At 39.8% G+C, this 144,179-nt stretch overlaps 2 protein-coding genes and 1 long non-coding RNA gene across 6 annotated transcripts; all 3 read left to right on the plus strand.

Annotated features, from left to right (window-relative positions):
• Positions 1 to 2,154: 2,154 nt before the first annotated feature.
• On the plus strand, positions 2,155 to 6,125 carry LOC140865094 (magnesium transporter MRS2-4-like). The gene is made up of 4 exons (XM_073269600.1): positions 2,155 to 2,601; positions 3,536 to 3,981; positions 5,368 to 5,646; positions 5,764 to 6,125. The coding sequence occupies exons 1-4, from the start codon at positions 2,325 to 2,327 to the stop codon at positions 6,040 to 6,042; spliced, it is 1,281 nt and encodes a 426-aa protein (XP_073125701.1). The 5' UTR covers positions 2,155 to 2,324; the 3' UTR covers positions 6,043 to 6,125.
• A 1,879-nt stretch (positions 6,126 to 8,004) lies between these two features.
• On the plus strand, positions 8,005 to 64,776 carry LOC140867745 (magnesium transporter MRS2-4-like). The gene is made up of 4 exons (XM_073272788.1): positions 8,005 to 8,194; positions 8,276 to 8,625; positions 64,207 to 64,419; positions 64,501 to 64,776. Exons 1-4 carry the CDS (start codon positions 8,005 to 8,007, stop codon positions 64,774 to 64,776), a joined length of 1,029 nt encoding a protein of 342 aa, XP_073128889.1.
• A 62,980-nt stretch (positions 64,777 to 127,756) lies between these two features.
• On the plus strand, positions 127,757 to 133,394 carry LOC140867042 (uncharacterized). Of its 4 annotated transcripts, none has more exons than XR_012145027.1 (7): positions 127,757 to 128,099; positions 128,220 to 128,983; positions 129,060 to 129,106; positions 129,302 to 129,340; positions 129,439 to 129,573; positions 130,424 to 130,567; positions 133,191 to 133,394. It is a non-coding gene; the product is annotated as an uncharacterized lncRNA (long non-coding RNA). The 4 variants fall into 4 exon arrangements; XR_012145029.1 differs by lacking the exon at positions 133,191 to 133,394 and having other exon boundaries at positions 128,220 to 128,511; positions 128,607 to 128,983; positions 130,424 to 130,805; XR_012145030.1 differs by lacking the exon at positions 133,191 to 133,394 and having other exon boundaries at positions 128,220 to 128,255; positions 128,385 to 128,983; positions 130,424 to 130,805.
• Positions 133,395 to 144,179: the final 10,785 nt, after the last annotated feature.

Consider the following 144,179-nt stretch of genomic DNA (forward strand, 5'->3'; position numbering starts at 1 on the left):
GCGACACTCATCCGATAGGTGTTTCTTCCCACAGTGCTCACAACGGCCTTCTTTCTTTCTTTCTTCTTCTTCTCAAATCGAAAAACACCACCAGATCCAGATGAAGAAGATGTCGAGTCCTACTTCTTGAATGACCATGCACGTGGTCCAAGAGAACTAGCAGGACGATAATAATGAAACAACATCGCGCGGTTCACAATGCTCTCCGCCTGTCGAGAATGGTTCACTAAACCCTCATAAGAAGTGGGGTCATCACAAACAGTGACCCGATTGAAGATATCGTGATTCTGACCCTGAAAGAAGTGGTCATACTTCACCTCAGAATTGGCGCCAATATGCGGGCAGTACGGTAGAAAATCGATGAACTTCTGCTGATATTCATCGATAGTCATGGATCTCTACTTCAGATTGAGCAACTCAATCGACTTTACTTGAGGAAGGGTTGGAGGAAAGTGAAACTTCAAGAATGTCCTACGAAAATCGTCCCAAAAGACTTGTCCCTGCTCCTGGAGCAACTGTGTGGACGTAGATCTCCATCACTTGCGGGCACGAAATTTCAACAAAAAGGTAGTGACCTCCATCTTCTGCTCCTCTGAGCAGTCAAAGGCACGGAAACAACTCTCCATGCGCTCAAGCCAATCCTCAGCTGCCTGTGGAGTCTCGCCTCCCACCAAATTCTTAGGCCCTACATACAGGAACCTATTCATCTCAAAACGGCGTCGACCCTCGTGGTGATCATGGTGTCCATGGGGACGTCTAATGTCATCATCGTCTCCCCAACGACACACACTATCGTGGCTCTCGTCATTTCTACCTGGGATCTGAAAGAAGTAGCGCACATTAAAAACCCAAAATGCCTCACTAGGTCCCAAAATACCATGCATGCTCTGATACCATAAATGTTAGGATCCGACTCGATCACCTACTAATTAACTTATTAAGCATTCAAATAAAGATAAACCTAATCAATAATCAAAGCTACAAGAAGAAAAAGTTTACAACCTAAACCGGCAGTATTTTGGCCCAATTTCCGAAAGCATATGCGGTGTAGCTATAAAAAAAAAAAAAAAAAAACAAAGAATGTGCTTGGAAAATATACCCATTAAAAAGTATGAAAATTCCAAGTGAGAACCGACTGACTGGTAATGGAAGCAGAAGTGAAGAAACGTGGCTCATGATTTGGAATGATAGAGAATTGGGGAAGTTGCTCAAAATTAAAAGAAAAGACGAAGACAGATGAAAAGATACACAATCAATCACTCAATCAACTCAATCAACTCAATTTGCTCTCAATTTCACAAGAAGCAATTTTTGCAGATTTCAAAGCTTCAATGTCGGTCCCTTTTATTTTTGAATTTTTAGTATATATTTTCTGCTTATATTTTCATAGTTCCTCTACATTTCCAGCACTAAATTTTTATGTTTTATGGCAAATGTTTGTCCATATTTAATTTCTTAAAGACAAAGTTAATTTTCGATTTCTATTACGAAATCTTATTAATAAATTTCTTGTTTTCTTTGTTGTTTAACCGAAAAAACTGTGACTGATAGTGAAATCGAAACTCACAATCGGTTGTTCTAGAGGTTAAATTTTTAATTTTTTTTTTTCATGTTTTGGCACGTTCGTGTATGACACACCCACAACACTCACTCGTCAATTTTTTGTGCAAATTGTTTAATATATATATATATTACACTCTAACTTACGCTAAAGAAATTAAAGTTGACGGTCAAACTAGGATCTCAAATTACTCGATTCTTAGAAGTTGATCTTACGCGACTTATCTTGTCTATTAGTATTTTATACTTGGAACTAATGCAAAATAAAACAAAATCTGAATTATGTCAATTCGCAATAAATAGTGTTGTGTATTGTTAATATGTCTTATGTTATGTCGAATTTGAGATAAAAAAGTAATTAAAAAAATTAATATATTAGACAAATAAAATCAATACTATACCAAATTATAAAAAAAATGTTATTTTGTAGGAAGTTAATTTTCTTTCTCTAGGGCGCATTTCATTGGATAATTTCATTTGAGAAGTTAGGGGAAGTGGAATTATTCAATTATTATTATCGATATATTATTATTTTTTGAAGAGTTATTTATTTGATTATTTGATAATTTAGCCAATAAGTGATAAAGAATCCAACGCTTTATGCCCGGGGGCTCCATTCTCCATTGCTACACACGTCAATCATAAAAAACCCTGGAATTTGTATATTTTTTATGGAAGAATCAAGCGAAGACGAAGAGGAAAATCCATACAAAACACATATATGTGCATGAATATTCTTCGGGTAGACGAAATATCTTCAGAAAATGGGGAAATTGACATTCAGGCGGAGGAAGAAGTCTGCTCTGCCGCCCACGATTGAGGTGGCGAGGAATTCGATGATGGCGGCGGCTGTGGCTGCCGCGAGCAAGGCGGTGGTAAAGAAGAAGGCAGCAGGTGCGCGCCTGTGGATGAGAATGGATCGGTGGGGGCAATCGGAGCTCATTGAGTGTGATAAGAACGTGATAATTAAAAGGGCTTCGATTCCCGGGAGGGATTTGAGGATCCTTGGGCCCATATTCTCTCATTCCTCCAGCATCCTCGGTAAAGCTCCCAGCTTTTGTTACAGATGTTTAATTTTGCTTGTTTTGTGCCTGTTTCTGGTGGGCCCTTTGTAGGGAAATATGATCTTTTTCGAGGTTTCAGGTTGCTCTGGTTGTTTTCAGGTGTTTTGTGCGGGTTTATTTTAATTGGTTAATCTACTGATGCCACGATTTGATGTTTTTATGATTTCTTTTTCCTCTTGATTAGTGATGAATTACATTGCTTGATATTGCTATCTTATTTTGCATGTTGAATATCTGTTTTCCACCCCGGAATGATTTTCATCGAAAGGCTCATTGCTGGTTGCCTTAGCTTTTATTTATACTTTTGGCGCAAATAAGTCAATGGTGTTTTTAAGTGTTTTGAGAGAGAACCTACTGGTTAACATTTTGATTCTATGGTGGAAATGCATAGCCTCACAACCCGTAGCCAGAGTCCGGGGAAATATCTTATCTTAGTCGGTGATCAAGTGCTCCGATGCAGTTTGATTTTGTGGCCATCTTTGAATTGATCTTCTTTTCTATATTATACTAGGTGATAGTCAACTGTACCAACCATGTCTTCATGCTGAAGTTTGCATCGCATTTTGTTTCTTATCGAAGAAAAAAAATGTCAAAGGAATGAACTATGAAGGATGCATTATTTTTTGTTAGCAAGCACTTTTCTTTTGATCCTGCATCATGATATCCTGGTGCCCATCCAATGTACTATACATTTTGTTTCCTTCTAAATTTTGTACACTCTTAGTTGCTTATATGGTTCCACTCATGATTAGCTGTAGCCAATTGTTGATCTCCTCGATCCTGAATAAGAAGTCTCCATTTGATTATCAATTGGGCCTCTTGTTTGCAAGTATACACGTCTAGTGGACATCTTTGCAGTGATAGTATATATTGGTGGAGGAATTACAATGTTTGTTCTAATTTTTTTGCAGCTAGGGAGAAAGCCATGATTGTAAACTTGGAATATATAAGAGCAGTAGTTACTGCTGAAGAAGTATTATTGCTTGATCCTCTTCGGCAGGAGGTTCTTCCATTTGTTGATCAGCTGAGGCGACAATTACCGCATAAAAGCCCTTCTGAGCAAGTGGCAGGCCAAATGACCTCCCCATATAACGAATTGCAATCTCCCACAACCGGACAGTGGTTAACTATTCCTGAAGCCACGGGAGGTTTGCAAGACGAACTTCCTTTTGAGTTCCAGGTTTTGGAAATAGCATTAGAGGTTGTTTGTACATACTTGGACTCCAGTGTGGCAGAACTTGAGAGAGATGCTTACCCTGCTCTGGATGAACTGGCTAGACACGTGAGCACTAAGAATCTTGAGCATGTGCGGAGTCTCAAAAGCAACCTCACTCGATTACTTGCACGCGTACAAAAGGTAAAGATATCTTTGTATTTTTTTCTTGTTATTAAATCAGGAATGTACGAGATGATTTGAATCATGTCTGTTGGTACATATATATGGGGGACATTGTTTGGACATGCCAAACCTTTTCGTGCATGTATGATAGAAGGCGGCTTATACTGTGGTTGTTCTTTTATGTCGTTCGTCTACTCATTTTGTTTGGTTTTCTTGTGTTGAGTAACTTTTAATTTTTCTTTTTGTTCTTACATTCTGTTCACGTGTATCTATCCTTGAAACCGTGTCTAACTTCAATAAGGTTGTAATATATTGCTCAGTAATTATCAACGTGGGATTCCCCAAGAGACACTTGACATGCATATCTTTTTAAGCGTTTCCTTGCCTAGCTTGAAGAAATAATTGATAATGACACCTGATGAATTTTTTCTCATTTCTTAGCTTTGTTCCATCTTGTTTCGGAAAGTGATTGGTGTATGGTTGTACCTCATTTGTTAGCTTCTTCAAATGCCAGTCAAATTATTGGTGCTTGGTTTATAATCTGCAACTTAAAATAATCTCATAAACTAGTCTACAAGCCAGAGAAGCTTATGTTCTCAGCACCAATAATTTACTGAGGGTTACTTTGTAAAATAACTTTTATTATTATCTTTGAAGGATACTGTCCAGGTCTATTGTTTCTTTTTCTATTAAGGATTATTCTAAGACTAATTCTTGTATAGTGTCGAACAAATGGTGGACATGTTTAAACTGTGGACGTTTCTGGAGCTAGTTCTTGGAGTAGCAGTAAGTGTGTCCAAAAGAAAAAATGGCTGAACGCATTGTCAAGATCTTAATGGCATGCATAATCACTTAACTAAGGTATAATCCGATAAACAGCGAAAACATAAACAGATTAGTTATACAACCTGAACTCCTCTTACACGTTCGATCCTGCTGAGTTTAATTATTCTGATTTGTTTAAATAATGACTCCGTAATCATGTTTTAGCATCTAAGCACGTAAAACGGAACTCAGGTCACTACTAAAACATTGTTAATTAGTTATTAATTAAGCAAATCAGAGTAATTACAAGTCATCAGGATCGGACCGCCCAAAGCCATGTAGCCGACTCTTTCTGGAAGTAGAGGTGTTATCATATATTTTATGAATTTTGGCCAGAAGAAAAATATAATGTAAAAATTTGTTAAAATCATGTGGATTATAAGCATGTGTTTGTTAAACAAGTTTTAGCTTGAAATTTGCTCAAAGATCGAGAAGAAGAATTTTCAACGGCTTTTTAACATCTTAAATTAAATAAATATTTTAGAGGGCTGTCACTTATAGTTTATACATCTATTGATTTCTTTCTCCAACCATGAGTATGCTTTCCTTATTAAAATTGAGCAAACATGTTTGTGATAGGTGAGAGATGAAATCGAACATCTTTTAGATGACAATGAAGACATGGCCCAACTCTATTTGACACGGAAGTGGATACAGAATCAACAATCTGAGGCAATGTCTGGAGCTATGACACTAAATGGTGTTATTCCTGTGGCACATCATCTTGGTCGGCTCAGCTCCACCAGAAGTGGTAGTTTGGTGAGCAACTATCAAAATGACCATGATGTGGAGGACCTAGAAATGTTGCTTGAAGCTTACTTCACACAATTGGATGGCACCCGAAACAAGATTCTCTCTGTCAGTATTTCCTGGATTTTTTATCGACGTTATTTTCTTCTCCGTGGCGTCATTTTCATGTTCTCTTACACTTTTAACCCAATTGGCATTCCTGCCTTTCATATATTAAACCTGCAGGTACGTGAGTATATTGATGACACGGAGGACTATGTTAACATTCAACTCGATAACCAAAGAAACGAACTCATTCAACTGCAGTTAACATTGACAATTGCTTCATTTGCCATAGCTGTGGAAACTCTTCTTGCTGGGATATTTGGTATGAATATTCCATGCACATTGTACAACACGAATGGGATATTTGGTCGTGTTGTTGGATCCATGTCAGCTGCTTGTATAGTGCTGTTTTTTCTTGTTTTGTGGTATGCCAGATGGAAGAAGCTTATTGGGAACTGAACAACTGTAAAAGCATGTGGATTCAATCTGAAACAGAGAAAACAAGTATAACATGAAGTTCTTGATCTTTCGTTCTCATTTCTATTCTTTTTCTTTTCTTTGGGTGAACACTTGCTTTCTGTTGTCACTAGCTTGTAGTATACTCGGAGGGAGTTCTTTAAAATGGACCAAGATATGAGAGAGGATAGGGTGGCTGATTTGAAGTACATAATATTTCAACGTGTACTTTTCAAAAGAAAGAAAGACTCGAGCAAGAGCAACTTCAACACGTCCGCTACAGTTACGATTAATGTCTGAATAACATCACATTTCCAAGGTTTCCCATAGGCAACCATTCGCCTTACATTACCAATCACCAATTCACTTGTGGGGGAAAAAATGGAGTAATCTTGTTTGTAGTGACCAGCAGCGACCTTCATCTACCTGTCGACTTCTAATAAATTCCTATGCCACAATCTTATGACGATATATACGTTCCAAGCTTTCATAATAAGTTTTGGTGTGATGTTATTTAACTGACGGAGCCCTCGATTCAACTCAACTCAATAACTCACCCCCAACCCCCCTCTCCACCTCCTCGACCGATCCGAGTCAATATCAAAAAACATATATATAGAAAGAAACTGACTGCACAAGGGAAAATCCAGCAGATATGATTGAAACATGACTATTTTATATATATTTCTAGTTTCTAGTAGTTTAAACATGCCTGCGCCTCTTGACACTGTCCTCATGGAATGACTCCCAATGTTTGTGATGGAGGACACTCATACCATCAAGCTCTGATACAGCTACTACATACTGGGTCAGCTTGTATGTAAATTTATATCAACATCGTTTGGTAAAGTCTCCAGGGATCCACAACTCTCTATTAGATGCACCTTGTAGAATCCACGGTCAATGTATAAGGACTTGAAAATAATCAATCGTTTAAGTTACATTCAAGGAAAGATGAACATACAAACACAAAACGCAGGTTGCCCCATACACATTTGCGGAGATTAAGGCTGCTCAGAGAGAGCCCAGGGGCCGGCCTATAACCAGTCGGACATATGCCCCCGACGCTCTTCCGTCCTCATCATTATGCCCAAATTTGGGTAGCCGGAAGAGTTACCTTTGGAAAGGCCACTAAGGACCACGAACAAAGCTGGAACGTTGACGGCAAACAAAGAATGTGCAGTCCGTATGATGAACCCACTCGGATCACAATTAAACTAGTTGATATTGAAATTTTTTAAAAGTCTAATATATGATAATGACATTATAAGTTTCACCTAAAAATATACTCAAAATTAGATAGTCCTAAAGGAAAAAAAAAATCTTCATGGCCATCCTCTGGTATTCTTTTAAATAAAAAAAAAAAAAGAAAAAAAGATGCATATATATTTTATGTCTATTCCATTCAGTCCTCGGTAATAGTACATTCACTTATATGCAATATTTCTTGCTCAAATTTCTCAACTTCTTCCAAAACATTACGAAGATGAATGGATACCGTTGAATATCGAACTAGTTAATAGACACACACGCATGTAAAATAATGATCATAATTTATATAAGTAAAGTGATAATTTTAATTTCATTAAAAACTTAATTTTATGTCTACTTAATAAGAATTGAGAAGTTTTAAATTTGGGGTGGAAGTTAGAAAAACAAAATGGGATGAAGAGATTTGTTTAAAAAAAGGATAAATAGATGTAACATATACCATGATATTTTTCTAGTATTATAGAACAGAATAAACTTTCCCACAGCTTTCCGCATGATGCCGGGGACGGCTTCATCACGCCTAAACTCTCCATCCTAGCTTAACTGTCCCGAAAAGTCCTCAAATTTGTATATTTTATGGGAAACGTACTCATATATAACCATTAATCTTTGTAATAATTAATTAATAATCTTGAGCAGATATGGGGAAATTGAGGTTGAGGCTGGGCAGAAATTAAGTCTACTGAGCCCCCCATGACTTTGACGATGGCGGCGGTGAAGAAGAAGGCGAGAGGTACCCGTCTGTGGATGAGAATGGATCGGTGGGGGCAATCGGAACTGGTTGAATGCGACAAGAGCGCGATAATGAAGAGGGCTTCCATTCCTGCCAGGGATTTAAGGATTCTTGGCCCCATATTCTCTCGTTCCTCCTGCACCATCCTCGGTTGTTTCTCACAGAATATGTTTTATTTTGTAATTTGGTGAATTAGAAATGATGGTCTGATCGATGATTTAATTTTTGCAGCAAGGGAGAAAGCCATGATAGTAAACTTGGAGTATATAAGAGCAATAGTGACTGCTGAAGAAGTATTATTGTTGGATCCTCTTTGTCAAGAGGTTCTGCCATTTGCTGATCAGCTGACGCGACAATTAGCTGCAGGGCAAATGCAAGAAGAGGAGCTTCCTTTCGAGTTACAGGTATTGGAGATAGCATTAAGAGTAGTATGCAGATATGTGGAGTCCAGTGTGGCGGAACTTGAGAGAGACGCATACCCTGCCTTGGATGAACTGGCCATGCATGTGAACACCAAGAACCTTGAATCCGTTCGCACTCTCAAAACCAACCTCACTCGCTTACTTGTTCGTGCACAAAAGGTAATTAAACTATACATCTGGTACTGCTAAATTTTATTCCCACAACAAGCTAATTAAGTCTCTTCATCTTTAATTATCTTCTCTTTCTTTTCGGCAGCTGCATGCCGTTTCATCTAGCCCCCCGTGTGAAAACCCAGAAAACAACATAACTCGCCGGCCACATGAAATTATATATTAATGATTGCTAAAATCATGCGTATATATATAATAATTAATATTAAAAAAAATCAGGGCACAAAACCTCCTAAAAATGAGGTAAATTTGCATGACTTTTAAAAACATAGGGTTTGAAATGACATTTAATTTTAGATATGTTTATTTCAAAAGGTTTGGTAATTTACATTATTGTTGCTGCATATTAATTCCGTGGGAATTTGGTTGCGCATGTGACATGCCAAATCATTAATTTGGTGTTGCTGCACACATCAACTGAATGCGCGCGGCTTGTCCGTACTCGTTGTTTTGACTAATTGTCGGGGCTGTTGCAAGACGAATGTGAGATCATACTTCAAGAATATTGCTCAAATCATAGATTCAAGGATTTATACTTTAAATATGTGTATAATTAATGTTATAGAGCTGATATGACAAATCATTGAGCTACTATATCTATGATTAAGGTAATATCTTTGGGATAAGTTAAGGTAATTCCAAAAAATAAAATAAAACTGCAAAAGAGACTTACAAGTTAAAATTCAGAATAATTACGATAAAAAAACACAAAAAAATTAAAAAGGAATTAAATCTAAACAACTCTCTTCATCACTATCCCCAAAGCATGTCTTGTTCTTTCTCCTCTAATTTTTCTTCGCTGCTTTCTGGGAGAAAAGTAAGAGGTGAGTGATATGCTAGTCACTCAGCAATGGGGGCTGATCGAACACATGGACATTAAATATACATACATTTATATTCTCGACAAAATTCAAACTTGACTTCAAAACATAACATAGTCCATGGACATATTCATAACCTATCATATCATAACTTGACATATATAGCGTGATGTAGTACTGAAATCTATCTCCTTATTCGTGACTAACTGATCAGTATCTTTTATGTATTCCTTCTAAGGGGTGAGGTCATAGATCGGTTATTATATATAACCCACAACATGAAGGCCTTAACTTATCATAGTTCGAAAATTTCATTTTCACTCCTAATTCAAATCAAAAAAGTGCTGTAAAAATATTTGTAACAAACCGAATTCATGTCGAATCAAGAGTAGAAAAATACATAACAATATTTGAACATATTATGAACAATCGAATTTTAAAACATATGTATTATTTTAAAACATAAAGTCCACTGACCGATTCTCTACATGCACGATTGAATTGGTACCCAGATCTTCAACCTACCGTTCCCCTACTTCGTCCCAAAATAAGGGTGTCTGACAACGGTGACCGTAAAGAGCCTCGAATGGGGCCATGCCAATACTACGATGATAGCTATTTTTGTAAGAGAACTCTATCATCGGTAAGTGATCCTGCCAGGATAACCCAAAATCCATCATGGAAGTCCTCAGCATATCCTCTCGGACTGATCGTTAGTATCTGGGTGATATGTAGTACTCAAACTCAGAATAGTACCCAAGCTCGTTGAAAGCTACCCCAAAACCGTGAGGAGAACCTCGGATCTCTATTGCTGACTATCCTCAAAGGAACTCCATGCAATTGCACAATCTCCTGGATTTGTAACCTCGACATGAGATCAAAAGTGAACTCGCGGTTATACGGAAGAAAATGAGCAGATTTGGACAACCTGTCCATGATAACCCAAATAACATCACACTGCCTGGAGTAGATTGGCAAGTGAGTGACAAAGTCAATCATCACATGCTCCAACTTCCAATATGGAATCTCCAAGCTCTGCATCAGATCACCTGGTCGTTGATGCTCAGCCTTGACGTGTTGACAAAAACGACATCGAGAGACAAACTGGCAAAAACTACGCTTCATACCTTTCCACCAGAATCTAGTACGTAGATCATTATACATCTTGGCACTGCTTGGGTGCACGGTGAATCTACTACGATGTGCCTGAGATAGAATATCGTCTCTCAAGGTCGAATCATCGGGTACCACCACTATACCAGACAAACACAACAATTCGTCGATCTGAAAGTGAAAACCGGATGTGTTGTCTCCTTGAGAAAGTCTCGCTAAATTTTGCGTCTTCAGATCAGAAAAATTCACTTGTCGGATGCGGGCAAACCAAGATGGCTTAGCTAGCACTGAAAACACTCGGATCCCCCGTTGTCATTTCTTGTGCCGGAACATAAAGTCCAAAGAACAACACTCCTGAACTGTACTAGCCACTGCACTAGTGTGGAGAACACTAATACTCACCTTATGGCTAATGTGTCTGCCACTAGATTCGTAGTACCCGGATGGTACATAATCTCACAATCATAGTCCTTAAGAAGATCCATCCAACGATGCTTCCGCATGTTCAAATCTGTCTGAGTGAAAAAATACTTCAAAATATTATGGTCCAAAAAGATCTCGAACCTCTCGCCATACACATAATGACGCCAAATCTTCAGTGAAAACACGATCGCTGCAAACTCTAGATCATGCACTAGGTATTTCCCTTCATGAGTTTTCAACTGTCTAGAAGCATAGGCAATTACATGCCCATTCTGAGTCAACACACAGTCCAACCCTTGAAGAGATGCATCGGTGTAAACCACATAGCCTACGGGTCCAGATTGTAACGCAATAACATGCGCGGTAGTCAGTCAACTCCTCAACTCGTCGAAGCTCTATTCACACTCGATCGACCAAACAAAAGAAACATCAGTCCTCGTCAGCTATGTCAACAGTCTAGAAATCTCGATGAATTGACGGTAATACCTTGCTAAATCCAAAAAGCTACGAATTTTTGAAACTGTCGTAGGATGTGACCAGATAAATATAGCTTCAGTCTTACTCGGTTCCACTGATAAACCTTCCTGAGAAATGACATGACCAAGGAATACCACTTGATCAATCCAAAACTCGCACATACTGAAATTGGCATATAAATGCTTCTCACGGAGAATTTATAGTATAAGCCTCAAGTGCTGCGCACGCTCGACAATACGACGAGATTAGACCAAAATGTCGTCAATAAAAACCAAGACAAACTTGTCCAAATAATTGCGGAAGACTCTGTTAATCAAATCCATGAATACTACAGTTGTGTTCGCCAATCCAAAAGGTATCACTAAAAACTTGTAATGACCATACCTGGTACGAAACGCTGTTTTCGAAACATCCACATCTTGAACACGCAATTGATGATATCCTGATCTCAAATCAATCTTGGAATATACAGAGGTACTCTAAAGTTGGTCGAACAAATAATCAATCCGCGACAAAGGATACTTGTTCTAAAATTTCGTTTGGTTCAAATGTCTGTAAATACAGAGACACATGAAACCATCCTTATTCTTGACGAAAAGTACTGGCGCTCCTCAAGGTGAAACCCTATGTCAGATATATCTCTTATCCAACAAAATCCTTCAACTGCTGCTGCAACTACCTCATCTCTGCTGGTTCTAGGTGATAAGGTGCACGAGAAATCAGTGCCGTCATTGGCACAAACATGATCCCGAACTCGACCTCTCGAACTAGAGCAAAACCCTAGAATCTCATTCGGATAAACATCTGGGTACTCGCAAACTACTGGTAACTCCTCAATAGACCTGCGACTTGAGGACGTATAAATTGCATAGATAAGTTAGCCTTCCCCACCAGCCTCTAAAGCCTGACAAGCCTTCAGAGCTGATACAAGAGGCATAAGGGGTCGTGCTCCCTCACCATAGAAAAACCAACTATCGCCCTCAACCGGACAAAACTGAACAACCTTTTGATAACAGTCCATAGTAGCTCGATAAGAATTCAAAACATCGATACCCAAAATACAGTTAAAATCCTTCATTGCAAGAATCATAAGATTCGCTGATAACTTAGAGCCCTCAAAATCTAATGAAAAACCCAAGACTAGACGCTTGGCCAAAGCCGAATGACCTGTCATGGAAGATATAGAAAGTACTATGTTTAGGGCTATGTAAGACAATCTATGGTGCTTAACAAAACGTGCTGAAACGAATGAATGCGATGCACCAATATCTATGAGAACGAAAGCAGAAATTATGCCCAAAATAAATGTATCTGCGATGACTTCCTCATTCTCTCTCAGAACCTGATCTTGGCTCAGCGCAAAGACCTGTCCGAGAATAAGTGGCCTCTGGTTGGTGCTCTCATCCGACTATCCTGATGGCCTCTATGAAACCGATTCTTAAGAACCCGATCCAGATGGTGACATAGCACTTGTTTGAGGGCAGTCCCTCTTCATGTGACCCATCTGGCCACAAAGGAAACAAGCACCACCTGATCCATGTTTGTCTGTCGGATGATGTCCCCCACACTTATCGCACTGACCTCTCTTTTTTCCAAATTGGAACACACCTCCACCAGAAACTGAACCTGAAGAAGAAGACATACCAGACTTCTTGAAATATTAGTCTTTGGACCCCAAAGAGTTACCTGGTCAGAAGGAGGAGAAGTTCATGTTACGCTTCATGTTGTCCTATGCCTGCCGACAACGATTAACCAGCACCTCATACGATGTCGGATCATCGCCAATAGCTACACGGTCGTGTATCTCTGTGTTAAGGCCCTGCATAAAGTGGTCATACTTGGCCTCGAAGCTGTTGGTAACATACGTCCAATATGATAGCAGCTCAAAGAACTTCTGCTGTTACTCGTCTATAGTCAAGTTGCCCTGCTTCAAGTTCATCTGGTTGTTCGTCTTTAACTAACGGAGCGCTGAAGGGAAATACAATTTCATGAACGCCTCGGCCTAATTAGCTGAGCCTCGTGCAAATACAAAGGGCAAAAAAGTGGACCTCCACCACTTGCGGGCACTCTCTTCCAGAAGGAAGTTAACTGCCTGCAACTTCTGCTTATCGGTGCAGTGATAGACCTCAAAGCAGTTCTCCATCTACTCTAACCAGTTCTCCGCATCTTCCGGAGTCTCGCCACCTTCCATTGGATCAGTATCCATCTTCACAAACCTTCGCAGGTCAAAGAGGTGTCCGTCATCTCTGTGGTGACGGTGCCTCCGAGGATGGTCTCTCTCCTCTTTGTCTCCCCAGCATCCACCGACACTCCCATGCCTCTCGTCTCCACGTTCTGCCATCTATAAAAGTAACATAATTTAAACTCAAGGCTGTTTATCTAGATCCCAAATCATAATGCATGCTCTGATACCAAAGATATAGTCACCTGTCCCGAAAACACTAACTAATCAAAGATTAAGCATGCAAAATAACTTACAACAAAATAATCAATTAAAACAGCAGAAACTTAATCATTCAACTAAGACTACCGGCATTATTACAACCATCTCAAAACAAATATCGATAAATGTTATACAACTCAATCAAAGATAATGCTAAACTCCACAAAGGAAAACCTGGTATAGTACAATCCACCCAGTTGCTGCTCAACGACCGCTGCCTCCCGGTCTGTTCAACCTAAGTCCTGCCCCATAGAATGGGGTGTCCAGAACCAAAATCAAAGACGTGATATAACAATGCTCAGTACAAAAGTATGAATTTACACATGCTATGAATTCTAAATGCAAATGAATGGGTATCGAAAACCTATCACAGTTGAAACTCTTGCTCAACAAATGGCACACTAGTATGTAGCACACTGGACTGTCGCATCAGGAGGTACTCCCATGCCATAATTAATAAGTGGTATATTCGATCCCAAATCCATTGCATCCATCCATCAAAAACCTCAAGGCTGAGCAACCCCTCTACAGGTAATATCAAGGTCTAGACTTAACGTGATAATGCATGTCGCATAATAAATTCACGTAAGTGATGCCATATAAAACATGCAAACATAGAACATGCGTACACAATCAGGATATCTTGGATAGTACGTCTGTACCTCAGAATAAGCAACCTAGCGATACTGCCTCTCTAGTCCAAACCTATAATGAGACAGTCACTGTATCACTAAACATCTACTTAAAGCCTTGTAGTGAGCCGTCTCGAAAACACTAAGAGCCAAAGATTAAGTATAAAATATAACTTAATAAACAATAATCAAAATAAGCCAGCGAAAACTTAATCAATTCAAATAAAAACTACTGGCATGAATACAACCGGTCCCAAAAAATTACTAATAAATTTATTACAACTCAATCGAAGATAATACTAAGACTTCACTAATAGAAATCTGGTACAATATAATTGTGAGGACCTCGGTTTTAGTCATCTAATCCAGATTAAATCATGCAATCAACGACAGAGAGTCAAGACAAAAGGTAATAATTTTTTTTAAAAGACATGCATGGACCCCGTGCACACCTCCGTGCCCGGGTTCATGCATTAGTCCGTAGCAAAAGGGGGGTCGGAGACTACAAAATACACGGACCCCGTGTACACCTCCGTTCCTGGGTCTGTGCACAAAAAATGCACTAAAAGTCCAACTCTCTGTTTTCTGCATGGACCCCGTGCACCCTCAGTGCTCGGGTCCGTGCCAAACAAATCAAACACTCAAACTTTCTGCCTCGATCAGAGTTCACACGGACCCATTCACGGATGCATGTCCGGGGTTTGTGCATGAACAAATCAAGCCATTTCTAAATACGAAGGTACACAGACCCTGGCACGGATGTGGCACGGGGTCCGTGCCCTGTTCAGACTCTGAAAAATAAACACTAGCAGCAGATCATGCAAACTCTAACAACAACTCAAAACTCAATTTACAGCATGCATTAATACATCAATCTAACATCATACAATACATGAAGTTCTAGAGTTGCTCAAAATACTCGAAAGGATAGAACATGCATCGGTTCTAGTTTTGATACAACGAAAAATACATAACATGTTCGAATACAAGTCGATTCTAAACCAAGTCCCCACTTCTACCATTCACAACCCGATCTAGCCATGCCGCCTCTGACTCGAACCTGCCCCACCAGTTTCCAAGTACACATACAAAAACAAGACAATAGTCGAATAAATCCGGTGAGAATAATATTCCTAGTAAAATCAACAAACATGCAATATCAAACAAATATATCAACGCCATGATATAACAAGAATATTCTTTCGACAAATAAATAAATATGAAATGCATGTCTTAAAAACAAGATCATCGAATCGGATAATCAAAGAATCTGGTTTCTTCTTTTGGGATCCCGAGAACAAGATATCGTGACAACTCACCTACACTCCCGATCGGGGTGGTGTCACGTATCTCCATTCTCTAGACTTTGATGCAATTATAATGAGTATTTAGACACTATGTGTGACTCAACATCTCAGGCCTCTCAATTACAGTCCTCAAACATCTAATTAAGACTGAGCGACTAGGCCCCTTTTAAATCAATCGTTCAAGCTCAGTATGAATGCAAATGCAAATCAAATACATTCAAAAATAATCCAAGTAATTGAAGTAAACATGCAAGTATGTGATTTCAGGGAAACTCGAAAATCAACTCGGATTCGCGTATTCGTCCCATTTAATTCGATGTCGACTTATAACTTTCCTTTGATTCAAGATTCTCCAAACCTGGATTATCAAATGATAATCTCATATCAAAACTTATTAGAATCCAAAACAATCGTCAAGAGAGAAATCAATACTATACCGGCTTCAACTCTCTCTGCTCGAATTCTACTAACTCTGGATTTACCAATTCTCAAACCAATCTGAAATAAAGCAATATAATATCAATATCGACATTCAAACTCAAACGAAATATGGCTCAATCCATTTAAACTACTCGATATCCAAAACTTAAACCGGCGACATAACGGCTAATATACGGCCAACCGAAAAACAATAAACTTAGCAAATTAATCCAATATACCTCATATCTCCATCAATCTATCAAAACAACTCAAAATACCAACAATAATCCAAACCTCATTTTCAAATAAAAGCTTCAAAATTAACAAATCCGAACGTCGCTCTTTTTCCAATCTGTCTTTGAATTAACAATCTATGCTAGATCAAGAACAACATATCCGAAAATAATTCGATTCCAAAAACATCCAAAAAATGAATTATAACCGATCGAAGAAAAAATTATGGTATAACGAAGCTCTCGCAACCGTGATCATGAATATACCTTCAGATTGAAATTCTATCGGACGGATCGTGCAAACCGTGCAATCCAAGAGCTCAAAAGAGGCGACTATGGAGGTGGTTCGGTCAAGGAATAAGGAGAATAAGAATAATGATTCCTTCTCACGCCTACTCAATATATATAAAAGACCAAGTCAAATAGGTAAATCGCACTTTGGTCCCTAAATTATTCAAAAATTGCAGTTCATCCCCTGATCAGTTAGTTCAAAACTTCCAATTCAATCCTCAAACTTCTAATCTCTGAATATCAATATTAATCTCCTATAATCTCGATTAAGATGATTTTAGGGCGTTACAATTCTCCCCCTCTAAGAACTGATTTCGTCCTCGAAATCGCATACGAATCGATCACATAAGATAAGAGATATGATCAAAGACAGTAATAAGAATTCCCATCACAGAAATAACTCTGGAATAGTATTGCCATTGAATAGGCTGATCGTTGTTCGCTGCTTCATAACGTGTACGTACTCTGTCTCCCAAGTTGCTTCTTCGAATCCGTGTCGGTTCCACTGCACTTTCACTAACTGAATCGACTTATTTCTGAGTTGCTTTCCTTTTCGATCTAGAATATGAATCGGTTGTTCGAAATCACTCAACGTCTCATCAAGTTTTGCTTCGTCTTGCTTTAGAACAAAAGAAGGCTCTGGGTGGTATTTCAGCAACATAGAAACGAGAAATACGTCTTGAATACTAGAAAGAGATGGAGGAAATGCAAGTTTGTAGGAAAGATCTCATATCTTCTCCAGAATCTCATAAGGACCTATGACTCTCGAAGACAACTTCCTTCTCTTCTCAAACCTGACAGTGCCTCTGGAAGGAGAAATCTTCAGAAATACTCGGTCTCCATGATCAAAACACAGAGGTATACGTCTTAAATTTGTATACTTCACCTGTATGTCCTGATCTGTCTTCATTCTCGTCTAAATAATTTTCACCTACTCAGCCATATCTCGAATCATATCCTGTCCCACATCAGGTGACTCAGAAATCTCATCCCAGTACAAAGGAGATCTGCATTTCTTTCCGTACAACGCTTCGAAAGGTGCCATACCGATACTCGTCTGATAGCTATTGTTGTACGAAAACGCAACAAGATGTAATGAATCCTGCCAACAATTGCCAAAGTCAAGCAATATGGCTTGTAGCATATCCTCTAAAGTTTGAATCGTCCGCTCAGATTTCCCGTCGGTTTGAGGATGATATGTTTTACTCAGATGAAATCGAGTACCAAGTTCCTCTTGAAGACTTTGCCAAAAGTGGGAAGTAAACCGAGTATCTCGGTCTGAAACAATACACTTCGGCACACCATGCAATCTGACAACGTCTCTGACATAGATATCGACCATCTGATCTTGTCTGTACGTCATCCTGTACGGAATAAAGCAAACAGATTTTGTCAATCGGTCAATCACTACCCAGATATCATCACAACCTCGGACTGATCGAGGTAGCTTCGTGACAAAACCCATCGAAATGTGATCCCAATTCCACTCTGGAACTAATAAACTGCACAAAAGACCACCAGGTCGCTTTCTCTCTGCGTTCACCTGCTGACAGTTCAAACATCGGGATAAAAATCTTGTGACATCACTCTTCATCTTCTTCCACCAGAACTGATTTCTCAAATCATTATACATCTTTTGGCCACCAATATGAATACTGAATCGACTGCAATGAGCCTCTCGCAAGAGTCGCTGTCTCAACCCAGAAACATCGGGCACAACATTACAATTATTCACAAAAAAAGTATCATCTCTAACCTAAAATTCAGACTGGTGTCCTGGTTTGACTTTCTCCATAAAACTCTGGATACTCGGATCAGATTTCTGTACTTCTTTGATCTTAACAAACAACTCAGGTTTGGCTTGAATAGCAAACACTCTGATAGACCTCTTATCTGTTTCAAATTCTAAAGCAGAAATGCAACAATCATCGATCAAATGAGAAACACCGATAGTAGGTAAACATAGAGAACAAATCTTTTGGCTCAAAGCATCAGCAGCTGCATTCGATTTCCCCGGGTAATACTTGATTTCACAGTCAAAGTCCTTCAACAGATCCAACCATATTCTCTGCCTAATATTCAATTTGGACTGCGAAAACAGATACTTCAGGATTTTATGTTCAGAAAATATCTCGAAAGTCTCACCATAAATCTAGTGTTGCCAGATCTTCAAAGAAAAATACGATCGCTGCAAGCTCAAGATCATGAACCGGATATCGAGTCTCGTGCGGTTTCAACTGCCTCGATGCATAAGCAATCACGTGCTTCCTATGAATAAGAACACCTCCCCAATCTCAATAAGAAGAATCGCAGTAAACTGAAAAATCATCAGTACATAAAGGAATAAAGAATACTGGAGTGCTGGTCAATCTCTTCATCATGTCAATAAAACTGATCTCATAAGATTCGGTCCAGACAGAAAGCGCATTCTGTTGAGTTAGCTGAGTAATCAGCTTCTCAAAAGAAAAGAATCCATCGATGAATCTGCGATAGTAACCCGCTAGGCCCATAAAACTTCAAATATCAGGCACGAATGTTGGTCTAGGCCAATTCATAACCGCTTCGATCTTGCTGCGATCAACAGAAATTCCATCTCAAGAGATAATATAACCGAGAAAGAGAACTCGATCCAACCAGAATTTGCCCTTCGATAGAACAACCTATAATTGCTCGGCACGCAAAGTCTACAAACTACTCTCAAATGCTCTGCATGATCAGTACGACTCTTCAAATAGATAAGAATATCATCGATTAGAATGATAAAAAACTCAACCAAATACTTCTGAAAGATTCGGTTCATAAAACCCGTAAAGACTACTGGATCAATAGTCAAACCGAACGACATGACTATAAATTCAAGTGGCCATACCTCGTTATAAAGTCAGTCTTAGGAACATCTTCCTCTCGAACTCTCAGTTGATGATATCCCGATCTTAGATCAATCTTCGAATATACCGATGAACCCTTGGGAATCAAATCTTCGAGTTGTTCTTTCAATTCTTTCAGTTCAACAGGTGTCATTCGATACAGAGCTTTAGAAATCGGTTGAGTACCTGACATCAATTCAATGCCGAATTTGATCTCACGAATAGGCGGCAATCCAGGAATCTCATCCAGGAAGACGTCAGCAAACTCTCTAACCACTGAAAAATCAATCAACTCAGGGCTAGACATCAGTACAGCAACGACATATCTCAAGAATCCCTCTGCACCTTTCTGTATCAAACAGGTCATCGAAAAAAACAGATATCAAAGGAATCTTTGATCGAGAATCCTTACCAAAAAATTCCACTCGTCTACCATTTCGGGTTTGAATCTGACTACTTTCTGGAAACAATCAACGGTAGCCCTGTACTTGATTAAAGCATCTATACCAACAATACAGTCAAAGTCTGATAATCCAAGTACTATGTAATCCAATTCAATCATATTCCCTTCAATCGAAGTTTACAGTTTCGGACTAACCTCACAGAAAACAATTTCTTCCACTCAAAATCAAAGTAATAGAAACAGCAGCAGGCCAAGGCTCAAATGGTAACGAAAGCATCAAACAAATTTTTCGGATGAAAAGGAGGGAGATGCACCATTATCTATCAATACAAGATTAGAATAATCAAAGATCGAACAGTTACCTTCTATGTCATCATCAGGTGCAGCCTGAACCTAATCGTCGATAAGAGTAAAGAATTGTGTCTGTTGCATATGAGGTTGATTCATATTCTGATTACCTCCTAGTCTATTCTGTTGCGGTGGCTGAAAAGAGTGAACTACAGAATCTTGCATTTCATGCTAAGCTGACGGTCTAGAAGAATTTCCACTCTGAGTTCGTTCAAAACCACGCTGAGGACACACTCGGGCAAAATGTCTTGTCTGATGGCAGATATGACAGCTTCCATAAATTCCATAACACAACTCACTGAGGTGACGACCTCCACAATTGCTGCAAGACATACCTGAAGATCCTGAACTCCGTCCTGAACCAAACTATTTCAAATCACTGGAACTAGAAGAACTACTCCCAGACTTCTTGAATTGCTTTCCCCTCAATTGTAGATGATCTCTTATGTTGCTACCTCTATATCTGGTCGATTGCTGGAAGGGATCTGCTGACAAAATTCAGATTTAAACAGACTCCAAGAAATAGTCGTACCTTGATTCTTTAATGCTTTCTTCTTCGAAATCCACCCAATTTTAGCAATACCTTGAAGTTGGTACATCACTAACCGAATTAGACGGTCATCAGTGTAGTCAAGATAATCAAAAAATTGATCGATCTCATCTAACCAGTTTTCACACCCAACGACATTTTCAGTACTTTTCAAATTTGGTGGGTTGAAAGACTTAAATCTCATCAACAAAGATTCCATCGTGTCGGAGCAACATCCATTTTCCCAGTCGCAGTACTCTTCGGTTCAATTGGGGTTTCTACTGATTGCTTTCTGTTCAAAACTTGTCGAGGAAACATATCTTACATTCAAGAGAATTAGGACACAAATATCTCAATTCAATTATTTCGTGTCCATAATATTTGTTCAACAATTCATTCAATCTCAAGAGTATTCTAATCCGGATTTCTAATATCTCTTGCTTTACTATTTAAACAAATTATCATGCTTCATAATTTAAATCACAAAATCATGTAATTCAAATAATTCTCGAATAATAAAGCATGCTCGCATGGAATTCAAATAGTCAAATAAAGAATTCAATCATATGAGAGAAATTAAATCAAGCAGACTCGATCTAACCCGCTCACTATAATTCAGTCCAAGAACTTATCTCTCCGATACCACTTAATATGAGGATCTCGGTTCTAATCATCTAATCCAGATTTAATCATGCAATCAACGATAGAGAGTCAAGACAAAAGTAATAAATTTTTTTAAAAAGGCTTGCACGGACCCCGTGCACACCTCTATGTCCGGGTCCGGGTCCGTGCATTAGTATGTAGCCAAAGGGGGTCGGAGACTACAAAATACACGGACCCCGTGCACACCTCTGTGCCTGGGTCCGTAAACAAAAAATGCACTAAAATTCCAACTTTATGTTTTTTGCACGGACCCCGTGCACCCTCCGTGCTCGGGTCCGTTCCCAACAAATCAAACACTCAAACTTTCTGACTCGATCAGAGTTCACACGGACCCATGCACGGATGCATGTTCGAGGTCCGTGCATGAACAAATCAAGTCATTCCAAAATACGAAGGTACACGGACCCTGGCACGGATGTGGCACGGGGTCCGTGCCCTGTTCAGACTCTGAAAAATAAACACAGGCAACAGATCATGCAAACTCTAACAACAACTCAAAACTCAATTTACAACACGCATTAATACATCAATCTAACAACATACAATACATGAAGTTCTAGAGTTGCTCAAAATACTCGAAAGGATAGAACATGCATCTGTTCTAGTCTAGTTACAACGAAAAATACATAACATGTTAGAATACAAGTTGACTCTAAACCAAGTCCCCACTTTTATCATTTACAACCCGATCTAGCCATCCTGCCTCTGACTCGAACCTGCCCCACCTGTTGCCAAGTACACATACAAAAAAAAGACAACAGTCGGATAAATCCGGTGAGAATAATATTCCCAGTAAAAGCAACAAACGTGCAATATCAAACAAGTATATCAACGCCATGATATAACAAGAATATTCTTTCGACAAATAAATAAATATGAAATGCATGTATTTAAAACAAGATCATTGAATCGGATAATCAAAGAATGTAGTTTCTTCTTTTGGGATCCCGAGAACAAGATATCGTGACAACTCACCTACACTCCCGATCGGGGTGGTGTCACGTATCTCCATTCTCTAGACTGTGATGCAACTATAATGAGTATTTAGACACTAGGTGTGACTCAACATCCCAGGCCTCTCAATTACAATTCTCAAACGTCTAATTAAGACTGAGCGACTCGACCCCTTTTAAATCAATCGTTCATGCTCAGTATGAATGCAAATCCAAATCGAATACATTCAAACATAATCCAAGTAATTCAAGTAAACATGCAAGTATGTGATTTCAGGAAAACTCAAAATCAACTCGGATTCGAGTATTTGTCCCATTTAATTCGATGTCGACTTATAAATTTCCTTTGATTCGAGATGCTCCAAACCTGGATAATCAAATGATAATCGCATATAAAAACTTATTAGAATCCAAAACAATTGTCAAGAGAGAAATCAATACTATACTGGCTTCAACTCTATCTGCTCGAATTCCGCTAACTCTGGATTTACTAATTCTCAAACCAATCTGAAATGAAGCAATATAAGATCAATATCGACATTCAAACTCAAACGAAATACGACTCAATCCATTCAAACTACTCGATATCCAAAACTCAAACCGGCGGCATAACGGCTAATATACGGCCAACCGAAAAACAATAAACTTAGCAAATTAATCCAATCTACCTCATATCTCCATCAATCTATCAAAACAACTCAAAATACCAACAATAATCCAAACCCCATTTTTGAATAAAAGCTTCAAAATTCATAACAAATCCGAATGTGACATTTTTTTCGATCCGTCTTTGAATTAACAGTTTATGCTAGCTCAAGGAAAACATATCCAAAAATAATTCAATTCCAACAACATCCGAAAAATTAAGTATAACCGATTAAAGAAAAACTTACGATAGAACGAAGCTCTCGCAGCCGTGATCGTGAATATACCTTCAGATTGAAATTCTATCAGACGGATCGTGCAAACCGAGCAATTCAAGAGCTCAAAATGGACGACTATGGAGGTGTTTCGGTCAAGGAATGAAATTCTATAATCTCGATTAAGATAATTTTGGGGCGTTACAATAATCCACCCTCATGCTGCTTAATGATAACTACCACCGGTCCGTACAACCTAAGTCCTGCCCCGTGGAATGGGGTGTCCAGAACCAAAACCGAGGACGTGAGCTACCAACGCTCAGTATAAAAGTATGAGTATACACATGCTATGAATGCTAAATGAAAATGATCGGCTACCGGAAACCTATCACACTAGAAACTTTATCTTGACAAATGGCGCCATGATATGTAGCATACTGGGCCGTCACATTAGTAGGTACTCCCATACCATAAGAAATATGTGGAATATTCGGACCCAAATCCATGACATCCATCCATAGAAACCTCGGGGCTGAGCAACCCCTCTACAGGTAATATCAAGGTGTAGCATCAACGTGATAATGCATTCAACATAATAATCATGACATAGTAAATGCAAATAATTCATGTCATATAACCCATGCAAACATAGAATAGACATACTTAACCAGGGTATCTCGGATAGTACGTCCATACCTCAGAATAATCAACCTAGAGATAACGACACTTTAGTTCAAACCTATAAGTAGACAATCACCATATTACTAAATAACTACTAAAAGACTTAACTAGACTAATATCTACTCACTGAAACTAAATAGAAACCTGCAATATACCTATGTCCGTAGTCAGCCCTGCGATGGTGATGATCTCAAAACCTAGGCACAACTCTGCTACAATCCCCATAGCACCTCGCTATCGATTGACACTCGAATACCTCGCCTGAAAACCCCAAAATGTAGCTAGAAAACGAGAGGAAAACTGAGGGAATGAGTGAGGGAAATGGCTTCCTCGAGCCCCTATTTATAGACCTCGATCGGAACATCCAATCTCAAGTCGGAGCTTCCAAACGCACTTCGGAACTACCGATCGTCCTTCCAAACTCCTTCTACCGAACGTATGTCTCTGATTGGACAACACAATGCTGTCGACATAGTTCGGATCCACCGAACTCTAGTTTGGAACTTCTGGACTCTGTTTAGTCCAATTACCCAATCAAAACCCATACCTTGTCTGTCTGTCACAAGATTGGAGCTTCCGATCTCTAGTTCAGAGCATCCGAATTGCTCGGTACTTCCGATCTCTAAGTCTGGTTTCCAAATCAGTTCGGTGCTTCCGAACTACTCTTTGGAGCTTTCGAACTGTCCCAACAATTTAAGCCCTTGGAACCATTTCTAATCATTCTGAATCTGATTATCAACTCCTTAAATTCAAATGAGAATCCCTTAATCATATTTAGGCAGTAGATTAGCTTTATTAGTAGTCGGGCTACTACATTCTTCCCAACTTAAGAGATTTCATCCGCGAAATCCCAACTAGGATAATCTTAATAATGATCACTGAAACAATCTAATTAATTTCTACAGTCACAAGTACAAATACTGTTCAAGAAAACAAATACAATCAAAACAACTCCAGATGCTCAGATCTCAAAAAAATTTTTGACTCTTAAGTCACTTCCTCGGTGCCTCATCGCTGCCAATGAACCATTACTAGAAGAATACTTTTATTTCAAAGTACCTTGTCCTTCATGTCGAGAATTCTAAGTGGTCTCTCCACGTACGAAAAATGGTGCTCAGGCTGGACCTCTATCGGATGCAAAATGTGCGACTCATTTGCAATATACTGACGGAGTAATGATACGTAGAAAAGATTGTGAATGCTGTAGAGATACGGTGGTAACTCCAAATGGCAAGCCACATCCCTAACCTTCTATAGTATCTCGAACGGACATGAATCTAGGCGATAATTCACCCTTTAGACCGAATTTCATCACCTACCGAAAAGGCTATACTCGCAGGAATGCATGCTCTCACGCCTCAAAATACAATGGTCTTTGCTTGGTGTTGGCATAGCTGGCCTGTCTGTCTTGAGCGGTCTTGATCCTCTTCTTGATCAACTCAAACTTGTCTACGATCTGCTGGATTAATTCCGGTCCTTCGACCTGTTGTTCCCCTACTTCATTCCAAAATAAGGGTGTCCGACAACAGCGATCATAAAAAGTATCGAATGGTTCCATGTCAATGTTGCGATGATAGCCATTGATTTTAAGCAAACTATATCTTCAGCAAGTGATCCTACCAGGATAACCTAAAATCCATTACTAAAGTCCTTAGCATATCCTCTAATATCCGAATAGTCCTCTCGGACTGATCGACAGTCTCTGGGTGAAAAACAATACTCAAACTCAGAGTAGTATCCAAAGTTCGTTGAAAACTACCCCAAAACCGTGAGGTGAACCTCGGATCTCTATCGCTAACTATGCTCAAAGAAACTCCATGCAATCGCACAATCTCCTGAATGTATAACCTCACCAAAATAACCCAAATAGCATCACACTACCTGGAGGTCATTGGCAAGTGGGTGACAAAATCCATCGTCACATGCTCCCACTTCCATTCTGGATTCTCCAAGCTCTGCATCAGACCACCTTATCATCGATGCTCAGCCTTGACCTGCTGACAAACAAAACATCGAGATACAAACTAATAAACACTATGCTTCATATCTTTCCACCAGAATCTTGTATGTAGATCCTTATACATCTTGGCACTACTTGGGTGCATGACGAATCTACTATGGTGAGCTTGAGATAGAATCTCTTTTCGCAAGGTCAAATCGTCAGGTACTACCACTCTATCAGACAGACTCCATCTGTCTAAAAATGGAAACAAGATGTTTTGTCTCCCTGAGCATGTCTCGCTAACTTTTGCGTCTTAGGATCAGAAAACTTCGCTTCTAGGATATGAGAAAAAAAAGATTTACCAGCTAGCACTGAAAACACTCGGATCCCCTGTTGTCCTTTCTTGTGTCTGAACATGAATTCCAGAGAACAACAATCATGAACTGTACTAGCCACTGCACTAGTGTGGAGAGCACTAATACTCACCTTGCGGCTAAGAGCGTCTGCAACTAGATTCGCGGTACCCAGATGGTAATAGATCTCGCAATCATAGACCTTAAGAAGATCCATTCAACGACACTGCCGCATGTTCAACTCTGCCTTAGTGAACAAATAGTTCAAACTCTTGAGGTCCGAAAAGATCTCATATGTAGTGACCCTTACCCAGATCACCTACTAAACAGAACTTAGGCATGCAATTAACTTAATTAAATAGATATCAGAATAAAACTGCGGAAACCATAAATAGTTTACAACCCCAAGTAAAGGAATCTGTAATTTATCCAATAATATACAACCAAATCGAATAGCTGTATAAACCCAAACAACAGTAATAAAACCTAAGCGAAGCTCCAGCCGGCCAACCGCTGACTAGCCCCTCCTGGATCCACCCTCCTCGTCCAATCGCAAACCTGCCCCATGGAATAGGGTGTCCAGAAAATACAGAGTACGAGACGTGAGCATAAAACGCTCAGTGCGAGAGTATGAGTATACATGCATGCAAAGTGAACTCCCTATAGACTCGAGGTCAAGGATCAGATAAAAGAGACAGACCGGGCCCTGGTATGTAGCACGCTGTGCCGTCGCTTCAGGAGGTGGCTCCCATACCGAGATAACCGTGGAAACGCCGGACCCAAATCGATGGAAGTCTATCCACTAACAGGATAGGGTACAACCCTACTAACAGACATCTCGAAGGAGATACAGCAAGATGCAAATGAATGCAGCATAATATCATGTCATATAAATCATGCGGTCACATAATACATGCATACTCAGTCAGGATATCTCGAACAGTACTTTCGTACCTCAATACAGTGCAAGCTCTACCAACTCTAGGTCCACGCCTATAGTCTGCTCTACACTGCCAAATGATACTACTATCATTAAAGTGCTCTAAAAGCCTAAACTAAGCTATTGCATACTCCTAAATATTTATAGGAAGCAAAAGCTATACCTTCGTCCGTCGTTAGCCCTTTGATGTCGATGCCTCCAGAACTTGGGCACAACTCCGCTACGACTACCGAACGCCTCGCCGACCTCCGGACCAATCCTAAGAAGACTAGAACAGCTCCAAAAGGACTAGAAAGGAAAGGAGAACTCGGAATTGGCAAATGAAAGTGAAGTCTCGGCCTTCTATTTATAGACAACGATCGGAACTTCCGATCCTTGATCAGAACGTCCGAACCTCGATCGGAACGTCCGATCCTGCCATCGGAGCTTCCGAACATCCTGATCTGCCACGTGTCAAAATATCACTTGTTGACTCCGGATAGGGGTGATCGGAGCCTCCGTCCTGATCGGAGCTTCCGATCCAACCACACGTCATGCCTGACGTAATAACATCGGTGCCTCCGATCGCTCATCGGAGCTTCCGATCCTGTTCGGAGCTTCCGATCGTGCATTCGGAGCTTCCGATCATGCCTTCGGAGCTTTCGATCCGTCCGATACCCAATTCAATTAATTAGCATTAATCCTTTAATTACTCAATTAGGGTACGGGCTACTACATTCTCCCCCACTTAAGATATTTCGTCCTCGAAATCAGATCTTAAGTACCGAATGCGAATACAGAAATCAGAAACATTCTTTATTCAAATAAAACGTTTACAGAGTTTGCAACTGAATACAACTCAAAGAATGAAATCAAAACAACTCAGGATGGTCTTTACGCATCCTGTCCTCAAGCTCCCAAGTAGCCTCCTCAGTGCCTCGGCGCTGCCATTGAACTAAAACCAAAGGAATGACTTTGTTCCGTAAAACCTTATCCTTATAATCCAGGATACGAAGAGGTTTCTCAACATAAGTCAAATCCTTGTCTACCTGAACCTCAGACCGCTGCAGAATATGAGATTCATCCGCCACATACCTTCTCAACAGAGATACGTGGAACACGTCGTGAATACTGGACAGATGCGGTGGCAAAGCTAGTTGATAAGCCAAATCGCCAATGCTCTCCAAGATCTCAAACGGACCGATAAATCTGGGAGACAACTTGCCCTTAAGGCCAAATCTGAGAATCTTGCGGAAAGGTGACACTCTCATAAACACTTTCTCCCCGACCTCGAACTGCAAAGGCCTAAGCTTGATATTAGTATAGCTGGCCTGACGATCCTGTGCAGTCTTAATCCGTTTCTTGATCTGATCAACAATGTCTATCGCCTGCTGGATAAACTCTGGTCCCTCAGCCTGTCTCTCCCCCACTTCTTCCCAAAAGAGTGGAGTACGATAACGTCGCCCATGCAACGCCTCAAAAGGTGCAATCCCAATACTAGTATGATAGCTGTTGTTGTAAGCGAACTCGATCAACGGCAAATGATCCTGCCAGGCTGAACCAAAATCCATGACGCACGCTCTAAGCATATCCTCTAATGTACGGATAGTGCGCTCTGACTGACCATCAGTCTCCGGATGATAGGCTGTACTCAAACTAAGAGTAGTACCCATCGCACGCTGAACACTCCCCCAGAATCTAGAAGTAAACCTGGGGTCCCGATCGCTGACAATGCTCACAGGCACTCCATGAAGTCGAACGATCTCCTGAATATACATCCGTGCCATGCGATCCACAGAGTGCTCTCGGCTATAGGCAATGAAATGCGCTGACTTGGTGAGTCGGTCCACCACAACCCAGATAGCATCACAGTTCCTCGGGGATACCGGCAAATGGGTCACAAAGTCCATAGTGATAAACTCCCATTTCCATTCAGGAATAGGCAGACTGTGAAGCAATCCTCCAGGTCGTCGGTGCTCTGCCTTGACCTGTTGACACACCAAACATCTCGAAACAAACTGATAAACACTGCGTTTCATTCCCTTCCACCAGAAACGAGTACGTAGATCCTTGTACATCTTGTTGCTTCCAGGATGAATACTTAACTTAGTGCGATGCGCCTGAGACAAAATCTCCTCTCGCAACCCTTCATCCTGCGGAATCACAAGCCTACCAGATAAACACAGAAAAAAACCATCTGACTGATAATGAAATCCAGGCGAGCTACCCTCATTAGCTAGACGAGCTAAACGCTGGGTCTTCGAATCAGACATCTGAGCATCTCGGATCCGCGAGTACAAGGCTGGCTCAGATAATATCGCAAACATCTGGATACTCTGCATACCTTTCTTATGCTTGAAGGTATAACCTGAAGTACAACAGTCACTGATCGCACTAGACATCGAACAAGTCTGAAGTGCGGATAGTCGCACCTTGCGACTCAAAGCATCAGCGGTGAGATTAGCAGCTCCCGGATGGTACTTAATCTCGCAATCATAGTCCTTAAGCAAATCCATCCAACGTCTCTGCCTCATGTTCAACTCCGCTTGAGTGAACAAATACTTGAGACTCTTATGGTTGGTGAAGATCTCAAATTTCTCGCCATACAGATAATGACGCCAGATCTTCAAAGCAAACACAATGGCTGCTAACTCCAAATCATGGACTGGGTAGTTGTCCTCGTGAAGTTTCAGCTGTCTAGAAGCGTATGTGATCACATGCCCATTCTGAGTCAGGACACAACCTAACCCCTGAAGAGAAGCATCCGTGTAAACTACATACCCTCCAGATCCTGACGGTAATGCCAACACCGGCGCAGAAGTTAACCGCCGTCGAAGCTCACGGAAATTCTCCTCGCACTCGGAGGACCACTCAAAATCCACACCCTTGCGGGTAAGCTGCGTCAACGGTCGAGCTAACTGAGAGAAGTTCAGAATGAAGCTATGATAATATCCTGCTAGACCCAGAAAACTACGGATCTCAGCAACTGTCGTCGGACGCGACCAATTAAGTACCGCTTCAATCTTGCTTGGATCAACAGAAATCTCTTCCCTGGATATGATATGGCCAAGAAAGACCACTCTATCCATCCAGAACTCACACTTGCTCAGCTTGGCGTACAACTGCTCATCTCGAAGAGTCTGTAGTACTAACCGCAAGTGAGAAACATGCTCTTCCGTATTACGCGAATACACCAAGATATCGTCAATGAAGACCACGACAAACTTGTCCAAATACTCCCTGAAGACACGGTTCATCAAATCCATGAATATAGCCGGCGCATTAGTCAAACCAAATGGCATCACTAGAAACTCGTAATGCCCATAGCGAGTGCGGAATGCAGTCTTGGCTACATCCTGATCACGGACTCTCAACTGATGATACCCAGATCTCAAGTCAATCTTGGAGTAAACTGACGTGCCCTGCAGCTGATCGAACAAGTCATCAATACGAGGCAACGGATACTTGTTCTTCACAGTGACTCGATTCAGCTGCCGATAGTCAATGCACAGCCGCATCGACCCATCCTTCTTCTTCACGAAGAGAACAGGAGCTCCCCAAGGAGATACACTAGGACGAATGTATCCCTTGTCCAAAAGATCCTGTAGCTGATTCTTCAACTCACGCATCTCTGACGGAGCCAGACGATACGGTGCTCTAGAAATAGGCGAAGTACCCGGCATCAACTCTATGCCAAACTCGACTTCCCTAGCAGGAGGAAAACCCGGAATCTCATCAGGAAATACATCTGGAAATTCATCCACAACAAAAATGCTCTCTAACCCAATACTCTCAGCGGACAAATCAACTGTATAGATAAGGTAGCCTTCCCCGCCAGACTCTAGAGCTCGACAGGCTCTCAAAGCTGATACCAAAGGCATCGGGGGTCACGCTCCCTCACCATAGAAAAACCAGCTCTCACTCCCCTCCGGATGAAAGCGTACTAATCTCTGATAGCAGTCCACTGAAGCTCGATAGGTAGTCAACACATCTATTCCCAGAATGCAATCAAAGTCGTCCATCGCCAGGACCATGAGATTCGCTAACAGAATGTTCCCTTCGAACTCTAAAGGGCAACCCATCGCTAGACGCTTAGCCAAAGCAGATTGGCCCGTCGGAGTAGAAACAGACATCACTACGTCTAGTGCAATGCATGGTAACTTATGTCTCTTAACAAAACGTGCAGAAATGAAGGAATGAGATGCACCAGTGTCAATAAGTACAAGAGCAGGTATACCATAAAGCAGAAATGTACCTGCGATGACTTTATCATTCTCCTCCACAGCCTGATCATGTCTTAGGGCAAACACTTGGCCAGAAGCTCGTGGCCTCAAATGAGAACTCCCAGCAGACTGTCCCTGCGACCTCTGCTGAACGGTGGCCTGAGAACCCGATCCTGAACCAGAACCAAAACCGCCTCCCCCAGACTGTGGACAATCCCTTCGGATATGACCAGTCTCTCCACAACGGAAACAAGCTCCAAAAGCTCTACGGCACTTGTCGGATGGATGGTTCTTCCCACAGTGATCACACTTGTCCTTCTTACCGTAACGGACAACACCTCCAGAACCAGAGGAAGAAGAAGATCCAGACTTCTTGAAAGTTTGGGCACGGGGACCCAAAGAACTAGCAGGTCTCGACTGAGAGAAGGACTTGTTCCGTCGAATGCTGTCCTCCGCCTGGTGACAACGGCTCACCAAACCCTCGTAGGACATGTCGTCGCCAACCGCCACACGGTCATGGATCTCAGGGTTAAGGCCCTGAAGGAACAGATTATACTTCATCTCTGAGCTATCAGCAATCTCGGGGCAATAGGATAGCAGATCAAATAACCTCTGCTGATACTCATCGATAGACATGGCTCCCTGTCGCAGACTCAGTAGCTCTCCTGCCTTCGACTGTCGGAGTGCAGGAGGAAAATACCGCTTTTGGAAAGCTGTGCGGAACTCGGCCCAGGTGGCCACTCCTCTTGCCGTAACAAAAGGTGCAGAAGTAAACCTCCACCACCTGCGCGCACGCCCATCTAGAAGATAGCCAAGGGTCTCCACCTTCTGCTCATCGATGCATTGGAAAGTCTGAAAAGTCGTCTCCATGCGGTCTAACCAGTTCTCCGCATCCTCCGGAGACTCACCTCCAACTAAGGGCTTAGGACCCATAGCTAAGAATCGACGCACAGTGAAACGCTCGTCGTCATGGTGACGATGACGCCGTTCTCGACGAGGCTCCCGGTCGGCATCACCCCAACGCCCACCAACACTGCCATGAGAACTCTGGTCGTCACGATTTGACATCTACAAAAATACCTCAAGATGAGACTAAATCCCAAGAAATCTTTTGCATGCTCTGATACCATAAATGTAGTGACCCTTACCCAGATCACCTACTAAACAGAACTTAGGCATGCAATTAACTTAATTAAACAGATATCAGAATAAAACTGCGGAAATCATAAAAAGTTTACAACCCCAAGTAAAGGAATCTGTAATTTATCCAATAATATACAACCAAATCGAATAGCTGTATAAACCCAAACAACAGTAATAAAACCTAAGCGAAGCTCCAGCCGGCCAACCGCTGACTAGCCCCTCCTGGATCCACCCTCCTCGTCCAATCGCAAACCTGCCCCATGGAATAGGGTGTCCAGAAAATACAGAGTACGAGACGTGAGCATAAAACGCTCAGTGCGAGAGTATGAGTATACATTCATGCAAAGTGAACTCCCTATAGACTCGAGGTCAAGGATCAGATAACAGAGACAGACCGGGCCCTGGTATGTAGCACGCTGTGCCGTCTCTTCAGGAGGTGGCTCCCATACCGAGATAACCGTGGAAACGCCGGACCCAAATCGATGGAAGTCCATCCACTAAAAGGATAGGGTACAACCCTACTAACAGACATCTCGAAGGAGATACAGCAAGATGCAAATGAATGTAGCATAATATCATGTCATATAAATCATGCGGTCACATAATACATGCATACTCAGTCAGGATATCTCGAACAGTACTTTCGTACCTCAATACAGTGCAAGCTCTACCAACTCTAGGTCCACGCCTATAGTCTGCTCTACACTGCCAAATGATACTACTATCATTAAAGTGCTCTAAAAGCCTAAACTAAGCTATTGCATACTCCTAAATATTTATAGGAAGCAAAAGCTATACCTTCGTCCGTCGTTAGCCCTTTGATGTCGATGCCTCCAGAACTTGGGCACAACTCCGCTACGACTACCAAACGCCTCGCCGACCTCCGGACCAAGCCTAAGAAGACTAGAACAGCTCCAAAAGGACTAGAAAGGAAAGGAGAACTCGGAATTGGAAAATGAAAGTGAAGTCTCGGCCTTCTATTTATAGACAACGATCGGAACTTCCGATCCTTGATCAAAACGTTCGAACCTCGATCGGAACGTCCGATCCTGCCATCGGAGCTTCCGAAGATCCTGATCTGCCACGTGTCAAAATATCACTTGTTGACTCCGGATAGGGGTGATCGGAGCCTCCGGTCCTGATCGGAGCTTCCGATCCAACCACACGTCATGCCTGACGTAATAACATCGGTGCCTCCGATCGCTCATCGGAGCTTCCGATCCTGTTCGGAGCCTCCGATCGTGCCTTCGGAGCTTCCGATCCGTCCGATACCCAATTCAATTAATTAGCATTAATCCTTTAATTACTCAATTAGGGTACGGGCTACTACATCATACCTCTCGCCATACAGATAATGGCGCTAAATCTTCAGTGCATACACGATCACTGCAAGCTCTAGATCATGCACTGGGTAGTTCTCTTTGTGATTTTTCAACTGTCTAGAAGCATAGGCAAATACATGCCCATTCTGAGTCAACACACATCCCAAACCTTGAAGAGATGAACCGGTGTAAACCACATAGCCTCGATGGTAACGCAAGAACAGACACGGTAGTCAGTCGACTCCTCAACTCATCGAAGGTCTACTCACACTCACTCAAAAAGACAAAAAGAATATCCTTCCTCGTTAGCTGTGTCAACGGTCAAGCAATCCATGAGAAATTCTCAATAAACTGACGGTAATATATACCCTGCTAAACCCCAAAAGCTACGAGTCTCTGAAGCTGTCGTAGGACGCGACCAATTCAATATAGCTTTAGTCTTACTTGGGTCCACTAATACACCTTCCCGAGAAATGACATGACCAAGAAATACCACTCGGTCAATCCAAAACTTGCACTTACTGAACTTGGAAAATTACTACTTTTCACAGAGAAGCTACAGTACAAGCCTCAAGTTCTGTGCATGCTCGTCAATAATACGAGAGTAGACCAAAATGTCATCAATGAAAACCACGACAAATTTGTCTAGATAATCATAGAATACTCTGTTCATCAAATCCATGAACACTGCAGGTGCACTCGTCAACCCAAAAAGCATCACTAGAAACTAGTAATGACCATAATTGGTACGAAACTCTGTCTTCGAAACTTCCGCCTCTCGAAAACTCGATTGATGATACCTTGACCTCAGATAAATATTGGAATACATAGAGGTACCCTGAAGTTGGTCGAACAAATCATCAATCCATGGCAAAGGATACATTTTCTTATCTGTCGCTTGGTTCAACTATCTGTAATCAATACAGAGACGCATGGAACCATCCTTCTTCTTGAAAAAAAGAACTGGCGGTCCCCAAGGTAAAACGCTCGGTTGGATATATCCCTTATCCAACAAATCCTGCAACTGTTGCTACAGCACCCTCATCTCTGCTGGTGCTAAACGATAAGGTACACGAGAAATTTGTGCAGTCCTTGACACAAGCTCAATCCTTAACTCGACTTCTCGAACTGGAAGAAACCCTGAAATCTCATCTGGAAAGACATCTGGGTACTTGCAAACTACTGTTAACTCCTCAACAGACCTGCTACCTGTAAACGTAATAATCGCATCGATAAGGTAGCCTTCCCCACCGATCTCTAAAGACTGACAAGACTTCAGAGCTGATACCAGAGGCATAAGGGGTCGCTCTCCCTTACCATAGAAAAACCAACTATCGCCATCAACCAGATGAAACTAAACAATATTTTGATAACAATCCACAGTAGCTCAATAAGAAGTCAAAACATCGATACCCAAAATTAAATCGAAATCTTCCATCGCTAAAATCATAAGATTTGCTGATAACACAGAGCCCTCAAACTCTAAAGAACATCCCAAGACTAGAAGATTGGCCAAATCCGAATGACTTATCGGGGTAGATACAAAAAGTACTACGTCTAGGGATATGTACGACAATATATGTCGCTTAACAAAACATGCCAAAATGAATTAATGCGATGCACCCGTCTCTATGAGAAAGAAAGCAAAAATTCCAAACAAAATAAATGTACCTGCTATAACTTCCTCATTCTTCCTCTGAACCTGATCTTGACTCAGCTCAAAGACTTGTCCGGGAATGTGTGGCCTCTGGTTGGTACTCCCAACCGACTTTCCTGATGGCCTCTATGGAACTGATGCTTGAGAACCCGAGCCGGATGCTGACACTCCACTCACCTGCGAGAATTTCCTCTTCATGTGACCCATCTGACCACGACGAAAACAATAACCAGCTGCCTCACGACATTTGTCCGTAGGATGACGTCCCCCACACTTATCGCACTGACTCTTATTCTTCCCAAAGTTGAACACCCCTCCACCAAAACCTGAACCTATAGAAGAATATGCTTCAGGATTCTTGAAGGACTGGGTTTTAGGACCCAAAAAGTTACCTGGTCAAGAAGTAGTAAAGTTCCTGTTATGCTTGATGTTTTCCTCTGCCTGCCAACAACGGTTAACAAGCACCTCATACGACATCGGATCGTCGCTGATAGCTATACGGTCGTGTATCTCTAGGTTAAGGCGCTGCAAAACTTGGCCATGGAGATGGCCGCAACATACTGGCAGTACGGTAGCAGTTCAAATAACTTCTATTGTTACTCATCGATAGACATGCAGCCTTGCTTCAAGTTCATCATCTCTTTTGTCTTTTAATGACAGAGCACTAGAGGAAAGTATAGTTTCAAGAACGCGTCTCAGAACTTGGCCCAATTAGCTGAACCTTGCGCAAACACAAAGGGCAGGAAAGTGGACCTCCATCACTTGCGGGCACTCCCTTCCAGAAGGAAGATAACAGCCTGCATCTTCTGCTTATCGGTGTAGCGATAGAACTCAAAGTAGTTCTCCATGCTCTCTAACCAGTTCTCCACATCTTTCGGAGTCTCACCGCCTGCCAATGTCTTAGGAACCATCTGCAGAAACCTACGCAAATCAAAGAGGTGTAGTGACCCGCACTGTGATCACCTACTAATCATGAGCATAGTCATGCATGTAACTTAATTAAACAATAATCATGCATGTAACTTAATTAAACAATAATCAGAATTAAGCTGCGAAAAACCTAACCAGATACAATTCCAATAAAAAGAATATGTAAATACTTAAGTTATACAACCATATTTAAGGTAATGTATAAACATAAATACTAAAAGCTTAGACAGAACAAAAACATCTTCAATTGTTGCCAACCTGCAGCCTAAGCTCTCCCGGAACCACCCGCCTCATCCAGTCGCAGACCTGTCCCATTGGAATAGGGTGTCCCAAAAACAGTACAAGGACGTAAGAATAAAACGTTCAGTACGAGAGAATGAGTATACATTATTATATGTACATTTATGCAAGTGTATGAGGTACCATGACTCGAGGTCAAGAATATATGATCAAGAACAGACTAGGGCCCTGGGTACATAGCACGTTGTGTCGTTGCTTCAAGAGGTGACATACATACCCAACTGATGGTGATCTGACATAAGTCTACGTGTCCAACCAATATTGGTGACCTGACACGAGCCATGTATCCAACCATCCACTGAGAAGATAGGGTAAACACTCTACTATAGGATATCACAATGATACAAGCTCAAGATGATCATGCATGTAGCATAATTCCATGTCATAATATATGCAGATAAAAATCATGTCATATAATCAGTGCAACATATAATACATGCATAGTCAGTCAGGATATCTCGAACAGTACTTCCGTACCTTAGATACTAGGTAAGCTATACTAGCTCTATTGTCCAAGCCTATAATCAGCACTACAATGCAAAATACTCATGCGTTATATTATTGCTCTAAAAGCCTAATATAAGCTATAGCATACTCTTTAATCTCAATTAGGAGCTAGAACTATACATTCGTCCGTCGTTAGCTCGCTGATGACGACTGCCCCAGAACCTGGGCACCACTCCGCTACAACTCTAGAGCACCTTTCCAACTCCCGGAACAAGCCTAGCAAGGATGGAAACCCTCAAAACACCACACAACACGAGAGAAGAAGTTGGGAAATGGTGTACCAAACTGAATCTCGGAGGGCCTATTTATATGCGGAGATCGGAAACTTCACTTCGGACTCTCCGATCTTTGCATGCAAGCCGCGTCGCCGCATGAACAGTTTGGACGCTCCTATTGCATCTTCGGACGTTCCGAACTCCTACGTGTTTGAACTCCTTGACACGTCAATAATGCGCATGGCCTAACTGATATCGGACGTTACGATCATGTTCGAAAGTTTCGATCCCAAACGTAGCCTACGAACCATGAACTGAGCTTCCGAAGTGTTCGGACCCTCCGAACTTGGGTTCAGACCTTCCGAACTGTCCTTAGCCAAAAATAAAATTAAATCCAAATTAAGTCCCTAATCCATGATTAACCATCACTTAATATTGTAAAAATGGAACCGGTTTACTACTTTCTCCCTCACTTAAGATATTTTCGTCCTCGAATAAATATTAAGTATGAAAACTGAACACTGAACAAAACATTATTTATTATCATAGAGCATTTTACAAGATACATCAAGAAAATACAATCAGATTAATTCGAGATGCTCTAAACGCATGCGACTCTCTAGTTCCCAAGTGGCTTCCTCTATGACTCGGCGCTGCCACTGAACTAAAACAAGAGAAATGATCTTGTTACGCAACACCTTGTCCTTTTGACCCATGATACGCAATGGTCTTTCCACATATGTCAAATCTGTATCCAACTGTACTTCAGATGGCTGCAATATATGAGACTCATCTGCTACATACTGTAGCAATAGTGATACATGGAATACATCATGGATAGTTCACAGATAAGGTGGTAAAGTCAGTCTGTAAGCCAAATCTCCAACACTCTCCAAAATCTCAAATGGATCAATGAATCTTTGAGATAGCTTTTCTTTGAGACAAAATCTCAAAATACTGCGGAAAGGTGAAAATCTCAGGTATACTTTCTCACCAAACTCAAACTACAAAGGTCTTTTCTTAATATTAGCATAGCTAGTCTATCGATCTTGTGCAATTTTAATCCGTTTCTTAATCTGTCCAACGATATCAACAGCCTGCAGTTATCAACTTCCCAGAACAGTGGAGTGCGACAACGTCATCCATACAACGCTTCAAATGGTGCCATACCAATACTGCGGTGATAACTGTTGTTGTATGCAAACTCAATCAATGGAAAATGATCATGCCAAGTGGACCAAAATCTATAGTACAGGCTCGAAGCATATCCTCAAGAGTACGGATAGTGCGCTCTGTATGTCCGTCCATCTATGGGTGATATTCAATACTCAAACTGAGTGTAGTACCCAAAGCACACTGGAAACTCCCGCAGAAACTAGAAGTAAACCCGGGGTCTCGATCAATGACAATACTCACAGGTATTCCATGGAATCTTACAATCTTCTGAATGTACAAGCGAGCCATCCGATCAAAAGTGTAATCTCGGTTATACGGAATTAAGTGTGCTGAATTGGTGAGTCGATCTACCACAACCCAGATAGTATCACAATTCCTTCAAGACACCGGCAAATGGGTCACAAATTCCATTGTGATCAATTCTCATTTCCACTCAGGAATAGGCAAACTGTGAAGTAATCCTCCAGGTCGTCGATGTTTTGCTTTAACTTGTTGACACACCAGGCACATGGACACATACTGGTACATACTCTGTTTCATTCCATTCCACCAAAACCGAGTTCGCATATCCTTGTACATCTTTTTGCTCTCTTGGATGAATACTCATCTTGGTACGTTGCGTTTGAGATAATATCTCATTTCTCTGAGTATCATCCTCAAGTACCACAATACGGCCTGACAAACACAGGAAACAATCAACCTGATAATGAAATCCAGACGTACTATCATCTCTAGCTAATCGAGCCAATCGCTGAGTCTTTGGGTCAGACATCTGAGCATCTCAAATCTGAGAATACAAAGCTGGCTCAGATAAAATTGTAAACATCTGTATACTCCTCATACCTTTCTTGTGCTTGAAGGTATAACCAGAAGAACAACAATCCTGAATTGCACTGGAAAACAAACAAGTCTGAAGTGCAGATACTTTCACCTTACGACTCAAAGCATCCGCAATAACATTAGCAGCTCCTGGATGATATTTAATCTCACAGTCATAATCCTTCAGCAAATCCATCCAATGTCTCTGTCTCTTGTTCAACTCAGCCTGAGTGAACAGATACTTGAGGCTCTTATGATTTGTGAAGATTTTAAATTTCTCGCCATACAAATAATGACGCTAGATCTTCAATGCAAAGATAATAGCTGCTAACTCCAAATCATGCACTGGATAATTGTTCTCGTGAAATTTCAGCTATCTATAAGCGTATACGATAACATGCACATTCTGAGTCAGAACACAACCTAACCCTTGCAAAGAAGCATCAATATATACCACATACCCTCCAGATCCAGAAGGTAATGCCAACACTAGCGCAAAAGTTAACCCTTGATGAAGTTCACAGAAATTCTATTCACATTCTGAGGACCACTCAAACGGTACGCTTTTGCGAGTAAGTTGCGTCAGAGGTCAATCTAACTGCGAGATATTCACATGAAGCGAAGATAATATCCTGCCAGCCCCAAAAAACTACGGATCTCTGCTACCGTCGTCGAACGCGACGAGTTCAATACAGCCTCGATTTTGCTCGGATCTACAGCAACTCCATTCCTGGATATAAAGTGGCCAAGAAATACCACCTGATCCAGCCAAAATTCACAATGACTCAAATTTGTGTATAATTGCTTCTCTCGAAGAGTCCGCGACACAATATTTAGATGATACGCATGATCATTCGCATCTGGTGATATCTAGATCTCAAGTCAATCTTGGATTAAACTGAAGTACCCTGCAACTGATCAAATAAGTCATCTATACGAGGCAATGGATACTTATTCTTGATGGTTATGCGGTTCAACTGACGATAATCAATACACAGTCTCATAGACCCATCTTTCTTCTTCACAAAGAGAATAGGCGCTCCCCATGGAGACACACTAGGATGAATATATCCCTTATCAAAGAGATCCTGCAACTGATTCTTCAACTCACGCATCTTTGACGGAGCCAGATGATACGGTGCTCTCTAATAGGTGATGTTCCTGGAATTATATCTATGCCAAACTCAACTTCTCGAACAGGAGGAAAACCCGGAATCTCATCTGGAAATACATCTGAAAATTCATTAACAACTGGGGGATCCCTAATACCAACACTCTCAGTGGATAAATCAGCTGTATAGATGAGGTAGCCTTCCCCGCCAGACTTCATAACTCGACAGGCTCTCAAAGCTGATACCAATGGCATCGGGGGTCGCGCTCCCTCACCATAGAAAAACCGTCTATCACCACCAACCGAGTGAAACTGTACCAATCTCTGGTAACAATCCACTGAAGCTTGGTACGTGGTCAACATATCAATTCCCAAAATTCAATCGAAGTCCTCCATTGCTAATATCATGAGATTCGCTGACAAAACATTACCCTCAAATTCCTAGGGACAACCCAACTCTAAACATTTAGCCAACGCAGATTGACCCGTTGGTGTAGAAACAGAAAGTACTACGTCTAGGTTAATGTATGGTAACTTATTATTCTTGAAAAATCGTGCGGATATGAAGGAATGAGATGCACCAGTATCAATAAGTACAAAACAGGTATTCAATATAAAAAAACATACCTGCAATAACTATCTCATTCTCCTCCACTGCCTGGTTATGGTTCAGCGCAAACACTTGACTATCCACACGCGGTCGTAGATAAGATCCTCCCGTTGATTGCCCAGATGGCCTCTGCTGCACAGTAGTCTGAGAACCAGAGCTTGAACCACTTGCTCCCCTAGCCTATGGACAATCCTTCTTAAGATGACCAATCTCTCCGCACGAAAACAAGCTCCTGAAACTTTTCGACACTTGTCAGATGGATGATTCTTACCACAATGGTTACACAAACCCTTCCTTCCAAAACACATCACTCACCCAAATATGGAGGAAGAAGAAGCAGACTTCTTGAAGACTGAGTAAGGAGACCCAAAGAATTCGCAGTTCTAGAAGAGATAAAAGACCTGTTACGTCGAATGTTGTCCTCCGCCTGGCGATCGCCTAACCAATCCCTCGCAAGTCATATCATCACCAACAGATACATGGTCATGGATTTCTGTATTAAAACCCTGAAGAAATAGATTATATTTCGCCTCAGTTCTGTGAGAAATCTGAGGAAAATAGGGCAAAGTTCAAAGAACGTTTTCTGGTACTCTTCAATCGACATCGATCCCTGCTTCAAACCCAACAATTCACTAGCCTTTGCCTGTCGGAGTGCAGGAGTAAAATACAACTTATGAAAAACTGTGTGAAAATCCGTCATGGTAACAGCTCCTTGTGCTGTGATGATAGGTACCGACGTAGATATCCACCAATTCCGACAACGCCCCTCTAATAGAAAACTGAGAGTCACCGTCTTCTGCTCTTCCTTGCAATGAAATTCCCGAAAACAATTCTCCATGCGTTCTAACCAATTTTCAGCATCTACTGGAGACTCGCCTCCAAGCAATGGCTTAGGAATCATATGCATGAATTGATGATACTGAAGCGTCTACGATCATTATGGCGATGGTGATGATGGCCCCGACGATGCTCGCGATCGTCCTCAATGCCCCAACGTCCACCAACACTACCATGGCTACTATCATCATCATATCCCGCCATCTACACGATGATTAAAAAATTAATCCTAAGGCAAAATATAGATCCCAAGATTTCTATGCATGCTCTGATATCATAAATGAAGTGACCCGCACCGTGATCACCTACGAATCAAGATCTTACACATGCATTTAACTTAATTAAACAATAATCAGAATTAAGCTGCAGAAAACATAACCAGATACAATTCCAAGAAAATGAATCTGTAAATACTTAAGTTATACAACAATATTGAAGGTAATGTATAAACACAAATACTGGAAGTTTAGACAGAACACAATCATCTTCAACTGCTGCCAACCTATAGCCTAAGCTCTCCCGGAACCATCCGGCTCATCCAATCGCAAACCTGACCATGTAATAGGGTGTCCCAAAAATAGTACGAGGACGTGAGCATAAAATGCTCCTTACGAGAGAATGAGTATACATTATTATATGTGCATGTATGCAAGTGTATGAGGTACCATGACTCGAGGTCAAGAATATCTGATCAAGAACAGACTAGGGCCCTGGGTACATAGCATGCTGTGCCGTTTCTTCAGGAGGTGACCTACATATCCAACTCATGGTGACCTGACACAAGTCTACGTGTCCAACCAATATTGGTGACCTGACACGAGCCATGTATCCAACCATCCACTGACAAGATAGGGTAAATACCCTACTACAGGATATCACAATGATACAAGATCAAGATGATCATGCATGCAGCATAATTCCATGTCATAATATATGCACATAAAAATCATGCCATATAATCAATGCAACACATAATACATGCATAGTCAGTCAGGATATCTTGAACAGTACTTCCGTACCTTAGATACTAGGCAAGCTATACTAGCTCTATTGTCCAAGCCTATAATAAGCACTACAATGCAAAATACTCATGCATTATATTATTTCTCTAAAATTCTTAACTAAGATATAGCATACTCCCTAATCTCAATTAGGATCTAGAGTTGTACCTTCGTTTGTCGTTAGCCCGCTGATGACGACTGCCCCAAAACCTGGGCACCACTCCGCTGCAACTTCGGAGCTCCTTGTCAACTCCCGGACCAAGACTAGGAAGGCTGGAAACCCTCAAAACACCACACAACATGAGAGAAGAAGTTGGGAAATGGTGTACAAAACTGAATCTCGGAGGGACTATTTATAGGCGGAGATCAGACGATCCGAACTCTACTTTGGACGCTCCGATCTTCGCATGCAAGACACATCGCCGCATGCACAGTTCAGACGCTCCGATTGCATCTTCGAACGTTCCAAACTCTTATGTGGCTGAACTCCTTGACACGTCAATAATGTGCATGGCCTAACTGATATCGGACACTCCTATCATGTTCGGACGTTCCGATCCCGAACATAGCCTCCAAACCATGAACTGTGCTTCAGAAGTATTCGGACCCTCCAAACTTGGGTTCGGACCTTTCGAACTATCCTTAGCCAAAAATCCAATTAAATCCAAATTAAGTCCCTAATCCATAATTAACCATCACATAATCTTGTGAAAATGGAACCGGGTTACTAAAAGCGGTGTCTGTCCTCTCGATGGTGACGGTGCCTGCATTGATGCTCTCTCCCCACGTCATCTCACCAACGACCACCGACACTCCCATGGATCTCATATTGACGTCCTGCCATCTAGTAAAATTAACAAAATTTAAACCTCAAGACTATTTACCTAGATCTCAAATATCAATCCATGCACTGATACCAAATACAATGTAGGGACCCGTCCCGGAATCTCTAAGTGTAAAAGCTTAAGAATCTTAAGCATGCGATATAACATAATAAACAATAATCAAACTAAGCCAACGGAAATTTAATCAATTAAACTAAAAACTACCGATATGAATACAACCAGTCCCAAAATAATTACTGATAAATGTATTACAACCCAATCTAAGATAATACTAAGACTCCACAAATGGAAACCAGTTACAGTACAATCCTCCCTGTTGCTGCTCAACGACCGCTACCACCCAGTCCGTCCAACCTAAGTCCTATCCCATGGAATGGTTTTTCCAGAACCAAAACCGAGTACGTGAGATACAATTGCTCTGTATGAAGGTATGAGTATACGTAGGCTATGAATGCTAAATGCAAATGATCGGATACCGAAAACCAATCACAGTAGAAACTCTTGCTCGAAAAATGTCGTCATGGTATGTAGCACCCTAGTCCGTCGCATCAGGAGGTTCTCCCATACCATATGAAATAAGTAGAATATCCGGACCCAAATCATGGAATCCATCCACAAAAACCTCGGGGTTGAGCAACCCCTCTACATGAAATATCAATGTGTAGGCTCAACATGATAATGCATGCAGCATAATAATCATTACATAATAAATGCACATAATTCATGTCATATAACCCATGAAAATATTAAACATGCATTCTCAACTAAGGTATCTCGGATAGTACGTCCGTACCTCAGAATAATCAACCTAGAGATAACCGAACTCTTGTCCAAAGCCTATAAGCAGAAAATCACCGTATCACTAAAAAAACTAATAAAAGCATTAACTAGATTAATATTTACTCATTGAAGCTAAACAGAAGTTAGCGATATACCTGCATCAGTAGTCAGCTCTTTGATGGCGATGACCTCAAAACCTAGGCACAACTCCGCTACGATCTCGGTACCACCTCGCTATCGATTTCCTCTTGAATTAGTCGCTCGAAAACCCCAAAATATAGCCCAAAACGAGAGGAAAAATAAAGGAATGAGTGAGGGAAATGGCTGCCTCGAAACCCTATTTATAGACCTCGATCGGAATGTTCGATCTCAAGTTCGGAGACAACACACTACTGACAACACAGTTTGGATCCACCAAACTCTAGTTCGGAACTTCAGAACTCTATCTAGTCCAATCACCCATTCAAAACCCATACCTGTTTGATTGTTTTAAGATTGGAGCTTCCGAACTTCTCAGTACTTCCGATCTCTAATTCTGGCTTCCAAACCATTTTTGTGCTTCCGAACTGTCCCAATACTTGAAGCCTTTGGAACCATTTTTTATCGTTCTTAATCCGATTATCAACTCTTTAAACTCAAATGAGAATCCCTAAATCATGTTTAGGTAATAGATTAGCTTGATTAGTAGTTGGGTTTCTACAAGTCTTAACTAGACTAATAACTACTCGCTGAAACTAATCAGAGTAAAGCGATATACCTGCGTCTTTAGTCAGTCCTTTGATGACGATGACCTCAAAACCTAGGCACAACTCCGCTAAGATCCCGGTAGCACCTTGCTATCGACTGGCCTCTGAAATGATTCCTAAAACCCGCTAGAATCGAGCCAAAAATGAGAGAGAAGAGAAGGAAATTAGAAAGGAAGAGTGAGCTCTCGGCCCTTATTTATAGACCATGATTGGAACTTTCGATCCCTAGTTCAGAGCTTTTGAACACACATTGGAACTACCGATCGTCCTTCCGAACTTCCTCTACCGAACGCGTGTCCCTGATTGGACAACACAATGCTACTGACACAGTTCAGATCTACCGAATTCTCTCAAGTCCAATCACCCAATAAAAACTCATACCCTATCTGACTGACACAAGATCGGAGCTTTCGATCTCTAGTTCGGTGCTTCCGAACTACTCGGTACTTTTGATCATTAACTTTGGCTTCCGAACTAGTTCGGTGCTTCCGAACTATCCTCAACGCTTGAAACCCTCGGAAACATTTTTGATCATTTTGAATCCGATTTTCATCTCATTAAACCTAATTGTGGATCCCTTAATCATGTTTAAGAAGTAGATTAGTGTAATAAAGAGTCGGGCTACTACAATCGATATGGCTTCAGTAATCCTTTCTTGTAATTCAGTCAATATTTCCTCATCATTCGGGTCCTTAGTCATATTAGGTTGTTGGCTGAGGTCTTCATTCTCTTATTCTATATGTTGCTGAGCAATCTCTCTGATGTCGTCATCAATATTCATAAGTGAAATCTCTTTGATCAGCTTCTCAGTTGGGATCATTGGAGGCTGAGTGGATGAGGATCCTGTTGCTTGTTGATCCTTTGGAATTGCCAGAATATTTGGACTAGCAGGAGTATTTGGACTTGTTGGGGGATTTTTGCTTGCTGGGAGTGACTGGATTCTGTTGAGAAGTATCATTTTGGGAGGGTTTTTAGTAGGTGGCATCAATAGTTTTTTCTAATTTTACATACAGTTGGTGATCATCTTTACATAATTTCACCTTCATCTACAATATTACAAATTCCATGTCCAACTGATTTATTGTTGCTATATCATCAAAGGCAGCTAGATTGGTTGGAACATAATTTGATCTCAACTCTACATAAACTGTAGTCAGCTTCTGAATATGCAAAAAATCAAGCAGAAACTCCCTGCGCTGGAGAGCTTCAGAGATTTCCACTATCTTCACTTGAGCTAGAACCTCTTTTTTAGCTGAGATGAACCTATCAAGAACTGTATTCTTTATGAATTTCATGGCTAGGGTAGTTATTCTTAAATTCACCTACTCATCAAAAAATTCATCATCGGTGTCTTCAAATTCATTTACCTCATCCATTAGTAGATCAATCTATTTATGCATTGTTGAGATGGGTTCAGTTGTTTTTGGCAGTATCATATTCTCTTTTCCTTTTTTTTGAAGAATATGTTGACTCTAGCCCTGACCTTGTATACTCAACGTTCTGAATTACCACTCCTTTGTTTGGTCAGGGAGGTGGGAGAGCAATTAGCATCAAAATCTTGCGCGAATGTGGGAGAAACAACTATCAGTTTGGGTTTGGGAGGTAATTGGGCTGCAGTTTTTACCTCAGTTGTCTTCCCCTTAGGAACTTGTGAGTAGTTGAGGCATTCACAAGTGTAGAAACTTGTCTCCCTTTGGTATTTCTTGGCTTCTTTGGTGGTGTAGAAGGATTCTTCTCAGAGTCACTTTCCTGCATAATAATTTTCTCTTTGGCCTTGGAGTGTCAGTATGAATAGATTTTACATTGGATGGCTTCTTAAGTTTCACAAGTTCTTATCCAATATCTTTCTTCACAGCAATCAATCCTGATTTGGAGACATTTAATGTATGACTCTTAGACCTCAGAGATAAAATATTTGAGGCATTCAAGGCCTTGAACTTGTGCAACATCACTGGCTCACTTTGATTGATGACATTATCCTCAAATAGTTGGCTCAGTGGGATGGAAAATCCAAAGGACTGTTTCTCAGACTGCAACATATCCTTCAAATTTTGAAATAGAATGGATGACCAGTTGATATTGAATCTAGTGAAAAATTTAGTCATAAATTACAGAGTTATTGCTTCAAAGGATCCTGCATTGGCCAACAAATACTTGGCCACCACAGTTGCCAGCAGTTGGTAGTCTAGCTTCATTTCCTTCTTTGGGGGAAGAAGTCATGATATTTTTTCTATAGGTTGAGTACTTTTTCAGCATCTCTTCAATAGCACTAGAAGACACTTTAGAAAAACTTGTAATACCCGCAAAGGTTAACTAAAAGAGATTAGCAAAGAATGTCTGGTCGACTAGGAGACTTTTTCTCTTAGGGGCATCATGTTCTTCCCATCACCAGTCACTGTGTCTCGTCCATAGAAAATCTTCAATTCAGGCACATAAATTTCCAGAGAAGAGTTGAGGAAGACCTTCACTGCAGATGACTATACCAAATTGAAAACTCCAGAAATAGCATAATCCTACATCGAGTGTGTGATGTCCCGTATTTTTTTTTATAACATTTACAAGAAATATGATGCGGAAAAACGTGAGAAAAATTTCCAAATTCAAAAGGTGAAGGGAATGCATCATGTTTGCGAGTTAAACAAGTCGTGAATTGAAATTACAATATAATGGCTCTAACATGCATAAAATATTTGAAACAAAGGATGCAACCCTATAGCTAATGACCGGTTCTTATACGGGCACGCCAAAACTTCTGCTGACAAAGGAAACCTGAACCGACAATTTAAAATCTTATAAATGTAGAAGAAAAACGAGTTCCAATAAAATAAATTTAGTTCAGAAAACTAATTTATAAACATTCATGAAAACGAAACATAAACTATCAAATGAAATAATCAACTAAAAAGATCACAACTTGAAATCATTGAAACTTATCGACGCACGACCGTCAATGAAAATACTTAAATCTAACTTTTCTTTAAAACTGACTTTCAAAGATCGTGCATAAAAATAATGTAACAACAAAACATGAGTAAACGTAGTCAAACTCCTTGCTTAAGGAAAAAATTCAGAGGTTCAAAACCGTCGTGCCATGCAATGCCTTCACCTCTAGAACTCTTCAGCCTTTCCACCGAGACTTTTAAATATTTAAAATCTAACTACACTAACCAAGTATAGTGAGTCTAAAGACTCAGCAAGAAACATACATTACATAGCTACTACATATTTAAAATCATCATTCTTTGAACGTACAACATTTGAATATAAACATCATGCAATAAATGACATAAATGTAAACCTAACTGAACATAACATAAAACATGGCATTTGGGGTGAAGAGATACGTGTATTTTTGGCAACCATCATAAGAGCACGTCATAAGTTCCCGTTGTACAAAAAGCATATGACTTTCGCCTTTAAACTTTCATTCTTTGGAAAGCCCCCTCCGGAGTTCATCTTAGATTTCCAATCCCGTACATTCCATCCCGTGAGCTATAGTTTGGAAAGGCCCCTCCGGAGCTCATTTCGGAGTTCCAATCCCGTATTGCCACCACAAAATACATAAAATTTTTCATGCATCACATTATTCATCATCACACTTTCTTATCATAAAATTCATCATAAACTTCATCATTCTTATCATAAAACATTCTCATCACAAAACTTCTTATCGTTCATGAAACATACTTAAAAACATCTTAAATCATCATGAACCTTGAACATAACTTTAAAATTATCATGCCACCATGAACTTTGAAAATAACTTGAAACTTGAGGCTAACATGTCATGCTCTTAAAAATCCTTTCATGCTTGAAAATCATGCATGATAATTATATAAAATGAGAACATCATCTTTACATTCATAAAATTTCGTTCTTTCATAATGAACATAGTTTTCGTGAGAACATACTAGCATATAATGCATTACATAACTAAACCGATCCACGTGAGTCGTTCTTTTCGTTCTTGACATTAAAACTTGAAACTTTTCCATAGGACATCTTAAAAATACTTAAAACACCTTAAAATATCATAAACATGAATTTAGGACTTAAAAACATTCATGAAAAATATAAGGGGCAGAATGCTTCTCGCTCGAGCGGACGAAACTTCCCTCTCAAGAGCAGCCCATGGTTCGGGACAGTCTTTATCATGCGCGAGAGCACATATTGTTCTGTCATAAAATTATTTTGCGTCCGAAATTAGGAAAAATAGTAAACATAAAAGTTGTAGCTCCATGTCTTAGATTTCATTTTCCGTTGACCGCACTCAATTTGGACATTTCAATAAAATTTTATGCTCAATCTACCGAAATATGTCAGTGTAGAGAATTACTGTACATCCGACACACTTCGGGGTGATTTTGGCCATTATTCCAAAAAGATTTGGACAAAACTCAAAACATGAAAGTTGTAGATATATGAATTATATTTCTAATAAAATTGACCTGATATCAATTGGATTAGTACATCAGTCTTTATCCTCAAAATCGTAACTGATGTCGCTAACCCAGTGTAACCCAACACATGTAAAATCTTTAAAGCTATGGATAAAAAACACCACAACCTCCAAAGTTTTAAACTAAAAACATGTACATCATACTCACACAAAAAATATGATATTTAAACATCTTTGAATCATTTTCTCATCAAAATCTTTCCCATAAACATCAAGAACAATTCACATTTCACAGTTCTACATCATGCTTATAAAAAACTCATAGAATCAATGAAATATACATAAATTACACATCAACATACATATTTTCATATCAAAATACTTATATTCTTGATTGGTGGTTTCAAAAACATTTAAAACTTGTCTTTATTCTTGGTAGTTAGTAACCGGTACCTCAGGAACTTGATCTAGCCTTGCCACGAATGGAATGTTGAACAATCTTTTTTCCATAGAGGCAAATTTTGAAGAATTGGGCAGAGGAGATTGAGGGTTGGCAGCTAGGGTTAGGAGAAGATATTTCTCCCTCACTGAACGCTAACCCTCTTTTTAAAAAAAGTTAATGGGCATAACCGGTCCATTTCATAAAAATACTGGCTTTTAAAAATCTCTCTCTCAGTATTTTAAAACTTGGCTTCCAAGCTGTGGGGCCTCGGGTTGCTAATCTCAAATCTTAAGGGCATTTAATGAATAAGCATCATTAAACTAATAAGGAAAGAAAGGATCTAAAATTTTTTTTTTTTTTTTTTTTCAAAAAGGGGTGCGCCCCCGCCGCCAAAAACTACCGTGGGGGCGCCCCCTGTTTTTTTCCAAAACAGGAGGCTAATCTCCAGGCTGCGCGCGAGCCATCAAAAATTACCGCGGGGGCGCCTCCTGGAGCAGAAACTTGCCTTGTTCTTTGTCCGCAAATTTGATCCCTTCAACTCCTTCCAATTCATCAAACTCAAGTCTAAAACATGATATAAAAGATCCAAATCATGCATATTAATATAAACAAGGTCTCAAGCATCTATACATGTATTTATTACATCAACCAAGTCGCTAAAGAAACGATAACGATAACGACACAAACTATCTCAAGTTTTATACATGTATTCCAAAACCAACAAGTTCTAAAGTTCCTTGCTTCTAACATTCAAAACATCATCTACAACCCGAGCCCTCACGTGCTAGACTCTCTCCCAGCTGTCAATGACGTCGATGACCAGCTCATGCCCTCTCTGTTGTCATGCACACATACAAAACAAGACAACAGCCGGATAAACTCCGGTGAGATATAATTCTCAGTATAACCAACATATCAAAAGCGTTAAATAAATCATATTAACTCTATTTCAAACTCGACTCAACAAATAGAGTACTCAAACGCTTTAAATACGAATTGATTCACATAACTTCGAAGCCATAAAGATTCATAACTGATCTTGACATGGATATCCATCTAACGAATTCGTAAACAACTCGCAAATAAGGTTAACCGCAACCTTGGCTTAGAATCAATTCGATATAACATCATATCAACTCAAATTTAAAGATCCACTACCTGAGATGGATCGACAACACCACAATCAAATCAAAACATAAACAAGTATGTGATTTTTGCGGGCCAACTCAAAGATAATCGTTTTTGAGTTTCAAAGTCCCTACTTCGCGATGTCGTCATTATACCTTCGTTTAATTCGATTCTGAACTCTTCAAATCTGAAAGATACAATCAAAATACACATATCAAACTTCATATCAATCTATCATGTCAGAAACAAACCAAAACCATCAAGATTTCATCAATCAAAACCAATTCAAACCTCAATCAACTTTCTTCGGTTCAAAGTCGGCGTCTCGTGTTGTTAAGCCTTCAAACTCAACTGAAATTGAACAAGACACATACTTTAACATTTACAATATCTTAATAACAACTTCAACTCAGAATTCGGCTATCAAAATAGTTCCAAAACTCGATTAAACGACGTAGCGATTCAAAATCGGTAACCGACGTAATCCCGACTTCAAAACTTGTAACTCCAATTCATATACCAGCATATAACATATAGAACTCAGCCATAAAACATCTTATCAGCTGTTATAATCATCGATATACATGCTAAAAAACATAATCAATCCCTTCAATCATCTAACTTTGATCCGGTTCGAAAATAGAAACGATACCAATGTAAGAACACAATCAACAACAAAAATTCTTATGTCTGCTCCATAATGATTTTGAAATCCATAAAACACAGCATAAAACTTACACGAGATCGAATCCCTCGTCGTAAGGATTCCAGAACACTTTACGGAATCGAAATCGAACAACCGGTTCAAAAGTTACAAGGATTTGAAGATCAAACTTTCAAAGAAAACAAATAAGATCTCGGCTCTGTTTCTCAATTTCTGAATAAGGAATGAATTACACGTGCAAAAGCTGAGTAATCCAACACAAATCTGATAACTTTCAATAAAATTGCACTTTAGTCCCTAGATTCTTCAATAATTGCAATTTGGTCCTCGGCCCTTATTTTAATTCAATTTCAATCCTAAATAATTTAAGAATATTAGAATTTAAATCAAAACTCCAAATATTCCCAAATTAAATATACTCGGATTAAAATTTAAATAAATTTGGATTAATCTCTAATTAATCCCGGGCCTTACATTTCTCCTCCACTAAGACATGAGTTCGTCCTCGAATTCATAAACAGTATAGATATGCAGTCCGTATGCTCATAAAAATAAAGAATAACTAAAAACTGAATAAGAACTCACATCAGTGAAATAGATAAGGAAATCGTTGCTTTATATCTTCTTCGACTTCCCAAGTTGCTTCTTCAACTCCGTGTCGACTCCATTGAATCTTCACCAATGGAATGGTCTTCGTTCGGAGTTGCTTTGTCTTTCTATCAAGAATCTGAATAGGTTGCTTGAAATAACTAAGAGTGTCATCCAATTCAGCTTCATCGGAGTAAATCACATGAGATGCATCAGATATGTACTTCCTCAACATCGATACATGAAAGACATCATGTATTCAGATAAAGACATAGGAAGAGCGAGTCGATAAGCTAGATTGCCTATCTTCTCGAGAATCTCATACGGCCCAATATACCTCGGAGATAATTTCCCTCGTTTACCAAATCGAACGGTGCCTCTGAACGGTGAAATCTTTAGAAACACTCTATCTCCCTGATCAAAAGATAACGGCCGTCGTCGTACATTCGCATATCTGGTCTATCTGTGCTGTGCTGTGCTGTTCTCATTCTCTGTTGTATTAGTTTCACCTTTTCAGTCATCTGTCTGATCATATCTGGCCCTAACTTAGGTACCTCAGAAACATCATCCCAATACAAAGGTGATCGACACTTCTTTCCATATAACGCTTCGAATGGTGCCATCTCTATACTCGTCTGATAACTGTTGTTATAAGAAAATTCCACGAGTGGTATAGAATTTTTCCATGTAACACCAAAATCAAGTACTACAGCTCTAAGCATATCCTCAAGCGTCTGAATTGTTCGTTCAGATTGACCGACGGTTTGAGGATGGTAAGCAGTACTCAAATGTAAACGCGTACCTAGAGCTTCCTGTAGACTATGCCAAAAGTGCGAAGTAAACCTCGGATCTCGATCAGATACAATCGACTTTGGCACACCGTGTAGTCTTACCACTTCTCGAATATAGAGATCCGCCATTTGATCATGACGATAAGTCATTCGATAAGGAATAAAGCACGCAGATTTCGTCAATCTGTCAATGATCACCCAAACAGCATCGCATCCTCGAGATGATCGTGGCAACTTCGTTACAAAGTCCATGGAAATGTGGTCCCATTTCCATTCAGGAATCGATAAACTCTGTAATAAGCCACCTGGTTTCCTCCTTTCAGCTTTCACCTGTTGGCAATTCAAACATTTGGACACAAATTCAGTCACATCAGACTTCATTTGTTTCCACCAGTACTGACTCTTCAAGTCGTTGTACATCTTCCTGCCTCCAGGGTGAACACTAAAGCGACTACAATGGGCTTCTTTCAGAATATTCTGTCTCAAATCTGTAATATTAGGAACAACTATTTGGTTATTCACATACAAGATATCGTCATCACTAACCTTGTACTCAGACTGATGTCCTGATTTGATCATTTCAATCGATTTCTGTACACTCTGATCAGCTTTCTGTGCTTCTTTGATACGAATCAATAACTCTGGCTCAGCACTGATTGCATACACTCTCATCGGCCTTCTATCTGTCTCAAATACATACCCAGAAACACAACAATTCTCAATCAAACTTGATACACCTATAGTAGATAAAGATAGAGCACATACTTTTCTACTCAGGGCATCTGCTGCTGCGTTAGATTTTCCCAGATAGTATTTGATTTCACAATCAAAATCCTTCAATAAATCAAGCCATCGTCGTTGTCTCATGTTCAATTCAGATTGTGAGAATAGATACTTCAGACTTTTATGATCAGAAAAGATTTCAAAATTCTCGCCGTATAAATAATGTCTCCAAATCTTCAATGCAAAAACGATAGCAGCCAATTCAAGATCATGAATCGGATACCTAACCTCATGTGGTTTCAGTTGTCGAGAAGCATAAGCAACAACATGTCCTTTCTGCATTAAAATACATCCCAAACCCTGGTGAAAAGCATCACAATAAACAACAAAATCACCAGTACCTTTAGGGATTGTCAACACTGGCGCAGTAGTAAATCTCTTCTTCAGTTCAACAAATTTACAACATGTGTCGATCCAATGTACAGCTTTCCGACGAACGGGCCCCCCCAATAATATGAGCCGGACCGTATCCGCGGGTAGCATCTCATACATTGATCGTTGATGAAAGGTAGGAACATTTAAACAAATTTAAATTTCCTTTATTTATCTTGATATCAATTTTAAATCATATTTAAAATGAGGGATTTTAATTTATAAAAATTTGTCTCATCATTTTTAAAGTTTTGTATGCTTGCCGGATTCACACAATTATGTCTAAAACATGCATACAACTATAATATCACATATTATATAGGATGATCGATTCCATTTTTAATAGACCCGTGGTTGCCAATCACGAGTCTTAGTCCAATCCTAGGTAATATGCAGTATGCAATGCAATCCTATTACATTTGCTTCCAATTTACATTTCTTCTGTCTTTATTGTCTGTTGGGCCCACCTCCATCTTCAAATCTTGATCTCCCACTAAATATAATGTATTTACAATAAATAACAATGACAAGTAGGGGATACATTTTAAGAGGTGGGAACGGGCCATAAACCAAGCCCACTTTTATTACATATGACATTCATATTGGGCCATAAACCAGGCCCATTAATAAAACCAACAACAATAAAAACAAATGTAAATTCCTAACATACACCTACAAAATTGGTCATGGCAATCGATCATCCTTATCCAATAACATTTAATTCAAAATTAATTTATTGGATAACATGCAATGGCAATTTAAATTTAAAAAGATAAAATCATATCTCATACATAAAATCTTATTTTACATATAAAATCATATTTTATCTTTTTATCAAATAAAATCATATTTTATCTATAAAATCCAATTTTATACATAAAATCATATTTTACTCAATATATCCATAAGATCATATCTTATCATCAATTGTACCAAAATTAATTAATTTCAAAATTCAATTAAAGGATAAAATATTAAAATTTTCAATAATTCAAATTTATCCAAAAATCAATTTTAAAATTTTCGGACTCGAACAATTCAATCCGACGCCTCGTGGACCAATCAAAACAATTTTCGATCGGACCAAAAATAGAATTTTAACATATTAAAATTTAATTTAAAAAAATTAAAAATAATTTTTCCCGCGGGCCGCCCGGGACGTTCCCGGGCCGGGCAGCCCGGCTGCCCCTAGGGCAGCGACGATCGCTGCCCTGGGCAGCACCGTGCGCCGCCCTGGGCAGCGCCGTGCGCCGCCCTGGGTAGCGCCGGCCTCGGTTTTTGAAACAAAATAAATATTTTAAAAATAAAAAAAAAAAATTCGGGCAAAAACCCGGGCAGCGATTGGATCGCTGCCCGGGAGGGGCAGCGCCGTGCGCCGCCCTGTGCAGCGCCGTGCGCTGCCCGGGGCAGCGACCATCGCTGCCCCTCCCGGGCAGCGATCCAATCGCTGCCCGGGTTTTTGCCCGAATTTTTTTTTTCATTTTTAAAATATTTATTTTGTTTCAAAAACCGAGGCCTAAAAATTTTTTGTACAATCGATTAATTTAATCGCTTGATCTGAGCAACCTGGCTCTGATACCACTGTTGGAGAACGCGGCGATCAGATCAATTATGATTGATACCCGGTGCAGCGGAAGTTTAAAATTTTTGTATGGAACGATTCCATAATGGGTATCAATCTTACGATTAAATTGTGTGTGTAAAAATCAAATAACAATTATAAAATTTTTACCTTTAATCTCGGATCGAGATTTTGGACACCAACAGATTTCTCTGCTCTTGTTGTATATCCCTGGAACTGATGGACGAACTGTTCTTCAATCAGGTCCACGAACAGAGATTTAATCCCTCTGATAGATTGCACTAGAAAATCTATCAGAAGTTTTCTACGAAGAGATTAACGAATTTGATCCGTTAAACCAGACTGTAATTCAAAATCACAGGCTGGATTTTTCTCGAGTAGAGGGAGAGAGGGGGGACGGCCACCTTTAAAAAATTAGACTAGGGTTTTTGAAAAATCCTTGTGACCTGTTGTGTGTAATTTCTGTACTGCAATAACTTATTTATAATGCAGGCCACTAATAGCTTAGGGCCCATTAGTCATAAGTTCAAGCCCGACAAGCAAAGCCCGCATGTTCAGAAATTAATATAAAATTTATCGTGACTCCGATTGATAAACCGATTTCACCAATGTGCACAGAAACCATTTCTGCACCTTTTAAAGTCAAGATAAATTTTTCTGAATCCGAATTCAGTGATTTCCAAAAATGGCCATCCCTATGTCATTTTAGGAAATCTTACTCCTCTACTCTTAAATAAGAAGTCCAACTTCTTCGTTCATTAAATTTAACTCTTTAAATTTAACTATCTCAACGGGGATTAAAAATCCATTACACTGTGTGACCCTCAATGGTTCAGGGATACAGCTAGCCGTGGGCTCACAACTCCTTGTGACTCGGAACAACAATTTCCGACTTGCCCATCGAATCATGGTATGAGCGCCTAGCAACATCGCCCCATGATTCCCTAGGTATCACTGATAGTGCCTACAAGAACCAGTAGATTTTGGTTAGCGTACAGTACGGTCCCTTCATCCATATATCCCGATCGAATCAACAACCATTGGTATATCGAGAGTCGCTCGAGATTCGATAACTATGCAATGCATCTTGAAGATCAAATAGTGACATCGCATGTGCTACTAAGAAACCATTTCTTAAATCACATCATGTACTCTGGCCAGAGATTCGTCACACTAATATCTCCTCAGATCGCATATGATATCCACACTCGCAAGTATGTGGTGAATCCTTGACAACAAAGCATCGACTCCTATATGTGTTGTAACTGTACCCAATCCCGACACCTGATGACCCCAATAGAGTCGGTAAACGAGTCAAAGCACAGTACTGGCATATAGAGTCTCAATGATGTCTCAAGTAGTAAGGACTAATGGTGTACAACCAAAACCGCGGACTATATCCACTCGATAAGTGATAACCACTTGGAAAGTCCGGATAGGGTAGTTCGATCATTCATCATATGAATATCCATTTGCATGCTTCGAACATCTCTATGTTCCTTACCAATGAAACGTGGTACTCTGCATCGCAAATGCTAGTCTCAAGCTCGAGCGATCCTTATCCTTATTATCGGACGGCTCAATCGACTAGGAACAGTTTAGAATATACAGTGACTATAAGATGTGTTTCATGATAGACATCTCCATGTTCTACCACATCTTACATACACTATAGTATATTCAAGGTCTTTATCAAAGCAACAATAGTATATCACAATATCACAATATGAGGAAAGACAAAGTTATTGCCATTAATAAAAGTGTAAATTATATTAAACAAAAGATTGTTTATACAAAGAGTCATCAAAGCCCTTAGCCACAAGTTGGCTCACCGGACATCCACTCTTTCATGTTCTTTCCAAAGTGGAACACACTATCACCGAAACCCGAAGAAGAAGAAGCTGCACCAGGCTTATTGAAATACTGGAGTTTAGGCCCCAAAGAGTTACATAGTCGGAAGGAGAATAAAGACCTGTTACGCTTGATACTGTTTATTCATGTTGACAACGGTTAACCAACCCATCGTACGATGTCGTATCATAACAGATTGCCACTCGATCGTGAATCTTTAGGTTGAGGTCGTGAAGAAAGTTTTCTTACTTGGCCTCTGAGCTGGTAGCAACATACAGGCAATATGGTAACAACTCATAGAATTTATTCTGGTACTCATCTATCGACATGATGACCTTCCTCAGATTTAGCAACACGTCCTTATTTTCATGGCAGAGTGCCGGAGGAAAGTACAAGTTCCGAAATGATGTACGGAACTCGGCCGAAATAGCTATGCCTCGCTCAAATACCATGGGCGCATAAGTGGACTTCCATCACTTGCGAGCAATCCCTTCTAGATGGAATTTGATTGCCTCCACACTCTGCTCTTCAATGTAGTGGTAAACCTGAAAACAACTTTCCATATGCTCCAACCAGTTTTCTGCAGCCTCGGAAGTTTCGCCACCCACTGGTGGCTTCGGCCCCATTTGCACGAACTTATGCATGTCAAAGCGTCTTTTCCATCCCTGTGGTGATGGTGACCACAATGATGATATCTCTCTTCGTCATCTCCCAACATCCACCGACACTCCCATGACTCTCATCTCCATTTCCAGCCATCTATAAAAGCAACCGAAATTAAACCCAAGACTGTTTTCCTAGATCCCAAATCTCAATGCATTCTTTCATACCATAAATGTAGTGACTCAATCCGGGATCACCAACTAATCAAGCTTAAAAATGCAATAAATAACTTAAAGTGCAATAATCAGATAAAATAGCGGAATAGAACAATACCAATGGCGGAATACAACCGGTACTGAAATCAACTATATATAATTGTTATATAACCCGGTCGAATGACATTACTAAAATACACAAAAAAAACCTATCACGGAACAAACCCAACACTGCTGCCGCTCAACAACCACTACCTCCCGATCCGTCAAATCTAAGCCCTGCCCCGCAGAATGGGGTGTCCAGTTCCAAAAACAGAGGATGTGTGCTAACAATGCTCAGTGCAAAATTATGAGTATACACATGCTATAAATGATAATGCAAATGAACGGGTACCAAAAACCTATCACGGTAGAAAACTCTGCTCGAACAAGAGGCACTATGGTGTGTAGAATGCTCGGCCATTGCATCAGGAGGTGGCTCCCATACCAGAAATAATACGTGGATATAAGTAACCAGATCCAAATCCACCGAATCAAACCATCCACTCAATAACTCGGGGCTGAGTGATCCTGCTACTTATAATATCAAGGCACACGCTCAACATGATAATGCATGCAGCATAATAATCACGATATAATATATTCACATAATCCATGCCATATAAATCATGCGAACATAGAACATGCATACTTAACCAGGATATCTCGGATATTACGTTCGTACCTCTAATCAAGCAACCTAGTCACTCGGGTACTCAAGTTAAAGTCTATTAGCAGATAATCACCATATTACTTATTGCCTACTAAAATCCTTAAATAGAAAAATAGCTACTCACAGAAGCTAATCAGAGACAAGACTTATACATGCGTCCATTGTTAGCCCTTTGATGAGATGGCCTCAAAACCTAGACACAACTCCGCTATGATCCCGGTAGCGCCTAGCTATCGACTGTCCCTCAAGAAGACGCCTGGAATCCTTTCAAAACCACCAAAAAACGATAGAGATAAGAGTGAATTGTTGATTGGAAATGAAGACCTCGGTCCGTATTTATAGACGATGATCAAAACTACCGGTCTCACGATCAGAGCTTCTGATCACTAGCCACCAAACGTGTGTCCCTAATTGGAAAACACACCGATACCGATGGAGTTTGGACCTTTCGAACTGGGGTTCGAAACTTTCGATCTATCTCAAGTCAGTTAACCAATCATAAAGCCCATCCTTCTTATCCATAGGCGATCAGACCTTCCGATCTTGAGTTCGAAGCTTTCGAAATCACCCTCTGCCTTCGAAGTACATCACTGATTCCGAACTAATTCGGTGCTTCCTAACTACTATTTGGGGCTTCCGAACTGGCAAATAAATTTGTTGTCCTTAGAACCATTCCTATCATTCCTAATCCTATTTTCAACTCCTTCAATCCAATTAGGAACTCCTTAATCAAGTTTAGAAAGTTGATAAACTTAATTAGGAATCGGGCTACTACAAATTTCCTATCCTTTTTTTTGGATTTCTCATAATTCCTTGAATACTTCTTTTGATTCTTGAACTCATCCTTATTTTGTTTAGGACATTCAGCAATAAAGTGACCAGTTTTTTCGCAATTTATGCATGCTGGATCTCCAATACATGATTCCTTTTTTGTGATTTTTGTTCTTGTATGTCGATTGATTGGTTTTCAAAAATTTGGAGAACTTTTTGATGAACGGTGACATAGCTTCATTGCTGATCTGTTCAACAGTCTTTTCATATGGTGTTTCAGTAGTGCTGGTACTGACAACAGCAGGAGCAGTATTAGCAGGAGCCAGTGCTTTGATAGATTGTTCTGATGTAGCTGCTTCTCAACTTCATATCTGTAGTTCGAACACATATGCCTTTATATATGCAATGAGATCATGTACTTCTATTTGGTTCATATTCTTGGCTTCTTGCATATCTACAGTTTTAACATCCCGCTCCTTTGGAAGTCTCTCATCACCTTGAGAACCATCACTCGATTGTTGTATTCTTTTCCAAGAGATGTGAGTTCATTTTCGAGGCTAATGAATCTTTCTTCAAAAGCACTCATAAATTATTCATCCTTCATCTTAATGCTTTAAAACTTCTGCACAACAACTGAAAGTTTATTTTCCTTAGTTTGCTCGTTTCCCTCGCAGTGTTGAATCAGTTTTTTCCATATTTATTTGGCAGTGTTGCACATCTTTATCTTGCTGAAGATGTTCTTGTCCAAAGTTTTGTACAAGATATATTTTGCAACATTGTCGAGGTTTTCCTTTTTCTTATCTTCATTTGTCCACTCACTTATGTGATTTTCAACCATCAGTGATGCACCGTCAGTGATAGCAACTGCAGCATTTGGCTTCATGATTTTGATTGGACCCTCCGTGACAACATACCACATATCGTCATATTGTGCAACAAGATGATCTTGCATTCTGATTTTCCAATCATCGAATTATTCTATTTACAAAATAAGAATATTTCTGAAGGACGCCATGAGTTAGCAGTAACAGCTTCACGGAGACAAGATAAACCAGCTATGATACCACTTGTTAGGATCTATGAATAGTGTTTAGAGAGGGGGGTGTATGAACACTCTCTATGTTTCGTTTGGTAAAGGCCTAGTACTGGTGCTAAAAGCAATGCATGAGAATCTCATACACTAAGACAAAGTAGTATTCTACTGAAATAGTGCGGAAACAGACTACTATGTTTGTTGAAGAGAAAAGATACAATGTAAGGTAGTGCAAATAGATTTTTTTTCTGGAAGTTCGAAGGATAAAACCTTCTATGTCTCCCCTTCTTCGATTTCCAGAAGGTATCACTAGAAGATTTGATGAGTACACAATGTGTTACAAACCAAATTCAGTAGGACTTTTCTTTGCCTACTAAAACTCCTAGAAGCCTTGAAAACAAAATAAAATACAAAATAATGACTTCTGTAAGAAGACTCTTCCCTCAAACTATTACAACACTTTCACTCTATAAAGATTTTACAGTAGATAGCAGTAAGCACAAATATGGTATGATAATCTGATAAATTGATTTGAGTGTGCAAGAGTGTTTTCTATTATGTTTTAGGAAAATTGAAGATCGATAAATAGTGATAGCGAATATTTCTCTACTTTACTCGAAGGAGCCACACTACCTTATATAGCTTTTTCTTCAACGTTAATAAATGGATCTTTAAGGCTCTCATTTACTGTATCTGTACCAAAAGATAGACTTTACTTAGCTTGTCATATCTTTCATACTCAAAATAGGAATAAACGATAAATTTGGTACGGTGCATTAAATGTGGTGTACTATATATCAGAACGGATAATAAATAAGGGGCTGCTGAAAATATAGTCATCATGATATCTCAGATTTAATCCTACTGATTTTTATCTTCCGTGATTACTGATTTCATATGAGATCGATTCTGGTTTTCTTCACTACTGTTATTGTCTATGGATTTTAGAGAAGTTTTGTCTACTGGTTGTCATCACCAAAACTAAAATTACTTATATGTTATCAAATCGAATTCTTGAACCAACTGATAATATAATAAGCCAAATACAAATCTGAAATACCAAATGTAAACCTTCTCTGAGTCTCGATTGGTTTACATCTTTGCTAATGCCTTGTCTATCAGAACCATCTAATCTAAAACATGTATCATCAAATGTGGTGTCCGAGAAGAAAACAAGACTGTGAGCGATAATCGCCTAGTGCATGAATATACGAGTATACAATCCTATATTATGCATATGAAATGCAATATGCTCAGAAAATAAATATCAAATCTATATTCTCGATTTGTGTGTCCTTGGGTCACTTACATCTTCTCAAGTCGAAACCTACTCCAAAATCTTCCTGATTTGTGTGTCCTTGGGTCACTGGCCTTATCTGCCACATGTCAAATTTCTATTCGTCATGTGTGATTACTTTATACAAGGGTGATCGGAAGGTCCGAAGTGCATTCAAAAAATCCTATCGTATTTCCATATGTCATGGTCTGATTGATAGAATCCAGATAAGGTGGTTGGAAGAAGATTGGGCGGGTCCGATCTAAGTTTGGTGGATCTGAACTGAGTTCGGAAGGTCAGAACTGTCCTTTGATGGATCCGAACTTAATGATCCTCAATTACTCAATTGGCTTAATTAATCATTACCTTAATCAATAATTAAATAATACGAACGAGCATCAAGTCCTTGAGGACGTGACCCATTGCGAACCATATATGGTTATCCTCTTTATTCAAAATTTAAAATAACAAACCTATAGTCCTACGAAAATCAAGAGAGTGTTTTGAGGATCTTTTAGGAAGCGTATTTCCTAGATTTTCGCTGAGTAAAAATGCTTTTGGATGTTTGTGAATACCAGCTTCTGCTTCAACTTTTGTAATTTTTAACTAAAATCTAGAAACAAGATTGATATGTTTTTTTTTTCTACTTTATTTTTTTGTTAACGGTTTAAAGTTATAATTTAACATTTATATCCTTAAAAATTTATCGTATTTCACAATTGCTCTCAATTTTTTAAAATATTTTTCAAGATTTTTGAAAATGTTAAAATTCCAATCATATTTTATAACAAACATTTATTTTTTAAAAAATATTTTGCTTTTTTTAAAAAATAATTTTCATTTCTAGATATATTTTTACATATTTTGTGCATTTATACAAACTTTCCATGTAGTTTTTTTTTTCTTATTTTGTGCATTCATACAAACTTTGTCATGTAGTTATTTTTTAAAATTTGTATCAATCTTATATAAATTTTCATTCATTCGTGTTATAAAAATATAAATAAATTTTGATACAAAATATTCAAAATGTAATGCTAAGATTAATACATCGCCAATGATGTGGTCGGGTATCAAATTTTAGATAATTTAAAAGATAAATGTTAAATATAAGTTAAAGATATTGTTGTCGTTGTTAAAAAAAAGATATTGTTGTCATTTTATTGATCTTGGAATCAATTTTTCTCAAAACACTCAAACCTTAGCTTATATTAGCTTCAAAATTTTATTCACAGACACTTCCTAGTTTTGTTTTTCATCTGCTTTGAAATAATCTCTAGAAAAATCACTTGAGAATAAACAAAAGCTATCACAAACAATCTCTCAATAGTCTAGAGTCCTAAGGATTGAAGCAGGCGGAATTCTGAATTTCCCTCATGTAAATGTTTTGATTGCTCTTTTGCCGTATGAGTTATTATGTTATATAAGATTGATCAAACATTTATATATGGAATTGAAGGTGAGAGATGAAATCGAACATCTTCTAGATGACAACGAAAACATGGCCCAACTTCAGTTAACACAAAAGTCTGAATCTATGGCAGCAGCAGATCATCTCAGCTCTAGAAAAATATGTGGTAGCCTGCTGAGCAACTATCATGTGGAGGACCTTGAAATGTTGCTCGAAGCTTATTTCACACAATTGGATGGCACCCATAATAAAATTATCTCTGTCAGTATTCATTTCCTTCTCATTTTTTGCATCTTCGTTGCCAATTCATGATCCACCTTCTTCTTTATGCTAAACCTGCAGGTACGCGAGTATATCAACGAAACAGAGGATTATGTTTACATCCAACTTGATAGTCGAAGAAATGAACTCATCCAAATGCAATTAGTATTGAGAACTACCTCCTTGTGCTTATCTGTGGGAGTTCTTCTTACGGGGATATTTAGTTTGAACATTCCTTGCACCTTGTATAAGGTGAATGGGATTTTCGGTCGTTTTGTTGGGTGCATTCTTGCTGCTTGTATGCTGCTTTTTCTTCTTGTTTTGTGGTATGCCAGATGGAAGAACCTGCTCGGGTGAACTATGGGAAACCGTTTCTCAATTCTTATTGAGTGTGTTATTCATTTGTTTTACTTGGTCAAGTCACAATTCCTAGTCTATAGGGAGTTCTTAATTTAGTTGTTATTAGATTTTCTATATAATGTAATCTTTATGGATTTAATAAAATTATTTCATGTGTTTCATTCTGATATACTATATGTATATTCTCAACTCTACAATAATTTTCAGATTATTTATAAAAATTGTTCTTCCTTCATATACTGGAAACCGTTTGTCAATTGCTTTATGATCATTAACCCATGTGATGTCACCCAAGTACAATCAGGCAAATGGGTGGGCGATTGCTCGGGTTGGTGAGAAAACCCTCGGTTGATGGATACTGGGTGATCAGGTGATTGGTGCTCTACTTCATTGATCTCTGCGCACACTTAAACAAAAGAGGGTTAGAGGGACGCTGAAAGATTTTCCGGCGTGAACACTTCGGTGATTAAGTCAGCAAAAAATGGAGTACACAGGAAAATCAAAAGAAGTGTGGTGAGTATATGTGTCTTTTGTGTAAGAGATTAAAAATGAACTCCCTTTTATACCTCTATAGGCGGTATTTATAGGTCTGGGTAGTTACCTTTCCTCCTAGATTCTCGAATCACGATCACAATATGAGTGACTGGGCCACATTTTTGGTCATGCCCGAATGAGGAGTCATGGAGGACCGTGCCCCTGAAATGTGGGTGAGAAGGACTCACGATCTTTTGACTTGATCTTCCCCTCTGAACAATCGAAGCCTGAGCTGCAGCTCTTCCCTACTTCTCAATATTCTTACCCGGTTCTCCTCTGCCTAGGCCAGAGCTCCAGAGATTTCTTCTCGGAGTAACTTGCATCCGACCTGTGCTCTTTTTCTCTCGAGAGGTCATGCATTCATCCTGTGTTCTATGATAGCCCCTGAGCTCTCGGGGTATGACCACTACCCATTGAAAAGTTGGGCTAGAGCTATGCTTGTTGTCTCGAAAAGTTAACTATTGTCTTGGGCGGGAAACTGGTTCCTTTTGAATTTTAAGGGGGCTAGGGCTACCATAAGCATGATCTCAGTCCTAACAGTTGAAAGTACGTGCTCTTGTCAGAGGCATTTCTAGATGTCATTTCATCTGCCCGACTCATCATGACACCTGCCCGGACTGCAGGTCCAAGTTTTGAAGGTCATCTCCACTGTTCGTTCGACCCAAGATGAATGGACCAATATTTCCTCTGCCCGTATAAATATCTTCTCCTTCAACCATTCCACACTTCTGCATCTTATGTTCTTCTTTCCATACCATTGTCTTTTTTGATCACACTCTTGCTCTCCGTGTTGGAAAACGTGTTCAGATCAATTAAGAATTGATACCCGTTGCAGCGGAAGTTTAAAAATTTTATTTTATTATATGGAACGATTCCATATATGGGTATCAAAACTTTTACGATTAAATTTGTTCAAGTAAAAATAAAACACAGTTAAATTTTTACCTCTTCAAACAAAGGCTTGATTGTGGACTCCAACAGAATTTAATCTGCTCTTCTTGTAAATCCCGGGAACCGATGACAGTCACGATCTAACTCCGGAATTAGGTCCACGAATGAAAAACAGAAACCCTCTGATTGATTGCACTAGAAATAAATCAGAAGTTTTACGTAGAGAATAAACAGATATGATCTGTTAATTCGATTTGTAATTTTTCACAAAAATCACAAGTCGAATTTTCTCCAAAAGGGACAGATGAATTTTCGAAAATCCTCTTGAAAATTATAAGTAGTGTTCGAAATTTCTAGACTGAATTCTCTGATGAATTTCGAACACTGCTTACATATTTATAGATAATTTCTAGACTAGATTAAGTTATAATTATATTAGGACTCTAACTTCTTAGGGCCCACAATCCATAACTTAGTCCAACAAGCCAAGCCCGTTGTTCTAGAAATTAATATAAAATTCATCGTGACTCCGATTAATAAACTGATTTCACCAATGTGCACAGAAACCATTTCTGCATCTTTTAAAGTCAAGATAATTTTTTTGAATCCGAATTCAGTGATTTCCAAAAATGTCCATCCCTATGTCATTTTAGGAAATCCCACTCCCTTTTAATTAAGAAGTCCAACTTCTCTTTCATTAAATTTAACTCTTTAAATTTAATTATCTCTACGGGGTTTTAGTAATCCATTACTTGTGTAAACCTCAATGGTTCAGGAATACAGCTAGCCGTGGGCTCACAACTCCTTGTGACTCGGAACAACAATTTCCGACTTACCCATCGAATCATGGTAAGAGCGCCTAGAAACATCGCCCCATGATTCCCTAGGTATTACTGATAGTGCCTGCAAGAACCAGTAGATTTTGGTTAGCGTACAGTACGGTCCCTTCAACCAAATATCCCGATCGAATCAACAACCATTGGTGCATCGAGAGTCATTCGAGATTCGATAACTATGCATAACATCTTGGAGATCTATTAGTGACATCGCATGTGTTACTAGGAATACCAAGTAACCTAAAACACATCATGTACTCTGGCCAGAGATTCGTCACACTAATATCTCCTCAGATCGCATAGGATATCCACACTCGCGGGTATGTGGTGAATCCTTGACAACAAAGCATCGACTCCTATATGTGTCGTAACTGTACCCAATCCCGACACCTGATGACCCCAATAGAGTCGGTAAACGAGTCAAAGTACAGTACTAGCATATAGAGTCTCAATGATGTTTCAAGTAATAAGAACTAATGGTGTACAACCAAAACCGCGGACTTTATCCACTCGATAAGTGATAACCACTTGGAAAATTCGAATAGGGTAGTTCGATCATTCATCATATGAATATCCATTTGCATGCTTTGAACATCTCTATGTTCCATACCAATGAAACGTGGTACTCGGCATCGCAAATGCTAGTCTCAATCTCGAGCGATCCTTATCCTTATTTGCGGACGACTCAATTGACTAGGAACTGTTTAGAATATACAGTGACTATAAGATGTGTTTCATGATAGTCATCCCCATGTGCTACCACATCTTACATACACTATAGTATATTCAAGGTCTTTATCAAAACAACAATAGTATATCATAATATAACATTATGAAGAAAGATAAAGTCAATGCCATTATAAAACTGTAAATTATATTAAACAAAAGATTGTTTATACATAGAGTCACAAAAGCCCTTAGCCACAAGTTGGCTAACCGGGCACCCACTCTTTCAATCTCCCACTTGCCCTAAAGCCAACTAGTCACACTACGCAATCCCATTGCTTCGCGATGTTTGTCAAACAATGGTCCTGACAAGGGCTTAGTAAGCGGATCAGCAATATTGTCTGTAGAGGCCACTCTCTTGACACTGATGTCTCATCTTTCAACGATCTCCCGGATGATGTGGTATTTCCTCAGTACGTGTTTGGACTTCTGATGAGACCTTGGTTCCTTTGCCTGAGCAACGGTACCCATGTTGTCACAGTACACCGGGACTGGACCAACAGCTTCAGGAATTACACCCAACTCTTGGATGAATTTCCTTATCCAAACCGCCTCTTTAGCAGCAGCTGATGCTGCAATGTATTCTGCCTCAGTGGTGGAATCCGCTGTGGTGTCCTGCTTGGAACTCTTCCAAGAGACAGCACCGCCATTGAGCACGAATACAAATCCAGAGGTTGATTTTGAGTCATCCACGTCACATTGGAAGCTAGAGTCGGTATAGCCTTCCAACTTCAATTCTCTCCCTCCATAAACCATGAATAAATTCTTAGTCCTTCGCAAGTACTTAAGAATATCCTTCACGGCTTTCCAATGCATTTGACCGGGATTGGCTTGGTATCTGCTCGTGACGCTCAGAGCATAGGCCACATCCGGTCTGATAGATATCATCCCATACATGATACTACCTATGGCTGACGCATATGGCACGTGTGTCATCTTCTCTATCTCTTCGTCAGTCTTGAGACACATAGACTTGGATAGAGAAACTCCATAACACATAGGTAGATGTCCTCTCTTGGACCCATCCATTGAAATCCTTTTCAATATGGTGTCGATGTAGGTTGATTGAGTGAGTCCTATCATTCTTTTAGATCTATCTCTATAGATCTGAATTCCTAGAATATAGGATACCTCACCTAAATCCTTCATCGAGAATCTACCTGATAACCATATATTTGTTGACTGCAACATCCCTACATCATTCCCCATGAGTAGGATGTCATCAACATAAAGTACTAAGAATGTTACCGCATTCTTAACTACTTTCTTGTACACACATGGTTCCTCCGGGTTCTTGATAAAACCAAAATCCTTTATCATTTCATCAAATTTCTGGTTCCAACTTCTTGATGCTTGTTTGAGACCATAGATTGATCTCTGAAGCTTGCATACCTTATGCTCGCTTCCCATGGATGTGTATCCCTCAGGCTGCATCATATAGATCTCTTCCTTAATGTTTCCATTAAGAAATGCAGTCTTTACATCCATTTGTCATATCTCATAGTCATACCATGCTGCTATGGCAATAAGGATTCTTATGGACTTGAACATTGCGACTGGTGAAAAGGTTTCATCATAGTCAACTCCTTGTCTTTGAGTATAACCTTTTGCCACCAATCGTGCCTTGTAGGTCAATACCTTTCCATCAGGCCCAAGATTTCTCTTGTAGATCCATTTGCACCCAATTGAAACAATTCCGAGGATCTACTAAAGACCAAACTTGGTTAGAATGCATCGAGTCTATTTCCGATTGCATAGCTTCAAGCCATAAATTCGAATCCGCATCAGAAATTGCTTCCTTGAAGTTTCTTGGATCACATCCAACGTCGGGTTCACTTTGATCCCCTTCAAGAAGAAGACCATATCTAATAGGAGGCCTAGAAGTCCTCTCGGATCTCCTAGTAATAAGCGTGTCTTGTGATGATTCTTGAGGTGTAGGATCGCTATTTTGTATCTCGGGTTCTTCTCGAATTTCTTCGAGTTCCATCATCTTGCCTTTCTTATCCAATAAGAACTCCTTCTTCAAGAAGGTGGCATTCCTTGAAACAAACACTTTTGTTTCAGCAGGATGATAGAAATAATATCCGATTGAATTCTTTGGATACCCTACAAAATAACATATGGTGGATCGACTATCCAACTTATCTCCCACTGTCTGCTTCACGTAAGCAGGACATCCCCAAATCCTCAAGTACGAATACTTAGGAGCTTTGCCATTCCATAACTCGTATGGTATTTTATCTACTGCTTTAGTGTGGACGTTGTTTAACAACAATACCGTCGTTTCAAGCGCGTAGCCCCAAAACGAAGGTGGGAGCTCAGTGAAGCTCATCATGGATCGAACCATGTCCAACAAAGTTCGATTGTGACGCTCTGAAACACCATTCAGCTGAGGTGTCATCGGAGGAGTCCACTGATAAAGAATGCCATTCTCTTTTAGATAGTCCAAAAACTGGGTACTTAAGTATTCTCCACCTCGATCCGATCGAAGTGCCTTAATACTTTTACCTAGTTTGTTTTCTACTTCAGCCTTGAATTCTTTGAACCATTCAAATGCTTCAAACTTATATTTCATTAAATATAAATACCCATACCTAGAATGATCATCGGTAAAGGTAATGAAGTAGGTGTTGCCACATTTAGTACCAATCCTAAATGGACCGCAAACATCTGTATGGATCAAATCCAACAGATTTTGACTACGCTCAGGTTTCCATTTGAAAGGAGATTTAGTCATTTTTTCCTTTAGGCAGGACTCACAAGTAGGTAGAGAGTTAATATCAGACATATCAAACATGCCCTCTCCCACTAGCTTGTTCATCCTCCTTGAGGAAATATGACCTAGCCTAGCATGCCAAAGGTTTGCCGGGTTTTGACTATCGTTTTTCCTTTTAATTGTTGTTACCGGTTTATCAACGTAATTAATTGGAACGTCTTTTAATTTTAAGCTATATAGATCGTTTTCAAGTTGTCCATTTCCAATCAAACATTCATTCTTGTAAATATTGCAAATCTCATTCACAAAATTGCAAGAAAAACCATCTCTATCAAGCATAGAAATAGATATAATGTTTTTGACCAAATCCGGAACATATAAAACATCTCTCAAAAATAACTTAAAAATTGTTCTGCAAAACTAAATAAATGTCTCATATAGCTTTGGCTTCGACTCTAGAACCATTCCCGAGCCTTAGCTGGGTCTCACCCATCCTTAGCTTACGACTTATTGTCATCACCTGCAAATCATTACATATGTGAGATCCACATCCGGTATCCAATACCCAAGAAGAAGTATTAAGCGAAACATTTATTTCAATGTAAAACATACCCCTTGCAGTTCGCAACTGTTCGAGGTATTCCTTGCAGTTACGTTTCCAATTACCGGATTTCTTGTAGTAATGGAAAACTTTTTCATCTTTTATCCCAATTGAAGCCTTGGCCTTTCCCTTCTTATTTGGTACAATCTTCTTGGGCGGGGCAGAACGTTTCTTACCCTTTCCACTTGGTCCTTTCTTAGAGTTAGAAGAGGAGCCAACAAAGAGTACCGGTTTATCCTTCTTTAGTGTGGCTTCATATGTGACAAGAATATTGACCATCTCTTCAAGGGTGGCCTCTATCTTGTTCATATTGAAGTTCATCACAAAACCGTCAAACGATGAAGGAAGTGATAGAAGCAACAAGTTCGCGCTAAGTTCATGCTCCAAAGTCAAATCGAGTGTTACCAATTTTTCAATGAGCCCAATCATGCGCACCCCATGCTCACGGACCGAAGTCCCATCTCGCATGCGGCTCGTCATGAGCTCTCTGACGGTGGCATACCTCTCCGACCTTGACTGAGCTCCAAAGAGTTCCTTGAGGTTCTTGTGAATGTTAGCAGCATTCACGGCATCCTCGAATCTCCTTTGAAGCTCATCAGACATCGAAGCCTGCATGTAGCATTTGGCCTTGATATCATGGTCCCACCATAAATCAAGTTTGGCCAACTCTTCCGGACTTGTATTAGACGGGGCTTCCTTCGGAGGCGGCTTCTCTAACACGTAGAAAGCTTTTTACGAAGTAAGAATAATTTTCAACTTACGGAACCATTCCGTATAGTTTGCGCCAGTCAATTTGTTTTGTTCAAGAATTGAAAACATGTGGATTACGAAGATTCATCATAATGATATACTGAGATGAAACAGACAATAATCGATTATTGTTTAATTAATTTACTAAGACATAAAATATGGCGAATTTTAATTTTATGAATTACACTCCCACTATTTTAACGATTTCACTACCCTCTAGTGAAAACGGGAAACTCCTTTCCTTAGTGGGAACATGGAGTCCAATTGACAAATCATAGTCCCGAATAATATCAGCCAACCATAATTTTCAAAAGGTAGAGCCCAATTACTTCCAAAGTAACCCCCATGTTTTTACCTCATGTCCAATAAGGGCCCAATAATATGACGTCGTTTATTGTGACATGTCAAGATAACCCATCAATATTAAATTGTGATGGACGGTCGCCATGTGGATCCCCCAATAATATGAGCCAATCCCATGGGAGTTCCACCCAACTTACAACATGTGTCGATCCAATGTACAGCTTTCCGACGAACGGGCCCCCCCAATAATATGAGCCGGACCGTATCCGCGGGTAGCATCTCATACATTGATCGTTGATGGAAGGTAGGAATATTTAAACAATATTTAAATTCCATTTTTATTAATCTTGATATCAATTTTAAATCATATTTAAAATGAGGGATTTTTAATTTTGAAAATTTGTCTCATCATGCAATTTATGTATGCTTGCGAGATTCATACAATTTAGTCTAAACATGCATACATCAATAATATCATATATTATTTAAGGATGATCGATCCCATTAACTAATCGACCCGTGGTTGCCAATCACGAGTCTAAGTCCAATCCTAGGTGATATGCAAGTATGCAATGCAATCCTATTACATTGAGCTTCCAATTCACATTTCTTCGGTCTTCATTGTCTGCTGGGCCCACCATTTCTTCAAATCTTTGTCTCCCACTAAGTCTAATAAATTTCGATGACAAATATGGGATGCATTTTTAGGGGTGGGAACGGGCCATAAACCAGACCCACTTTTATTACATATGACAATCATATTGGGCTATAAACCAAGCCCATTAATAAAATCCAACAATAATAAGACAAATGTAAATTATCTAACATACAACTAAAACATTGGTCATGGAAATCGATCATCCTTTATCCAATAATTAATTCAATAATTAAATAATTGGATAAACATGCAAAGGCATCATAATTTAAAAGATAAAATCATATTTTATCTTATCCAACCATAAGATCATATCTTATCATCAATTGTACCAAAATAATTAATTTTATAAAATTTAATTTAACGGATAAAATTTATAAATTTTACAAAAATTCAAATTTATCCAAAATAAATTTTAAAATTTTCGGACTCGAACAATTCGATCCGATGCCTCGTGAACCAATCAAAAACAATTTTCGATCGGATCAAAAACTAGAATTTCAAAAAAATTAAAATTTTAATTAAAATTAAAAATAATTTTTCCTGGCTGCCCGGGACAATCCCGGGCAGGGCAGCCCGTCGCTGCCCAAGCGACGATCGCTGCCCTGGGCAGCGATGGACTCGCTGCCCTTGGGCAGCAATCCAATCGCTTCCCATGGGCAGCGATCCAATCACTGCCCTTGGGCAGCGACGTTCGCTGCCCGATTTGCCCATTAAAATTAAATTTTAAAATTTTCGTTTTGTTTCAAAAATCGAGGCTTAAAAATTTTGTACAATCGATTAATTTAATCGTTTGCTCTGAGCAACCTGGCTCTGATACCACTGTTGGAAAACGTGTTCAGATCAATTAAGAATTGATACCCGGTGCAGAGGAAGTTTAAAAATTTTATTTTATTATATGGAACGATTCCATATATGGGTATCAAAACTTTTACGATTAAATTTGTTCAAGTAAAAATAAAACACAGTTAAATTTTTACCTCATCAAGCAAAGGCTTGATTGTAGACTCTAACAGAATTTAATCTGCTCTTCTTGTAAATCTCGGGAACCGATGACAGTCACGATCTAACTCCGGAATTAGGTCCATGAATGAAAAACAGAAACCCTCTGATTGACTGCACTAGAAATCAATCAGAAGTTTTACGTAGAGAATAAACAGATATGATCTGTTAATTCGATTTGTAATTTTTCACAAAAATCACAAGTCGAATTTTCTCCAAAAGGGACAGAGGAATTTTCGAAAATCCTCTTGAAAATTATATGTAGTGTTCGAAATTTCTAGACTGAATTCTCTGATGAATTTCGAACACTGCTTACATATTTATAGATAATTTCTAGACTAGATTAAGTTATAATTATATTAGGACTCTAACTCCTTAGGGCCCACAATCCATAACTTAGTCCAACAAGCCAAGCCCGTTGTTCTAGAAATTAATATAAATTCATCGTGACTCCGATTGATAAACTGATTTCACCAATGTGCACAGAAACCATTTCTGCATCTTTTAAAGTCAAGATAATTTTTCTGAATCCGAATTCAGTGATTTTCAAAAATGTCCATCCCTATGTCATTTTAGGAAATCCCACTCCCTTTTAATTAAGAAGTCCAACTTCTCTTTCATTAAATTTAACTCTTTACATTTAACTATCTCTACGGGGTTTTAGTAATCCATTACTTGTGTAACCCTCAATGGTTCAGGAATATAGCTAGCCGTGGGCTCACAACTCCTTGTGACTCGGAACAACAATTTCCGACTTACCCATCGAATCATTGTAAGAGCGCCTAGCAACATCGCCCCATGATTCCCTAGGTATTACTGATATTGCCTGCAAGAACCAGTAGATTTTGGTTAGCGTACAGTACGGTCCCTTCAACCAAATATCCCGATCGAATCAACAACCATTGGTGCATCGAGAGTCGTTCGAGATTCGATAACTATGCATAACATCTTGGAGATCTATTAGTGACATCGCATGTGTTACTAGGAACACCAAGTAACCTAAAACACATCATGTACTCTGGCCAGAGATTCGTCACACTAATATCTCCTCAGATCGCATAGGATATCCACACTCGCGAGTATGTGGTGAATCCTTGACAACAAAGCATCGACTCCTATATGTGTCGTAACTATACCCAATCCCGACACCTGATGACCCCAATAGAGTCGGTAAACGAGTCAAAGTATAGTACTAGCATATAGAGTCTCAATGATGTTTCAAATAATATGGACTAATGGTGTACAACCAAAACCGCGGACTTTATCCACTCGATAAGTGATAACCACTTGGAAAGTCCGAATAGGGTAGTTCGATCATTCATCATATGAATATCCATTTGCATGCTTTGAACATCTCTATGTTCCATACCAATGAAACGTGGTACTCGGCATCGCAAATGCTAGTCTCAATCTCGAGCGATCCTTATCCTTATTTGCGGACGGCTCAATTGACTAGGAACTGTTTAGAATATACAATGACTATAAGATGTGTTTCATGATAGCCATCCCCATGTGCTACCACATCTTACATACACTATAGTATATTCAAGGTCTTTATCAAAACAGCAATAGTATATCATAATATAACATTATGAAGAAAGATAAAGTCAATGCCATTATAAAAGTATAAATTATATTAAACAAAAGATTGTTTATACATAGAGTCACAAAAGCCCTTAGCCACAAGTTGGCTAACCGGGCACCCACTCTTTCACTCCGGCGCCCTCGTCCTACAATTTCCGACTGTCTTCCCCTTTTCTCTGTATGTTTCTGCTTTCATTTTTTGTTATTATGTCGGTTTCAACTTCTTCTATGTCGGGTGCTAATGGGCGTGGCTCGTCGGGCTATGAGTCAGCCACCCCACTCCGATTCTCCTCCGCTTGTTTCTTCCACTCCTTATCTAGCTATTACCACAACCTCCACCCAGCCAAAAATGACTCATCCACCTCCTGTCGGACCCTCTGCTGCCCCCATTAAGGGCAAGGTTAAAATGAAAGTACCTTTAACCCTCGCTTCCACCACCTCAAAGAAAAATAAGACCCTAGGCGGGCCTTGGTTCTCTGAAGTGCGGAGCACCCTTTGTCCAGATTCCATAGAGGACCTTCGGGCTCTAGGCTTTGTTCCCCCTTTGTACACTATCATCATCTCGGTTCCTCTCGACCGGGATGACCAACCTCTGGAGGCATTCTACTCCATTTCTAGGGAACAACTTAAGAGTGGTCTCCGTTTCATGATCCCTCTTTTTTATTCCAATTAGCCCGGTTCCTCTGGGTCCCCCTCAACCAACTACACCCTAACTCCTTCCGTATCATGGCCGCCACTTTTGTTATATTCAGTATGAACAACTTAGCCATCAACCCCTTCATTCTTCACTACTATTATGCCTGTTGTTTTAACGAAGGAGTTTTATCTCTTACTGCCCGGCTCAACTCCCATATTCTGGACGATATTCCCTCTTCTCTGGATCTACTTATACTCCTCTCTCTGTCACTACGAACCCGAGAAACTTTCCACTCCTGAACCCAAAAGTTCGCTTAGATGGGTTTAGATTCACCCCATGTTGCCTCAGCGTAGAGAATGTTTCCTCTTGATCTGGTCATTAAAGATTTTATCCATCAACTACTGATGTGTGGCCCTGAAATTTTACAAACCCAATGGTACGCCTGGTATGCATCCATGAAGTAGAGCAGCTCACATCTTGAGGTGGAGTCCACCAGCTGATCTATCTGAGGCAGGAGATAACATTCTTTTGGAAATGCTTTGTTAAGGTCCCGAAAGTCCACACACATCCTCAACTTCTCTACAGCCTTTGAGACCCACATTACGTTAGAAAAACATGTAGGAAACTATACCTCTATGATATGTCTGGCCCGAAGAAGCTCCTGGATATGATCTGTTATTACTTTACCTTTTTCCATCCCAAAATGCCTCTTTTTCTTGACTGGCCGGGTTCCCAAGATAATGTTAAACTTATGCTCCGCCACGTGAGCTGGGATCCCGACCAGTATAGAGGAAGACCATGCGAACATTTCTGCATTCTTTGTTAGAAAAGACTTCAATTTTTCCAAGAGGCAGGGCTCCAAATCCTGGGCAATCTTGGTAATATTCCTTGATTGTCCGGGTACCACCTCTACCTCCTCCTGTTCTTCTTTTAGGAGAGTATGCATCTCCTCTATGGCACATACCTCCCCATTCCCGAGACTCCTTCCTTCCCCCCCGTCGGACGGTCTCTGCATAGCATTTTTTAGAAGAAGGCTGATCCCCCTCAACTTCTCCTACCCGCTCTCCCACTGAGAACAAGATTTTTTGATGATATTCCGAGGCCACAATCATTAAAGCGTTCATGGCCTGTCTTTCCATATGACGTTATACGATGAAGGAGGATTCACCACTATGAACAATGTAATCACCGTCCTCCTTAAACCCCCTATTCCCTACGTTAGGGGCAGCAACAACTCTCCACGGGGTTGTACAGTGTGGCCAACGAAGCCATAAATTGTTGTCTTCACCGAGTTTAGGCTGTTCCCTGGAAAATTCATTTGGTCAAAGGCCTCTTGGAAAATCACATAAAATGAACTTTCAGAATCCATGAACCCCCGACGCACATCATAATTAACAAAATTTCTTGTTGAGTCCTCCCCGTCGAATAGGGTGTCCAGATATACAGAAAAGACTAGACGTGAGCTCTAAGCTCAATACGAAAGCACGGATAAACATACAAATATGATGCATGCAAATGACAAGGTATCCATATCTGGGATAACTGTATACAACTACTCAGACTGGCGCCTGGGATATACGCTCGTCACATCGGGGTAGCTAACCACTGTGTGCGACCACTCATTCCCGAATCACGGACGCGGACCACGAAGTCCTCCAGGAATCAGTACCTAAGGGTACTCGATATCAAACGTCCTAACAGGGCTGAGCAACCCTAACTGGCTCATCTCAAAAGATATACAAATGTACAGGCACAAGATGATATGCACATGCCTCATAACAATAATAACATGCAAACACATAAATGCAACATATAAGCATGAATATCCGCTGGCAATCTCAGTCAGTACTTACGTACCTTTCTAAGGCAGTCCTAGTAGTCCCACTCTAGGTTCCAAGCCTATCATCAAGTCTACAATGCAAATACCCATGCATCATTCAATAAGCTCTAAAAGCCTTAACTAAGCTATTGCATACTCCTAAATAATTTAAGGAGACCATAGCTATACATGCGTCCGTCGTCAGCCCACTGATGGCGACTATCATGCAACTAGGGGCACACCCCTGCTGCAGCTCCACAGTCTCAAGCACTGCTCCGCTACAGGAGCACGACACAGCTACTATGTCAGACACTGTCTGACTATACTAAAACAAATATTATACTCCAACTCTAAAATAAGAGTACCCAAAGCCCTAAAATAGAGCCACGAGGGCGAAGGAGAGAATTCGGAATTGGCAAGAAATGAAGGCCTCGGACCTTATATTTATAGGCAGCGATCGGAACCTCCGATCCTCAATCGGAACTTCCGATCCTGCCATCGGAGCTTCCGAACATCGTCATCTGCCACGTGTCAAAATCTCACTAGTTGACTTCGGATAGGGGTGATTGGAACGTCCGATCCTGTTCGGAGCTTTCGATCAACCACACGTCATGGATGACGTAATTCGATCGAAGCTTCCGATCGTTCATCAGAGCTTCCGATCACCTTCGGAGCTCCCGATCCTAACTTTGGAGCTTCCGATCTGCCTGACCCTCCGGACCATTTTTGATCATTTTGGGTCTATTCCCAAGCTCCGTTAATCCATTTAGAAGTCCCCTTAATCACGTTTTACTAAATCTAACATGATCACACAATAATTACTCATTATCGTTAATTCTGGATATGAGCTACTACATTCCCACCACCTTAAAAGGATTTCGTCCTCGAAATCTAGAGTAAACCCTGGGAATATAGTATAAACCATTCGTCCAATTCATTAATAGTTCCGGTTCAAAACATTGGGTCGAATAAACTTCGACAACCCCAATCCTTGCTAAAATTGTGTCACACTACTGACTTCCGTCAGTTATCCACCGTTAATCGCAACGACACGGCACATTCGGTCCAATTTTCCCATTGAATCAGTCACACTGCCTACAAATCTTAGCGATGGCACTCCTGCTAAGATTGTAACTAATCATCGGCTATCTCTAGACATGCACGAACTCCATCGCAGCCCAACGAGAAAACAAGACACATTGTATCTCACTGGTCTAACGGTAGTATCGTATCCCTCGATGTTATCGAAAAGCTCTAAACAATCGATCTACATTCAACTCTCGGTTAAATCCTAGATATCCTTTTTCCAAAAAAACTCATGTGAGTTATTCTTTATCACTAAGGATAAAATATTTCTTCCCAAAACAGTACCTTATGCGAATAGAAATGGCAACTACCGGCCACCAACTCGCAAAGCAATTGCATTACTGTACACCACCCTAATCATCTTTAATCATCCTGTCATAGATAACCACCAAGTCCTGATAATTCCTGGCGTCATAGCACGTACCTACAGTACTTACTCTGCCCGATGAATGTTTCCCAAAGAACACCAACTAAGTAAACAGATGACAAAATCTCTGTTTTATTAACTTCAATTGTGACAAAATCCTTGTACACAATTTCTTGTCTTAATGCACTCTTCGAGGTCGTCGCCTTGAAATTCACTACCATCCTGCTGAAACCCTCAGATGGACCAACACCACCCTCAGCATTAGTAGCCTATATCGAATGCTTACTTCTATCTCGAAACTAGAGATTGTATCGACGAAAATGATTTCGGTTATCCTGTTCCAGATAACCAAATTCTTGGCTCACTAGCGGGGATAAACAAACTGATTCACCTTGATCCCGCATAGAATCTATCAATACTAGTGGCAATTACGTTATCTAATCCTTTCAACGACACATCATATCAGAACGCACTGGGATGTCAGTGACAACAATCCTGCCAGACTCAGAAACACAAGCCTCAGCTGCTGTCTCATCCCATGAAACAACTAATGCTAACCTGCTAATGCTCATTGAAATCCATGAGCACTTGTCGAATCGCCTCTCAAGAACAAATCTCGAGAAATCTGCTGGAAGCCCTCATTCTGACTAACAGTCCCCAAAATTTGTCCACTGACAATCCTACGACAATCACTGAATCCTATTTCCGCAAACTGGATAAATCATTGCTAAAACCAAGCAATGTTCAGATCAAAATCCGTCAATGGTAATCTCAGTAATGCTATTAACTAGAAAATGATCACAAGAGCCATCCTATGGCTACTCTCGTGATCTGCAGAATCCAAAATCCCCGATTCTAGCATCCCTGGAGATTCCTTAGCGACTAAAGAATTCCCTAAATGCACTTGAATCGCTATATCAAAGCATACCATACTTAAGTACTATTCCCAGTACTTCTTGATTCACTATATCCCAATCAGTACCGATTGGAATAATCTGATCAATCAAATCGATATACTGTAGCTCTCGCCATGCCTGACGGTACCAATTATAATCAGACAATCATTGATCGATGAAACTCTCATGGCCGATCAATATCGATGATCTCATTGCCACACATCCGCAGATCCCAACTACTTGGAATCAAAAGAATCACCGCTGATTCAATCACTCATCTTTGACAAAGTCAGACAACAGTTACAAGTAGTCAATAGTGCTAAACCTGCACCAGTCTAGACATACTATCCACTGTCTATATTCATTCAAGATGATCATAAGGACTCGTTCAACCCAAGCCGCAATACAAGTTCGAAAGATTTCAACTATCTCTGAACATGCTCCTGATAACTATATCTCTTGCTAAGACTGCAAAAAATCGAGACTGAGGTTACTTGTCGCGGTGTCCCACCTGAAATCACCACCAAGTGTACACTGGCATAAATCACGCTATCCTCACGCCTCAAATAGTCATGTACAATCCTTAGCATCGGATATAATCTATCACTGAAGGAAACCATCATTGCTGAAAAATACTCATCCCCAAGTCAAATGTTCCAGGAAGTTCACAAACCCATCTCCTGGATAACCCTTATCACAAGAGCATCCAAACACCGACTAGATCCACTAGTCTAGCAGTATCCAATAGGCTAGAACTATCTGCTCAGAGTACACACTTGTCAAGGAAATCCCTCCAAGACTAGTCCTTATGACAAAACTACAAACCAATATCTTTGACGACAGTCAGACGATATCTAAACCACTGATACATAACCAGTCATCTAATCCAAAGTCATACCCCGCTGTGACTGTTACCAAGACTCTATACTGAGAAGCCTTCCCATCGCCGATCCTGAAGCACAAAGGCTTCCAGGCATTCTCCGAAGTACAAAAGACTCCCAGAGTAATATTGGCATAGGGTCGCGCTACATCATATCTCATCATGGTCATAGTCCACGACTCTCGGCATGTACTCAACTGGTTCCTGATGAAATCCCATCATCACAAATTCTCAACCTATGAAGGTCAATCAGGCTACTGTTCTACGGAAACAACCTAGAACGAAACTCAAAATTCTAAACAAGATCAATATTTCCATACTTCCAAATGAATCACCTCATCACTGGCACTAACCCAGTCGAACGACTAATTAGGTCAATCCTAGGAAAACACCTAGACTAACCCCATGTCGATCCGTTACAGCTGGCTTACTCAAAACCCATGAGCTAACATAGTTGATCACCAATCAACTAATTCCAAGTCAAACTTATTAAAATTACTTGCAATCTATCACAAATTGCTGAGCAAACAAATCAATAAAACATGTATCATTACTTCAAGTTTGTACAATTTCTTTATTACAATCCCATGTAATACATTACAATATCCCAAAAATACAACAAAATGTACATCCAATAACTTGAAATGATACAACCAAATTCTGATGATTCATTACAACTGAAATACTGTTTACAACTACATCAATACAGTATTTAAAATCATCATACTAGTCTTGTTCCTTGAGCATGAAGCTTCTAATCGACACATGCATCGATACAAGCATACTCCCGTCCAAGTCTCTCTACATGTCCTCCAGCGAAGAACTCCGGAGAAATGGCACGTGATAGCTAACCAGCTATGCTCTGCGTAAGTGCACGTCAGTCAACTTCTTTTTCTCGCGATCTACCATCAACGTTCTTCTTGCATCCAAATCATGCTTTTGAACATGAAGTTTCCCGTATGCCTACCAAAAGCATCGATACAAGCATACCGGCAAAACCATGTTCTGCATGAGTTTACAGACTTTACGCTAGAAACCTGTCATGCCTTAGGCACTCGAAGCATTCCCTGGTAAAGGTCTATCTGACAATCTCTCCAGCTATGATTGGAGAATCCTTAGAGTAGTGTCATCATGGTATGGACTGTATAGATGCAAGCATCAAGTGTGTCCTCACCAATCCTTTGGCAATTCCTCTGACATCCGGTACTCGATCCAAAGCTAGGATCCGCATGAGTAGAAGTCTCGAAAGCTCAGACACGATCCATCGCTCCTGTCCGCACTTGTTGGAATCCCATAAGCCAAATCTTTAGAAATTCTGCTGATGATGATAGTCTTCGAGCAATCTAATCGCCACATCATCATCTCTTCCATGGTCTCATCAATCCTACAAGGATAACCCAAAAGTCTTATTACTATCTCCCAAGTCTCTTGCATGCAGCTCTGATACCATAAATGTAGCGACCCGACCCGGATCCACTACCTAATCAGAGTTAAGAGCATAATTAAGCATGCATTAAATAAAATCGCTGCGGAAGACTTAAATACAAATAAACCGACGGAATACAACCGGCTAAACAAACTCGATTATACAACCCAATCGAATCGAATTTAAATAAAACCTACAGCTAATCCTGCTGTCTTCAAGGTCACTGGCTACTCCAGGCTCCTGGTGCTCAATCCTGCACCTACACCCGCCCCGTCGAATAGGGTGTCCAGATATACAGAAAATACTGGACGTGAGCTCTAAGCTCAATACGAAAGTGATGGGCATGTTTGTGTTTCATATTTTAATATCATTGTGTTGTTGTTTTGCATGCATTTATGTGTTTTAATTAAGCATTGTGTTCATATTTCATGTATCTCATCTACATTACATTCTCCCGTGTTTATTGTATAGGACGTAGCGTTTTGTCGAGGAAAAGATGGAAAAGCTTTTGCGCGAGAATGAATTACGGAGCAGCAATGATCCAAAAATCATATTTAATTTTATAGAAGTCAAAATCTGATCTCCACCGTCCAGAATATAGTTCAAGATGTTTTGAAGCAGTTGTCCAAATTTCAGCTCAATCCGACGGCTAGATCTTCAGATATGAATTTTGCAAAATTGTTGCTCGTTGGGAGAAAAGTTTCTCGCTCGATCCGCAACATCTTGCGGATCGAGCCAGCCCAAAAAATATGAAAACAGTAGGTTCGGAATTTTTGCTCGCTCGATCCTCAACATCTTGCGGTTCGAGCGAGACGTGCTGTTCGGGAAAAATTCTGTAATTTAGGAATTTTTATTATTAAGGACTCTAGCCTTAATTAAAATAGATATCTCGAATTTTAGAGTGAAAAGGAAGATTCTGAAGAACTCTTGACGGCTTGGAACGCGAAGAACAATCTGGCGGCTTGGTTTTATCTTTCTTGTTCTTAGATTTTAATTCTTCTTGTTTTTAGTACTTGGTTGAGGAAGACAAAACCCTTGATTTAGTTTATTCATGAGATTTTGATTTTCAATGTTTGATTTTTATCAAGTATCAAGAATTATTCTGAATTGATTGATATGCTTGTGTATGAGATTTTTAGATTGGCCATCTTAGGATTTTATTATACAAACAAAAGCTAAATTAGAATTCAAATCCGTAATTGTTTGAAACCTCTAATTTGCGAAGCATCTGCGTGTAATATTTTCTGCTGTTGAATTTATTATTTCGTAGGGATAATAATTTACTAGGCTAAATACAACCGCTGGTGTTTGTGTTGTCTAGTTTCGTCAGTTTTACTAGTTTGAATGCTACCGTGGATTTAAATCTGATCGCTGGTATTGGGTTAGTTTATGGGGGTAAGGGTTAACTTAGACTGCTGTTGTCTAGTTAACTAAAATTAAGGTGAGACTGGAATTAAATTTCCAATGACGATTATTTGATGAGATTAATTATTATTTTAGTGAATCGATGATTGAATGAATGAATATCAAGGGTGTAGTCGACCGATACCAAGTCTTATTTCGTATTGATTTCCTCAGTTAATTTTTAATCTTGCATGATAGTGATAATTTAATTATTTAATTGCTAAAATTTTTAGTAGTTAATCTCAACCCAAAACCTCCTTTTATTTTAAAGAACACTTTTAAATTTACCTTTCCTCGTGGGAACGATCCCTACTCACACTATTGCATTATTTGTTTATCTGATTGAGTCGGGTAATTTGGGCGTGATACGACTAAGCGCTACCAAATTTTGGCGCCGTTGCCGGGGAAAGGCGTTTAATTTATTTGTGTTTTTTTATTATTTATTATTATTCCTCCTAGTGCAACTCTGGTTTGTTCGTGCGTGCAGGTGAATCTTCGAAAGAAGAAGAATTTCCATACGACCCAGAGATAGAAAGAATTTTGCTTAGGCGAAGGAGGATTCTTGCGGTGTAATACTTTGAGATGTCAAATCAACAAGTATTCCCAATTTTTATCCAACAACATGGAGAGCCATTCTACGCAGCATGGGGGAAATTCAAGGATTTGGCAACCATCTTCCGGTATCGTGATTTTTCTAACTATTCTCTCCTAACATATTTTCTTGGTGGTTTGGATGCAGTGACAAGAAGATGGGTAATTGATGGAGCTTTCACAGCCCGTGTTTCAATATTTTGCCGAGATGATGATACCATGAGACACCTGTTAGATGATATGGCAGAGTTTGACTATTACTGGTATTCACAATCTCAATACCCAGATTTTACAGACCAACCATTCGAGCTTCAAAAGGAGGAGGGAAGTTGTTCGCAGTTGATCTTACATCCGCTAGAGGATATCATGAGAAAGCTTGTGGCATCGACTGTGGAACCTATAGAAGATCTGAAAAAGTCTAGATGCGAACTTGCGGAGCACATGGAGAATATCAAGAGATCACTCGTCCATGAATATCGAGAACAAGAGGTGATGCTAGATACTCAAGCAGTGACCAACCCAATTTGGCTCGATGATGATGATTCAGAGAACCAGGACTGGGAGTGCGAATCAATTCCTGCTGAAGATTTAGAGGTTCTTGAGTCTTCTCTTATTATTGAACCTCAGCCGGAAGATGTACTGGAAGAAACAGCATATGATGGAGTACCAGTTTCGAAATATTTTGGTTTACAAGTGCCTACAGAGATATTCTCTTCCCATGTTTTCCAGCTTCAGAGTGTTGTTGAGGTGACAAGCTTAATCTGTTTACATCTAGCCAATCTTGAGGGCATATGGAACCAAGACCCATTTGTGGTGTCATATGACACTTACTTTGGGCGTCAGCCGCTCTTTGAGCAGTACTTCTGAGAGTCAAGCCGATGACTGAAAATCAAGAGCTGGCTGGGAGGCAACCCAGTGTATTTTCCCTTTATTTCATCTTTTTTTGTTTTGTTTTGTTTTGTTTTATTTATCTTGTTTTTCAGAACCTAGCCACCCCATCTGCTGTCCAAAGTTTCAATAGGAATCTTCCGTTATTCAGCCAGATATCGCAGAGGAAAATGTCGACACTTAAACCAGGGGAGTATTGTTTTTCTTTTTCGCTTGCATTTTCATCTTGTGTTTGCATTTTTGTTGTTAGTGCTAGAGCATTGAGGGCAATGCTTTGGTTAAGTGTGGGGGGAGTTTCATTCGTTGTTTGTCATTTTTTCTGCATTTGTTTTGTTGCGTACTTGCATATAGTTCGTTTCGTATCATTTGTTAATTTGTTAGTTTTTGTCTTGTTACATAAGTAGGATGGAAATTGATAGCCTATGAAGAGATTGTGAGAAAATAGTTTTTTGTGAAAATTTGCTCTTGATTGGATATGAGAAACTTGAGGTTGAGTAGTGAATATTTTTAAGCACACATGTTTGACCAGTGAACTGTAGCGAGGTATTAGACGAGTTGGTGTCTGTTGGACCATTGCACGACAATAGGTGTCTGTGAAACTTGATAGTTTCTTGAACCTTGATGATTTTTTGATGTGACACCTACGATCTTGGGCGTACCTAGAAAAAAAAATTTACAATTCCATCCGGGCCTTGATAGGATTGAAATCCTAAAAGAGCAAGATCAAGGCTAAGTATGCGGAGTAAATGGGGTTGATGCTCCATCCGGGCTATAGACGAGGGGATTAGAAAGAAAAAATAGAATAATTTTTCATATCCTAGCCAGTTATAGCTAAGTCAGCGGGTAATTATTGGGGCTATTGCAATACCGGGTGCAAAATCCGGAGGTACGTAATTTTATCTCAAGAGAGTTGTGTTGTGTTAAAGGGTTGTTGAGAGGAGGGATTCTTAAGGGTGAAACGTACACTGAAGTGTCTTAGGTCGGCGAACAGTCTTAAAACTTTGTCTTTTGAAGTTGCACTAGCTGGAATAACATGGCACACACACACGTTTGCGCTTAACTGAAGGTGGATTGTAGAAAATCAAGAGTGTTCGTAGTTTTGAATTTTGGATTTTTCTGAGGCTACGATGTCAAGATCCATACTTACTTATGTTGTTTTGTTTTGTTTGCATATTGTTTTGAATAACTTGCTCGAGGGCGAGCAAGGAGTAAGTGTGAGGGTATTTGATGGGCATGTTTGTATTGCATATTTTAATATCATTGTGTTGTTGTTTTGCATGCATTTATGTCTTTTTAATTAAGCATTGTGTTCATATTCCATGTATCGCATCTACATTACATTCTCTCGTGTTTATTGTATAGGACGTAGCATTTTGTCGAGGAAAAGATGGAAAAGCTTTTGCGCGAGAATAAAGTTGCTGCAAAATTTGGTAGCGCTTAGTCGTATCACGCCCAAATTACCCGACTCAATCAGATAAACAAATAATGCAATAGTGTGAGTAGGGATCGTTCCCACGAGGAAAGGTAAATTTAAAAGTGTTCTTTAAAATAAAAGGAGGTTTTGGGTTGAGATTAACTACTAAAAATTTTAGCAATTAAATAATTAAATTATCACTATCATGCAAGATTAAAAATTAACTGAGGAAATCAATACGAAATAAGACTTGGTATCGGTCGACTACACCCTTGATATTCATTCATTCAATCATCGATTCAATAAAACAATAATTAATCTCATCAAATATTTGTCATTGGAAATTTAATTCCAGTCTCACCTTAATTTTAGTTAACTAGACAACAACAGTCTAAGTTAACCCTTACCCCATAAACAAACCCAATACCAGCGATCAGATTTAAATCCACGGTAGCATTCAAACTAGTAAAACTGACGAAACTAGACAACACAAACACCAGCGGTTGTATTTAGCCTAGTCAATTATTATCCCTACGAAATAATAAATTCAACAGCAGAAAATATTACACGCAGATGCTTCGAAAATTAGAGGTTTCAAACAATTACGGATTTGAATTCTAATTTAGCTTTTGTTTGTATAATGAAATCCTAAGATGACCAATCTAAAAATCTCATACACAAGCATATCAATCAATTCAGAATAATTCTTGATACTTGATAAAAATCAAACATTGAAAATCAAAATTTCATGAATAAACTAAATCAAGGGTTTTTTCTTCCTCAACCAAGTACTAAAAACAAGAAGAATTAAAATATAAGAACAAGAAAGATAAAACCTAGCCGCCAGATTGTTCTTCGCGTTCCAAGCCGTCAAGAGTTCTTCAGAATCATCCTTTTCACTCTAAAATTCGAGATATTTATTTTAATTAAGGCTAGAGTCCTTAATAATAAAAATTCCTAAATTACAGAATTTTTCCCGAACAGCACATCTCGCTCGATCCGCAAGATGTTGCGGATCGAGCGAGCAAAAATTCCGAACCTATTGTTGTAGTAGCCCGTAACCAAAATCAGTAATTAAGGGATTGATCATAATTACTTGGGTAGAGTTCGGAAGCTCCGAAGGTGAGTTAGGAAGCTCCGATCAGGATCGGAAGCTCCGAACAGGATCGGAAGCTTCGATCGATATTACGTCAGGCATGACGTGTGGCAAGATCGGAAGCTCCGATCAGGACCGGAAGCTCCGATCACCCCTATCCGGAGTCAACAAGTGATATTTTGACACGTGGCAGATCAGGATCTTCGGAAGCTCCGATGGCAGGATCGGACGTTCCGATCGAGGTTCGGACGTTCCGATCAAGGATCGGAAGTTCCGATCGTTGTCTATAAATAGAAGGCCGAGGCTTCACTTTCATTTGCCAATTCCGAGTTCTCCTTTCCATTCTAGTCCTTTTGGAGCTGTTCTAGTCTTCTTAGGCTTGGTTCGAAGGTCGGCGAGGCGTTCAGTAGTCGTAGCGGAGTTGTGCCCAAGTTCTGGAGGCATCGACATCAAAGGGCTACGGACGAAGGTATAGCTTTTGCTTCCTATAAATATTTAGGAGTATGCAATAGCTTAGTTAAGGCTTTTAGAGCACTTTAATGATAGTAGTATCATTTGGCAGTGTAGAGCAGACTATAGGCGTGGACCTAGAGTTGGTAGAGCTTGCACTGTATTGAGTTACGAAAGTACTGTTCGAGATATCCTGACTGAGTATGCATGTATTATGTGACTGCATGATTTATATGCCATGATATTATGCTGCATTCATTTTCATCTTGCTGTATCTCTTTCGAGATGTCTGTTAGTAGGGTTGTACCCTATCCTGTTGTGGATGGACTTCCATCGATTTGGGTCCGGCGTATCCACGGTTATCTCGGTATGGGAGCCACCTCCTGAAGCGACGGCACAGCGTGCTACATACCAGGGCCCGGTCTGTCTCTGTTATCTGATCCTTGACCTCGAGTCTATAGGGAGTTCACTTTGCATGCATGTATACTCATACTCTCGCACTGAGAATTTTATGCTCACGTCTCGTACTCTGTATTTTCTGGACACCCTATTCCATGGGGCAGGTTTGCGATTGGATGAGGAGGGTGGATCCAGGAGGGGCTAGTCAGTGGTTGGCCAGCTGGAGCTTCGCTTAGGTTTTATTACTGTTGTTTTGGGTTTATACAGCTATTCGATTTGGTTATATATTATTGGATAAATTACAGATTCCTTTACTTGGGGTTGTAAATTATTTGTGGTTTCCGCAGTTTTATTCTGATATCTATTTAATTAAGTTAATTGCATGCCTAAGTTCTGTTTAGTAGGTGATCCGGGTAAGGGTCACTACATTTATGGTATCAGAGCATGCAAAAGAATTCTTGGGATTTAGTCTCATCTTGAGGTATTTTTGTAGATGTCAAATCGTGACGACCGGAGTTCTCATGGCAGTGTTGGTGGGCGTTGGGGTGATGCCGACCGGGAGCCTCGTCGAGAACGGCGTCATCGTCACCATGACGACGAGCGTTTCACTGTGCGTCGATTCTTAGCTATGGGTCCTAAGCCCCTAGTTGGAGGTGAGTCTCTGTAGGATGCGGAGAACTGGTTAGACCGCATGGAGACGACTTTTCAGACTTTCCAATGCACCGAGGAGCAGAAGGTGGAAACCCTTGGCTATCTTCTGGATGGGCGTGCGCGCAGGTGGTGGAGGTTTACTTCTGCACCTTTTGTTGCGGCGAGAGGAGTAGCCACCTGGGCCGAGTTCCGCACAGCTTTCCAAAAGCGATATTTTCCTCCTGCACTCCGTCAGTCGAAGGCAGGCGAGCTACTGAGTCTGCGACAGGGATCCATGTCTATCGATGAGTATCAGCAGAGGTTCTTTGATCTGCTATCCTATTGCCCCGAGATTGCTGATATCTCAGAGATGAAGTATAATCTGTTCCTTCAGGGCCTTAACCCTGAGATCCATGACCGTGTGGCGGTTGGCGACGACATGTCCTACAAAGGTTTGGTGAGCCGTTGTCACCAGGCGGAGGACAGCATTCGGCGGAATAGGTCTTTCCCTCAGTCGAGGCCTGCTAGTTCTTTGGGTCCCCGTGCCCAAACTTTCAAGAAGTCTGGATCTTCTTCTTCCTCTGGTTCTGGATGTAGTGGCCCGTATCCAAAACTAATGATTAATGAGTAATGAGTAATTAAATCGTATAATCATGTCGAGATTAAGTAAAACATGATTAAGGAAATTCCAGAAGGGTTAAGGGATTCCAGAAATGGATCCAGGACACTCGAAAATGGCTTAGAGGGTTTCATGACTCGAGTGGGATCGGAACCACCGATCCAGGATCGGAGCCTCCGATCTTGGTGAGTTCGGAACCACATCGGAAGCAGGGAGATCGGAACGTCCGATCAGGATCGGAGCTTCCGATGGCTGTCGGTGACAGGTGTGTGGTTGCATGTGGACCGAATTGACACGTAGCGAACGGAACTTCCGATCGGGGAACGGAGCTTCCGATCTAAACGAACGGAGCTTCCGATCGAGGAACGGAGCTTCCGATCGATGCCTATAATCCGAGCTCCTCATTTCTTGCCAATTCCGAGTTCCTCTCCTTCGCCTAGTAGCTCTATTTTAGGGCTTTGAGTACTCTTATTTTAGAGTTGGAGTAGGAAATATATTCTAGTATAGTCAGACAGTGTCTGACATAGTAGCTGAGCAGTACTCGTTTAGCGGAGCAGTGATCGAGGCTGTGGAGCTGCAGCAGGGGTGTGCCCCTAGTTGCGGGATAGTCGCCATCAGTGGGCTGACGACGGACGCAGGTATAGCTATGGTCTCCTTAAATTATTTAGGAGTATGCAATAGCTTAGTTAAGGCTTTTAGAGCTTATTGATTGATGCATGAGTATTTGCATTGTAGACTTGATGATAGGCTTGGAACCTAGAGTGGGACTACTAGGACTGCCTTAGAAAGGTACGTAAGTACTGACTGAGATTGCCAGCGGATATGCATGCTTATATGTTGCATTTATGTGTTTGCATGTTATTATTGTTATGCGGCATGTGCATATCATCTTGTGCCTGTACATCTGTATATCTTTTGAGATGAGCCAGTTAGGTTTGCTCAGCCCTGTTAGGACGTTTGATATTGAATACCCTTAGGTACTGATATCTAGAGGACTCCGTGGTCCGCGTCCGGGATTTGGGAATGAGTGGTCGCACACAGTGGTTAGCTACCCCGATGTGACGAGCTTATATTCCAGGCGCCAGTCTGAGCAGTTTGTATACAGTTATCCCAGATATGGATACCCTGTCATTTGCATGCATCATATTTGTATGTTTATCCGTGCTTTCGTATTGAGCTTAGAGCTCATGTCCAGTATTTTTTGTATATCTGGACACCCTATTCGACGGGACAGGTGTAGGTGCAGGATTGAGCACCAGGAGTCTGGAGTAGCCAGTGACCTTGAAGACAGCAGGATTAGCTGTAGGTTTTTATTTAAATTCGATTGGGTTGTATAATCGAGTTTGTTTAGCCGGTTGTATTCTGCCGGTCTTTTTGTATTTAAGACTTCCGCAGCGATTTATTTAATGCATGCTTAATTATGCTCTTAACTCTGTTTAGGTAGTGGATCCTGGATGGGTCACTACATTTATTGGTATCAGAGCAATGCATGCAAGGGACTTAGGAAATTGATATTAAGACTTCTTGATTATCCTTGTAGGATTGATTGAGGCCCAGCGAAAGAAGATTTGGTTCTTCATTGCCGAGGTTTGCGGCATAAGTCTTTACTATAAGGAATGCAACAGTGATGAGAACACCAGTAGTAGCATATCGATAGATAGACTGACTGCTGTGGACAGTTCATCATTCGATGCATTGGGATGTTGATCGAAGAATATATGGATTCCAACCAAGGAAGACTGGAAGAGAAGATCGAGTATATCGCGTCAGATACCTCTGAGGGCTTTTTGGAACGAATGGTGTTTAATAATCCATGTGGTTCCAGTCCTCGAATATTCTCCACTCGTAGTTGGAGAGATTTTCAGATAGACCTTTACCAGGGAATGCTTCGAGTGCCTAAGGCATGGCAGGTTCCTAGAGTAAGGTCTGTAAACTCATGCAGAACATGGTTTTGCCGGTATGCTTGCATTGATGCTTTTGTTAGACATACGGGAAACTTCATGTTCAAAAGCATGATTCGGATACAAGAAGAACGCTGATGGTAGATCGCGAGCAAAAGAAGTCGACCGACATGCACTGACGCAGAGCATAGCTGGTTAGCTATTACGTGCCATTTCTCCGGAGTTCTTCGCGGGAGGACATGTAGAGAGACTTGGACGGGAGTATGCTTGTATCGATGTGTGTGTCGATGGGAAGCTTCATGCTCAAGGAACGAAGACAAGATTTGATGATTTTAAATACTGTATTGTTGTAGTTGTAAACAGTATTTCAGTTGTAATGAATCATCAGAATTTGGTTGTATCAGTTCAAGTTATTGGATGTACATTTGTTGTATTTTGAATACTGTATGTATTACATGGGATTGTAATAAAGGAAATTGTACATAACTTGAAGTAATGATACATGTTTTATTTATTCAGCAATTCGTGATTGATTGCAAGTAATTTTATAAAGTTTGGCTTGGAATTAGTTGATTGGTAATCAACTAGGTTAGCTCATGGATTTTTGGGTAAGCCAGCGGTAACGAATTGAAGTGTGGTTAGTCTAGGTGTTTTCCTAGGATTGACCTATTTAGTCATTTGACTGGGTTAGTGCCATTGATGAGGTGATTCATCTGGGGGCATGGGATTATTGATCTTGTTTTGGAATTTTGAGTTTCGTTCTAGGTGATTTCCGTAGATCAATAGCTTGATTAACCTTCATAGGTTGAGACTTCATGATGATGGGATTTCATCGGGATACCAAGTCGAGTATATATACCGAGAGTTGTGGACTATGACCATGACTAGACATGATGGAGCGCGACCCTATGCCAATGTTACTCTGGGAGTCTTTCATACTTTGGAGAATGTCTGGAAGCCTTCGTGCTTCAGGATTGGCGGTGGGAAGGCTACTAGTCTAGAGTTGTGGTAACAGTCACAACGGGGTATGAATTTGGATTAGTTGCCTTAGTTAGGTATCAGTGGTTTAGATATCATCTGACTGTCGTCAGAGATATTGGCTGGTTAAGTATCTGTGGTTTAGATATCGTCTGACTGTCGTCAGAGATATTGCCTGGTTAAGTATCTGTGGTTTAGATATCGTCTGACTGTCGTCAGAGATATTGCTTTGGATTTTGTCATAAGGACCAGTCTTGGAGGGATTTCCTTGACAAGTGCGTACTTTGAGCAGATAGTTTTAGACTATTGGTTACTGCTAGACTAGTGGATCTAGTTGGTGTTTGGATGCTCTGGTGATAGGGGCTAACTAGGAGTTTGGTTTGTGAACTTCCTATAACGTTTGACTCGGGGATTAGTATTTTTTTTCAGCATTGATGGTTTCCTTCAGTGATAGATTATATCCGATTCTAAGGATTGTACATGAAGATTTGAGGCGTGAGGATAGCGTGATTTATGCCAGTGTACACTTGGTGGTGATTTCAGGTGGGACACCGCGGAAAGTAACCTCAGTCTCGATTTGTTGCAGTCTTAGCAAGAGATATAATTATCAGGAGTATGTTCAACGATAGTTGAAATCATTCGGACTTGTATTGCGGCTTGAGTTGAACAAGTCCTTATGATCATCTTGGATGAAGATAGACAGTGGATAGTATGTCTAGACTGGTGCAGGTTTAGCACTAGTGACTACTTGTAACTGTTGTCTGACTCTGTCAAAGATGAGTGATTGAATCAGCTGTGATTCTTTTGATTTCAAGTATTTGGGATCTGCGGACGTGTGGCATTGAGATCATTGATAGTGATCGGACATGGGATTTTTCATTGATCTGTGATTGTCTGATTAGAATTTGTATCGTCAGGCATAGCAAGAGCTACAGTAGATCAACTTGATTGATCAGAATATTCCAATTGGTACTGATTGGGATATAGTGAATCAAGAAGTGCTGGAATAGTACTTAAGTATGGTATGCTATGATATAGCGATTCAAGTGCATTTAGGAAATTCTTTAGTCGCTAAGGAATCTCCAGGGATGCGGGAATCGAGACTTTTGGATTCTGCGGATCACGAAAGTGGTCATTAGTTTTCTTTTGCGATCGTAGTTGTTGGTAACGTTGCTTTGGCTACCAGTGACGGATTTTGATCTGAACATTGCTTGGTTTTAGCAATGATTTATTCAGTTTGCGGAAAAAGGATTCAGTGATTGTTCCAGGGTTGTCAGTGAACGAATTTTGGAGACTGTTAGTCGGAATGATCAGCTTGGGTGCTTCCAGCAGATTTCTCAAGAGTTGTTCTTGAGCGGTAATTCGACAAGTGCGTTTGGATTTCAATGAGCATTAGCATGATAGCATTAGTTGTTTCATGGGATGAGACAACAACTAAGACTTGTGTTTCTGAGTCTGGCAGGATTGTTGTCACTGATATCCCAGTGCGTTCTGATATGCTGTGTCATTGAAAGGATTTGATAACGTAATTGCCATCCATATTGATAGATTCTGTGCGGGATCGCGGTGAATCAGTTTGGTTATCCCCGCTAGGGAGCCAAGGGTTTGGTTATCTGGAACAGGATTAACCGGAATCGTTTTCGTTGATACTATCTCTAGTTCTGATATGGAAGTAAACATCTGATTGAAACTACTGCTGAGGATGGTGTGGTCCATCTGGGAGTTTCAGCATGATGTTAGTGAATTTCGAGACGACGACCTCGAAGAATGATTTTAGACAAGAAATTGTGTATAAGGATCTTATCACAATTGGGGTTAGTAATCTTTGTTTGCTAGTTGTTGTTTTTTGGGAACATTTGTTGGCCAATGGCAAGGTGAGTACTGAAAGTACATACTATGACGCCAGGAATTGTCAGGATTTTGTTGTTATCCATGGCAGGATGACTAAGGTAATCGAGTAGATGCTATCTACGATGGCGAGATTCGGATCAAGGTTTATCGCAATTATTCTAAGGATTTCAAATGGTTAGAGTCGCGTGCAGTGGTGCGATTGCTCTGCGAGCGGGTGGCCGGTAGCTGCCATTTCTATTCGCATAAGGTACTATTTTGGAAAATATATTTTATCCTTCGTAATAAAAAGTAACTCACACGAGTTCTTGGAAAAAGGATATCTAGGATTTGACCGAGAGTTGAATCTAGGTCGATTGTTTAGGGCTTTTCGATAACATCAAGAGATGAGATGTTACTGTTAGACCAGTGAGATACAATGTGTTGTATCTTGTTCTCTAGTTGGACTGCGATGGAGTTCGTACATATCTATAGATAACTGCTGATTAATTACTATCTTAGCAAGGGTGTCATCGCTAAGATTTGTAGGCAGTGTGACTGATTCAATGGGCAATTTGGACCGAAGGTGCCGTGTTGTTGAGGTTATCGATGGATAACTGACGGTAGTCAATAGTGTTACACTATTTTATCAAGGATTGGGTCTGTCGAAGGTTATTCGACCCAATATTTGGAACCGGAACTATTGCTGAATTGGACAAGTGGTTTGTACTATATTCCGAGGTTTACCTTAGATTTCGAGGACGAAATCCTTTTAAGGAGGTGGGAATGTAGTGGCCCGTATCCAAAACTAATGATTAATGAGTAATGAGTAATTAAATCGTATAATCATGTCGGGATTAAGTAAAACATGATTAAAGAAATTCCAGAAGGGTTAACGGATTCCAGAAATGGATCCAGGACACTCGAAAATGGCTTAGAGGGTTTCATGACTCGAGTGGGATCGGAACCACCGATCCAGGATCGGAGCCTCCGATCTTGGTGAGTTCGGAACCACATCGGAAGCAGGGAGATCGGAACGTCCGATCAGGATCGGAGCTTCCGATGGCTGTCGGTGTCAGGTGTGTGGTTGCATGTGGACCGAATTGACACGTAGCGAATTGAACTTCCGATCGGGGAACGGAGCTTCCGATCTAAACGAACGGAGCTTCCGATCGAGGAACGGAGCTTCCGATCGATGCCTATAAATATGAGGTCCGAGCTCCTCATTTCTTGCCAATTCCGAGTTCCTCTCCTTCGCCTAGTAGCTCTATTTTAGGGCTTTGGGTACTCTTATTTTAGAGTTGGAGTAGGAAATATATTCTAGTATAGTCAGACAGTGTCTGACATAGTAGCTGAGCAGTACTCGTTTAGCGGAGCAGTGCTCGAGGCTGTGGAGCTGCAGCAGGGGTGTGCCCCTAGTTGCGGGATAGTCGCCATCAGTGGGCTGACGACGGACGCAGGTATAGCTATGGTCTCCTTAAATTATTTAGGAGTATGCAATAGCTTAGTTAAGGCTTTTAGAGCTTATTGATTGATGCATGAGTATTTGCATTGTAGACTTGATGATAGGCTTGGAACCTAGAGTGGAACTACTAGGACTGCCTTAGAAAGGTACGTAAGTACTGACTGAGATTGCCAGCAGATATGCATGCTTATATGTTGCATTTATGTGTTTGCATGTTATTATTGTTATGCGGCATGTGCATATCATCTTGTGCCTGTACATCTGTATATCTTTTGAGATGAGCCAGTTAGGGTTGCTCAGCCCTGTTAGGACGTTTGATATTGAGTACCCTTAGGTACTGATATCTAGAGTACTCCGTGGTCCGCGTCCGGGATTTGGGAATGAGTGGTCGCACACAGTGGTTAGCTACCCCGATGTGACGAGCTTATATTCCAGGCGCCAGTCTGAGCAGTTTGTATACAGTTATCCCAGATATGGATACCCTGTCATTTGCATGCATCATATTTGTATGTTTATCCGTGCTTTTGTATTGAGCTTAGAGCTCATGTCCAGTATTTTCTGTATATCTGGACACCCTATTCGACGGGATAGGTGTAGGTGCAGGATTGAGCACCAGGAGTCTGGAGTAGCCAGTGACCTTGAAGACAGCAGGATTAGCTGTAGGTTTTTATTTAAATTCGATTGGGTTGTATAATCGAGTTTGTTTATGTAACGCCCCATTTTTATCTTAATTGAATTTATTTGAGTTAATCAGAGATTACAGAGTTCTCGAGCCGGTTTGATTTTGATCAGGGTCCTTTTTGCAAAAATTGGATTTTTCAGGGACTAAAATGCAATTATCGGTTTTTATAGATATTTATAAGGCTTTTGGGCCCATTCTCTTCTCCATCACCCCCATTGCATCGCCTCCCTCCATTGAAGCCGATTCATTGAGCTTTCAAGCTTTCTGATTTCAGTCCGAGCTCGATCCGGCCGTTGGAATTTATTTCTGAAGGCAGAGTAGTGATCACTGCAGTGAGAGCTCTGTTATATCGTAAGTTCTTCTTCGATCCGATACATTCTAGTTTTTGGATGTTGTTAGAATCGTTCTAGATTCGAGTATGTTGTTCTCTTCAGAGTTCTGATCGTTATTATCTGTCAGTTTTGAAATAGAGCGACGTTCGGATTTGTTATGATTTTTGGAAGCCATTTTCGAAAATCTTAGTTTTGAGATTTGATGGGTTTGCTTTGTTATTGTTGTTTTGGGCATTGATATGAGTTGATATCGGTATTGAACTGCTTTCTGCGTTGCCGGTTTGTTCAGTTTATAGCCGTTATGCCGTTGGTTTGAGTTTTGGGTTTTCGAATCGTTTTTGTATTGATTGGAGTCTTGGCGTGTGAGTGATCGTGGTTGTTGATCAACTCTTGAATTCTTACAGATTCGTTGGAGTTTGTCGAGCCCTGTGTTAGCAGCATTGTTCGTCGAGAGTTGGACGAAGAACGGTATAAAGAGTTTTCCTTGAACCGTTGCCTTGTTGTTGTTAGATTGTGTAGTTGTTTATACAATCTCTTTTGTAGCTTATCCAGAGTTGGAGCTACTGCATTGCAAGGTAAAAGCAGTCATCGTAGCGGGATAGCATACTCGGGACTGTTGGTTCTCGAGTTTCCCTTTTTAAATCACATATTGCATTGATACTTGTTCTAGCACGTGGAACTTGTAATTGTTGATTGATTGAGTTTTTGTTATGTGGCTTATGTTTATGTTTCTATTATGCATTCATCTTGAGCCTACTTTGATTTCAGCGGGCAGAACCGCCCTTTTTGTTAGACGTTTGGGAACTATGATTGAGTGGCCTAGGTTGTAGTATTTCGCCTAGTGCTAGCATACTCATTATGGTTGCTCAAAGTCTAGAGGAGTGGGATACGTGGCACCACCTCGATTGGGAGAGTCGGTGAGTCGTTACGTGATCTCATCCTCGGGATCCCAAAAGCAGAGCAATACTCCCGTGTTTATCAGAATCGATATCCTGGTTTTAAAAACATGCATATCATTAACTTCGACTTGAATATGTGGTTTGATAGCATGTTGTATATTCATTACTTGATATGTTGCTTTTACTGGGATTATCATTCTCACCGGTTCTCCGGCTGTTGCTTTGTTTTGTATGTGTACTTGGCAACAGGTGGGGCAGGAACAAGTCAGAAGAGGCATGGTTAGCTTCGAGGGCAAGTAGTAGAAGTGAGACTCGGTTTAGAAGTCGAATTAGCATGTTTATCTAGTTTAAGATTGAAGCATGTTAGAACTCGAACTTGATATGTTTTGTTATTCGAATTAGTTTGTATTCGGATTGTAATCTAAAATCGAAGTATGTTGTTGTTGTATCGATTTAGACTTCTGGTTGTTTTTATGCCTTCTGAAAGCATGACTTGTTATGGCATGTTTCCCTACACTCTGTTATTGCATATGTATTTGAAGGCATGTCGGACCAAGCGCGGAATCCTTTCTTTTTTTTTTTTCTGCAGCCTGAGCATTTTCTGCCCAGGCCTTCCGCGCGCGCGCGAGGCCTTCGTTGGACCTCTGAATGGTTTGCCCGCGCGCGCGCGAGCTTGGTACCTCGCGCGGGCGCGAGCCTTTGGTTGGTCTCGGTTGTTGAAGCCCGCGCACGCGCGAGCTTGGTTCCTCGCGCGGGCGCGCGGCATTTAAAAAAAAAAAAAAAAACTTTTGAATTGCTTTACTCTTGGATTCTTGTTCGCTTACTTGTTGTTTAATCCGAGATTAGTGGTTTAGAATCGAGGTCTCACATTAAGTGGTATCAGAGCGTTAAGATTCTTGGTCGAACTAGAGTGAGCGGGTAGATCGAGTCTGCGTGTATTGGCTCCTCGCATGTATTTGAATTATTTTAACTATGTACTTAATTCCATGCGAGCATGCTTTATTATTGAGAATTATTGAATTACAGGATTATGTGATTTAATTTATAAAGCATGATCTACTTGAAATATAACCGTTTCTGTTATCGACTGGTATCCGGTATTCCAAGCGGTTGTAAGGGCACTGATTGTAGCGATTGAGATATCTCGTGTCCTAACCTTTGATTATCAGATGGGTCCTCGTCGAGTGATAAACAGAAACACACCGCCAGTTATCCCTGCGACTGAGCAAGCTAGCACTGAAGTTGATCAGTTGGATGCTTCAGCGACTCCTATGGAAACCTTGCTGAAGAGGTTTCAGTCGTTCAATCCGCCATTGTTGATGGGTTCAGAAAATCCAGTTGACTGTGAGAGTTGGTTGGATGATATGGATCAGTTGTTTGATTCCATTGACTACACAGATGACCGCCGAATCAGGTTAGTAATTCATCAGCTGCGTGGTGGTGCTAAGAGCTGGTGGATCATGACAAAGAAAGCAATTGAGAGTAGAGGTACAGAGGTTACTTGGACTCTTTTTAAATCTGAATTTTATAAGCGGTTTTTCCCTATCTCGTATCGTAAGGATAAGGGAGCAGAGTTTGCAAATCTGAGACAAGGGAATCTGAACATTGAAGAGTACGTGGCTAAGTTCGATAGTCTGTTGCGTTTTGCACCGCTAATTTCCGGAGATGAAGAAGCTAAGGCAGATCAGTTCATCAACGGGTTGAACCCCGATGTCTTCACGTTGGTTAACACCAACAGGCCTAGCAACTTTGCGGATGCCATGAATTACGCAAAGGGAGCAGAAGCAGGCTTGTGGAGGCAAATAGGTAATCAGGGGGCACCTCAGCAGCAGAGGCAGTATCAGAACCAACCATCTCAGTACTAGAATCAGCCACCTCAACATCAGAACCAGCAGCAGAGGTATGAAGGTGGAAACAGTGGGGGAAACAGAAAGGATCAGTACAAAGCAAGAGGTAAACAGTTCAAGAGGCAAGGAAACAGTTCGTCCAGTTCCAGTGGTTCGAAGCAATTTGGTTCAGGACCGAGTTCTGGGTCATCATCCTTGTACTGCAGCAAGTGTGGAGGAAGACACTCACCGGATCAGTGTGTGGGAGTTTTCGGCAATTGTAACACATGTCAGCAACCGGGACACTTTTCTAAAGTGTGCCCTCAACGTAATAGAGATAGAGCTCAGAGTGGGAGTTCGTCTAGACCTGCAGCTCAGCCGGAGAGGCAGTCGTCTGCAGTGCACTCTTTCCAACCCCAGCAACAGCAGAACAGACAGGGAGGTAGCTCTAGTGCAAATCAGCCTCCGAGACAGCAAGCACGAGTCTTTGCATTGACAGAGGATCAGGCTCAGGCAGCACCTGACGATGTCATAGCAGGTAACTGTTCAATTTTCGGTCATTCTGCTCATGTCTTGATAGATACAGGTGCTTCCCATTCCTTTATCTCTGAGAAATATGTGTTATTGCATGCTTTGCCAACTGAATTGTTGCCTACATTAGTAGCTGTTACTTCACCTTTGGGTGGAGGAATTGTTTCTGTCCGACTAGTCAGGAACTGTGAACTTTGTTTTGAGGGAAATTTGTTAGAATTCGACTGTATTGTACTTGGACTGTCAGATTTTGATTGTATCGTCGGGATAGATGCGTTAACCAAGTACAGGGCAACAGTTGATTGTTTTCTGAAAGTTGTCAGGTTCAGACCTGAAATGGCAGACGAGTGGAAATTCTTTGGTAAGGGTTCTCGATCTAGAATTCCTTTGATTTCAGTGTTATCTATGACTCGTTTGTTACAGAGAGGTGCAGAAGGATTTTTGGTTTATGCGGTTGATGTACTGAAATCTAGCCCAGCTTTGGTTGACTTACCAGTGGTTAGAGATTTTGCTGATGTGTTTCCGGAAGATGTTTCTGGATTGCCACCCATTCGAGAGGTTGAATTCAGCATTGACTTAGTGCCAGGTACTCAACCTATTTCAAAAGCTCCTTATCGTATGGCACTTGTTGAATTGAGAGAGTTGAAGGAGCAGCTTGGGGATTTGATTGCCAAGGGATACATCAGACCTAGTGTATCGCCTTGGGGTGCTCCTGTTCTATTCGTTCGGAAGAAGGATGGTTCTATGCGGCTCTGTATCGACTACCGTCAATTGAATCAGGCTACAGTTAAGAACAGGTATCCTTTACCCCGAATAGATGACTTGTTCGATCAACTGCAGGGTTCTTCTGTCTACTCTAAGATTGATCTGAGGTCAGGCTACCATCAGCTGAGAGTGCGAGAGGAAGATGTTCCTAAGACCGCATTCAGAACGAGGTATGGTCACTTTGAGTTTATAGTCATGCCATTCGGTTTGACTAACGCTCCAGCTGTTTTTATGGGTTTGATGAACCGTATCTTTCAGCGTTATTTAGATGAGTTCGTCATTATTTACATCGATGATATTCTTATCTACTCGAAGAACCGTACTGACCATGCAGAGCACTTGAGAATCGTCTTGCAGATTTTACGAGTTGAGCAGTTGTTTGCCAAGCTATCGAAATGCGAATTCTGGTTAGATCGAGTTGTCTTTCTCGGTCATATTATTTCTGAAGATGGGATTTCTGTCGATCCCAGCAAAATCGAAGCGGTTATGAATTGGCCTAGACCAACATCAGTACCTGAGATCCAAAGCTTCATGGGTTTAGCTGGTTATTACCGTCGTTTCATCGAGGGTTTCTCATCTATTGCCAAGCCTATTACCCAGCTGACTCAGAAGAATGCGCCTTTTGTCTGGACTCCAGATTGTGAGGCTAGCTTTGTTGATCTAAAGAGGAGACTGACCAGTGCTCCAATTCTTTCTATTCCGAAGGGTACTGGAGGTTTCACAGTGTATTGTGATGCTTCTAACCGAGGTTTGGGTTGTGTTCTTATGCAGCATAAGCATGTGATAGCGTATGCATCGAGGCAGCTAAAACCGCACGAGACTCGTTATCCTGTTCATGATCTTGAACTTGCAGCGATTGTATTTGCTTTGAAGATCTGGCGTCACTATCTTTATGGTGAGTCTTTCGAGATCTTTTCTGATCATAAGAGTCTTAATACTTGTTTTCACAGGCAGAGCTGAATATGAGACAGAGAAGATGGTTAGATCTGTTGAAGGATTTTGACTGTGAGATCAAGTATTATCCAGGGAAGTCGAATGCAGTTGCAGATGCCTTGAGCCGAAAGCTTTGTTCTTTATCTCTTTCAACTATCGGTGTTTCTCAGTTGGTCGATGATTGTTGCACTTCTGGTTTAGAGTTTGAAACAGATAGGGAGACTATCAGAGTGTTTGCTATTCAAGCCGAGCCGGAGTTGTTTGTTGCAATCAGAGAAGCACAGAAGTCTGAGCCGAGCATTGAGGTTTCGGTAGAGAAAGTCAGAACTGGGCATCAGTCAGAATTCCAGGTTAGAGATGACGTTTTGTTTGTGAATAATCGTATTGTTGTGCCTGATATGAGTTGAGACAGCGTATTCTCCGAGAGGCTCATTGCAGTCGGTTTAGCGTTCATCCTGGAGGTCGTAAGATGTACAACGATCTGAAGAGTCAGTTCTGGTGGAAGAGAATGAAGGACGATGTTGCGAGATTTGTATCTCGGTGTTTGAATTGTCAGCAAGTGAAAGCAGAGCGGAAGCGACCAGGTGGTCTTTTGCACAGCCTATCTGTTCCTAAATGGAAATGGGATCACATTTCTATGGATTTTGTCACGAAGCTACCACGATCCGTTCGAGGATGCGATGCTATTTGGGTAGTGATCGACCGATTGACGAAGTCTGCGTGTTTTATTCCGTACAGGATGACGTATCGTCATGATCAGATGGCTGAGTTGTATGTTAGCAATGTTGTGAGAGTGCATGGTGTGCCGAAGTCGATCGTTTCAGGCAGAGATCCTAGATTCACTTCGCACTTCTGGCATAGTTTGCACGAGGCGCTTGGTACTCGATTGCATCTAAGTACAGCTTATCATCCTCAGACAGATGGACAGTCAGAGCGGACTATCCAGACGTTGGAGGATATGCTGCGAGCGGTAGTGCTAGACTTTGGCACTAGTTGGCAGGATTCTTTGCCTCTTGTCGAGTTTTCTTACAACAACAGCTTCCAAGCGAGTATCGGTATGGCGCCTTTTGAGGCTTTGTATGGTAGAAAGTGCCGATCTCCGTTGTTTTGGGATGAATTGTCCGAGTCACCAGATTTGGGACCGGAGATGCTTAGAGATATGGCAGAGCAGGTTAAGATCATTCAGACCAGAATGAAGTCAGCTCAAGATAGACAGGCGAAGTATGCGAATGTCAGACGTCGACCTCTGAGTTTTGAGCAGGGAGACCGTGTATTCCTTAAGATTTCTCCGTTCAGAGGCACCGTCAGATTCGGTAAGAGAGGAAAGTTATCTCCGAGATTCATCGGTCCGTACGAGATTCTCGAGAAGATAGGCGATCTGGCCTACAGACTTGCACTTCCTCCGTCTTTATCTGGTATTCACGACGTTTTTCACGTCTCTATGCTGCGAAAGTATCATCCAGATCCTTCTCATATCCTTCAGCCTGACGAAGCCGAGTTAGACGAGACCCTGAGCTATTTTGAGCGACCGATTCAGATCCTTGATCGGAAAGAAAAGCAACTCAGAACCAAGTTGATTCCATTGGTGAAAGTGCAGTGGAGCCGTCAAAGCGTTGAGGAAGCGACTTGGGAGACAGAGTCTGACATGAGACAGCGTTTTCCAGAGCTATTTGGATGACGTGAGTTCTTCTTACTGTCTTTAGTTCTTTATTCTATCTTATGAGTTATGGTTCTTGTGGATTCGAGGACGAAATCTCTTCTTAGTGGGGGAGAATTGTAACGCCCCGTTTTTATCTTAATTGAATTTATTTGAGTTAATCAGAGATTACAGAGTTCTCGAGCCGGTTTGATTTTGATCAGGGTCCTTTTTGCAAAAATTGGATTTTTCAGGGACTAAAACGCAATTATCAGTTTTTATAGATATTTATAAGGCTTTTGGGCCCATTCTCTTCTCCATCACCCCCATTGAATCGCCTCCCTCCATTGAAGCCGATTCATTGAGCTTTCAAGCTTTCTGATTTCAGTCCGAGCTCGATCCGGCCGTTGGAATTTATTTCTGAAGGCAGATTAGTGATCACTGCAGTGAGAGCTCTGTTATATCGTAAGTTCTTCTTCGATTCGATACATTCTAGTTTTTGGATGTTGTTAGAATCGTTCTAGATTCGAGTATGTTGTTCTCTTCAGAGTTCTGATCGTTATTATCTGTCAGTTTTGAAATAGAGCGACGTTCGGATTTGTTATGATTTTTGGAAGCCATTTTCGAAAATCTTGGTTTTGAGATTTGATGGGTTTGCTTTGTTATTGTTGTTTTGGGCATTGATATGAGTTGATATCGGTATTGAACTGCTGTCTGCGTTGCCGGTTTGTTCAGTTTATAGCCGTTATGCCGTCGGTTTGAGTTTTGGGTTTTCGAATCGTTTTTGTATTGATTGGAGTCTTGGCGTGTGAGTGATCGTGGTTGTTGATCAACTCTTGAATTCTTACAGATTCGTTGGAGTTTGTCGAGCCCTGTGTTAGCAGCATTGTTCGTCGAGAGTTGGACGAAGAACGGTATAAAGAGTTTTCCTTGAACCGTTGCCTTGTTGTTGTTAGATTGTGTAGTTGTTTATACAATCTCTTTTGTAGCTTATCCAGAGTTGGAGCTACTGCATTGCAAGGTAAAAGCAGTCATCGTAGCGGGATAGCATACTCGGGACTGTTGGTTCTCGAGTTTCCCTTTTTAAATCACATATTGCATTGATACTTGTTCTAGCACGTGGAACTTGTAATTGTTGATTGATTGAGTTTTTGTTATGTGGCTTATGTTTATGTTTCTATTATGCATTCATCTTGAGCCTACTTTTATTTCAGCGGGCAGAACCGCCCTTTTTGTTAGACGTTTGGGAACTATGATTGAGTGGCCTAGGTTGTAGTATTTCGCCTAGTGCTAGCATACTCATTATGGTTGCTCAAAGTCTAGAGGAGTGGGATACGTGGCACCACCTCGATTGGGAAAGTCGGTGAGTCGTTACGTGATCTCATCCTCAGGATCCCAAAAGCAGAGCAATACTCCCGTGTTTATCAGAATCGATATCCTGGTTTTAAAGACATGCATATCATTAACTTCGACTTGAATATGTGGTTTGATAGCATGTTGTATATTCATTACTTGATAAGTTGCTTTTACTGGGATTATCATTCTCACCGGTTCTCCAGCTGTTGCTTTGTTTTGTATGTGTACTTGGCAACAGGTGGGGCAGGAACAAGTCAGAAGAGGCATGGTTAGCTTCGAGGGCAAGTAGTAGAAGTGAGACTCGGTTTAGAAGTCGAATTAGCATGTTTATCTAGTTTAAGATTGAAGCATGTTAGAACTCGAACTTGATATGTTTTGTTATTCGAATTAGTTTGTATTCGGATTGTAATCTAAAATCGAAGTATGTTGTTGTTGTATCGATTTAGACTTCTGGTTGTTTTTATGCCTTCTGAAAGCATGACTTGTTATGGCATGCTTCCCTACACTCTGTTATTGCATATGTATTTGAAGGCATGTCGGACCAAGCGCGGAATCCTTTCTTTTTTTTTTCTGCAGCCTGAGCATTTTCTGCCCAGGCCTTCCGCGCGCGGGCGAGGCGTTCCTCGCGCGCGCGCGAGGCCTTTGTTGGGCCTCTGAATGGTTTGCCCGCGCGCGCGCGAGCTTGGTACCTCGCGCGGGCGCGAGCCTTTGGTTGGTCTCGGTTGTTGAAGCCCGCGCACGCGCGAGCTTGGTTCCTCGCGCGGGCGCGCGGCGTTTAAAAAAAAAAAAAAAAAAACTTTTGAATTGCTTTACTCTTGGATTCTTGTTCGCTTACTTGTTGTTTAATCCGAGATTAGTGGTTTAGAATCGAGGTCTCACAGTTTAGCCGGTTGTATTCCGCCGGTCTTTTTGTATTTAAGACTTCCGCAGCGATTTATTTAATGCATGCTTAATTATGCTCTTAACTCTGTTTAGGTAGTGGATCCGGGATGGGTCACTACACTGGAGGTGTTGTCCGTTACGGTAAGAAGGACAAGTGTGATCACTGTGGGAAGAACCATCCATCCGACAAGTGCCGTAGAGCTTCTGGAGCTTGTTTCCATTGTGGAGAGACTGGTCACATCCGGAGGGATTGTCCACTGTCTGGGGGAGGCGGTTCTGGTTCTGGATCAGGATCGGGTTCTCAGGCCACCGTACAGCAGAGGTCGCAGGGACAGTCTGCTGGGAGTTCTCATTTGAGGCCATGAGCTTCTGGCCAGGTGTTTGCCCTGAGACATGATCAGGCTGTGGAGGAGAATGAGAAAGTCATCGCAGGTACATTTGTGCTTTATGGTATGCCTGCTCTTGTACTTATTGACACTGGTGCATCTCATTCCTTCATTTCTGCACGTTTTGTTAAGAGGCATAAGTTACCATGCATTGCACTAGACGTAGTGATGTCTATTTCTACTCCGACGGGCCAATCTGCTTTGGCTAAGCGTCTAGTGATGGGTTGCCCTTTAGAGTTCGAAGGGAACATTCTGTTAGCGAATCTCATGGTCCTGGCGATGGATGACTTTGATTGAATTCTGGGAATAGATATGTTGACTACCTATCGAGCTTCAGTGGACTGCTATCAGAGATTAGTACGCTTTCATCCGGAGGGGAGTGAGAGCTGTTTTTTTTTATGGTGAGGGAGCGCGACCCCCGATGCCTTTGGTATCAGCTTTGAGAGCCTATCGAGCTCTAGAGTCTGGAGGGGAAGGCTACCTTATCTATGCAGTTGATTTGTCCGCTGAGAGTATTGGGTTAGAGAGCATTCCTATTGTGGATGAATTTCCAGATGTGTTTCCTGATGAGATTCCGGGTTTTCCTCCTGCTAGGGAAGTCGAGTTTGGCATAGAGCTGATGCCGGGTACTTCGCCTATTTTTAGAGCACCGTATCGTCTGGCTCCGTCAGAGATGCGTGAGTTGAAGAATCAGCTACAGGATCTTTTGGACAAGGGGTACATTCGTCCTAGTGTATCTCCTTGGGGAGCTCCTGTTCTCTTCGTGAAGAAAAGGGATGGGTCGATGCGGCTGTGCATTGACTATCGGCAGCTGAACCGAGTCACTGTGAAGAACAAGTATCCGTTGCCTCGTATTGATGACTTGTTTGACCAGCTGCAGGGCACGTCAGTTTACTCCAAGATTGACTTGAGATCCGGGTATCATCAGTTGAGAGTCCGTGATCAGGACGTAGCCAAGACGGCATTCCGTACTCGCTATGGGCATTACGAGTTTCTAGTGATGCCATTTGGTTTGACTAATGCGCCGGCTATATTCATGGATTTGATGAACCGTGTCTTCAGGGAGTATTTGGACAAGTTTGTCGTGGTCTTCATTGACGACATCTTGGTGTATTCATGTAATACGGAGGAGCATGTTTCTCATTTGCGATTGGTACTACAGACTCTTCGAGATGAGCAGTTGTACGCCAAGCTGAGCAAGTGTGAGTTCTGGTTGGATAGAGTGGTCTTTCTTGGCCATATCATATCCAGGGAGGGGATTTCTGTTGATCCAAGCAAGATTGAAGCAGTACTTAATTGGTCGCGTCCGACGACAGTTGCTGAGATCCATAGTTTTCTGGGTCTAGCAGGGTATTATCGTCGCTTCATTCTAAACTTCTCTCAGTTAGCTCGACCGTTGACGCAACTTACCCGCAAGGGTGTGGATTTTGAGTGGTCCTCCAAGTGTGAGGAGAATTTCCGTGAGCTTCGACTGCGGTTGACTTCTGCGCCGGTGTTGGCATTACCGTCAGGATCTGGAGGGTATGTAGTTTACACGGATGCTTCTCTTCAGGGGTTAGGTTGTGTCCTGACTCAGAATGGACATTTGATCGCATACGCTTCTAGACAGCTGAAGCTTCACGAGGACAACTATCCAGTCCATGATTTCGAGTTAGCAGCCATTGTGTTCGCTTTGAAGATCTGGGGTCATTATCTGTATGGCGAGAAATTTGAGATCTTCACCGACCATAAGAGTCTCAAGTATTTGTTCACTCAGGCGGAGTTGAACATGAGGCAGAGACGTTGGATGGACTTGCTTAAGGACTATGATTGCGAGATTAAGTACCATCCGGGAGCTGCTAATCTCACCGTTGATGCTTTGAGTCGCAAGGTGCGACTATCCGCACTTCAGACTTGTTCGATGTCTAGTACGATCAGTGACTGTTGTACTTCAGGTTTTACCTTCAAGCATAAGAAAGGTATGCAGAGTATCCAGATGTTTGCGATATTATCTGAGCCAGCCTTGTATTCGCGGATCCGAGATGCTCAGATGTCTGATTCGAAGACCCAGCGTTTAGCTCGTCTAGCTAACGAGGGTAGCTCGTCTGGATTTCATTATCTGTCAGATGGCTTTCTATGTTTGTCTGGTAGGCTCGTGATTCCTCAGGATGAAGAGTTGCAAGAGGAGATTTTGTCTCAGGCGCATCGCACTAAGTTGAGTATTCACCCTAGGAGCAACAAGATGTACAAGGATCTACGTACTCGTTTCTGGTGGAAAGGAATGAAACACAGTGTTTATCAGTTTGTTTCGAGATGTTTGGTGTGTCAACAGGTCAAGGCAGAGCACCGACGACCTGGAGGATTGCTTCATAGTCTGCCTATTCCTGAATGGAAATGAGAGTTTATCACAATGGACTTTGTGACCCATTTGCCGGTATCCCCGAGGAACTGTGATGCTATCTGGGTTGTGGTGGACCGACTCACCAAGTCAGCGCATTTCATTGCCTATAGCCGAGAGTACTCTGTGGATCGCATGGCACGGATGTACATTCAGGAGATCGTCCGACTTCATGGAGTGCCTGTGAGCATTGTCAGCGATCGGGACCCCAGGTTTACTTCTAGATTCTGGGGGAGTGTTCAGCGTGCGATGGGTACTACTCTCAGTTTGAGTACAGCCTATCATCCGGAGACTGATGGTCAGTCAGAGCGCACTATCCGTACTTTAGAGGATATGCTTAGAGCGTGCGTCATGGATTTTGGTTCAGCCTGGCAGGATCATTTGTCGTTGATCGAGTTCGCTTACAACAACAGCTATCATACTAGTATTGGGATGGCACCTTTTGAGGCGTTGTACGGGCGACATTGTCGTACTCCACTCTTCTGGGAAGAAGTGGGGGAGAGACAGGCTGAGGGACCGGAGTTTATCCAGCAGGCGATAGACATTGTTGATCAGATCAAGAAACGGATTAAGACTGCACAGGATCGTCAGGACAGTTATGCTAATATCAAGCGTAGGCCCTTGCAGTTCGAGGTCGGGGAGAAAGTGTTTCTGAGAGTGTCACCTTTCCGCAAGATTCTCAGATTTTGCCTTAAGGGCAAGTTGTCTCCCAGATTTATCGGTCCGTTTGAGATCTTGGAGAGCATTGGCGATTTGGCTTATCGACTCGCTTTGCCACCGCATCTGTCCAGTATTCACGATGTGTTCCACGTATCTCTGTTGCGACGGTATGTGGCGGATGAATCTCATATTCTGCAGCGGTCTGAGGTTCAGGTAGACAAGGATTTGACTTATGTTAAGAAACCTCTTCGTATCCTGGATTTTAAGGATAAGGTTTTACGGAACAAAGTCATTCCTTTGGTTTTAGTTCAGTGGCAGCGCCGAGGCACTGAGGAAGCTACTTGGGAGCTCGAGGACAGGATGCGCAAAGACCATCCTGAGTTGTTTTGATTTCATTCTTTAAGTTGTATTCAGTTGCAAACTCTGTAAACGTTTGATTCGAATAAAGGATGTTTCTGATTTCTGTATTTGCATTCGGTACTTAAGATCTGATTTCGAGGACGAAATATCTTAAGTGGGGGAGAATGTAGTAGCCCATAACCAAAATCAGTAATTAAGGGATTGATCATAATTACTTGGGTAGAGTTCGGAAGCTCCGAAGGTGAGTTCGGAAGCTCCGATCAGGATCGGAAGCTCCGAACAGGATCGGAAGCTCCGATCGATATTACGTCAGGCATGACGTGTGGCAAGATCGGAAGCTCCGATCAGGACCGGAAGCTCCGATCACCCCTATCCGGAGTCAACAAGTGATATTTTGACACGTGGCAGATCAGGATCTTCGGAAGCTCCGATGGCAGGATCGGACGTTCCGATCGAGGTTCGGACGTTCCGATCAAGGATCGGAAGTTCCGATCGTTGTCTATAAATAGAAGGCCGAGGCTTCACTTTCATTTGCCAATTCCGAGTTCTCCTTTCCATTCTAGTCCTTTTGGAGCTGTTCTAGTCTTCTTAGGCTTGGTCCGGAGGTCGGCGAGGCATTCAGTAGTCGTAGCGGAGTTGTGCCCAAGTTCTGGAGGCATCGACATCAAAGGGCTAACGACGGACGAAGGTATAGCTTTTGCTTCCTATAAATATTTAGGAGTATGCAATAGCTTAGTTAAGGCTTTTAGAGCACTTTAATGATAGTAGTATCATTTGGCAGTGTAGAGCAGACTATAGGCGTGGACCTAGAGTTAGTAGAGCTTGCACTGTATTGAGGTACGAAAGTACTGTTCGAGATATCCTGACTGAGTATGCATGTATTATGTGACTGCATGATTTATATGCCATGATATTATGCTGCATTCATTTGCATCTTGCTGTATCTCTTTCGAGATGTCTGTTAGTAGGGTTGTACCCTATCCTGTTGTGGATGGACTTCCATCGATTTGGGTTCGGCGTATCCACGGTTATCTCGGTATGGGAACCACCTCCTGAAGCGACGGCACAGCGTGCTACATACCAGGGCCCGGTCTGTCTCTGTTATCTGATCCTTGACCTCGAGTCTATAGGGAGTTCACTTTACATGCATGTATACTCATACTCTCGCACTGAGCGTTTTATGCTCATGTCTCGTACTCTGTATTTTCTGGACACCCTATTCCATGGGGCAGGTTTGCGATTGGACGAGGAGGGTGGATCCAGGAGGGGCTAGTCAGTGGTTGGCCAGCTGGAGCTTCGCTTAGGTTTTATTACTGTTGTTTTGGGTTTATACAGCTATTCGATTTGGTTGTATATTATTGGATAAATTACAGATTCCTTTACTTGGGGTTGTAAATTATTTGTGGTTTCCGCAGTTTTATTCTTATATCTGTTTAATTAAGTTAATTGCATGCCTAAGTTCTGTTTAGTAGGTGATCCGGGTAAGGGTCACTACAATTGTTTTCATATTTTTTGGGCTGGCTCGATCCGCAAGATGTTGCGGATCGAGCGAGCAACTTTTCTCCCAGAGAGCAGCGATTTTGCAAAATCCATATCCAGAGATCTAGATGTCGGATTGAGCTGAAATTTGGACAGCAGCTTCAAAACATCTTGAACTTTATTTTGGACGGTGGAGATCAGATTTTGACTTTTATAAAATTAAATATGATTTTTGGATCATTGCTGCTCTGTAATTTATTCTCGCGCAAAAGCTTTTCCATCTTTTTCTCGACAAAACGCTATGTCCTATACAATAAACACGGGAGAATGTAATGTAGATGCGATACATGAAATATGAACACAATGATTAATTAAAACACATAAATGCATACAAAACAACAACACAATGATATTAAAATATGCAACACAAACATGCCCATCAGAAAGCACGGATAAACATACAAATATGATGCATGCAAATGACAGGGTATCCATATTTGGGATAACTGTATACAACTACTCAGATTGGCGCTTGGGATATAAGCTCGTCACATCGGGGTAGCTAACCACTGTGTGCGACCACTCATTCTCGAATCACGGACGTGGACCACGGAGTCCTCCAGGTATCAGTACCTAAGGGTACTCGATATCAAACGTCCTAACAGGGCTGAGCAACCCTAACTGGCTCATCTCGAAAGATATACAGATGTACAGGCACAAGATGATATGCACATGCCGCATAACAATAATAACATGCAAACACATAAATGCAACATATAAGCATGCATATCCGCTGGCAATCTCAGTCAGTACTTACGTACCTTTCTAAGGCAGTCCTAGTCGTCCCACTCTAGGTTCCAAGCCTATCATCAAGTCTACAATGCAAATACTCATGCATCATTCAATAAGCTCTAAAAGCCTTAACTAAGCTATTGCATACTCCTAAATAATTTAAGGAGACCATAGCTATACCTGCGTCCGTCGTCAGCCCACTGATGGCGACTATCATGCAACTAGGGGCACACCCCTGCTGCAGCTCCACAGTCTCAAGCACTGCTCCGCTACACGAGCACGGCTCAGCTACTATGTCAGACACTGTCTGACTATACTAAAACAAATATTCTACTCCAACTCTAAAATAAGAGTACCCAAATCCCTAAAATAGAGCCACGAGGGCGAAGGAGAGAATTCGGGATTGGCAAGAAATGAAGGCCTCGGACCTTATATTTATAGGCAGCGATCGGAACCTCCGATCCTCGATCGGAACGTCCGATCCTGCCATCAGAGCTTCCGAACATCCTCATCTGCCACGTGTCAAAATCTCACTGGTTGACTTCGGATAGGGGTGATCGGAACGTCCAATCCTGTTCGGAGCTTCCAATCAACCACACGTCATGGATGACGTAATTTGATCGGAGCTTCCGATCGTTCATCGGAGCTTCCGATCACCTTCGGAGCTCCCGATCCTAACTTTGGAGCTTCCGATCTGCCTGACCCTCCGGACCATTTTTGATCATTTTGGGTCTATTCCCGGGCTCCGTTAATCCATTTAGAAGTCCCTTTAATCACGTTTTACTAAATCTAACATGATCACACAATAATTACTTATTATCGTTAATTGTGGATACGGGCTACTACAGCCTTGATGCCTCCAAGTTAGCCAATACAACAACACGATCACTGTGTCTTCTTGGCCTTAAGGGCTCCAAGGACAGCCACAAGTACAACTCGATACACTTGGCTTCAAGGGCTCCAAGGATAGCCTCACAACAACTCAATACACTTAGATTCACGCTCAAGTATACACGACTTTGATTTTCAAACACTATACAAACACACTTATACAAATATATGTGAGAGAATTAAAATATGCTTAGAAAGCTTGAAGGAATGCTCAAGAGATGATTGGATAGATGAGAGAATTGTTGGACGAGTTGTGATTCCAAAAGCCTTCAAAAATTGTTGGACGAGTTGTGATTCCAAAAGCCTTCGAAATAGTCTATTTATGGTGTTGAACTCGGTGGAGATCGGATCGTCCGATCCAGGCTTCAGAGCATCTGAACTACAATAAATTCAAATTCAAATTTTTTTGGCTTTGTCATACATTGGATCGTTCGATTGGCTGCATTTAATTCTTTGTCATAAAAAAGTCTCCGGACATATCTTTTCATCGTCATAAAGAGATTGGATCGTCCGAAAATGCCATCGGAGCGTCCAACCACATGACTTCGTTGCCTCCGAACTCCCTTTTGAAAATTATTTTATTCTTAGAAATGATCGGATTGTCCGAACAACATAGGGGAGTCCGAACACCTTGACTTCGCAGTATCCAAACAAACTTCAGAAGAATAAAAAATTCAGGAAACACATCGGATCGTCCGATCACCAATCGGAGCGTCCGAACTCTGGACTTCGAAACTTTCGAACTTGCATCCGAACATTTAAATAATGGTGGAAAATCTTCGGACATTCCAAACTGAGATTCGGACCTTCCGAACTCTGTAATTCAAAAATTACAACTTCTGATAGGTTCTTCGATTTTAATCCACAAACTTTGTTCTTCGATAACCAATATTTTTCTAACACGAAAAAATTAATATCTGCAAATTTCTCACTTTAAATCATTAGTAACAATTAACCTAGTTTTGTAATCATCAAAACATATTTTTTTGGACTTGTTATTGCATTAAAAACATTAATATCCCAACACGAGATTTGTATGTGTTTAAGGCGTAACAATCTCCCCCTTTTTTATGATCACAAAAATTGGTTAAATAACATAAATAAAATATGCATTAAAAGTAAATGACATAAAATTAAGAAAATCCCCCTTAATTATGCAACACACTTAATGCATTTAAATTTAACCAAATTTATTCTCTCTTTTTTTGCGATAATAAAAAAGACAAATAAATAAAAGAGAGAAAAATAAGATATGCAATAACTAATTTCATTCATAAACCAAAATTACATTAAATGCAAAATTACAAAATTTAAATACAACAATTAAAAATCTAAGAGTCTTCTTCATTCCGCGACGGAGGATGAGACAGGAAGTGATCAAAACGAGCCTCCAAAGCTGCAACGCGAGAAGTCAACTCGACAAATGAAGCTTTAGACTTGGTGGTGTGACTGATCATGAGGTTCTTAAGGCGGTTCAATTGATCAGAGAAACGGTCAAAAGGAAATTGGTTTATTGGAGTAGGAGGAACCTTAGGAGTCAAAAAAGGGATATCACCCATATTTAGAATAGGCGGAGAGGAACGAGGACCAGAAGAAGAAGAGTGAATCTCTTCTATAGGAGGCCCTGCAGGGAATCCCTTTGTGAGACCCCTATCCCACATGGGAAAAATTAAATTTTTATAATTAGTTTAAAATGGGCTACAATGGACTTCTATAGCAACTTGAGTTAATCATTTTTGTAAAGCGAGGACGAATACGATGTAGTTGCTATAGGGGCCCATTGTGCAATCGTGCAAGCGTGGGCTTGAGCCCAAGGCATGACAGAATGGTATCAGAAATGGTCACTAGCAGAAACCCAGAGAAATAAGTGCTATGCGGGAATACGTGCATGGGAGCCACCTCTTGAACCTGTAGGAGCCACCTTTCACTACAAGAAAAACGGAAAACGACAACGGATAAAATCCGTTGTTGTAGGGGGGGTTAAAATCGTAGTAATCGTTAGTGTTGTAAAAAATATGCTCAATGACAACGGTTTATATCCATTGTCTTTGGAGGCATACCACGTCGATTTTGCAATAGTTTATATATGTTCTCTTTGGAGGCATACGGCAATGGTTCTGCAATAGTTTAAATCCATTGTATATAATTTGAGACTTACGACAAAAGTTCTGCAATAGTTTAAATCCGTTGTCGTTTTTCAAAGACAATGGTTTTATTGGGCAAAGACAACGGTGAAAAACCGTTGTCTTTTTTAAGATGTAAAACAAAAAAAATTAAAATTTAAAAACATAATTTTTTAATATTATAATCACACAGTTAAAAATTTTGAAAATAAAATTAATATACAATTTTTCAACATTATAAATCATTCAAAATTCAAAATAATCAAATTCTAATTCAATGAACACTAGAAAATAAAGTTAATTTCACAACTACACATTCTTGACTCGGAGATTCCAAGGAGGGCGGAAGCGGCAACGGAGGGAGCTTAACAACACTAGAATTGTACGCAATCATGACATCCTGCATGCCCTTAAGCAGGTTCTGAACCCGAAACTTCTCCTATTCCAAATGGCCTCGTTCTTGATCCACCCATAATTTCTGCTCCTTCCACATAATATACTCGTCCAAAATCCCAGCCAAACTCAACAAGCTCTTCATAGCCTTCAACATTAAATCATAAAATCAATAAGCAAACAAGACACATCACAGATTTCGGCATAAAAAACACAGATAACCAAGAACAATGATTACCTCGTGAACGATGTATCAGTTTATATAAATGCATGTATCATTTATCTAGTAAACACTGTTCCAAAAATAACATTGTCAACTCTTGTTCTTTTAATCTGAAGCAGTTCGTTAAATGGCCCTGCATGAATTTACTCCATTGTATGAAAGAAAAAAAAACATAAAATTAATAATAAACTCAATCCATAACTCGATCCATAAAATCAGCATATCTTAAAAAAATAATCCCAAAAATGAAAAAAAATAAAAAATATTTTACTTTATGTTGTTAAATACTTGTGTTCTAAGTCATCAAACTCAAATACTTGTTTACCTGTTCATCATTCTTAAAAACTCTTAACTGTCCACAAAATATTGTCCAAATTGAATTTTAAAAGTTTGAATGTTTCAAGAGAATTCGACGCCAAATAACTTCTACATAAAGCCAGTCATCAAACAAAAAAATCATGATGTCTTCAATCAACAGGGAAAAAGGAGAGAAAAAGACATGTCATCAAATTACAGGGCTAGTTTAACGATTTAGAATCATGATTCCTTTTACTGTCACTTGTGAGCTCTTTAGGTCTGGTTCCGCCCTTTCCACTCCTACATACGTGGAGAACATTGAATGTGTTAGTTATAAGACGCGATTCACGATTCTTAATTCATGGTGGAACTAAGGTTGCCCATGATTCCACTCAAGCCAAGAATGTAATAATATTAAACAAAGAAAGTGTGAACTGACTTTAGTTTGAAAGAATTCGAAACAGATTTTGGCAAAACACTTGCCTAGCCATTCAAATGTTCAAAAATTTGAACATTTTAAACATATAAATTATAAAATATAACACAATCAATTATTCATAGAATTACTGTACCTAGAAGAAACCAAATTATATATTAATATTAATTAACGATAAAAAAGAAATAAAATGGAAGATTTTGTGTTAGGCAAAAAAGAGAGACGATCTTATCTTTAATTGTTTGACCCCTAATTTTCTCTTCAGAACAGATAAATCCACACATTCTATACAGAGAGATCCAGCAGCTTCACGAGGGGACAAAAATTTGACAAAATAGTCGTTAATAACAAGTCATAACAAAAGTAAATTACAGTAGTAGATAACAAATATTTTACCTCAATAAATTAAATGGTTTGCAACGGAGTCTGACAAACACTAACAATGCATGAAGTCAAGTCAATCTGCACCAAACACAGAATCTCGTCACTTAAATTATGAGAAAAACACACAAAAAAAATATGGGAATAAACATATCAGGTAAAGTAGAGAGTAGCAGCCACCTGGATTCAAGAAAAAAATGTCTATCTGTTACAAAAAACGTACCGAAGATCGTTTCTGCTTTAATTAATCTAAAGACAATATGATTACATGTCTCTTGAATCAATAGGAAATTAATCAAAATCATGGAACATAAATAGCCAGATTACACCTACTTTAGATTGACCGATTACAGAGTTATGGCCCCCTTTAGATTGACCGATTACAGGATCACCTCCCAACATTTGGATAATTACCAGAGTTGGAATTTAAAACAAGCATTTAGAACTCTAAAGAATGCTTCATAAATTAGTCCTTGGTCATATACTTTAATTTCAGAATAAATCACTTCAATAACTTTAAAAAGACAACTAAAAACTAAAGGAGAAATAAGAATGCAAGCTATATTTCAAATGACAACAATAATCAATCTTAATCATGATTATACCAGCAAACTGATGACAAAAACCAAATAACGCAAAGAAAAACAAAATATGATCATGTTTCATTTCTGTGCTCACTTCCTTAGTCCAATTATAATTAAATAGTAATTCCCAATTCACTTCTCATGATAGCAATAAATAGTTAGGAGTGGAGTATGTTTTTAACTCTTCAATGCTCACTTTTATATTCAGCACCCACAAAAGGTTAAATTAAATTATTGCATAACATGAAAATCAAAGTCTAAAAGATGGCTGGAATACTAAATATATATTTTCTTAAGGTTAGACAAAGGTAGTTGAGCTAACATCACATGCTTCTTTTGAAAAACTTTGACTGTGACGAATTCTATGCCTCAAATGGAAAATATTTATTATCTTTTAAAATGTATAAATAAATTTAGACAAGTTTCAGGTTCGAGAGAATTTGCTGGAGTTTATAATGCATTAGGCCTTAATTATTTCTGTTTTGGCCCTTCTTCTAGGAATAAACCTCTAATCTTGGAGTCAAGGTTCCTCTCAAAACTGCCCGAAAAAATTTATCAGCAACAAACGTAGCTAATATTATTAACATTAAAAAAGTGATAAAATATAAAATTGACTGAAAGATATAAAACACACAATTAACCAAAATCAATCTACGCAACCAGAACACAAACTTTCAAAACAAAAATCAGTTCTTATTCTCGCGGTGAAGGTGGCTGCTGTTTCGTGTGCAGAAGGAAACGAATTGAAACGAGAGAATAGCTGGCTATATCTATTTAAGGGACTGTTTGCAATAGATTGTGCTTTTGTAGAAGTGATTAATTTATAGATTATAAAAAAATTAAGAAAAATCAAAAGTTGGTAGTGTTTGAAAATAAATGTGAAAATCTAAAAATCAAAGTTGGGTAGTGTTTGATAAATAAGTGATTAGATTGATTTTAACAATGACATTCTTATTAGAATCATTTTTGGAGAATCATAATCACCACATGACTAGCTTTTGGATTTCAATTAAGTTAAGCATAAGCTAACACATAATCTAGGTTTAAAAAACACACAAAAATGATTTTTTTTAAGCCAAAAGCTAACAATCACTTTTTTTTAGTGATTGCAAACACTCCCTAAAGCAATGGCCCCATTCGAGGATCTGCGTACAATTCTGGAGGGCTTATGAAAGCCCATAACAAATAAAGATGGAACATAGAAGCTTTCACAAACTTGAAGAAAAAGACTGGAATACTTGGTTTAAAAGTGAACTAGAGCACAAATAATTCTTAAAACTCAAAGAAAACAACTGGAATATTTCGAATCTATACGAAAAGACCACGAAACTAAAATTCGATGAATATAAAGTGATCTGAAGAGGGGGGCGGCGGGTTGAAGATGAAGAGATCTGAAGAGGGTAGGGGTGTAAACCAAATAGATTACGAAACTAACCCTGATAAATTGTCGCGACCCATTTCTAGTGGTGTAAGGCAGTGGCGGCGGCGGCGGCCTAAGGTTGAAAGATGAAGAGATCTGAAGAGAGGGGGGGGGGGGGGGGGGGGCCCCGGTTTGGGTTGGGGTTCGTTCTCTCCTTTCTTTTTTTTTTTTCTAAGTATGTGTATATGTATGTTGAAAATATATTATTTTTTAAATAATAATAAAAAAAGACAACACTTTAAAGAAATCCGTTGTCATTAATCTTAAAAAAAATGCACAAAGACAACGGTTGATAAAAACTGTTGCCGTAGCAAAAAAAACCGCTAATAAACAACAATTTTTAAAAATCGTTGTCTTTTACCCCTCAAAGACAACGGTTTTTAGAAAACCATTTTCTTTGATTAAAAAAATTCTCAAAGACGACGTTTTTAATAAAAACCGTTGTCTTTAGCGTGTTGTTGATTAACATATTTCTTGTAGTGTTTAGATTCCCGGTGCTAGTGGATCGAAGGTCAAGTCGCGACGAGGACGTCGCGTTCTGAAGAAGAAGTGATTGTGAGACCCCTGTCCCATATGTGAAAAATGAAATATTTAAAATGAGTTTAAAATGGGCTACAATGGACTTCTGTAGCAACTTGAGTTAATCATTTTCGTAAAGCGAGGACGAATACGAAGTAGTTGCTATAGGGGCCATTGTGCAGTTGGGCAAGCACGGGCCTGAGCCCAGGGTGTGAAAACCTTAATTTGAACGGATGGAGGAAGACTAGAAAAGGGAATAAAAAAGTTTGTAATGGGACTAAATTTGGAATAAGCATGAGTTGGGTTGTCAACCCAACGAGAAAATACAGGGTTCCAAGATAAGTCCATCTTGGTATTATATGCGTGGTAAAAAGTATGGTGAGAAGAAATAGGCACACTTTCCACATCATCAAACACAATATGAAAATGAGTTAAAATACGATTTATGAACAGAGCAAAAGGAAGACTTACTCGCTTCGAAGATTTAGCAGTACTATGAATAACCTGCATAATGAAGCGAGGGAGTTTGAAAGGAAGAGAGGAAACAATGTGAAAAAGAACGTAAGGATCTATATATTTTCAAGTGGAGAGGTCTCCACTGCAAGGAACAATAGAAGTAGTGATGAGTTTTTGGATAATTTGATAATCGGGACAAAGATTTTTGAGAGTGAGGTGGTAGTCTGCAGTAGTAGGAGGACAACCAAGAATAGCATTAAGTGCTTCATCATGATCAAAAGTAAGATCATTTTGAGGCCAACAATGGGAAAATAATCTACTTGGTCCGTTCCTAGGGAGCCCTAACCAGTCAGCGAGATCAGTGAAGGAAAACGAATGTGCTAGTTTTGAACTACTGTGACAACATGTATATCGTCGTTGCCCAGTTCAAGTTCAAAATTGGCATAGAACTCAAAAAAAAAGGAAGAAAAGGTAGAATCGGGAATGGAAGGTAAGAAAAAATAATTCCATTGCTTAAAGTTGAAAAAATTAAATAATTGGAGATGAGATTGGGCAAGGTAGTCAGTAGCGAAAATTTGGCAAGGGAGGATTGGACGAGATGGGTAATCATCAGGTATAGGACGTGTAATGGCGGGTTGGTTTGGATCGTGAGGTACGGCATCGAGACGGGGTCGAGTATTGCGACTAGAGCCACCGGATTTGATATTGCAATGAGGGCCATTTGGAGAGGATAAATTTTCAAAATAATAAGAAAAAAGGATGAAATTTGGAGTGAATAAAATCGGAGGATCCGATCTGATTTTATAGGCGAGGGAACGGACAGTACGATCCTTTGTTTGGACGGTCCGATCCGAGTTCCGATGAGATTTTACAGATGTTCGGATAAGATTTGGATGATCGGACGATTCGAAGTGGTTCGGACAATCCGAACTTTGGGCGGTTGATCCGATATCCAAGGCGGCAATAAATTTTGAATTAATTACTGACAGTGGAGTTCGGATGGTTTGAACATGTCCGGATGATCCGAACTTCAGTTTCGGAGGAAATTTTCAAGGCGGTAATTATAATGCGGGATGGTGATCGGATGTTCCGAACTCGGTTCGAACTCTCCGATCTCTCCGAGAGCAGAAATTCACAATTGACCCTTAAATTAATATAAATTGAATTTAAGTCCTAAGAAATCAATTAAATTAAAATGTGAGCTATCTAGTTTTGAATAAATACAATTAATTTTTATTATCCAATATTAAATTGATCAAAATTTTTTTATTAATCTCTCCCTTAATTTGACACTAAATTTATTATATGTCTACATGCGATTACAATTCAATCATGCCAAGTTCATCACGCAAACGAATAAAAGAATTTTCATCTTGTGGTTTTGTAAAAATATCAGCAATCAGATTTTTTGTGTCAACATATTGATGTTCAACTTCATTTCGTCGATGTGATCACGAATAAAATGATGTCGAATGTCAATATGTTTTGTGGGAGAGTGTTGAATAGGATTCTTTGTAAGACATATGGCTCTATTTAGGGGTGTTCATATTTTGGATAAAACCGAAAAATCGGAAATCCAAACCGGAAAAATCAAAGATCGAACCGAACCGAAAACCGTATTTTGTAATTCGGATATAAATATTAAAACCGAAGTTTATTTGGTTTGGTTTTGGATTATATATGTCAAAACCGAACCAATCGAAAAAACTGAAATTGAATTAAATTAATAATTTTAGTTATATTTTTTATTTATATTATATGTTATGAGATGATATTTAGTGAATGAATAATCATTTTGAATATTTTTTTATTGTTGTTTATTTAATTCATTTTTTTGTTTATGTAATTTATTGTTGATTAATTGATTATTCTTTATGTAATTTTTAGTTGATTATTGTTTATGTAAGTCATTTAGACTTTATTTTTAAAGTTTTTACTAAGAAATCATGTTTAAAAAACATAGTATATTTTATAATATATTTTTATTATTAATTTTAATAATTGTATCAAAATCGGAATAATTGTATCAAAATTTGTTTTATTTTTTGAAAATATTAAAAGACAGTGGTTGGATGTTTGTCCTTGTATTATTTGTTATTTTTTGTTTCTTCACTATATGACTACAACTTAAGTTGTGATTTGGAGTATTTAATTTATATGTTGGATGAAATTTATTTATTTTTTATTGTGTTATGTATTATTAATGATCAAACCGACCAAACCCAACCGTATAAACCGGTCCATTATAGTACAAAAAGCGAACCGAATCGAAGTAGAACGGTTTGACTTCGGATTACATTTTTTATAAACCAAAAACCAAAAAACCGAACCGAAATTAGACAAATTAAAACCGAACCGACCGATGAACACCCCTAGCGCTAGTATTATCACAAAAGATATGAATTTTTGAAATTGATACAGCATAGTCGAGAAATTGAAGTTTTATCCCAAGAATTTGCGCACAACAACTACAGAAGCCATGTATCCGGCCTCGGTCATTGACAAGGAAACACAATTTTTTTTTTTTGAAAACCAAGATACCAAACAGTTTTCCAAAAAGAAACAAGTTCCACTAGTGTTTTATCTATCCACCTTATATCCACCAAAGTCGGCATCAAAATAAGCTTTTAATTCAAAGAAAGAATTTTTAGAGTACCATATGCCGAGATTTTGAGTATTTGAAAGATATTTAAAAATGTGTTTTAAGGTGGATAAGTGTGATTCCTTTGGAAATTATTAAAATCGTGCACACAAGAAAATACTAAACATAATATTAGGTCTACTAGCAGTTGCATATAGTAGGGAGCCTATCATGCTACAAAATGATTGTTGATATACTATTTTACCATTATCATCTTTGTCAAGTCTGAGTGATGTGCTCATAGGTGTAGATGAAGCTTTTGAGTTCTCCATGCCAAACTTCTTGAGAATCCCCTTAATGTATTTTCCTTGATCTATGAAGAACCCCTCTTTGCATTGTTTGATTTGAAATCCGAGAAAATAATTAAGTTCCCCCATCATGCTCATCTCAAAGTGGTACTTCTTGAGCTTAGAGAATTTTTGGCATAGGGTTTCATTAGTAGAACCAAAGATAATATCATCCACATAGATTTGCACAATCAATAACTCATTATCTCTAGATAAGGTAAACAAAGTGATATCAACACTACCTCTAGAAATGCCATTTGAAATAAGAAAAGAAGAAAGTTTTTTCATACCAAGCTCGAGGAGCTTGTTTCAATCCATACAAGATTTTATCGAGTTTGTAAACATGATCAGGGAAATGGGGATCAATAAAGCCAGATGGTTGATCAACATAAACTTTCTCTTTCAAATCACCATTCAAGAAAGCACTCTTAACATACATTTGAAACAACTTAAAATTTTTAGAATAAGCAAAAGCAAATAGCATGCGAATAGATTCTAGTTTAACAACCGTAGCAAATGTCTCATCATAATCAATACCTTCTTCTTGACTATATCCTTTAGCTACAAGCTTAGCCTTGTTTCTAGTAATAGTACCATGCTCATCTAGTTTATTTCTAAATGCCCATTTAGTACCTATGATAGTTCTATCTATTGCTCTGGGAACAAGATACCAAACATTATTTCTCTTAAATTCATTTAACTCATCTTGCATGGAAATTATCCAAGAATCATCTAGTAATGCCTCATCAACACATTTAGGCTCAACATGAGAAACAAACGCAAGATGATTGCACATATTATTGAGAGATGAGCGAGTAGTTACTCCCTTTGAAGGACTTTTAATAATAAGATCCATAGGATGATCTTTGTGAAGTGTCCATTCTTTTGGAAGATCAGTTGTTCCTCATATGTAACATTGTTGTCATTCAAGCTCGAGGAGGCCATCTCTTCTTTGAGTAATTCTACATCATCATAATTTGTACAAGGAGTTCTAGATGGACAAGGGTTAGATTAATAGAAAACAACATGCATAGATTCTTCTACAAGTAAAGTACGTTTGTTAAAAACTCTATATGCCTTACTAGTAGTAGAATACCCTAGAAAAATACCTTTGTCGGACTTAGCATCAAATTTGACAAGATTGTCCTTACCATTGTTATGAATGAAGCGCTTAGATCCGAATGCTTGAAAATATGAAATGTTAGGCTTTCTCCCCCTCCATAACTCGTATGGAGTTTTCTTGAGAATTGGTCTTATTGATATACGATTGATGATATAACAAGCAGTGTTCATTGCTTCAGCCAAAAAATATTTTGGCAAAGAATGCTCACAAAACATGGGCCTTGCAATCTCTACAAGTGTCCTATTTTTCCTCTCAATACACCGTTTTGTTGAGGAGTCCTAGCACAGGAAAAATTTTGACCAATGCCTTTGTCTAAACAAAAATTTGTAAAATCCTCATTTTGAAATTTAGTTTCGTGGTCACTAAGGATCTGTTTAATAGAAAGATTCTTCTCATTCTAAATTCTTTTGAGAAAAGCTTTGAAATAGTCAAAGACATTATTTTTGTGTGCAAAAAACAATGTTCAAGTGAAACGTGAGAAATCATTCACAAAAGCATAAAATTTTACTCCTAGACTAGCGTTCCTAGAGGGACCACATAGATCAAGGTAGAGAAGTTCAAAGGGCATAGAAGTGGTAACAAATTTTTGTTTTTAAAAGATTTCTTTTTGTGTTTTCTAAGCTGATACACATCACAAACAAAATTTAATTTTAAATTCAACTTTGGCATCCCAACAACTAGGTCAAGTTGAAAACGTTTTTCAATGGTACTAGGACCAATATGACCTCATCGTCTATGCCAAAAAATTTTGTCATCAACATTTACTGATACAAGGCTTTTTACATTTGAAAAAGATAAAACATTTCAAGAAACCTTGTATACATATTCACTTTTATATCCTTTGAAATTTATGGATTTGTCATGAGTGAGTGATACAATGCAATGTTGAGAAGTGAATTTGACTTCATAACCTCTATCACACGATTAACTTATACATAGTAGGTTATGCTTAAGTCCTTTCACAAGAAGAACGTCATCAATCATAGTAGAGTTAGATATACCTATTGATCCAATGCCTTCAATGACTCCTTTGTTGTTGTAAAGGTAACCATCCCTTTTTCCTTTGGTTTGATTGATTGGACAAGTTCTTTAATTTGTTCCCCGTCATGTGTCTAGATCATCCACTATCGAGATACCAAATGCTTGTAGGCATGTTTCTTTTTGGTACCTACAAAATGCAGATCCATGTTGATTTTTGGTACCCTTTCTTTTTGGGTCCAACATTGTTAGAGGTATTAATCAATAATCACTTAGTAACACAATCGAAACTTTCTAAGAGTGCTCACAGGAAAGGTAGGTAGGACTAAGGCCTCTTTAAAAATCTATATCCTTAGACAGAGCAGGATTTTTCAAAGAGATCAGTCGCAAGTCAAGGCAGTTTAAACCGGTCTGTGAATTCCTTTAGATAATGTTTTCATATTGTCACCTCATAATTATTGAGAAATATTAGGCACCCATTTCAAATAGCTCCTTTATATTATACTGATGTCTAAGTGATCTACATTTAGATCTTATATGACCAGATTTGCAGCAATGAGTACAGGTATGGGGTGTTCTCATCTTTAGCCTTAGCTATAAGACTAGAAAAGTCAATAGATTTACTACCATATCCTAATCCATCTTTATCAAAGCTACAGTGTTGCATGCTTAGTAGATTATTCAATTTATTGCTACTAACATTGAATTTATCAAATGATTTTTCTACGTGAGTTATGTCATCCTTTAATCTTAGGTTTTCATGCTCCTTAGATTCTAATTCATTTTTCAGATTTCTATTTTCTTTGTTAATTGTTTTAGCCATGTGAAACATTTGTTTATATGCATATAATAACTCATCATAAGAAGGTATCTTGTAGTGACCCGTATCCAGAAATAACAAAAGTGGTAATTAATCAAGTAATCATGTTTAAAAAATGTAAAACATGATTTAAGAGATTTTCTAATGGGTTTGAGGAGTTTAGAAATGAACTCAGAACGATCGAAATTGGTCTGGAAAGAGATTTGATCATCGAGTAGATCGGAAGCTCCAAACAGGGTTCGGAAGGTCCGAACAGATCGGAGTCATTGTTCCAGTTCGGAAGCTATGGGGAGTTCGAAGCTCCAAACTACGATCGAAAGCTCCGATCGTCACCAAATGCCAGTTGTTTGGAATAATGCGTTAGCAATGACGTCGGGGAGATCAGAAGCTCCGAAGTGTGATCTAAAGCTCCGATCGGACTGTCGGCAGCCAGCTATTGATCGACACGTGGTTGGCGTAGAGAGACCGGAAGCAGGGGATCGGACATTCTGATCGTGCGATCGGAGGTTCCGATCGCACTCTATATATAGGTGTACGAGGCTCATTTCTAACTCTCTTATTTCCCTCTACTCTCTCTCGTTCCTAGTTTTTTTTAGGCATTTTAGGGCTTTCTAGGTGTCCTACTGGAGGGCCAGAAGTGGCGGAGCGCTACGAGGATAGTAGCGGAGTTATGCCCATGTTTTGGTGGCTATCGCCATTAGCAAGCTGACGACAGACGTAGGTATAACTTTGGATCCTAAAAATATTTCGAAGTATGTAATAGCTTAGTTAAGGCTTTCAGAGCATAATTGATGATGCATGGGTATTTTGCATTTTAGTACTGGATGGTAGGCTAGGAACCTAGTTGGATGCTTCTAGGGCTACCTTATTAAGGTACGTAAGTACTGACTGAGATTGCCAGCGGGTATGCATGTGTATGTGTTGCATTTATGTGTCATGATTGCATGTTACTGCTTTGATATGTTATAATGCACGTGCATACATCTAGATTTAGCCGATATTATTGGCTTACCCAGTATGGGGGTTGCTCTGCCCCATTGCATGTGTGGATAGGAACCATAGTTTTGGACACGGATATGTCCACGGTTTATGGTATGAGAGCCACCTCCTGATGCGACGGCCCTGCATGCTACATACCATGGCGCCTAGACTGAGCAGGATTTGATTTACCCGTATGATACCCACACATTCATTTCCATGCATCATGTTTGTATGTTTACCAACACTAAAAAGACAACGGTTTTATACACAAACTGTTGTCTTTTGGCCTTTAACAACAGTTTTTACAAAAACCGTTGTCGTTGCCGTATTTTAATGAAAAACAACAACGGTTTTTAAAAACCGTTGTCTTATATGTGTCAAAGACAACGATTTTGAAAAACCGTTGTCTATAGCTTGCATCGAGTTGGTGTTCTGGATTTTCCCTTGGTGTCTGGACTTTGTAGACTTCTCGTGGGTGTTTGTTGCATTGTTTTTGAGTGTTTTGATGCTATTTTGGTACTCGATGTGGTGCCCTTTTGCTTCTGATTCGTGATTCAAAATTCTGGCCACCAAGTGTTTGTCATTTTGCTTGCTTCGAAGTGAATTCTGGCCACCAAGTTTTTTGATTCGTGATTCAAAATTCTGAAGAAGGGAACGTCCCAAAAGGATTTTGCAGAAAATTTGTACTAGATTATAATGGAATTGGATGATTATGGTAAAAAAAAATACACGGGGGTAGTCGCTCGTCTGTTCGAGGTACGCATTTCAGCTCCTTTTCATCAAACCACAATTTCTTTTCTTTATTATTATTTTTCTTTTCTTTCCGATGAGGTTGGGTTGGAAGGTGTCTTTTGGATATTTTAAATATTTATTATATGTTATGTTATCAGACTTAAGATCTCTATAAATCACGAGATCTAGATCAATCAAAAGAAACATATTTGTACGTAACAATAACACTACTACTTTTTTTAAATATATTAATATATTAATTAATCTTATTGAGATTTTTTTTAAGGCACAAGATTTTAATTATTCTTAATACAGTGGAAAAATTATATTATTGATGATCGTCATATATTTTATATTTGCACTAAGCATAAATCTAGCAAAACGTTTCTTTTATCAAGTCATTTCTTTGGATTCTACTCGATGACAATAACAAATAATGATTCTTGGTTGTGGTTGCGTCTATGTCTTTACCTACTATTGAATTGGCACCCCTGTAGCGAAGTGAATTGGCACAAGTTGTGTTCTTCGCGAATCCTGTCGATATTTTGTTGGTTTATGTCTTTTGTGACAGAGTAGAGGGCTCCCTTGCCACGAAATCATCGTGGTTCTGGCCGAGAGCCAAAGGGCCGCCGTCTCCGAGGCCGCCCTCCTCCACCCCGACTCCGAATTCCTCTGAATCTCATTTTTGAAAACTTTGTGAAAGGGGAATTACAGAGATTTGGAAACATTCAGTTAAGCCCATCTTCCGGAGTTTTGAACTATGGCCAAGTTAGTTAAGCTGTGTTTCTTTCCATTTTGTATATATATATTTTTTAAAACTAAAAGTTTGATTCTTGAATATTTTGTTGGTTAATTATGTTTAAGTTTTCATTCAAAAGAAATTTGCAGGGATTGTTCGAAGGTTTAGAAGAAGACAACATGATGGTCGGTATAGAAGAGGAGATTTGTTTGACTTAATAGTTGTGTTCTTAAGTCCACAATTTTGTGTTACTCACGGGCATAATTATAATTTTGTGTTACTAATTGGCATAATTATAATTTTGTGTTCTTAAGCTTCGGGATTGGACTCAGAAGCTTGGACCTCTGATAATAAATTGTTTCGAATTGACGGGTGATAATTAGTTCTACAACATCAGCAACATACAGGAGGCAAATATTATTCTTACTACATGCACCTGAGGTTAGATGGCCATGATACTTATTTCCTTCTGTGAACTATCATTTAGTATATGATGATTTGATTATGGCTAAGAGCTGACCCCTTCCTTACCTTAGAAATTTGATGCTGCAACTTGCTATCGAATAAAAGATGGAGGATTGAGTTTTTTCAGTGATATAGCACTAGTTCTCATTGATGAAGTTCATTTACTGAATGATCCTCGAGGAGCAGCATTAGAAGAAATTGTTAGCAGAATTAAAATGATTGCTTGTAATCCTGAGATGAGATCAAGTTCTTTATCTCATGTCCGATTTCTTGCTGTTTCTGCTACAATCCCTAATATCAATGATCTTGGTATCTTTTAGCCCGTGCTTGGATCAAAACGGTTTGCATACATGCTTAAAGTTCTGTGGTAGATTTGGTTATTGTATGATTACTTTATTTTGATCTTCACAGGGGAGTGGCTTATGACTCCATCTCAAGGAATTAAAAGGTACCCTCAATCACGAACCTAGCAGTTGTCTTCTTGGCTTTACTTGTTAAATTTTATGATGACTGTCAATTTGCAGGTTTGGGGAATAAATAGGACCAGTAAAGTTGACTACAAAAGTTTTTGGTATGCACACTTTTTTCTTCATGCTAGTGCTATAATATTTCTCTTAGAACATAAAAATTTGAGCAATGATGTAGAAAAACCAGTTCTATAACTTCATTGTTTTGATATTATTGTTATGAACATAGATAATCTGCATATAAAAACTATTATTACTCTCTATGTTATTTAGGTAACATTTGACATGATTTTTTGCAGGGTAATTCACGAGCAAAAAATGATTTCTTATTTGAGAAGGTTTGTCTTTGAACTTTAATTGAATGTCTGGACGATTAAAATTCTGATCTCATGATTCTATACATCCCATTGATAAACTGTTTCTTTTGATTATTCAGAGCCTCCAGAACTATACACTATTTGGATATTCCTTCATTAGATTGCATTTTTGAAACTTTTCATACAACAGAATCCGGAGAATTACTCGATACTAAAAGGGTTGTCTGGTGACCGGATAGAGAAACATTTGCAAGGTAATTTGATTAATGACTCACTTACTAATTTTCATGATCCATGAATTTGCTTGAATCCTGTATTCTCTGTCAGAGATTTGCGTATTGGTGTTTAAGTATTTATCACTGTATTTCATCTGCCTGAATATGTGATTATGTTGTGTGATTTGTGGTTCGACTCTTCGAGGATAACGTATCATCTTTAAGTCCTAATGAGTACTTTTCTACATCTTGCGTCTGATTCTACTCTATGGTGGAAAGCACTTGAATATTTGTTAGAATGACTTCACCATATTATAGTAAATTTAAGGTAGAAATACTTCATTTACTCATCTTGTCTTGATCGGTATTACTACTTACACATCCACTGGAATCTTGCTCATGTATATTATTTTTAATCGAGCCTTGTGTTTTGGTGGTGGATTGTTGAATATCTTGCTTTGAATTTTTTCTACATTAAATTTGTCAATACTAAGTACTCGATTCTTTAAGTTTTCGATTTGTTACTTGGTCGGACATAAAGACTAAAATGGTTGATTGATTTTTTTTTACTTCCCATTTTTTATCCCCTAGAACAACTTTTCGTGTGTTTTTTCAAATTTTGGATTACAAAGATTTAATTTTTTTGAATAAGCAAGTAAATACAATCAGAGATCTTGATGATTGTTTTTTAATTTACATTTGTCCATTTTTTATGTTCACGCATGTTTTACTCAAACTGTCGACTTGTTTGGCTGTGTACATCGATCAGAATTATTACATAAAGGTTCTAATAATTCTCATACAATATGAAAATTGGACAATAAATTACAGTTATTCGTTTAATCACTGCAGCTAATCTTACTGATGTAAAATTTATGACTAATGGCAGAGGACATGTTGAGAACAGAGCATTAAGTCCACTGTCACGAAGCCCAGGAACACCTGAAAGCCCTGGTGGTATTTCTTTGAAATGGAGGAAAGGAAAGCTTCTTGGAAGAGGCACATTTGGTCATTTTTATCTCGGTTTTAATAGGTAATGATGATTCTCGTGTCTTACTAAGTTGGAAATTGGATGAAAAATCATTGATTCATGGCTTTTTCAGAGCATTCAAGCTCCCCTGAACCACATAAATGTAGTTAGAGTCAAATCCACTAATCCGAGGTTAGTGTCGTGAGGGTTGGGAGGGCTTGAAATTTCAGAAAACTACCGAGTACTGACAAATTTGAGAATTTTCTTGTTGGACCTTGTTGGGAATCGGTTAACTCGTGCCCGAAAACGCAGCGGAAATTTAAAAATTTTTATCAAAAGAAAACCGAGCACTTGTGTAGCAAACATCCATAGAGTGTTTAGAAGTTTTGTCTATCAATCTCAAAGATTGATTTATGGCTGCAACCAAGTTGTGAACAATTTAGCTTTTGAAATGGTAGACACAATCTACAAGCTTCCAAGAGCACACTTTGCTCAAATGGATTCAAGCCTTCAAGAATACACCTTCTTCGAAATTAGCTTCTCTTCGAATTAGATCCACGACTAGACAATCTAGATCCACTCTAAATATGCACTAGAATATTTAGAGCATTTTTCATTGAGATGTTTCTTGCCTTTTCTCCCAAAAATCAAAAGACAAATTGGAGAATTTTCTCAAAGTGAACCCACGGAATTGGAGGAATATTATTGGCCAAGTTGTTTATATTGTGTGAGGAATATTGATAAATAATATCTCAAGGTCAAAGATTAATTAGCAATTAAACCATGCATGGAAAAGTGCAAGACTTGGATAGAAAATTGCATCCATTCTTCCAACCCTTCAAATTCCCACACACACATATCTTATATGTATATATATATATATATATGTTAAACATATATAAATATATATACATGACTTTTGAACTTAATATTTAATTAAATATTAAACTTAAACTCATTTAAGTTTAAATAATTAATTAAATCTAGTTTGAACTCATTCAAGTCCACTAGTATATAATTATTCAACACTATATCGATTTGAGCTCTACTAGACTCAATAGTGTTTAATTAATCCAACACTTGAATTAATTTAATTATTTGTACACTACAAAATATACCAGTGTTAAATTAATTCAACTCTTGAATTAATTTAATTAAGTTCATAATAATAGTTTAGAAAATCACCATTTTCACAAACTAATTAATTTTCAAGTCAACTTTTAATCTTGGAACACATTCAGAAATTAAAAGTTACTTTACCCTTTATTCTCCATTAGAAGTCATACTTCTAATTTATATTACTTATAAACTCCTTTATAAGTTGTTCAACACATTGAACTAATTTTAATCTCAACGGGATCTATAAAGCTAGTACTTGTGTGACCCTCAATGGTTCATTGATACAACTTGCAGTGGGTTCACATCTTCATGTGATTCGGAATCAACAAGTCTCTTATGTGAGCATACCCTATATAGCTCCAATCTTATTAATCAACTCCTTGATAATAAGAACGTCAGAAAACTCAAGTCTGATAGTACCCAACCAGTCAAGTTAAACGTCTAGCAGCATCGCTTACATGACTCCCTAGGTATCAAATGATAGTGCCTGTAAGAACCAATCAATTATGGTTAACGTACAGTACGGTCCCTTCAACTCATATATCCCGACCGATTCGACAACCATTGGTTTATCGAGAGTTGTTATTGAATCGATAACTATGTGTCATGTCGTAGTTGCATCGAAGGTGTAATTCAAGAAACTATTTCTTAATTACCACCTACACTGATCGGAGATTTCAAACTACATATGCATGAGAACACATAGGATATCCATACCCGTAGGTAAGCGGTGAATCCCCGACTACAATGCATCGACTCCTATATGTTTCGTCACAACACCCAACATTGCCACCTGATGACCCCAGTTGAGTCGGTAAACAAGTCAAAGTAAAGCACTAGCATATAGAGTTTTCATGTTGTCCCGGGTCATAAGGACTGATGGTGTACAACCATAAACTAGAACTTCTTCACTCGATAAATGATAACCACTTGGAAAGTCCTTTAGGAAGGGTTGTTCAGTGCACTCTACAAGGAGAACCTATTTGCATGCTTGGACATCACCATGTCCCCTACCAATGAAACGTGGTACTCACATCACAAATACTAGTCTCAAGCTCGAGCGGCCTTTATCCTTCTTTGTGACGACTGAATCGACTAGGAACAGTTTAGAATATATAGTATTCCAAATATGAGTTTCATGATAGTCATCACATGACCATCTCATATTTTTTCTATTATTTGTATATTCAAGGGCTTTATCTATGCAGCTAGCATGAGTATACAGATAAAGGTGTGCCAAATTAAATAATGTCAAATATTATTAAAATAAAGATTGTCATACAAGAGTTCTCTCAAGGACCATCGACCAACACATTGGCTCGACGGGCACCTACTCTAACAGACCTCACAACCTTTTGCCAGATCTGCACTTAATTGGCAGTGGCCCTGTTTATGACTTCACTTCTGTTGTTATAACCTTTATGCAGCTATATATTATAATATATTGTTTGTCTTAAATCCTGGATTTAAGAGAGAAGGGTGTGGTGGCTTGAATTATTCGGAAGGTTGCATATTATTGAAACTCAATTCAAGATTTTCTTATTTAGTTTTGTCTGTCATACTACAGGATGTCTCTCTCATGGTTAGCTCACAGTTGGAACCCATGGCAGGACACTCATAAATATGCTTAAGTTTCTCGCATCTCTACTTTCATGATTTCAGTTAGATGTTTTGATGGGATGCATTGAGATTATTCATGTTGTTTTGCTACATTTGTATTGTTCTTATAATTGAGATTGCTTTCCTATATATTTAATGATTCTAAAAATATATTCTTACAATTGAGTTTGCTATATTTGTATTGTCCAGCAAAATATCAAGATTGAAGATTGTGAAACGAGAGTTCCAAGTTTATTAAGATTAGTTCATAGCTCTATTTTCTAGTATGCATTGAATTAGAATTCGAATTTTGAGTTATTTGTAATACTGAAAATTGTATATTAAATTCATTTTCGAAATTTTAAATTTTGATTGATTTATAATATTGAAAATTTGTATATTAATTTTTAATTTGTTTTTTTAGAAACGACAACGGATTTAACTTGTTGCAAAACCGTTGTCGTATGTCTCCAAAGACAACAAATTTAAACTGTTACAACGTTTGTCGTAAGCCTCAAAAGACAACGGATTTAACTGTTGCAGAACCGTTGTCGTATGCCTCCAAAGACAACGAATATAAACTGTTGCAAAACCGTTGTGGTATGTCTCCAAAGACAACGGATATAAACTGTTGTCGTTGGGTATGCTTTTTACAACACCAACAATTAAAACGGTTTTAACCCCCCTACGACAACGGATTTTATCGGTTGTCATTTTTAGTTTGTCTTGTAGTGCGTACTAGCATATTGAGCTTTAGCGCTCATGTCCAGTGTTTTCTGTATTTTCTGGACACTCCATTCGACGGGGCAGATACATTTGTTCCTCCAGGACTTGAGATTTAGTTGGTGACCAAGCAAGAGCTGTAGGAATAGTAGCTAGGTTATTAAATTATTTTGATTGGGTTGTATATTGGTTTTTTATTTACCAGGTTGTATTCTTCCGGTTTAGAGTTTATTTATCCCTACAAGGATCACCAAATAATCTTAGCACTATGTCCCAAAAATCCTATTGCATGCTCTGATATCAATAAATATAGTGACCTAACGAGGATCCACTAATAATTAGAGTTTATTTATGTTTCTGCAAATTTATCTCTGATGGTTGTTTATTGCATGCTTATTTAAGCAGTAATCTCTAATTATTATTGGATCCTGGTTAGGTCACTACATTTATTGATATCAGAGCATGCAATAGGATTTTGGAACATAGTGCTAAGATTATTTGGTGATCCTTGTAGGGATAATGAAACATCAGATGTGATGATGACGAGGTAATTGGTTTGCCCGAAGACTATCATCATCGAAATGACTTTCAAAGGTTCGGCTTATGGATTCCACCAAGATTGGACAAAAAAGAAGGATCGTGTCCGAGACACCAGGATTTCGACTCATGTAAATCCTATCTTTGGATCGAGTACCAGATGTCAGAGGTAGTGGCAGAGGAGTGGTTAGGACACACGTGATGCTTGTGTCCATACCATTTAACCAAGATAGCACTCCTCTGAAGATTCTCCACAAGCTCACCGGGGGACTTACCATATATCAATGACGTACCCGATAGATTAGTGAGATCTTTTGGAGATCGTGTGTAAAAAAGGTCTGTCCGATATGCTTGTGTTGATGCTTTCGGGTAGCAAACAGGAAACCTCACGTTCAAAATTATTAGACGGAATGAAAGACTTCCGCATTAAATTCGATTTTAAATACTGTATTAAGATGTATTGTAAACAGTATTTCAGTTGTAAGCAATTGAATCATTGTATTATTGATTTCAGGATGTTGGAATCTCTTAGTAGTTGTAACTAAGGATTTGTGATAAGAATTATACTAAACGTGGTTCAGTGGTTTAATGATTTAAGGTATCTATGGATGTATTAAGCTGTTGTTTCGTTGCATATATTTTCCGCGAATTGATATGTATTTAGTTGTTTATTCTATTACATGGGATTGTAATAGAGATTGTTCAGAACTCGGAACAGTAGTTCAAGTAATTGGAAGTTTTGGATTTGTATTTCAGTGTTTAGTTTATTAGTGTTCGACTATTGCGACTCATATGCTTTTGAGTAATCGGATTGTAAAGTACTTGCCATATGATTAGTTCTAGGAATTTTCCTAGAATGGTTGGGTAAGTATGTGACTTTTGGGATTGATGTCAGAGATGATATGTTTCATCAAGGGCATAAGCTATATTAAGTTACTGAATGATTCTGATCTGGGTAGTTTCCTAGACCGATTGATTTAGGTCTTGAATAAGTTGTTGCCAGGGATGATGGATTTCATCAGGGGTAGATTGATGGTGTATACCAGGGGCTTTGGAGTGTGTTGGTTGATCGAGATGTTGGAAAACGGTGTTCAGATCAATCAGAATTGATACCCGGTGCAGCGGAAGTTTTAAAATTTTATATGGAACGATTCCATATTATGGGTATCAAAACTTTACGATTAAATTGTGCGTGTAAAAATTAAATAACAATTAAATTTTTACCTTGAATCTCGAAACGAGATTATGGACACCAACAGATAACTCTGCTCTTGTTGTATATCCCAGGAACTGATGGACGAACAATTCTTCAATCAGGTCCACGAACAGAAGTTTAATCCCTCTGATAGATTGCACTAGAAAATCTATCAGAAGTTTCTACGAAGAGAATTAACGAATTTGATCCGTTAAACCAGACTGCAAATTCAAAATTCACAGGCTGGAATTTTCGAGCAGAGAGAGGAGAGGGGCGGCGGCCACTAGAGAAAAACAGCTAGGGTTTTCGAAAATTTTGTGACCTCTATTGTATAATTTCTGTACTGCAATAACTTATTTATAATGTGGGCTGCTAATAGCTTAGGGCCCATTAGTCATAAGTTCAAGCCTGACAAGAAAAGCCCGCATATTCAGAAATTAATATAAAATTCATCGTGACTCAGATTGATAAACCAATTTCACCAATGTTCACAGAAACCATTTCTGCATCTTTTAAAGTCAAGATAAATTTTCTGAATCCGAATTCAGTGATTTCCAAAAATGCCCATCCCTATGTCATTTTAGGAAATCTTACTCTTCTACTCTGATATAAGAAGTCCCACTTCTTTATTCACTAAATTTAACTCTTTAAATTTAATTATCTAAACGGGGATTAAAAATCCATTACTTGTGTGACCCTCAATGGTTCAGGAATACAGCTAGCCGTGGGCTCACAACTCCTTGTGACTCGGAACAACAATTTCCGACTTGCCCATCGAATCATGGTAAGAGCGCCTAGCAACATCGCCCCATGATTCCCTAGGTATCACTGATAGTGCATGCAAGAACCAATAGATTTTGGTTAGCGTACAGTACGGTCCTTTCATCCATATATCCCGATCGAATCAACAACCATTGGTAAATCGAGAGTCGTTCGAGATTCGATAACTATGCAATGCATCTTGAAGATCAAATAGTGACATCGCATGTGCTACTAAGAAACCATTTCTTAAAATACATCATGTACTCTGGCCAGAGATTCGTCACACTAATATCTCCTCAGATTGCATAGGATATCCACACTAGCAAGTATGTGGTGAATCCTTGACAACAAAGCATCGACTCCTATATGTGTCGTAACTGTACCCAATCCCGACACCTGATGACCCCAATAGAGTCGGTAAACGAGTCAAAGTACAGTACTAGCATATAGAGTCTCAATGATGTTTCAAGTATTAAGGACTAATGGTGTACAACCAAAACCGCGGACTTTATCCACTCGATTAGTGATAACCACTTGGAAAGTCCGGATAGGGTAGTTCGATCATTCATCATATGAATATCCATTTGCATGCTTTGAACATCTCTATGTTTCATACCAATGAAACGTGGTACTCGGCATCGCAAATGCTAGTCTCAATCTCGAGCGATCCTTATCCTTATTAACGGACGGCTCAATCGACTAGGAACTGTTTAGAATATACAGTGACTATAAGATGTGTTTCATGATAGCCATCCCCATGTGCCACCACATCTTACATACACTATAGTATATTCAAGGTCTTCATCTAAACATCTTATAGTATGTCACAACATAATAATATGATAAAATATAAAGTAAACGCCATTATAAAAGTGTAAATTATATTAAACAAAAGATTGTTTATACATAGAGTCATAAAAGCCCTTAGCCACAAGTTGGCTCACCGGGCACCCACTCTTTCAATCTCCCACTTGCCCTAAAGCCAACTAGTCATACTACGCAGTCCCATTGCTTCGCGATGTTTGTCAAATAATGGTCCTGGCAAGGGCTTAGTAAGTGGATCAGCGATATTGTCTGCAGAGGCCACTCTCTCGACAGTGATGTCTCCTCTTTCCACGATCTCCCGGATGATGTGGTATTTCCTCAGTACGTGTTTGGATCTTTGATGAGACCTTGGTTCCTTTGCTTGAGCAACGGCACCCGTGTTGTCACAGTACACCGGGACTGGACCAACAACTTCAGGAATAACGCCCAACTCTTGGACGAAATTCCTCATCCAAACGGCCTCTTTAGCAGCAGCTGATGCCGCAATGTATTCTGCCTCAGTGGTGGAATCCGATGTGGTGTCCTGCTTGGAACTCTTCCAAGAGACAGCACCGCCATTGAGCATGAACACAAATCCAGAGGTTGACTTCGAGTCATCCACGTCACTTTGGAAGCTAGAGTCGGTATAGCCTTCCAATTTCAATTCTCTTCCTCCATATACCATGAACATATTCTTAGTCCTTCGTAAGTACTTAAGAATGTCCTTCACGGCTTTCCAATGCATTTGACCGGGATTAGCTTGATATCTGCTCGTGACACTCAGAGCAAATGCTACATCCGGTCTGGTAGATATCATCCCATACATGATACTACCTATGGCTGACGCATATGGTACATGTGTCATTTTCTCTATCTCTTCATCAGTCTTGGGACACATGGACTTGGATAGAGAAACTCCATGACACATAGGTAGATGTCCTCTCTTGGACCCATCCATTGAAAACCTTTTCAATATAGTGTCGATGTAGGTTGCTTGAGTGAGTCCTATCATTCTCTTAGATCTATCTCTATAGATCTGTATGTTGGAAAACTGGCGTTCAGATCAATCACGATTGATACCCGGTGCAGCGGAAGTTTAAAAATTTTATTATGGAACAATTCCATAGTGTGGGTATCAACCGCTTAACGATTAAATTATTTGTGTGTGTAAAATTAAATAACTATTATTAAATTTTACCTTCAATCTCGAAGCGAGATTATTGGACACCACACAGATTTCTCTGCGCTTCTTGTATCTCCCTGGAACTGATGAACAAGCTTTCCTTCAATCAGGTCCACGAATGGAGGTTTAATCCCTCTGATAGATTGCACTAGAAAATCTATCAGAAGTTTTCTGCAAAGAGAATAAACGAATTTGATTCGCTATTCCAGACTGCAATTCAAAATCACAGACCGGAATTTCTCAGACAGAGAGGGAGTGTGTTCGGCCACTTTGAGAGAGAGGAGGCTAGGGTTTTCGAAATTTTGCTCTCAAAATTATGACCAGTTGTGTCTAATTTCTGTACTGCAATAACTTATTTATAATGCAGGCCACTAACACCTTAGGGCCCATTAGTCATAAGTTGAGGCCCGACAAGCAAAGCCCGCATGTTCAAAAATTAATATAAAATTCATCGTGACTCCGATTAATAAACTGATTTTACCAATGTGCACAGAAACTATTTCTGCACATTTTAAAGTCAAGATAAATTTTCCTGAATCCGAATTCAGTGGTTTCCAAAAATGTACATCCCTATGTCATTTTAGGAAATCCTACTCCCTTACTCTTATTTAAGAAGTCCAACTTCTTTATTCATTAAATTTAACTCTTTAAATTTAACTATCTCAACGGGGATTAAAAACTCCATTACACTGTGTGACCCTCAATGGTTCAGGGATACAGCTAGCCGTGGGCTCACAACTCCTTGTGACTCGGAACAACGATTTCCGACTTGCCCAACGAATCATGGTAAAGCGCCTAGCAACATCGCCCCATGATTCCCTAGGTATCACTGATAGTGCCTACAAGAACCAGTAGATTTTGGTTCGCGTACAGTACGGTCCCTTCATCCATATATCCCGATCGAATCAACAACCATTGGTATATCGAGAGTCGCTCAAGATTCGATAACTATGCAATACATCTTGAAGATCAAATTAGTGACATCGCATGTGCTACTAAGAAACCATTTCTTAAATCACATCAAGTACTCTGGCCAGAGATTCGTCACACTAATATCTCCTCAGATCGCATAGGATATCCACACTCGCAAGTATGTGGTGAATCCTTGACAACAATGCATCGACTCCTATATGTGTTGTAACTGTACCCAATCCCGACACCTGATGACCCCCATAAAGTCGGTAAACGAGTCAAAGCACAGTACTAGCATATAGAGTCTCCATGATGTTTCAAGTAGTAAGGACTAATGGTGTACAACCAAAACCGCGGACTTTATCCACTCGATAAGTGATAACCACTTGGAAAGTCCGGATAGGGTAGTTCGATTATTCATCCTATGAATATCCATTTGCATGCTTCGAACATCTCCATGTTCCCTACCAATGAAACGTGGTACTCCGCATCGCAAATGCTAGTCTCAAACTCGAGCGATCCTTATCCTTATTATCGGACGGCTCAATCGACTAGGAACAGTTTAGAATATACAGTGACTATAAGATGTATTTCATGATAGACATCCCCATGTTCTACCACATCTTACATACACTATAGTATATTCAAGGTCTTTATCAAAACAACAATAGTATATCACAATATAACAATATGAAGAAAGATAAAGTCATTGCCATTAATAAAAGTGTAAATTTCATTAAACAAAAGATCGTTTGTACAAAGAGTCATCAAAGCCCATAGCCACAAGTTGGCTCACTGGGCACCCACTCTTTCAATCTCCCACTTGCCCTATAGCCAACTAGTCATACTACGTAGACCCATTTCTTCGCGATGTTTGTCAAACAATGGTCCTGGCAAGGGCTTAGTAAGCGGATCAGCGATATTGTCTGCAGAGGCCACTCGTTCGACAGTGATGTCTCCTCTTTCCACAATCTCCCGGATGATGTGGTATTTCCTCAGTACGTGTTTGGATCTTTGATGAGACCTTGGTTCCTTTGCTTGAGCAACGGCACCCGTGTTGTCACAGTACACCGGGACTGGACCAACAAATTCAGGAATGACGCCCAACTCTTGGACGAACTTCCTCATCCAAACGGCCTCTTTAGCAGCAGCTGATGCTGCAATGTATTCAGCCTCAGTGGTGGAATCCGCTGTGGTGTCCTGCTTGGAACTCTTCCAAGAGACAGCACCGCCATTGAGCATGAACACAAATCCAGAGGTTTACTTCGAGTCATCCACGTCACTTTGGAAGCTAGAGTCGGTATAGCCTTCCAATTTCAGATCTCGTCCTCCATATACCATGAACATATTCTTAGTCCTTCGTAAGTACTTAAGAATGTCCTTCACGGCTTTCCAATGAATTTGACCGGGATTAGCTTGATATCTGCTCGTGACACTCAGAGCAAATGCTACATCCGGTCTGGTAGATATCATCCCATACATGATACTACCTATAGCTGACGCATATGGTACATGTGTCATATTCTCTATCTCTTCATCAGTCTTGGGACACATAGACTTGGATAGAGAAACTCCATGACACATGGGTAGATGTCCTCTCTTGGACCCATCCATTGAAAACCGTTTCAATATGGTGTCGATGTAGGTTGATTGAGTGAGTCCTATCATTCTCTTAGATCTATCTCTATAGATCTGTATCCCAAGAATGTAGGATGCCTCACCCAAATCCTTCATCGAGAATCTACCTGATAACCATATCTTTGTTGACTGTAACATCCCTACATCATTCCCAATGAGTAGGATGTCATCAACATAAAGTACTAAGAATGTCACAGCATCCTTAACTACTTTCTTGTACACGCACGGTTCCTCCGGGTTCTTGATGAAACCAAAATCTTTTATTGTTTCATCAAATTTCTGGTTCCAACTTCTTGATGCTTGTTTTAGACCATAAATTGATCTCTGAAGCTTGCATACCTTATGCTCGCTTCCCATGGATGTGAACCCCTCTGGCTGCTTCATATAGATTTCTTCCTTAATGTCTCCATTAAGAAAAGCAGTCTTCACATCCATTTGCCATATCTCATAGTCATACCATGCAGCTATGGCAATAAGGATTCTTATGGACTTGAACATTGCAACTGGTAAAAAGGTTTCATCATAGTCAACTCCTTGTCTTTGAGTGTAACCTTTCGCCACCAATCGCGCCTTGTAGGTCAATACCTTACCATCAGGCCCAAGCTTTCTCTTGTAGATCCATTTACACCCTATTGGAACAATTCCATCAGGAGGATCTACTAAAGACCAAACTTGGTTTGTATGCATTGAATCCAATTCAGACTGCATAGCTTCAAGCCATAAATTTGAATCCGCATCAGAAATTGCTTCCTTGAAGTTTCTTGGATCACATCCAATGTCGGGTTCATCTTGATCCCCTTCAAGAAGAAGACCATATCGAACAGGAGGTCTAGAAGTCCTCTCGGATCTTCTAGGTTCAGGCGTGTCCAGTAATGGTTCCTGAGGCGTAGGATCGTTATTTTGTATTTCGGGTTCTTCTCGAACTTCTTCGAGTTCCATCATCTCGCCTTTCTTATCCAATAAGAACTCCTTCTCCAAGAAGGTGGCATTCCTAGAAACAAACACCTTTGTTTCAGCAGGATAATAGAAATAATATCCGATTGAATTCTTAGGATACCCTACAAAATAACATAAGCTGGATCGACTATCCAACTTATCTCCCACTGTCCGCTTCACGTAAGCAGGACATCCCCAAATCCTCAAGTACGAATACTTAGGAGCTTTGCCATTCCATAACTCGTATGGTGTTTTGTTCACTGCTTTAGTGTGGACGTTGTTCAACAACAATACCGCCGTTTCAAGCGCATAGCCCCAAAACGAAGGTGGAAGCTCAGTGAAGCTCATCATAGATCGAACCATGTCCAACAAAGTTCGATTACGACACTCCGATACACCATTCAGCTGTGGTGTCATAGGAGGAGTCCACTGAGAGAGAATCCCATTCTCTTTTAGATAGTCTAAAAACTCGGTACTTAAGTATTCTCCACCTCGATCCGATCGAAGTGCTTTAATACTTTTACCTAGCTTGTTTTCTACTTCAGCCTTGAATTCTTTGAACTTTTCAAATGCTTCAGACTTATATTTCATTAAATATAAATACCCATACCTTGAATAATCATCAGTAAAGGTAATGAAGTAGGTGTGGCCATATTGAGTCCCAACTCTAAATGGACCACAAACATCTGTATGGATCAAATCCAACAGATTTTGACTACGCTCAGGTTTCCCCTTAAAAGGAGATTTAGTCATTTTTCCTTTTAGGCAGGATTCACAAGTAGGTAGAAAGTTAATATCAGACATATCAAACATGCCCTCTCCCACTAGCTTGTTCATCCTCCTTGAGGAAATATGACCTAGCCTAGCGTGCCAAAGGTTCGCCGGGTTTTGACTATCGATTTTTCTTTTGTTTGTTGTTGCCGGTTTATCAATATAATTTATTGGAACGTCTTTCAGTTTTAAGTTGTATAGATCGTTTTCAAGTTGTCCATTTCCAATCAAACATTCATTCTTGTAAATATTGCAAATCCCATTCACAAAATTGCAAGAATAACCATCTCTATCTAGCATAGAAACAGAAATAATGTTTTTAATTAAATCCGGAACAAATAAAACATCTCTTAAAAATAACTTAAAACCGTTCTGTAAAATTAAACAAACATCTCCAATGGCTGTAGCTTCAACTCTGGAACCATTCCCGAGCCTCAGCTGGGTCTCACCCATTCTAAGCCTGCGACTTCTTGTCATCACCTGCAAATCATTGCAAATGTGAGATCCACATCCGGTATCCAATACCCAAGAAGTAGTATTAAGTGAAATGTTTATTTCAATATAGAACATACCCTTTGCAGTTCCCAACTGCTCTAGATATTCCTTGCAGTTGCGCTTCCAATGACCGGGCTTCTTGCAGTAATGGCAAACATCCTTGGATTTTCCATTGTTTGAAGCCTTTGTCTTGTGCTTCTTCTCGGGCTCGACTTTCTTGGGTGGGGCAGAACGTTTCTTGCCCTTCGTACTTGGCCCCTTCTTAGCAGAAGATGAGGAGCCCACCAAGAAAGCTGGCTTATCCTTCTTAAGTGTGGATTCATATGTCGCAAGCATATTGACCATCTCTTCAAGGGTGGCCTCTATCTTGTTCATATTAAAATTTATCACAAATCCGTCAAACGAAGAAGGAAGAGACAGAAGCAGTAAATCCACGTTGAGTTCATGCTCCAACACCAAATCAAGGGTCGCTAACTTTTGTATGAGCCAAATCACTCGTACCCCATGATCACGGACCGAAGTCCCTTCACGCATGCGACACGTCATCAGCTCCTTAACAGTAGCGAACCTTTCAGCCCTCGATTGAGCCCCAAAAAGTTCCTTGAGTTGAGCGTGAATGTCAGCAGCATTCACGGTGTCCTCAAATCGCCTCTGGAGTTCATCAGACATCGAGGCTTGCATATAGCATTTGGTCTTGATGTCATGGTCCCACCATGCATCAAGTTTGGCCAATTCCTCCGGACTTACGTCAGCTGGTGCTTCCTTCGGAGGTGATTTCTCTAACACGTAGAGCATCTTCTCCGAAGTCAAGACAATCTTCAACTTCCGGAACCATTCCGTATAGTTTGCGCCAGTCAACTTGTTTTGTTCGAGGATCGAGAATAATGGATTACGCGAATTCATCGTATGAAATACTGAAAAGAAAAACAGACATATATCAATGATTGTTTAAGCAATTTACTAAGACATAAAATAGGCGAGTTTAATTTTATGAATCTCAC

This window comes from Henckelia pumila, chromosome 4, assembly GCF_033568475.1.
Source record: "Henckelia pumila isolate YLH828 chromosome 4, ASM3356847v2, whole genome shotgun sequence".
Taxonomy (NCBI): domain Eukaryota; kingdom Viridiplantae; phylum Streptophyta; class Magnoliopsida; order Lamiales; family Gesneriaceae; genus Henckelia; species Henckelia pumila.

Excerpts from the sequence above, each read along its gene's own strand:
- LOC140865094 (XM_073269600.1), top strand. The coding sequence starts at position 2,325 with ATGGGGAAATTGACATTCAGGCGGAGGAAGAAGTCTGCTCTGCCGCCC. Across the intron at positions 2,602-3,535 it reads TCATTCCTCCAGCATCCTCG|CTAGGGAGAAAGCCATGATT; the intron begins GTAAAGCTCCCA and ends ATTTTTTTGCAG. Across the intron at positions 5,647-5,763 it reads CCCGAAACAAGATTCTCTCT|GTACGTGAGTATATTGATGA; the intron begins GTCAGTATTTCC and ends TTAAACCTGCAG.
- LOC140867745 (XM_073272788.1), top strand. The coding sequence starts at position 8,005 with ATGACTTTGACGATGGCGGCGGTGAAGAAGAAGGCGAGAGGTACCCGT. Across the intron at positions 8,195-8,275 it reads TTCCTCCTGCACCATCCTCG|CAAGGGAGAAAGCCATGATA; the intron begins GTTGTTTCTCAC and ends TAATTTTTGCAG. Across the intron at positions 8,626-64,206 it reads TACTTGTTCGTGCACAAAAG|GTGAGAGATGAAATCGAACA; the intron begins GTAATTAAACTA and ends ATGGAATTGAAG.